The 144179-nt window shown below is 33.2% G+C and overlaps 6 protein-coding genes, 5 long non-coding RNA genes and 2 other non-coding genes across 24 annotated transcripts; 6 read left to right on the plus strand and 7 right to left on the minus strand.

Annotated features, from left to right (window-relative positions):
• Window positions 1-11489: 11489 nt before the first annotated feature.
• On the plus strand, window positions 11490-15111 carry LOC107951595 (polygalacturonase At1g48100). 3 transcript variants are annotated; one of them, XM_016886693.2, is made up of 7 exons: window positions 11490-11633; window positions 12743-13185; window positions 13273-13440; window positions 13527-13571; window positions 13666-13873; window positions 13984-14065; window positions 14253-15111. In XM_016886693.2, exons 2-7 carry the CDS (start codon window positions 12835-12837, stop codon window positions 14773-14775), a joined length of 1377 nt encoding a protein of 458 aa, XP_016742182.1. In that variant the 5' UTR covers window positions 11490-11633; window positions 12743-12834; the 3' UTR covers window positions 14776-15111. The 3 variants fall into 3 exon arrangements, with proteins under 3 accessions (XP_016742182.1, XP_016742180.1, XP_016742179.1); XM_016886690.2 differs by lacking the exon at window positions 11490-11633 and adding an exon at window positions 12065-12622; XM_016886691.2 differs by lacking the exon at window positions 11490-11633 and having other exon boundaries at window positions 12063-13185.
• Window positions 15112-18864: 3753 nt separating this feature from the next.
• On the plus strand, window positions 18865-19623 carry LOC107952586 (17.5 kDa class I heat shock protein). The gene has a single exon (XM_016887796.2). The coding sequence runs from the start codon at window positions 19008-19010 to the stop codon at window positions 19467-19469; it is 462 nt and encodes a 153-aa protein (XP_016743285.1). The 5' UTR covers window positions 18865-19007; the 3' UTR covers window positions 19470-19623.
• A 2887-nt stretch (window positions 19624-22510) lies between these two features.
• Window positions 22511-24999, plus strand: LOC107951597 (uncharacterized). Its single transcript, XR_001698503.2, has 2 exons — window positions 22511-22916; window positions 23313-24999. It is a non-coding gene; the product is annotated as an uncharacterized lncRNA (long non-coding RNA).
• Window positions 25000-27200: 2201 nt separating this feature from the next.
• Window positions 27201-29070, plus strand: LOC107951599 (uncharacterized). The gene is made up of 3 exons (XR_001698506.2): window positions 27201-27541; window positions 27776-27866; window positions 28871-29070. It is a non-coding gene; the product is annotated as an uncharacterized lncRNA (long non-coding RNA).
• A 632-nt stretch (window positions 29071-29702) lies between these two features.
• LOC107951598 (uncharacterized) lies at window positions 29703-32657 on the minus strand. Of its 2 annotated transcripts, XR_001698505.2 has the most exons (3): window positions 32114-32655; window positions 31973-32037; window positions 29703-31855 (listed from the first exon to the last, which is right to left on the minus strand). It is a non-coding gene; the product is annotated as an uncharacterized lncRNA (long non-coding RNA). The 2 variants fall into 2 exon arrangements; XR_005911422.1 differs by having other exon boundaries at window positions 29703-32037; window positions 32114-32657.
• A 66-nt stretch (window positions 32658-32723) lies between these two features.
• Window positions 32724-35488, plus strand: LOC107951600 (uncharacterized). Of its 2 annotated transcripts, none has more exons than XM_016886695.2 (5): window positions 32724-33156; window positions 33268-33335; window positions 33438-33482; window positions 34616-34713; window positions 34983-35488. In XM_016886695.2, the coding sequence occupies exons 2-5, from the start codon at window positions 33282-33284 to the stop codon at window positions 35059-35061; spliced, it is 276 nt and encodes a 91-aa protein (XP_016742184.1). In that variant the 5' UTR covers window positions 32724-33156; window positions 33268-33281; the 3' UTR covers window positions 35062-35488. The 2 variants fall into 2 exon arrangements, with proteins under 2 accessions (XP_016742184.1, XP_016742185.1); XM_016886696.2 differs by having other exon boundaries at window positions 33070-33167.
• A 6108-nt stretch (window positions 35489-41596) lies between these two features.
• On the minus strand, window positions 41597-46498 carry LOC107951601 (boron transporter 1). 2 transcript variants are annotated; one of them, XM_016886697.2, is made up of 13 exons: window positions 46284-46498; window positions 45618-45825; window positions 45423-45505; window positions 45043-45235; window positions 44807-44945; window positions 44461-44626; window positions 44075-44241; window positions 43764-43937; window positions 43578-43673; window positions 43322-43459; window positions 42880-43199; window positions 42507-42774; window positions 41597-42179 (listed from the first exon to the last, which is right to left on the minus strand). In XM_016886697.2, the coding sequence occupies exons 2-13, from the start codon at window positions 45719-45721 to the stop codon at window positions 41877-41879; spliced, it is 2151 nt and encodes a 716-aa protein (XP_016742186.1). In that variant the 5' UTR covers window positions 45722-45825; window positions 46284-46498; the 3' UTR covers window positions 41597-41876. The 2 variants fall into 2 exon arrangements, with proteins under 2 accessions (XP_016742186.1, XP_016742187.1); XM_016886698.2 differs by lacking the exon at window positions 46284-46498 and adding an exon at window positions 45942-46263.
• A 4082-nt stretch (window positions 46499-50580) lies between these two features.
• LOC107951603 (uncharacterized) lies at window positions 50581-54879 on the minus strand. 3 transcript variants are annotated; one of them, XR_005911425.1, is made up of 7 exons: window positions 54368-54879; window positions 53765-53844; window positions 53205-53261; window positions 52068-52129; window positions 51637-51901; window positions 51364-51499; window positions 50581-50833 (listed from the first exon to the last, which is right to left on the minus strand). It is a non-coding gene; the product is annotated as an uncharacterized lncRNA (long non-coding RNA). The 3 variants fall into 3 exon arrangements; XR_005911427.1 differs by having other exon boundaries at window positions 51771-51901; window positions 54368-54878; XR_001698510.2 differs by having other exon boundaries at window positions 51364-51901.
• Window positions 54880-70122: 15243 nt separating this feature from the next.
• LOC107951604 (uncharacterized) lies at window positions 70123-72589 on the plus strand. Its single transcript, XR_001698515.2, has 4 exons — window positions 70123-70477; window positions 70742-71109; window positions 71882-72060; window positions 72252-72589. It is a non-coding gene; the product is annotated as an uncharacterized lncRNA (long non-coding RNA).
• A 12847-nt stretch (window positions 72590-85436) lies between these two features.
• Window positions 85437-85543, minus strand: LOC121217162 (small nucleolar RNA R71). The gene has a single exon (XR_005913331.1). It is a non-coding gene; the product is annotated as a small nucleolar RNA R71 (small nucleolar RNA).
• Window positions 85544-105751: 20208 nt separating this feature from the next.
• Window positions 105752-110966, minus strand: LOC107951605 (probable inactive DNA (cytosine-5)-methyltransferase DRM3). Of its 2 annotated transcripts, none has more exons than XM_016886700.2 (10): window positions 110667-110966; window positions 110351-110517; window positions 109983-110079; window positions 109757-109803; window positions 109309-109413; window positions 108505-108610; window positions 108172-108281; window positions 107821-107923; window positions 107465-107544; window positions 105752-107233 (listed from the first exon to the last, which is right to left on the minus strand). In XM_016886700.2, exons 2-10 carry the CDS (start codon window positions 110468-110470, stop codon window positions 105899-105901), a joined length of 2103 nt encoding a protein of 700 aa, XP_016742189.1. In that variant the 5' UTR covers window positions 110471-110517; window positions 110667-110966; the 3' UTR covers window positions 105752-105898. The 2 variants fall into 2 exon arrangements, with proteins under 2 accessions (XP_016742189.1, XP_016742191.1); XM_016886702.2 differs by having other exon boundaries at window positions 110351-110520; window positions 110667-110858.
• A 3305-nt stretch (window positions 110967-114271) lies between these two features.
• Window positions 114272-118298, minus strand: LOC107951606 (YTH domain-containing protein ECT2). Of its 4 annotated transcripts, none has more exons than XM_016886706.2 (8): window positions 118067-118298; window positions 117182-117324; window positions 117021-117094; window positions 116448-116891; window positions 115783-116328; window positions 115438-115650; window positions 114883-115237; window positions 114272-114708 (listed from the first exon to the last, which is right to left on the minus strand). In XM_016886706.2, exons 2-8 carry the CDS (start codon window positions 117264-117266, stop codon window positions 114635-114637), a joined length of 1791 nt encoding a protein of 596 aa, XP_016742195.1. In that variant the 5' UTR covers window positions 117267-117324; window positions 118067-118298; the 3' UTR covers window positions 114272-114634. The 4 variants fall into 4 exon arrangements, with proteins under 4 accessions (XP_016742195.1, XP_016742194.1, XP_016742192.1 ...); XM_016886705.2 differs by having other exon boundaries at window positions 114272-114804; XM_016886703.2 differs by having other exon boundaries at window positions 114272-115237.
• Window positions 118299-138699: 20401 nt separating this feature from the next.
• On the minus strand, window positions 138700-138806 carry LOC121216881 (small nucleolar RNA R71). The gene has a single exon (XR_005913091.1). It is a non-coding gene; the product is annotated as a small nucleolar RNA R71 (small nucleolar RNA).
• Window positions 138807-144179: the final 5373 nt, after the last annotated feature.

The raw sequence follows: 144179 nt of genomic DNA on the forward strand, positions 1-144179 counted from the left end.
TTCAACAAGGGTAAAGCTTGGATCTAAAATTACCAAAATTTACAAAATGTGAGACTTGAACCCAAGACCTCTCAGACCCACCCAAAACACTTAGCCACTGAAGCAGATACTCATTTATGACAAATATTTACAAAAATAGAAATAAATTATTCAAGGCGTTACATAATTTCTCTGAAGCCGAGCATTAGCAAAGGTTTAAAGCATTTTCGTTGTCTTGCTAGTTGGATGTCTCATGTGGATTTTGGTAACATTGTTAATAGTAGTTGGAATAATAAGTTAGTAATTGGAGATAATCTAGAACGCTTCAAGAATCTATTAAGGAATGGAACAAACAGGTTTATAGGAATATCTTTGTATGCAAAAAAAAGTTGATTTCTGAGCTAGAAAGGGTTCAAAAAGTCCTTGAGGTTCGCTCCTCTCAATCACTTCATAGATGGGAGTGCGAACTAAGATAAGAAATTGATGAAGTTTTAGCTCATGAAGAGTTGTTGTGGTTTCAAAAATCTGGAGCAGAATAGTTAAAAGATGGGGATAGGAATACATCCTATTTTCATAGTCGTACATTAGCAAATGGAAGCAGAATAAAGTTGAAGGTCTTCTGGTGGATAATGAATGGTGTTTTGAGGAGGATATGTTGAAACAACATGTGGTGTAATTCTTTAAGGAACTTTAAACCACAAACTATTTGACTAGTGGTGTTTTCCCTTGTCAAGGTAAATTTTCTGTGATGAGATGAGGGCTCTTATTTTAATAGTTTCGGATGATGAGGTACGTAGAGTAGTGTTTAATATGGTTTTTTTAAAGGCCCCCGGTGTGGATAGGTTTCAGGCTAGTTTCTTTCAGACTCAATGGGAAATTGTGGGACTGTCAGTGTGTTTTTTTGTTAGAAATAGTTTGGGTAGGCTGCGGTTGGATCTGAAATTGAATAGAACATTACTAGTTCTTATCCTGAAGACATCAAATCCGGAGAGAATTAATCAATTTCGACCTATAAGCTTATGTTCAATGTTGTATAAGATTCTTACGAAGACGATTGTTAATAGACTGCGACCTTTGATGGTAAAATTGATAAGTCAAAACCAATCAAGCTTTATTGCAGGCAGAGATATTGTTGATAGTATTATAGTGGCACAAGAAGTGGTGCACTCTTTGAGGAACTTTCAAGGAAAAAATATGGTATGATCATGAAGATAGACTTCAAAAAGGCTTATGATAAAATCAGCTGAGCATTCTTACGAGATACTTTGTTAATGGCAAAAATTCCTGAGTAGTTAATTAGTGTCATGTTGCATTGTGTTTTTCTACTTCACTCCAAGTTTTATGGAATGAGATTCTTATTAACGCTTTCCAACCGCACGTGGTATAAGGTAGGGTGACCCTTTATCGCCTTATCTTTTTTCATTTATATGAAGAGGCTTGGGCACCTTATTGAGGAGGCAGCCGTGAATGGGAGTTGGAAGCCTTTGTTCCTCTTAAGAAGAAGGCCTGCCTTATCTCATATTTTATTTACTGAAGACCTTATGTTTTTCTGTGTAGCTAGTAGAGATCAAACTGTTGTAGTGAGTAGTGTATTGGAAACTTTCTATTACTTTTTTGTGCAGAAGGTTAACAAGTCCAAGTCGCAGGTGTTTTTCTCCCTTAATACTCTTAGTTCGGTTATTGAGGTGATTTGCAAGAGTGTGGGATTCAATCGAGTGGATGATATCGGATGTTACCTTGGCATGCCATTGTTTCATAACAGAGTTAATGTGCATACTTTCGACTTTATTGTAAGCAAGGTTAGGCAAAAACTGTCTAGATGGGATGCGAGGAAACTTTTACTAGCGGGACGAATAACTTTGGTTCAGTCAATTCTTTTTGCTATTCCTAACTACTTTATGTTTACTATTTAGGTGCCTCTTTCTGTATGCAATGAAATTGAGAAACTTGCTCATAATTTCATCTGGGGAGTAACTAATAATATAAGAAAAATTGTCCTTCTTTCTTGAGAATATTATTGTCGGCTTTTGGATAGCGGTGGACTAGGTTTGCGGAAATTATATAATCAGCACAAGATTTTCTTAATGAAGTTTAGCTACCTTCTACTTATGAATACCGAGTCCCTATGGGTTCAAGTGTTAAGGAAGAACTATAATGTCCAAGGGGCGCTTTTAAACTCTATCTCTCGATGCAACTGTTCATTCATATGGAAGTCATTATCACGGGTTTGGCCAGAAGTTGTGGGTAATGTTTTTTAGTCAATTGGCGATGGTCTTATGACGAATTTTTGGAATGATGTATGGGTTAGGCAGATGGGTCCCTTGCGAGATATTCTTGGAAGATCGGATCAACTTGATAACACATTGTATGTTTGTAACTTAGTGACTGAGAATGGTCTTTAGGATTGGGATCGTTTTACTAATCTCGTTCCACGTCCCATTATTCAACAGATCGTAGCAATCATACCCCCATCTGATGTTGTAGGACAAGATTGCTTGGCTTGGAAATGGATGGAAAAGGATGGAAAAGGATGGTTTCTCATCATCTATAACTTATAAGAATCTCTTTAGTCAAGTTTCTAGTGATGTTGTTATTTGGAAGATGAATTGAAAAGTTCTGGCACCTCAAAGGGTGCATGTTTTCTTATGGCTTTTATGACATGATAGATTATTGACAAATCATGAGAGAAGACGTAGGCATATGACAGAGGACAGTCTTTGTCCTTTATGTACTGATAGTTTGAAGACATGGATTCATGCTTTTAGGGATTGCGCTTTTGCTAAGACTATATGGCAAATAGTGGTTCCTCGGCAAGCCCATAATATTTTCTTTTCTTTGTCAATGAAGGAATGGTTAGTTTGGAACTTGCATGATAAAGATAATCTTCACTGTGAAGAAATTGAGTGGCAAATACTATTTATAATTTTGTGTTGTCTACTTTGGAAGAGTAAAAATGAATGTGTGTTCTCTAATAGTCACAGGAATATCGGGGCTATTGTCGATACTGGCTACATGTGGGCTAGGAGTTATCGGTATTTGGATGTGCAAATGAAATCCTTGGGAACCATAAGGAGTTTTTCGAGTTGGACTCCTCCTGTAACAGGTTAGATAAAACTCAATTCAGATGGAGCTGTGTCGAATTTGGAATGAAGGGCTTCTATTGGGGGTGTTCTTAGAGATTCGGTAATGAGCTAGTTTTTAAAGTTGAAACAAGAGCAATGTTGGAAAGATTATTCTTAGCTTGGTATAAAAGGTTTCGAAAAGTTAAAGTTGAGTGTGATAATGCTTTGTTGGGTGAATTACTTTTGTCTGGTGGAGGAGCTAGTAGTAGTTTAATGGAACTAAGACTGTTACATCAAGTTTTGCGTCAAAAATGGAAGATTCGTATCCGACACATCCCGAGAACTCTTAATGATGTTGTTGATCACATGACTAAATGTGTTGATACAAGTAGCTCTTTGATACGCTTATTTAAATCCCCACCAGCTTCGATCACAAACATGTCGATCGCAACATGTCTATTTACTCTTGATTATAGTTTTATCTAATGTAATCGGTTAATGCTGAAAAAATTGCATGAAGCACAATTTTCAATTATTTTGATTTGAAATTATTATTTTAACAATTAAATTTTAATTTTAATTTATAAATAGGATAAACTACCAAAATAGTCATTTTTGTTTGCATTAGGTTACATTTTAGTCACTTATATTTGAAATGTTATATTTTATTCACCTACGTTATCGTGTTGTAACATTTTAGTCATTGAGCCATTAATTGTCATTAACAGTGTAACGATAGGTTAACGTGACATGTTAAATCATCATTTCAAACGAAAATTTTAGACTAAATTCTACAATTGGTCCTTATATTTTTGTCATTTTGAGCAATTTAACTTTTTCTTTTATGTTCTTTTAATTTTCTTTTTTTTCTTTATTTTTCGTTCTCTTCTGATTCTCCCTCTATTTTCCTCTGTTCTTCATTTCTTTTAACGTAGTTTTTATATGTTTACCATTTGTTAAAACTAGTCCACAAGTTTGCCTCACTCAAAAAATTAAATTGTTCAAAAAAATAAAAGTATAGGATAATGAAAAAGAACATAAAAAATTTTCAATTACTTAAAATGAAAAAATATAGGACCGATTGTATAAATTAACCTAAAATTTTTATTTGAAATGATGATTTAACGTGTCATGTTAGCTTACCGTTACACCGTTAACGGTAATTAATGATTCAGTAACTAAAATGTTACAACACGATAATGTAAGTGACTAAAATGTAACATTTTAAATATAAGGGACTAAAATGTAATTGAGGTAAACAAAAGTGACTATTTTAATGGCTTACCCTTATAAATATCTTTTATTTTTTTAATTGATTATTAATCGAGAAAAATATTATAAGAAAATATAAAAACTTCAACTCAAGTGATTATTTCAACATAAAAAAAAATCTAAATAATCCATTTTCAAGCCTACATTTATTTTAAGGTTGTGATATTAGTTTCATAATAAAGCAAAGTGTTTCAAAAGTTAATTCTTGCAAATTTACTGTAGGGATGCGTTCCTGGAATTTATGCGTTTAATATAGACATTCTACTAAATCATAAAAATACTATATGTTAGAATTTATTATAGATTACCTTTTGTAATTCGAGTAAAGGTGTGTTTAATATTATTTCTAAGAAGTATTTTTAAAATAAAAATATTTTTAAGATAAAAATATTTTTAAATAAGTTATTTTTTTAGAGAGAAAGTATTTTTACCAAGTCAAAAATTGATCTAATAACACCTTTTCGAAAAATTAAAAATTTTAACTTCCACCAAAAAAAATTGCTAAACTAAGTCTAATTGAAAATTTATTATTTTTATGAATGAAATTGTAATCATTAAGCTTTACTTCAACACATACATTAAGAGATGAAATTCGGGATGTACAAAATCTTTGACTTGTTCGTAGTGAAAATACTCGGAAAATTAGAACAACTCAACCCACATTTCATGATTTTGTACAAGTGTTATACATAAAAATATATCACGGAGACAAAACCAAAAGTGTGAGAAATAGTATATCATATTAGATGAAAAAACATGAAAGTTAAAGAAAAAAATGATAATGCTATCTTTAAATAATGGAAAAGAAAAATGCATTCAATTCATTAAAAATGGAATTAAAATTCTGAAAGAAGAAAATACTAATAAAAAATAAGATGAGACATTATGTAATCAGGGTACAATGTATTTATAAAGTTAACAAATATTTTAAGTTGAAAAAAAGTTACAGTACAATATATATATAAAGTTATTTTATGTATAATTAAGATTTGTAGTTAATATAATATAATTTTGTATATTTAATTTAAGATTTTTTTAAAAATTCATTAGGAGATAAACATCTATAACCCCATACTTGGCGCGAACAAAATGTGTTGGCCAGAAAGAGTTTATAAGCAAAGCTTAGATCAATTTGCTCATAGAACTTATGAGGACCAGGTTATGGTACAAAATGAATGGAACTATCGTACAGCTTATAGGTGTTCATGGACAATGTTATGGTATGGAGCTAAATTCATGCAAAATATCTTTATATTTTTTTATTTAATTTCAATTCAATTCAAAATATGATTTTTTTTATCGAATTTAAGTTTAGCTTATACTTTATAAAGATTTCAGGTTCAGTTTTTGTTGCCCATATTTTTTTCAAAACTAAAGTGATTGTCTAAAAAATACAATTAAATACTTTGAGACCCCACTTCCACTATATGACAATTTAAATTTGTTATTTTCTTTTATGATAATGTTTATCTTTGAAACTAATCAATCTTCTTTGCTTCAGATATGCATTACTTTCATTCATTGTAAAAGATTGTTCTACCAGGACTTTAATTCAAATCAAAATATTAGTTGGTATATAACATTTAGTTATTCTCATCAGGTCAATAAATACATTTTAGAGTTAACTTGCAATAAAGCGAATTATCTTTTAACGATGATCTAGATAATGATAATTCATTCTAAATAATTATTTTATCCAACTATTATTTCTCTCATTTAATAATACAAAGAGACTCATAACTAATGTATATTCTCAACTTTGTTTGAATACTCATTTAGTGCATTGTGGTAGAGCAAATTGAACATACATTGCACGCTCAAAAATTCTAAAATTGTTGTATTTGGCTCCGGACCAAAAGTCAATAATAATAGAGAGTATTTATCAAAACCTATTTACATGTATACAAGTGTTAATTCATATAAAATATCATATCCTTGTACATATATAAAAAAACATTTATTCTAAAAAAAATATGATTTAGTTACTAACTAAAGGTATTTAAATATTAATTATGCTAAATCAATTTATACGTATAAACAATAGGCTTTTGCTATAGTTACTTGCTTTGGCAATGTAGCATACAATACTCATTGATAGTGTAACACCCCTCACCCGTATCCAACTCCAGGACTGGGTTCGAGGCTTTACCGGACTTAAACATTCACAAACATACAAAACCGAGTCACCAAATTCGCCCAAAATTAAAACTTTTTAAACACATGCATATCATCCCTTATACAGGCCTTCGAGGCCTAAAACATACATCGGGGCAGTTCAGGACAAAACCGAAAACATTCGATAATCTTTGGGCAACTTAATAAATTTTCTTGCTTTAGAGAGTCACACGCCCGTATGGGTGGAGTCGTGTGGTCACACACGCCCGTGTGGCTTGGGCACGCCTGTGTCCTCAGCCCGTGTAACTCTCTGTTTATGACGCCAATAAAATAATTTATACCACACGGCCAGACCACACACCCGTGTACTAGGCCATGTCCTCCACATGGTTGAGACACATGGCTGTGTCTCTGCCCGTGTGGCTAACACTTAGTATATTTTCCAAGCCTTATGTTGATCTTATTTTTCCCCATACTTTTACACATCATAGGCACAAATTATAACATCAATTTAATGTTAAATCAACCTTTGGTGAAATTCAATTAAATAATTTGCATGTTGTCATACATGTGTTTATTACTCAACACTTAATCTCTACACATTCAACGATTGTCCATGTTCAATCATTATCATCTTACTACCATGCCACACATTCACTCCATGGCCACGACCATCTTGAATGGTCCTGGGGCATTCATCATGTACATGTGTCATATACTTCTCATACATAGTGAACAAGTATAATCACATAACCATATCACAAGACATTATCACATACCATGGACAAATAGGCTTACAAGCCAAAATCATTATAAGCCACATCTTATGGCTATATACAATGAATTAATATAAGCCAACATCTTGGCCAAAACATAAAAACACATATCAACAATTAAGTCCCCATACATGCCACTCACTTGAAAAAATTAATTTCAACAATACTCTAAAGATGGTAACTTGATAGTGTGAGGTTGCCTCCGACGATCTCCAACCCCGAGCCGACCTGAGGACACTAGAAGAAATGGAAGGGGAGTAAGTTTTACGCTTAGTAAGTCCATATGAAAATAATAAGTATTATAACAACATGTTTCCTTAAGTAAAACAACTACAATTACACTTTTATTCATATTCTGGTCAAGCTGTCTACTCAAGTTATAGTTGATAAATTATTTATATCTCAAGCTACAGGATGCTAAATTAAGATCCGTTAATTTTCTCTTAAACTAGACTCATATATTTTCTTACCATAAAATTTCCAGAATTTTTGGTCTAGCTAATAAGTACAGTTTATTCTTTAAACTCTCCCCTGTTTCACTGCCCGACAGCTTCGACCTCTATCTACTAAAAATCAAATATCTTGTAGTATGAGACTCAGATAATGTTCTCATCTATTTTTTTTCAAAATATATTCATTAATGATTTCATTCATATGAATTTTGACTCATAATTATTTTTTTACAATTTCTAGTGATTTTCCAAAGTTAAGATAGGGGAGTTTGGAATCACTCTGACTCTGTCTCACAAAAATTCAAATATCTCATAATAATTTTTTTTTGCTTACACCATTTTCTTTATGTGAAACTAGACTCATTAAGCTTTAATTTTATATATTATTCAGCCTCTAATTCTAGTTCCACCATTTATGGGGATTTTTCAAAGTTGGGCTTCTGCTGCTGTTCAACACTGTTTCGGTGCAAAATCACAATAGCTATCATAATTTCATTGTCACATTGATCATGGACTCATTATTTCATAAATCCCATAGTCAATTACACAATGTAAGTTAACATGATATTGCAACACAATTCATAAGCATAAGCATAAAGATGGTTCGTCTTTCAAATCTTTTCACTTGTTCATCATGTATACACATACATATACATGAATTCGCTTACTCATCATTTATCACATTTCAATAAGGCATCACTTATGAGTATAATGTACGTACATGGACATATCCATAGCATATCGATTAACTTTACCTTTATCACCATGCCCTTCTCGGGATTTCCATCGCGTTATTCATTACAATACCCGTTGAATTTCTCAGAAATCTCGATAGATAATCCATTTACCATCAAGTCATACAGGTGATCATCTCAAGTACGCACTCCCGCGAACCTCACATCTTACGGCGAGATTACCAGTCCAGGCTAAATCCCCCGTAATATACACTCATAAAGTATTATCGGATTACCAGTCCAGGCTAAATCCCCGACGACGACATATACTCAAATGAGATCGGATCTAAATTTCTAGGCTAAATTCAGATCCTAATCGGATTACCCGTCCGGGCTAAATCCTTAATGCACACATATTCTTCGGGAGGCTCGATCACTCAAGGAACACCAGTCCAGGCTAGATCCTTTTCTATATTTGAGATCAACGGATTACCCGTCCAGGCTAAATCCTTTTCTGCAACACATGCAGGATCTCAAGTCATGTATGCCATGGTTTATCCATCGGATTTCCCTTTTTATTCAACCGGGATTTTTCTCTTTTCATCAAGTATCTCGTTATGCATAGCTGATCATGCAATGTACATCCAATTCAACACATTTCCATATTTATTTAGACATTAGTCCATGAAATAAACATAGTATTGCATACAATTTTATTTAGCCATTTGTTAGAATATATAAATTTATATCAACTAAATAAATATTCATCACACAATACTAACACATCAATTTAAGTTCGTATGAATAATAATATCATTGCATTATCATTGACATATGAACTTACCTCGGTTTCGAGTACGACTATTTATTTCGAGTTTGTACTTAACCTTGTTCAACCTCGTTCTAAGCCCGAATCTTGTTTTCCTTGATCTATAATATCACATTTAGCCTACTAATTGGTCACATTATTCATATGGGTTCAAAAATCATATTTTTACAAATTTGTATTTTGACCCCTGAACTTTCACATGTTTTCACTGTTGACTCAATGCTCGTAAAATGATTTTTATTCAATTTCATTGCATTTCAAGTCTAGCCAAATCATTTTCATAAATATGGAACCCCTAATTTCCACTAAATCACCCTTTTATGACTAATTTTACAATTTTTACAAAACGGTCCTTTCGGACGTTTTCATCAAAAATCGCTTAGTAAAAGTTGTTTATTACACACCGAGCCTTCATATTCTACCATTAAACATCAAAATACATGCATATCATTCATGGGTAAATTTTTAAACACAAACTCTGGCTCAAATAAATGGTAGAAATAGCTAGAACATGTTACCGGGACTTCAAAATGCATAGAATGTTAAAAACGGTGCTCGGAATCACTTACTATTGAGCTTGAAAGCTTGGAAAAACCCTAACCATGGCTGATCTTGGTACATTCATCTAAATCAAGAAGAAAGGGACACATTTGGGTTTTAAAATCTGTCTTTTAATTCATTTTACCCTTATATGACCAAAATGTCCTTTTTACTATTCTTTCAAATTTTATCCAACCAAGGCCATTTTTGTCCAACAAGTTATACAATGGTCTAATTACCATTTAAGGACCTCTCATTTAAAATTTCATAAAAATTAGACACCTCTAACATGTAGAACTCAACTTTTGCACTTTTTACAATTTAGTCCTTTTGACCAAATTGAGTGTCCAAACGTCGAAATTTTCAAACGAAATTTTCACAAAATCATTCCATGAAATCGTAGACCATAAAAATATAATAAAAATATAATAGAAATAAATTTTCTTACGTTAGATTTGTAGTCCCGAAATCACTGTTCCGATTAGGCCCTAATTCGGGATGTTACAGGCAGCTTGAGTAGTAAATTGACCAACATAACAAGCATTGTCTCGATTTGAGATTTAATTTTATATATTTTAATTATTAATATGATCTGGTTTTTATATTTTTAATTTCAAAAGAAGAATTTTAATAGTGATAATAATTGGACCTAAATTTTTAAATTAAAAAATAGAGGGTCTAAATTTCTAAAAATTAAAGTAGGATTAGATTATAATTTAGCCTTCAAATTTGTATTATATAATTTAACATGAAACATAAAAACTAACAACCACTCGCTATGATGACATTTAGCTATAACAATCAAATTTTTAGTAGAATTAATTTTTTATATTTTATTTAAACAATTTATAACAGTTTTTTACTTATAACAACATTTAAAGTTACAAAGTACATTCTCTAAAATTTGAAATAAAATTATGACTATTTTGTATAAACAAATTTATTCATTATAATTTATTAAATAAATAATGTATAATTACCAAATTTTAATACTTTTGAAAATATCATATTATTTGCTTAAGATAATCTTTATTCTCCTAATATAAGAATATAATTCGAAATCTAAAATTACTACAAAAATATAACATTCATGACCAAACTCCTCAAAATAATTCATAACATAGATCACATTTCATTTAAAAATAACATAATTTAGGACAAATCAAAAGAGAAGCAAATTTAGAGAGTCCAGCTAGGCTGCTTTCTTTGTCTGCCAGTTTGTCTTGTTTTAAGACCAAAGCCCTTGGAAAAGCAGAGACATTTAAGAATCTAAATTACTCATCAATTCTTCACCCGTGACACACAGGAATTACAACCCGTGAATCCTCAGGTGATACGTGCCACCTTTTTATTTCACCCTCTCACCACATTCATTTCAACCAGATATATCTGCATGTGAATTTTGTTCATGTTGAATTTTGGAACACTGATGATGCTACAGATTACCATTCTGCACCAGCCTAAAACCACCACCTTCGGTTTTTTTTCCGCCCATCATGGAGGCCCCACGAGCACCTAGCCATAAACTAAACTGGCCCGGCTGGCAATGGCTGGTCCCATCACAATGCACCAACCAGAGCAAGCAATGGTGCATACTATGGCAATCCTATGTGGCATAGCTCCTAGCCACAAACTCAACAAATTCAATGCTTTTTTTGTGCCAGTAGAGTGCACTATTTCGAATCCTCTCTCACCAACCCCCCCCCAACTTTTTGAGCCTTTAAACACCCACCCGTGAACCCATGCATGCATAAATTCCATGTCATGTATCAACTACTAACCTCTATAAAAAGCCTCTTCAACTTCACTCTTTAACTTAAACGCAACCTACATTGTCACTGATTCTTCTACGACATTTCTTCAACAAAATACCAATGCATGCATGTAGCTGCTCGTCAACACCATCTTTGGATTGATTCTTTTAATCGTGTCAGGTAATTTTATTTTATTTTTACACTTGAGGCATTGGGATATATGTTTCATTAGTATTGGTTTATTGGACGAGAGTTTCTTAAAGGGTAATTTTCGGCTTATGGACCATATATAGAATTGGATTCACCCGTGACTGGTTTAAATTTATTTCCGCTGTCGTCCACTTTGTAGTACATGTTTCCTACATCACTATGTATGGCCACGAGAGCTAAACAACAACAGAGAGTCACGAGACTTGTTGCTTTTACATAACCCCCCCAAAAAAAAAGAAACCCCATTTTTCATCAAGACATTTTTCTTTCTTTTTCTTTTCATCTCCACATCGACTAAACCAGCTAGCTTATCTAGAAAAGTTTCATGAAAGAGCAGTTTAGGCCATAAATGGTTTCACATGATCAAGATCATTGAAAATTCCTTATCAGCCTTTATGTATAAACAGAATTCTATAAGGAATACAGGGATTTAAATTGCGGGAACGGATTACAGAAAACATGAAGCTTAAATGGCAAATGGTTAGTAATACTGCAGTGTAATGTAATGGATGAAACTTTTTGCCCCTTTTGAAAGCTTGAAATATGAAGAAAAATGTCTTAAAAAGATCCATCTAGAAAATGTAGGCCGCGAAGACAGTTCACAAGCTTACAGTAACCTTGATCAAGGGTCCAGGATACAGTCCTTGGCAACATAAGCCGAAAAAAAACAGTGGGGAATTAAAATCCAACTATGAAGAATTGAAGAAACATAAGGATCTCTGTCAGGTCCACAGACCACGTGACATAGAAAAGCAAAACAAGGGGGAAAAAAATCAATATAAAGCCAACAACCTTCTGCCAAATTAGCCACAAAAAGGCTAACCTCCCAAATGCATTTCAAATATTTTATTCGCATTGATTATGATATAGCTATCAACCAGTATTTGACATGTGTCTTCATCTATCACTGAAGAACAGCTTTGATCTCTGGAATTGTTGTTAAAGAGTATAAATTAGAGGTTATGGTCAAGCCTTTCATCTGACCCTTTAACTCATTGTATTATGTATATTTGTTTTCTTGAAAATTGAAACTTCGGAATCAGATTTCTGGTTTTTACTTCCTATATACATTTTCTCAGATTGGTTTGGCTTCAGCTTATTGTCTGCTGCTAATGGAACTTGGTCGTGGATTATTATTCATTTGGATTTTGGCAATTCTTTCCTTTCATCAATGTTCAAGCAATCAAATGCAAGATATCATTACCACAAGAAGCATAAACCCAAAGGCTCCCATGGGAAGTCACCTGTTCATGTCCCTGCTCCTCCCAAAAACCCTGACCCTCCATCTATTCCTTCAGACCCTTATCCCAATGATCCTGGGGATACAACATGCAGCATCTTCGACGTCACTTCTTACGGTGCGGTAGGGGACGGTTGTTCAGATGACACTGCAGCATTCATGGAAGCATGGAAAGCTGCTTGTGCAGTAGAATCAGCCACTGTTTTGGTTCCTTCAGATAAAGTTTTCATGATCACTTCCACTATCTTCCCAGGGCCATGCAAACATGGACTTGTCCTTCAAGTGAGAATCTGATATCTAGTTCATCATCTTCCTTTGTTTTCCTTAATTCTCAGTGACGGACAGTTTTTGTGTCATTGAATGTGATAGGTTGATGGGGTCCTAATGCCACCAGATGGACCTAATTGCTGGCCAAAAGCAGATAGCCGTCAGCAATGGCTTGTGTTTTATAGACTTAATGATATGAAACTCACTGGGAATGGAATCATTGAAGGAAATGCACAGAAGTGGTGGGATCTCCCTTGTAAACCTCACAGGGTATCCATTTCCTAATCAACTCATCAATAATTACTTGTTTCAAGTTAAATCATGCACATCTAAATTCTAGTGATGTGACTATATAGGGTCCAAATGGTTCAACTCTGCCAGGACCATGTGACAGCCCTACTGTAAGTACATAACAGAAGTTTAAGTTCTTTAATTCATGATGTTCAAATCAGCTCACTTGTTCTATTTCTTGCTCTTGCACTTTTGTTGATTCAGATGATCAGGTTCTTTATGAGCTCCAATTTAGTAGTCAGTGGCATAAAGATACAAAACAGTCCTCAGTTTCATATGAAATTCGATGGGTGCGAAGGGGTTTTGATAGAAAAACTATTGATATCGACCCCTAAACTTAGCCCGAACACCGATGGAATCCACATTGGAAACACAAAATCTGTTGGCATATACAATTCAATGATAAGCAACGGTAAGGAAAATGGAACTTGTGTCTATCATACTCTATAGAACAGTTTATCCTACATTGTACTGTTTATGTATTATTCCTTGCAATGATCCAAGTCTCATGATTTTAAATAGGAGATGATTGCATTTCGATCGGTCCAGGATGCTCGGATGTGCACATTGAAGGTGTTACTTGTGGTCCAAGTCACGGGATCAGGTATACTAGCCCTTTTGTAAATCGATTTCGGCTTATACAATCTATTCTCTTATCTTTGGATTGGTACGCAGACAGTTAAAAAGCGGTCTCTCTATCATTTTTGGAACTAAATGAAGATATAAATGAAACTGGCTCTGTTCTTTTAAACTAATTAGAGTGACTTAACTGAGAGAGTTTATTTCTGCAGCATTGGGAGCCTTGGGGTGCATAATTCGCAGGCATGTGTTTCAAACATAACCGTTCGAAATGCGGTGATAAGAGAATCAGACAATGGGGTAAGGATCAAGACATGGCAAGGGGGCACAGGTTCTGTATCAGGCATATCATTTGAGAACATCCAGATGGAGAATGTTAGAAACTGCATAAACATAGACCAATACTACTGTTTGCAAAAGGCATGCCTAAACCAAACATCGGCTGTTTATGTAAGAGATGTGCAATATAGGAACATTAAAGGCAGCTATGACGTGAGAAATACTCCGATCCATTTCGCGTGCAGCGACACGGTGGCTTGCACGAACATAACAATGGCAGATGTCGAGCTTATGCCACACGAAGGTGAATTGATGGAGGAACCATTTTGTTGGAATGCTTATGGAATTGAAGAGACATTAAGTATACCCCCCATTGGTTGCTTACTGAAAGGGATGCCCCATGCCATAACAGAGAGTTCTCAGTATAGTTGCTCAAATGAGAATGGTAGATTTTAGTGTTTTATATATATATATTAATATTAATGATTGCATAGTATAATTTATATAGATAGAGGCCGAGGGGGAGAGATGACATAGCACAATCATCTGAATATATATTATATAATTGGTTTGTTTTTTGTGGTGTTGGTTTAGGCTTCTTTCATCCCTTTAAGGGGGTTATTTATCCCTTAGCGTGTGATGAGATGAGATGTGCTGGTTTGCATACCAAGTTGGGCCTAGAGTGTTTTATCCTTTAAATCCTTACATAGAAGTATTTATTCTTATTGAAATTAATTTCTGGCTTGCAAAAGGTATAAAAATTCTTAGCAAAAAAAAAATTTAAGGCACCTACTTGAGCAGTTATGGGTAGAACAAGAAAACTATTAGGTTTTTTTTTTTAACAAAAATCTTTAGTTAAGTGGTTTAATCTTTAATGAGACTGTTGTGGTTGATGGAGCACATATATTTAGAAAATAAAAAATCTAAAAAAAATTTTAAAATTACTAAAATATTAGGTCCAAATATAAATATAAATTTCAAATATTGTAACAAAAATATGCAAAAATATTAAAATGGAAAAATACAAATAATCATAAATAATTCTCAATAATTATAAAAATTATAAAAATATTAAAAAGTTATAAAGACACACTAAAAATGAATTTAAACAAATGGTTATTCATAAAAATGAATTTAAACAAATGGTTATTCATATTCATTCTAATGTAACTTTTAAATATTATAAAAAATATGTAAAAAATATTAAAATTTATTTAAAAAATCTAAAAAATATGTCGAATAAAACTTAGAATTTAATCCTAATCTTTTCTATTTTAGTATTTTCCTTAAAAGGTATCATCAACATGTACATGCAATCACACCAATTTTAAAAATAAATTATTATAAACTTAATAAGCATACATTATACTTTTTAATTATAAATAATAAATCTCAATTTTTATCTTCAATTATTTTATATTAGATAAATAGTTATCCAAGTTCTAGATTCATTATAGATATAAATATTTTAGTATTTTTTTATATTTTTGAAAAAATTTATTTTTAAAAATATAGGGATGTGGCGTACCACGTTAATAATTTATCCACAAATCAACTCTTTTAATCGCGTTGTCAACGGTCAAATTGATAAGTTTCCAAGGCCCCATTACTAATTTTTTTATTTTTTAGTAAAACCCTTTTATGTTCTATAGGCGAAAATGGAACTTTTGAGTATCCAACAATTTAATTCAACCTGGCCATATTCACAAGGACGCTGATGAATATTTTCCTAGAACGATTTCTTATTAATTATAAAGCCCATAATAATACAAAATATTCACGAATGTCCTCGAATGAAATTTGTTGTCGTTACAGGCTTCTAGATAAATGTTGTTGGAAACGTGATGGGCCGAAAATTTACTTTTTATTACACACTCAATATATTACAATACGAAGATTACAAATATTTTCTCAATGACTAGATAGTCTAACTGCTGCTAGATTTTAACTCACTCAAGGTTTGCTAACCTTCTCACTCTCACTCACGTTGCTTCTCTTATTTCTTTTTTCTTCTCTTTTTTTCTTCATTACAACACAAGTTCAAGCCTCTATTTATAGGCTGATAAAGTGACAACAAATGTGGCTATTAATCCACTTAATTTCTAGCCACAAAACATCTCAATAATGGAGCACTTTGTATGGCTAAAATTTCAGCACTTTGCATGGCACAAAATTGCTCCACGTCTCATGCTTCTAGATTATGCTTGGAGTGGGTTTGATTTCTAACACTCCCCCTCAAACCCAACTTTCATACCGAGTTTCTCCTTGAATTTGTTGAATGTCTCCACTTTCAACGGCTTTGTGAAAATATCTGCCAGTTGATCTTCTGTCCTGCAATGGACCAACTCCACGTTTTTGTTTTTCACTTGCTCTCGGATAAAATGATACTTCGTATCGATGTGCTTGCTTCGGCTGTGCGACACCGGAAAAACTTGTTTGTTGCTTCTTTGACGACCATGAAAAAACTGCGGAACTGATGTGGAATGCATATCCGGAAGTGCTTTTCCGATCATCCAAGTCTCCCCCATAATCGCTATCTGAGTAGCCAACTAATTTTGAATCTTGTGAGTGGGTATAGAATAAACCATGGTTCATCGTACCTTTGATATATCTCAAAATTCTTTTTGCGGCAATTAAGTGGTCTTGCTTCGGCTTCTCCATGAATCTGCTCACCAATCCTACTGCATATGTAATATCTGGTCGTGTGATTGTCAAATACCTTAAACTTCCAACGAGACTTTTAAACAACGTCGGATTTATCGACTCCCTTGTCGAATCAACACTTAGCTTCATCCCTGGATCAGCTGGCGTGACTACTGGCTTGCAATCCTTCATTTTGAACTTGTTCAAAATCTGCTCCGCATACTTCTTTTGAGAGACAAAAATTCCATCTTGCATTTGTTTCACCTCGACTCCAAGAAAGTATGACATCTCACCGATATCTGTCATTTCAAATTCTTTAGTCATAGCTTTCTTGAAATCATCAGACATACCTGGATTGTTTCCGGTGAAAATCATGTCATCCACATATAGGCATACGATCATGATATCTCCACATCCATTCTTCTTTGTGTACAGGGTGTGCTCGTGCGGGCTTTTGATGAATCCATTTCTTCGGAAGTACTCGTCGATCCTTGTGTTCCATGCTCTTAGGGCTTGCTTCAATCCATACAAAGCTTTCTTCAATCGGTAGACTTTGTCCTCCTTTCCTTGTATGCTATATCCAGGTGGTTGTTCTATGTAGACTTCCTCCTCCAAGTAGCCATTCAGGAATGCAGACTTGACGTCCATCTGATAGATTTTCCATTTGTATTGTGCTGCGACCGCTATGAGAAGCCTAATTGTGTCTATTCTTGCGACTGGAGCAAATATTTCATCATAGTCCACTCCTTGTCTTTGCTTGTAGCCTTTGGCGACTAGTCTTGCCTTGTATTTATTCTTCGAGCGACATCTTTGACAAATCTTTTGATTCTTCGATGGCAACGACTACGTACTCGAATTTGCGTGTGAGTGACCGTAGAATTTTCTCCATCACTCTTACCTCGTCAAGAGTTTCTCCATTTCGTTTCATTTCATTTACCACCGATTTTACACGATTGGCATAGTCATCGATATTCTCGGAGCTCTTCATTTTTAACATTTCAAATTCAGCTCTAAGTGACTGAAGGCGTACCTTTTTAGCTTTTTCTACACCTTGAAATGATTTTTGCAAAATCTCCCATGCATTCTTCGCGTTCTTCACATCTGATATTTTCTTGAAGGTTGATTCATCCATACCTTGAAAGATACTATTCAAGGCCTTTTGATCCTTCTTTCGTGCTTCTCGTAACGCCTTCTTAGAGTCATTTGATAAAGCTGCTTCTGTAGCGGCATCTCCGGGCTCGATGTATCCTTTTTCAACGATCTCCCAACAATCTTGCGAACCGAGCAAAGCCTTCATTCGAATGCTCCAATTTCCATAATTTGTCTTCGTCAATTGTGGAACTTGTAGCTGAATTACGTCGCCCATATCGACTTGTTAGATGAACACCAAAGGTACTCCGAACTGGACACGAACCGAACTCCGAACCAAGCTCCGAACCGTAGCTCTGATGCCACTTGTTGGAAACGTGATGGGCCGAAAATTTACTTTTTATTACACACTCAATATATTACAATACGAAGATTACAAATATTTTCTCAATGACTAGATAGTCTAGCTGCTGCTAGATTTTAACTCACTCAAGGTTTGCTAACCTTCTCACTCTCACTCACGTTGCTTCTCTTATTTCTTTTTTCTTCTCTTTTTTTTCTTCATTACAACACAAGTTCAAGCCTCTATTTATAGGCTGATAAAGTGACAACAAATGTGGCTATTAATCCACTTAATTTCTAGCCACAAAACATCTCAATAATGGAGCACTTTGTATGGCTAAAATTTCAGCACTTTGCATGGCACAAAATTGCTCCACGTCTCATGCTTCTAGATTATGCTTGGAGTGGGTTTGATTTCTAACAAATGTTCCAGAAAAATGATTTAAACCCAGGAATAGAAAAATCTTGTCCATGCTAGAATCCTCCACAACTCCAACTATTAATATCCATTTCAGGTCCCCTACATTCTCAGACAAGCAAAGCTTAGATCGACAGCTTTTAAGATAACTCCTTTCAAGGTTTCTTCATATATTGCTTTTATCTTGCTTCTGAAAATGTCTCTGATTCCAAGCTTCTTCGGCAACCGACGCAGCAACGTGTTCGACCCATTCTCACTTGATGTTTGGGACCCATTCAGGGACTTGGCTGTCTCTACGACACGGATGCCGGAAACCTCTGCCTTTTTCGACACCCGGATCGACTGGAAGGAAACCCCGGAAGCCCACGTGTTCAGGGCCGATGTGCCGGGGCTTAAGAAAGAAGAAGTGAAAGTGGAAGTGGAAGATGATCGGGTGTTGCAGATAAGTGGGGAGAGGAACGTGGAGAAGGAAGACAAGAATGATACGTGGCACCGGGTTGAACGGAGCAGCGGCAAGTTCATGAGGAGGTTCAGGTTGCCTGAGAATGCCAAGATGGATCAGGTTAAGGCTTCCATGGAGAATGGGGTGCTTACTGTCACTGTACCCAAGCTGGAAGTTAAAAAGCCTAATGTTAAGGCTGTTGAGATTTCTGGCTAAAAATTTGCAACTTTTGAACCAGTTTACTTGAAATTGTATGTTTGAAGCTTGAAATAAGTGACTTTTATGTATGAATGTGGGATTAAGTTGTGCAACTTGACCTGAAGTGAATAAAACCATCTTGTTAATTCATAAGTTATCCCTTTTCACTCTATTAATTATTAATTTTCTTATTTAACAAAATGTTTTTCATTCTTTAATAACCCAAAATTCTATTTTTTTAGAATCTAAAATTCTAATCTTAAATTGATGGTAAGGTTAAATTTTTTACTTAATTATTAACTTTTTAAATTAAATATTCTAATAATTCTCTCGGGAAACTGATATAATTTTTTATTAATGTAAAAATAAATTTAATTTAATTTGTAAATTTTATTAATTTATATCTTTTTAAAAAAATTAAAAAATCGAGTTAATTTCTCAATAAAAGTTTTGAAACTTTATAAAATTCAGAAAATATAAAAATAAAAAATAAGTCTAGAAATTACCGAGTTAGAAAGATGACAGTCAACTGCTAAATTTATAAATCTACGTGGATATTTGAAATTCAATATTTATATTTAAAAATTAATAATAATTTTTATTAAGTTTGTAATAATTTACTTTCTTAATTGTATAGTAATTTATTTGGCCTTTTAATTTTATAAAAAAATTATTTTATTTTTTGGTTTTTTTAGTTTTTAAATTTTTTATTCTAAAATGAATGAAAATAGTTAATTTTTTTTAACTTTTGCTGATGTTACATATGCATAAACTCTCATGTCAGTGACATTTTAACATTTAATTAATTTTTTAAATTTAAAAATTCAAAAAAGTTATAAAACTATTTTTAAAAATTAAACATCATTAAAATCTATAAAAAATATTTTTAAAATTTAAAAAATTAATTAAATGTTAACGTGTCATTTATATGGCAATCTATGTGTATGTTACGTAAGTAAAGTTAACAAACGTTAATTTTTCTATCTATTTTAAGATGATTTGATAAAAAAATACAAATTCAATAACTAAAAGAGGCGAGAAAATAAATAGAAGGTTAAAATATTTTTTATAAAGTTGGAGGGAAAAATCATTATACCAAAAAAACAACCAAAAAAAACAACCATAATTGGATTAGAATTTTTAAATAAGAAAATAGAAAATATCATAATTCAAGTTAAAAAATTTTTACATATTTTTAATATTTCGTAATAATTAATAATTTGTATAGTATTACCATTTTTAATAATTTTTAGATTTTTTAACAACTATTTATAATTATTTAACATTTTTAAGAAGGGATTATTTGATACACTGGTAGTATATTTTTTATTCCACAAACAGTTTTAAAAAATTTGACACGTGTCTTTTTTTTAAAATATTTTACTATACCCTTATAATACACTTGTCAACCCTAACCTTACTTGTAGAGTTTAAAAACTCTACTGATAAGATACCAAATAATTCTCCTTTTAATAAATATTTGAAATTTACATTTAGAATTTATCTAAATTCATTATAGATGTAAATGTTTTTGTTAATACCTTTTAGTCTTTTCCTTTTTGAATATATGTTGAAGTAATTATTCACAAATCATACCATGTGACAATTTGGTCAATCACATTAATATTATTAATAATAAAATTGGTTAATTAACGATTTTAAATAAAATTGGTTAATTAACGATATTTTTAACGGAATAACTTAATTAATTCTTTTTTTTGTTATAACAACTCAATTGAGTACATTATTTTAAGAACTCAATTGATTTTAAAAAAAAAATTAACTAAAAACTTCTGACTTTTTATTTAATTATGGTTTTGATTTTAATGCATTCAAGGAGGAAAATGATCACATGGGAAATTATTAATTATTATTAATTATTTATTTTTTGAAAAGTATTTTTAAAAAGTGCATGAATAAGTGCTCTAAGATTTAAGATTTAAGATTTAAGTGTTTAATATTATAGTTAAAAAGTACCTTCAAAAAATAAAATGTTCATTTTAAATATGATATAATAAACTAAAAAAAATTAAGCATTTAAATACTATTTAAATTCGTTATATTACAATATCTTAATAAAATATAAAAAATAATTTACTATAACTCATTGTTAATATTTCAATATATGAAATACAAATTTGAATACTTTGAAGTAAATAATATTAATTATTTATAAAGTTTAATTTGAATATATAAATTATATTTTAAATATTAAAATATAACCATTAAGAATTTAAATATATAATTTATATATTTGAAATAAATTTCAATAAAAATAATTTTACATCTAATATAAATATTACACAAGATACATTGAATTATAAATAAATGTTAAAAATGTCATTTGAATCTAAAAATTTTTTTTTTTTTCAAACGCAAAAGCTAAAAAAGAACTTTTTTTACCTTTTGATTCATAAGCACTTTTCAAATGTATTTTAACTCTAAAAGCTATTTGTTTAGCATTGTTTATGACTTTAAAAATACATTTAACGCTAAAAGTACTTTTAAAAAGTAATGTTAAATACACTTAACTAAACATGGTTAAATTTGATATGATAGGAGAATCATTTACACTACAAACCTTACATGGTTAATTGTAAATACAGGAGGCATGGCGTAACTATGAATGATTTGGAGATATGAGTTGAATCTTGGTTTGCAAAACTATTCTATATACTTTCAAAATAAGATAAAATTAAGGGGGAATTTTAGTTTTCATTACCATAGATTTAATTTGTACATATCTATTTTGTATAAATTTTTTAGTCAAATCGAATTAGATAAAATCTTTAAATAAGTTGTGAAACTATCTCAAAATAAATTATTTTTCATTCACTAGACTTAAATTCAAGGGTCATTGAATTATTTACCACTTGACCCAATAAAAACTGCTTTAATATTTATACTTTAATTTTGTATACTTTTTATCTCTATTTTTTTTTAAAATGAATATTTTTAAATTTTTATAAAATTATTAATTAATCAAAATAATTAATATCACTTGACCCAATAAAAATTGCTTTAATCTCTATGTTTTAATTTTGTATACTTTAAATTTAAATGTCTGTTATTTCCTAGCACGTCTCTGTCTGCGTTCCTTAGTAGGTCTCTGTTTGAATTTGTTTTTGTGTTTTTCCTCTCTTTGGGGCTGGTGTCGACAAAATCTTCTACTTTCAACGATTTACTGGCTTTTTCTTCTATTCAAAATTGGTTTCCTTTGGCTTTTGGTAAAAGTACTGGATCTCGGTAACATTGAGAAGGGTCTGGCAGATCTCTTATTAGATGATAAGGAGGACGAAGTTCTACAAGCACAAAGAGATCCGGAGTCAGTAGACCAGGATGTTGATTTTTGCTTGGTTAGTTACTTTTTGACAGCTAGTGTTATAAACTTCCCGGCCATGAGAGGCACGATAGCAAACCTTTGGCATCCAAAGAGGTCCAGATCTCAGATCTAGGGGAGAAGAGGTTTCTATTTAAAATTTTTTCATAAGATAGATTTAGAGAGAAGGGTTCTCCATGGACTTTTAATAATTATCTATTGTTACTTCATTGGCTAGTGGAAGGGGAAGATTCGCTAAGGGTGTCATTAATTTATGCAAACTTTTGGGTTCAAATTTATAGAGCGCCAACGAGATTTTATATAGAGAATCTAGCACATCAAATTGGGGAATTTTTTAGGGGTTTTTTGGAGTTCGACGGAACTAACTTGGGAAAGGGTTTATGCACTTAATTACGAGTAAGGGTTCAATTGGACGTTAGGAAACCCTTAAAAAAAAGGAAAAAGATCATGTTTTCAGCTGGGGTGACTTCTTATATTAAGTTTCAATACAAACACCTGACTCTTTTTTGTTTCTTTTACAGAGATAGATCACGATTTGGAAGACACTACAATTATAGGTGGAGATGGTAAAAAGCGGCCTAGAAGGGAGGGCGTCAATCTTGTTGAGGGAGGGGAGTTGGGCTCATTGATGGTCAAAAGTAGGAAAGAGACCGGAGATAATTTTTTTATATCGACGGCTGCCAAAGGGCAAGCCAACTGGTCACAATGAAAACTTTTTGCTAGAACGTCCGTGGTTTGGGGAGGCCAATGAGCGTTAAAAGACTTTGGCATATGCTGAAGATGTATAATCTGTAGATTGTTTTCCATATGGAGACAAAGCTAAATTCTACAATGATGAAGAATGTTCGTAGAAAATGTGGTTTTCTTAATGGGATTGATGTTGGAATTGATGGTTCAATAGGGGGTTTGAGTCTTGGGAATTTCACGATTACTTTGAGGAGTTTCTCAAAAAATCATATTGATACGGAAGTTGTGGAAGGGGAAGAGGGTAGTAAATGGAGGTTTACGGGTTTCTATTGCGGCCCTAACGTACGTAATAGAGAGGACACTTGAACTTTATTAAAGACTTTAGGCCAGTCCCAAAATCTCCTTTGGTTTGTGGGAGGTGATTTTAATAAAATTCTATATTCTTTTGAAAAAAAAGGGGGGCTACATAGGGAGGAAAGATAAATGGAAGCTTTTAGGGAGGCCCTGAATGAATGCAGATTGATTAATGTTAGGGAGAGAAGTAACCTTCCAGAAACTAATATTAGGGAGAGGTTTGACAAGGGGTAGGGAATGATAAATGGATGTGTATGTTTCCCAATGCAATGTTGCGTCATCTCTCACATTCTTTTTTTGATCACTGCCCGCTTCTTTTATAGACAGAGACTGATATGGACAATTGCCAGTTTAAGAGCTTTCAGTTTGAATCATGGTGGATACTAGAAGAGTCTTTTGAACAGAAGATTAAGGGCCTTTGAGGGGAAGGTGATGAACATGTCCTAACTAAGCTTGACAAGGTTCAAAGAGGTTTAAGACAGTGGGTGCAAATGATTAGAAACACGAAAGGGAGGGTTAAGAACGAATTATTTAGAAAACTGGAAATACAATTATAAGGCAATAGAGATTATGACAACCTTGCAGAGCTGATTGATACAAAAGTTCAATTGAATTTGGAGATTGACAAAGACAAGTTATTTTGGGAACAAAAGGCAAGGGCAAATTGGCTACGATTTGGTGACAAGAATACAACTTTCTTTTGTAACTTTACTTCCCAAACAATGAGAACGAATAGAATAAGTGGGTTATAAAAGAAGGATGGAGGGATTGAAAGGGGGGAGGAGGAATTGGAGACTATCGCTAGGCACTATTTTTAATCTTTTTTTGAGTCTAAAGGGATAGGGGATATGGATCATATTTTGTCGGGAGTCATTCCTTATATCTTTGATGACTCAAATGCTTTGTTAACAACGTCTTATAATGAACAAGAGGTTTTAGAGGCTTTGAATGGTATGAGACGTACGAAGGCTTCTAGGAATGATGGTTTCCTAGTAATTTTCTTTCAAAGATGTTGGCATATTATTGGTAAGGATATCACTTCTTATTGTTTGGAAATTTTAAATAAAGGTAAAACCTTAGCTCCTCTAAATCTTACAAACATTGTGCTTATTCCAAAAATTTCATGCACGATGAATTTAGCGAATTTTAAGCCTATAAGTTTATGCACGGTTCTTTATCAGATTGTAGCTAAAATGATAGGTAATCATTTCCAAAGGGTTTTGAAGGATTGCATTGATGAGGCCTAAAATGCTTTTGTGCCAGGACGATTAATTTCTAATAATATTTTATTGGCCTATGAAATTTTACATTCTTTTCGACAAAAAAGGGTAGGGAGGAAACGTTTTATGGCTCTTAAGCTTGACATGAGCAAGGCGTATGATAGAGTGGAATGGGAATTTTTGAGACAAATAATGGAGCGAATGGGTTTTGCAAGCAGTTGGATGGGAACAATTATAAGGTGTATCACTTTGGTCTCTTATTCTCAGGTATTGAATGGGAGGGTGGGGAAGAGGTTTGTGTTGAGTAGAGGACTTCTCCAAGGAGACCCATTAAGTTCTTTTTTTTCCTTATTTGTAGTGAAAGTTTATCTACTCTTATGAGGTTGGCTTTGGGAAACGGGTTGATCAAAGGAGCCAAAGCAAGTAGGATGGGTCCATAAATTACACATTTTATTTGTAGACGACTGTGTGCTTTTTGGAGAAGCTAATAATAGAGGGGCCAATAATTTAAAACGAATTCTAAAGGAGTATGAACTTTTTTCAGGTCAATGTATTAATTACGATAAATCAATCGTTTGTTTTAGTCCAAACGTGAATAAAGAAGATCAAAATTGAATATAAAAAATTTAGGGGGTTCAATAATCAAATGAGATTGAAAGATATCTAGGTATTCCAAATATGGTTGGAAGGCGAAAGAAAATTGCTTTCCAGATATTGAAAGATCGAGTTAAAAAGAGGATAGATAATTGGAGCACAAGGTTGTTGTCACAAAGACGGAGGGAAGCTTTTATTAAAGAGGTTTTGCAAGCTATTCCAACATATGCAATGTCTTGTTTTCTATTACTGAAGTGGCTTTGTAAGAAGTTGGAAGGCATTATTGCGCGATTTTTGTGGCACAAGGGTCATAGAAGGAAATGCATTCATTAGTGTCAGTGGACGAAACTATGTGATCTTAAAAAAAATGGTGGATTGGACTTTCGTTGTTTATCTTCTTTTAATATTGCATTATTAACTAAGCAAAGGTGGCTCCTTATTAATAATTCTGAATCGTTGTTAAGCTGCGTACTTAAAGCTAAATATTACACGAATTGCGATTTTTTGAAGGCTCGGTTAGGGGGTTTACCTTCTTATACCTGGCTAAGTATTTGGTCGACGAAGAACTTGCTGTAATAAGGCATTGGTTAGAGGGTTGGAAAAGGGATCGAATCTCAATCGAAGAGGATTCTTGGCTTGCTGGGGCTGCAAATTACAAAGTAGATGGAATAGTTAATGATATTAACTTAATTACAGTTTATGACTTGATTGACCAATCACGCAGGGTTTGAAATGTGAATCTTATTAAATGTACCTTCGAAGAGAATGATGCTAACCTAATATTGTGAATCTTGTTGGCTAGAATAGAGCACGAGGACTTAGTTATGTGGCGAGGTGAACCATCAGGCACCTTCTCAGTGAGGAGCGCATACAAAATTCTCCTCAACAGTTACAGAAGTTCTTATTTTACAATGATCTCAGTAGCCACTAAATTATGGAACTTAAACTTGACACAAAGTAGAAAATTACAATCTGTAAAATTTCATGAAATTATTCGCCTACTCTCATTAATTTATATAGCAAAAGAATTAGAACTCTTTTAGCCTATCCTAGATACAGATATGGCCCAAGATCAATCAATCATATTTTTCGGGAATGTAAAGTATCAAAAGAGACATGGAATGAACTCAACTTGTCATAAATAATATCTCAGATCTAGTTAAATATTCAAGAGTGGCTAACCTGGGTTTTTCAGACTGGCATTGTAACATCCCTAACCCGTATCGTTCGTTGAAATAGAATTTCAAAGCATTACCAAATAAATGTAATCTATAATTCATTGGTTTCGAAACATTTCAATAATTATAATATAATTCATCCTTAAACATGCATAAAGTCCCTTATTCAAGCCTTTGAGGGCCTAAAATCACTTTAAAAACGATTTGGGACTAAATTGGGAACATTTGAAGATTTTAAGAAAAAGAAAAATTTAATTACAGGGGTCACACGGCCAAGTCACACACCTGTGTAATGGCCCCAAATTCTCAAGTCAACGTTCGAGTGTTGACTTGATATTTATTTTGGAATTAGGTTTTATTAGAATTAATTTGGGTGAATTTTGAACATTTTTATAAGAAATTAAAGATATTGGGAAGCTTATGTGAAATGGGGGAAGATAGATGGCTAATATGGTGATTTTACTATTTTTGAATAAAAATCTTCTCCCAATTAATGAGAAAAGATGGGTTGGTAGATTGAGGTATGGAATAAAGTAGATTTGTCTCTATTTTTCTCTATATTATAATTACTCTATTGTTTTTTTTTCTTTTTACATTTCTTCATTTTTTTTTCTTCTTTTCTTTCTATATATTTTTTTTCCTTAGCAATGTCATGTAGAGGGAGAGAGATTTGAGTGAATTCTCACCATTTTTTTCATCTTTCAATTCTAAAAAAAGGTACGAGTCTTGATCTATTTTAAAAAAAAAGTTTCATGGAAGAAAAAAAAATATCTATGTTCATTAAGGATGAAAGTGGAGGTTTTTGGGTGTTTGGAAGGTTTTGAGTTTGAAGAAGTCTCTACCCATCTTCTCATATTTTATTTATTTATTTAAAGTATGTATTTTTACATCTTACTAACTCTTATTTTTTTATTTTTTTGTGGGAAATCTTATGTGTTACATGGTTATTAGTTAAAGAGGGTGGTGAATCTTCTAAAGCTAAGGGTAAAGGCAAAGTGATGGAGAGCTAGGCAAGAAACTTTGTAGGTGTTCTTCCATCAAGGTGATACCCTCTAACTCTCCTATACTTCTTGATAAGTCATAAATACGATGCTTGTGTGATAATACATGCATCTTATATGTCTTTGGGTAGAAATCTTGTTTGAATGATTTAAAAATAAAGCTAAAAATTTAGTTGTGAAATTTGTTAAAAATAAATTATTACATGAACAGTAAGTTAAAAAATTCACCATAAATTCTGTAAAAATAATTAAGAAGTGATCTATACATAGTTGTAACCGTGAGTTAGTCTAGTTTCCTTTAGAACAAACAGAGATCGATTTTGATTTATATTTTAAAAGATATAAATTTTTTAGTGTTGAAAGGTCATAAAAATCTGGCAGTAAAATTCTTATAAAACAGATTTAGCAGTGACTTTGAAAAATCACCAAAAATTTTACAAGATAAAATAGGAAGTGAGCCTTATATCTCTATAACCTTACAAAAGTCTAGTTTCGTTTAAAACAAACGGTGCTCAATTTAGATTATATATTAAGAGTTATTACTTTTTTAATGAAAAAATATCAGAATGTCAAGGTGGTAGACTGTCACATCTCATTAGTTAATATTTTAACTGGAATGATAAGCAAGTTGAAACGAGCATGAGACTCGAATGTCATGGTTGTATTTTTTTGTGATTATATGTTTGATGCTTTGTTTGCGCTCAACCTTCGAACTTTAAATTAACTAGCAGCCATGAGTAGCGTTCGGGATAACCCTACAGATACCCAGGATTATTTGACTAGCAGCCATAAGTAGCGCGGGACTATCCGGATACCTAATTATTTGAGCAATATGTACAATTTAACAAGTTTGACAGTTTGATAGGCAAGCAAATTGGTTATGTAGATTTAATGACTCATGATTTAATTATTCGATACTCATGTCATGTTTCTATGTATACATTTGATTTGCATGCTTATATTTATGAATTACTTGAAGTATGGTATATTTGTTGTGTACCACTGAGCTTGTAAAGTTCAGCCTTTAAATTGTCTTAATGTTCAGATTTATAGACTTTTGTTCGTGTTCGAGGAACGAGGAACATCATCGACGAGAGACTCCTAACATCACGTATTCAGAGTACAATACCTTATCTATTAATGGGTATTGTATTCCTAAGGCCTTGTATTTTTTTGTAGATCTGTAACTCATTTATCATTTTTGTTATTTTCACTATTTTGATATATAATGATATTGAAGCTCCACATATTTTGTATAACTACTTTTATTACTATTTTTAGTATAACTATGTATGTTATTTTCTCTAATATAAAATATATTTTAATATTTGAAAATTATTTGAAAATTTTGCTAAATTACTCCGGTGAGCTTATGTAGCGTCTTAGTATTAGTGTACTCCGTATTCGAGATTAAGGTGTTACAACTCGTGTCTAGCCATATGAGCACTCAAAGTAGAGACACATAGCTATGTTTCAACCTATGTAACCCACTAACTTGAGTCATACAGTCAAGTCACACGCTCGTGTGCTAGGCCATATAACTCTCAAAATGACTTCGCATGCCCGTGTACTAGACGTTTGTCTCACACGGTCAAGTTACACACCTGTGTGTCTGGCCACATGGACCTAAAATGTGCTTTAAACCACAAGTTTATCATTTCCTACTTTTTTGGGCATTAAACAACTCAAAAATCATTCGTTTAATCTATTTAAAACACGATCAAACATACTCAAAACATGCCAAAATAATCATCCTAAGTGCCTAACAAATGTATCCCCATTGGTACCACAATTATATCATCAAAATATATCATCAATGCATCAATCAAATCAAAATTTTAAACATGCCAAATTTCATCAATTTGGTCTAACTCATATCTACCTAAAACATCAACTTATATTCACATACATATAACAAACATTTGTTCAAAACAACATGCCAAATTATGGCTTCAAATACAAACATATATTTATATACTCAAACCAATATTACACTTATAATTTCATTTACAATCCATCCACAAAATAACTTTCAACTTAACATCTTAGGTACATGTCAACACAAAAGGTAAACATCACCATATTTGAGATTGGAATCGTTGCTGGATGCTGAATCGACTATCAGAAGAAAAATATCTAATTTGTGCACGGAAAACAAAACCGTACGCTAAGTAAAACTCAATAATATTTCTATAATTTGAACATTTAAAGATAAGAGAATACAAAATGCACAATTGAATTATAAACAAGTATTAATGTCTAATATCACAACTAACATATGCCACCCTTTTGAATTCATACATAATAGCATATCATTTCTTACTATATTCAATTTATACATGTTATCATATTCAATTTATTTAACAAATATCCCAATTCACACACTTACTATATAAATAGCTTTTCACACATCAAGCCACAATTTTTTATACCATGGCATTATCCATTCAACATTCAATTCATGAGTATATAACTTTCTTATTTAATCACAACATACTTTTTTTTTCATACTTCAAATCACTATCTCATTTTTAATTCATATACAATATAATTCAATATCTATTACAAAACTTTATTATTTAATTACCCTTATTAACACGGCTCGAACTCAGACGGATACACGAATCTAACCAACATACCAGTATAGCACCCAGTGCCTCATCGGATAAATCCAAAATAATAACTATGCCCAATGCTATATAATTTGACATCCAATGTCTCATCGATTTAATCGAAGCCAATTGGCACCCAGTGCCTAATCGACTCAAAGTCGAAGAAATCCCTAAACTTTTCCTATTCGATGACATACCATCTATATCTGACTCAGCCAGATACAATTAATAGGATTTAATTTTACATTTCAAATACAACCAATATCCAATTCTCACATTTACACATATATTCATTTCAATTCAAATAATCAATATATTCATAATGCATATACCAATTCAATCCATTTCAATCAATTATCAAAATGCGCATTGAATCGAATTAAAACAATTAACAACTAAGTTCGGATTTATAGAAATACAAATCGTAGATTCTGAGCTCTTCGACGTCGATTTTATCCTTTCCCTTTTTAATCGAAGATTTCAGTACAATATTAGTTACAGAATTAAAATAATTAAAATACATTAATTCAACACAATTCAATTTCACATTAACTATTTAAAATTTTACTCAATATTTACTTAAATTTTAATTTAATTCCTAAATCGAGACTAATTTTTATTCTTCATATTTAATCCTATATTTTTATAATAATTTCACTTTAAGCTAAATTTAACTTCCTATTTTCAATTAAATCTCTAAATTTTATTTTTTTCACAATTTAATCCCTATTATACAAAATTTACAATTTATTCTATAACTTAATCCTTTCTTATTTCTAGCTTATAAATTTATAAATTTAATCCTTAATACTAAAATTATCCAACATTAACATTTAAAATCTTAATAATTACTAAAATTTCAACATGAGTAAGATAATATTAAGCACCTAAATTCCAAAAATATAAAAATTACAAAAAAAATTAAATTTACTAACCAATTTAAATTTAAACCATAAAAACCCTTGATACCATGCGTCATTCCTTCTTTTCTTCTTTCTTTTATTTTGCATGTCTTTCTCTTCCTTTTTCCGCTTACTTTCTTTTAATCTCTTTTATTATTACATATATTATGTTTTTTTCATATATTATATATTATATAATATATGTTTCCATACTTTTAAATTTACTAACTATTATAATATAAATATCATATTATTAATTGTTTTAACTTATTTACCGTCCACTTAAAAGAAACAAAGATAAAATTACTTTTTAAGTCCCTTTAATTATTTTTAAATTATAATTTAACTTCTACCCGGAACGTAATTAGTAATTATTTATTAAAAATATTTATTAAAAATATTTATGAATCCGAATTACGGAGTTCTAAAAATGTACTTTTCGACACTCCTTACTATAGGGTCAGTTACAGGCGCGACCTGTGACTATAGGCTGGTCTGTTGTGCTCTATGGATAACCTGGAATTAACGAAACAAAGCTCTTCATGAAGGAATCAAAAACACGGGAAAATGGGCAGTAACATTGACTAAGAATTATCTTCTAGAGTTAGATGGATTAGCAGGAAAGGAAATTACCAGAAGAAATATCTTGTCAACATGGACTCCCCCTAAAGATCCTTTCATCCGTATTAACTTTGACGCTGCTTTTGACCAAAAGGAGTTTAGATCAAGTTCAGGTGTTATTGTTAGAAATGGAAGGGAGGAAGCTCTGCTTACCAAGTCATCATTGCATGAAGGCGTTGAGTCCCCTTTTGCGGCGGAGGCTTTAGCATGTGCGGAAGCAATAGCAGTGGGTCGACGTTTGGAAATCGACACGGTCGAGATCGAAGGAGATTCATTAGTGGTCATTAAAAAATGTCAATCTAAAGAAAATGACAGATCTGAAATTGGCAGTATTATTAGAAATATCCATCAACATGAACGCTACTTCAAAGAAATTTATTTCAGGCACATTTCCAGAACAGATAATCAGCCGGCTCATGTGATAGCATCGGAATCGTTAAAACGGAGGTTGGAGATTTTACTGGTAAGAGCAATACCGGAGTTTGCTAGAAGATATTTCGGACTAGGTACGCATCGAGCAAGAGAACTAGATTGAGTGATGGTCATCGATGATTGAATCGGTTAGGAGTGCAGAAATGTTGAACTCTCATCAGGAGATCTGCGCTTGGAAAATGAATCGATAGAGGAACTGAAAAGATAATTCTAGAACACAGAGAAGTAGTGGAGTCATTTCTTGTCCAGGCTGGTTTCGTTTTATTTTGCTTTTAGTTTCCTTTTTCTGTTTCTTTTGTTTTTTCGGATTGGGCTTCATTGTTTGCTGGGTTGCCTTGATGGGTCAGACTTATTTTTTTGATTTGTTTCTTTTATTAATCCAGCCCAGTTATTTATAAAAAAAATTGTATACTCCTATCTCTATTTTTTAAAAAATTAATATCTTGAATTTTTATAAAATAATTAATTAATAAAAATAATTAATAGTTGTATTAAAATGTGGATGTGAATTATTTTTAAAATTCATAATTAAGCATAACAGGGACTAAAAACCATAAATTCACCTAACATTAATTGATAAATAATAAATAATAAATAAGATACTATTAATTGCATTGGGCCAGGCTGTCACCAAGTTTTCAAATATAATAGAGAAAACAAAAACCGATGTATAAGGCCCAATATTATGAGACCCAACTCCGCCTATCAATCGTTTAGTTTTCGCCGGCTTTTCCAGTTTCCTTGGTGCTAAGCTGCCGCACGAGGTTCCTTCTTCGTATTCATCATCTTCCCTCGATTCATTTTTTTTTCTTTAGAATTTTGATTTTCTCAGTGCACTTTTAATTTATTGCCATGTCTGTGAATTATTTGATCAGATAAGAAGAAGAAAATGCCGTCTTTACAAACAGCGCTGCCCCCTGAGCTTGCTAACAACGTTATCAGAGTTAGTATCCTTTCATTACCTCGTTTTCTTTTATTAATCAATACACTGTAATCGAAATGATGGTTTTTGATATTTGTTTGCGGATTTACTTGTTGGTTTCAGCTTTACCGGGAGTGTCTTCGAAGAGCTAAATATATAGGCCATAAGGTAACCTCAATACTGTACCTCTAGCCTCTAGTCCTTCATAATTTTTCCGTTTTCTGTGCTGGAATGAGTTGGTCACTTTATAAAACTGTATTAATTTTTAACAATTTTGAGATCATATTTGGTTTTTAATTATTTACTAAGTAGTTTGCTGGGATCTCTTTGGTTGGTTGTTTGATATCATGTACTGTTAGGGCAATAATGGGTGAGATTTATCATAGAAGAGAATTGCAGGCTAATTTTCATGTTAAAGCTCAAACCTAATGGAAATGGAGGCCTTTTAAGTTCCATTCCTATCTTTCTAATATGCTGGCTGCAATAGAAGTCCCCGGCAGATTCTAGATTGCCATAAATGTTTTGGAATGGGTAAATGGTAATTTTTAAGATTTTTTTTGCTTAGCTAAGGGGATTTTATCTCTGACTTAATACTTCCGAGAACAGAAAAGCTAGGATGAGGATGAATATGTTTGCATCACCATTAATGAAACTGGGAAGTGCTTTCAAATGACAATGAAAATTTAGTCAGAAGAATCATAATGCATGTTAATCGTTTGTGTTTCCTTTTATAGTTGTACACATTGAAAAGGAAGATATGTCATTCTACAGTTGGCATTTACAGATATTTTCAGGGTGGAAATATGTACTGGGAACAAATAAATTGGTAGTGATATTCATGGGACCCAGGTTTTTGTTGATCCACCATGACATGAATAGCTTTTCAAGGTCTTCTATTCGTCTTAGCTTCATAGCTGCCAGCACAGGGGCTTAATCCCTGGTAGTTAGCTTCATAATTCACTTTGAGTGAACATTACAAGGTTTGTACGTCTGTGCTGCAAATCTGCTAGTAAAGGATGGTGTTTTATTTTTATCAAGCAAATGTATAGTCTTTGGAGATCTATGGACCTGGTTGAACAATTTTGATAAATGGGGCTTAAATTTTGGTTCAAGAACTTGCAGCTTCTATTTTGACAAGATTTCTGTGTAGCTGAGGCGGTAGACTGTAGAGTTGTTTGTATGCATACTTACACAGGCTACTAAACATAATGAAACTGTAGCATATACTTACTTTGATTTTGCCTCTAATATATAGTGAATATGGAAATTAACTTCCAGTCAATATTTAAATTACCGTGCAGCAACATAATACAGCATTGGTTGTTGATATGGTGAGACAGCAGTTCAAAAAGCATATGCATGAGACGGATCCAGAGAAGATTCAGAAGCTGAAGGATGAGTAAGTCTTAAGTTGACTTGTTTCTTACATTTTCAAGCGATCTGTTTTTGTGATCTGCTTGAATAGAAGAATGTAATTATATATCTGTGGTGTCTTACAAGAGAGAAATCATTTTACCACTTTGGCTAGAATTTCAAAGATATGCGACTTGATATCTTCATATTGTATTGAAGGGGATACATGTGCATAGATATATATGCAGCATATTGAATTTTAACTCTTTCAGAAACCTTTAGCAATGTTTTAACGTTTGTTGTTTTCTTTTGCAGTGCTGCAAGGGGACTAATTAACCACATACTCTATGAGTCTGAGAAGCTATCTGGACGAAAATTCAGCAATAGCTCTTGATAGAGTTGGGGTTTTTATTTGAGATATTGGTATTAGACAAATTTCATGACTGCTCAACTAAGTAATAAACAAAGGCTTGAATTTTGGTGTTCATAATGAGTTCGACTGTGTGCTGCATTGAACTTGCTTCAGTTTTACTTAATATATGCTGTATGATGCATGATACTGATGTAGTTTCAAGTATGTGAGTTGAAGATGATGCATCATTGTGTAAGCATGCCAGGTTATATTTTGTTTTAGAATGTGATATATTCTCATGCCGTGCTCAAATGGGTTGCTGCCTGCTAATGGAGCTACAAATACATCCTTAGGAAAGTGAGATGTGGAAGATATTTCCTGCAAGGTCCCAATGGTCAAATGCTGTAATCTTGAAAGTCACCACACCCATGTTCCTATATAATAAAATATAGATGTCTCGTATTGTGAATGCTTCTCATTTTCAGCTATAATGTTCCTATAGGGTGTCTTATCGAATCATTGTTTGGGAAAAGTGCAAGCCTCATACAGGTCGTTTACGCTTTTTCTACCCTCTATCATGGAGATGAATGGAACAGTAAACATTTTGGTCCATAATAACTAGTTATTTCTGTTCATAACTTTCACGTTTCACTTCTAACATTGAAAGAGAATTTACTATTGTTCATATCGTCTCCAAGGAGTTTGGTTGCATGAAATAACCCGAGTTGATTTTTTATTTGAGCTGGTTAGACAATGAAGTGACTGTTGGAACATTTTTAAATATTTATAGTATTCCAATAACTATAAGTGAATGAGTGTAATTAATCAAAAGATAAATGTTTTGGTCATGGGTCAAAAGTTATATCATTTGATTTTTGAAAAAGAATTATAACTATTCAAACAATATTATTTGAATAGTTATAAAATTAAATGAATAATTATTATTATTTATTTATTCATAAAGACACCTATTGAAAGATGTTTCTACGAAGAGACATGAAAATTCCTATAAATAAGAATGAGATTTCATTTGGAAATCACACCAACAAATTCTAAAAGTTCTTTCTATCCTTCCTCATTTTTTAATATTATTAGATTGTTTTATAAAGAGTTACTGCAAAAGTTTTTTGTAGAAATTGAATTTCTTGTTATATATTGCTTAGTACTTAGTGGACTATTCTCGTTAATGCAAAATGCAACTAGTCATTGGTTTCATTGTATCATTGAAGTTAATATACTTGGAACCCATTTGCACACCAAGATAGATGGGGGCGAATATAACCTTAAAGATAGTGAGTTGATACACGCATTGGAACCTTGTCCTATTTCTTCTTTTTTTGTTCGAGTTCCATTCGTATATTCGAGATTTTCCTCATTGGAGATTTGTACTAACAATTTTTAAGGTTATATTTCATGATGACTACCACAACACATGAAAGTGGAACACTAAGGGAGTTGGCTTCCAACTTTGTCAAACTTGATCGGTTTGATGGTGGCAATTTCTGACAATGGCAGAAAAAAGATACACTTCTTATTATCAACTTTGAAGATTGCTTATGTTTTGGATACTCTAAGACCTAAAGAGAATGAAAACGAATTTGTTGCTGCAACCCGAGAAAGGCAAGAATGAGACAAAGTTGATTACATGTGCATGAGCCACATATTAAATGGTTTATTTGATGGTTTGTTCGACACCTACCAAAACGAGGTCACTGCTAAAGAATTATTGGACAAATTGGACACAAAATACATGATCGAAGATATTACAAGTAAGAAATTTCTTGTCAGTTGTTTCAATAATTATCAAATGGTTGATGGTTGTTTTGTTATGGAACAATTCCATGATATTGATAAGATGCTAAATCAATTTAAGCAATATGATATGAAAATGGATGAAATGATTGTTGGATCCTCCATAATAGACAAACTTCCTCTATCTTGGAAAGACTTTAAAAGAAGTCAAAAAATAAGAAAGAGGAAATATCTCTTGAGACTTTGACAAATCATTTTCGTATTGAAGAAGAATATCAAAAATAAGATCAAAACATAAATTATGAAAATGCCAAAGTGCATGTTACGGAGGAAGTACAAATTACTAAACTATTCAAGAGAAAATTCAAACAGACTGATAGAGCACTTAAGTTCAGAAAGAACAAAAGGGCTCATGCTATCATTGCGGTAAGCCGGGACATTTCAAGAATGAATGTTGATTTTTAAAGAAGAAATCATCTTCTAAAGCTGATAATAACAAAAAGTTCGTTTCAATGATATCTGAAATTAATATGACACAATATGATAATACATGGTGAATTGATACCGGAGCAACCAAACATGTGTGCAAAGACAAAAGCATGTTCACAAAGTTCACACAAAGTGAAAATGACAATGTCTTGTACATAGGAAATTCTTCCACCACAGCAATCAAAGGCAAAAGGTCTGTTAAACTACAATTCAATTACGGAAATGTTTTGACCTTAAATGATGTATATTATGTACCAAAAGTTAAGAAGAATTTAATGTCTAGAAGTCTGTTGAATAAGTTTGATTTCAAACTTGTTTTTGAGGCAGATAAGTTTATTTTGTCTAATGGATGAATTTTTGTAGGGAAAGGGTATATGTATGAGAGTATGTTCAAACTTAATATTATTAATAAGAACAAAAATATTATTTCTGCTTATATGGTTGAATCTTTTTGTTTATAGCATTATAGATTAGGTCATTTGAATTATAAAAAATTGAATGATATGTATAAGTTAGATTTAATTCTTGTTTTTAATAATAATATTGAAAAATACAATACATGTATGTTGACTAAAATTATAAGAAATCCTTTCCCTAAGGTTAAAAGGAAAACAAAATTGATTGATTTGATATATAGTGATTTATGTGACATGCATAATACTCCTACATTAGGTGGAAAGAAATATTTTGTTACCTTTATTGATGACTGTTCTAGATATTGTTATGTATATTTATTGCATTCAAAAGATGAAACGCTTGATAAATTTAAAGTTTATAAATTTGAAATTGAACTTCAGTGTGAATCATTTATCAAGTGCTTAAGATCGGATAGAGATGGAGAATAATATAATCCAAGTTATTTTGAATTCACTGGAATTGTCCATCAAGTTTCAACCCCTTACACACTGCAGGAAAATGGTGTAGCTGAAAGAAAAAATAGAGTCTTGACTGAAATGGTAAATTCAATGTTATCATATTCAGGTCTTGGATAAGGTTTTTGGGGAGAACCTATTCTAACAGCTTGTCATATATTGAATATAGTTACTAATAAGGAAGCTAAAATAACCCTATATGAACAATGGAAGAAAAGGAAACCAAACCTTAATTATTAAAGGTTTGGGGTGGTAGAGCTATTGTCAAAGTTCCAACACCTGAATGTAAAAAGTTAGGTGAAAGAGGAATTGAATGCATATTTATAGGATATGCACATAATAGCAAGGCATATAGGTTCATGGTAATTGAACCAAATGATTCAATTTCAATTAATATTGTTGTTAAATCAAGAGATGCTATTTTTTTTATGAAAATAGATTTAATTTTATTTCAAGATAATTACAGCCACAACAATTGATTCATTCTTCAAATGAGAATGAGATTTCATTGGAACAAATTGATAATAATGATGAATCTTGTCAAGAATTAAGAAGTAAGAAGATTATTTTGGACCAGTTTCATTATGTTTCTTGTAGAAGGAAAATGTGACAGTATATGCAATAAGATACCTTATTGTTATAATATATAATCAGATCCTATTACATTTGAAGAGGCAATGAAATTTCACGACTGTTTTTTTTGGAAAGAAGCAATAAATGATGAGATGAATTCAATAATGGAAAATCAAATTTGGATATTAATTGATCTTCCACCGGGTTCCAAATCAATAGATTGTAAATGGATCTTCAAAAAGAAAATGAAGGTCGATAGAACCATTGATAAATTTAAGACAAGGTTTTGATTACTTTGATACCTATGATCCAGTAGCAAGTAGCAAGAATTGCTACAATTAGACTCTTAATATCACTTACCTCTATATATAATTTGGTTGTTCACCAAATAGATGTTAAAACTGCATTTTTAAATGGTGAATTGGAAGAGGAAGTGACATGGAACAACCGGAAGGATTTGTTGTTCCAGGACAGGAGCATAAGGTATGTAAGCTTTTTAAATCTTTATATCGACTTAAACAAGCACCAAAGTAATGGAACCAAAAGTTTGGTAAGGTTGTTTTAACTAATGGCTATAAAATAAATAAATCTAATAAGTGCATATATAGAAAATTTGAAAATGGAAAAGGTGTCATAATTTGCTTTTATGTAGATGACATGCTCATTTTTTGCACGAATTTGGAACAAATAGAAAACACAAAGAAATTATTGTCAAAAAAATTTGCTATGAAGGATATGGGTGTAGCAGATGTTATTCTTAGGATTAAAATAACCTGAGATGAAAGCACTATAGCTTTATCACAATCATATTACATTGAAAAGGTGCTTAAAAAGTTTGATCTTTTCAACTGTATACCAGTATCTACATCCATGAATCCTCAAATAAAATTAGTATCTAATGCTGGTAAAAAAATTAATCAATTAAAATATGCAAGTCTAATTGGTTGATTTATGTATATAATGACTTGTATAAGACCAGATATTGCATATGCTGTTGGGAAATTGAGTAGGTACACAAGTAATCTAAGTAGTGTGCATTGGCAAGCTTTGAATAGAGTACTTAGCTACTTAAGGAAAACTATTAACTATGGATTATGTTATAATGGATATCCTCCAGTTTTAGAAGGGTATTCGGATGCTAGTTGGATTACAAGTTTGGAAGATCATGCATCTACTAGTGGGTGGATCTTCATTCTTGGTGGATGAGCCATTTCTTGGTATTCCAAGAAACAAACATGTATTGCTGATTCCACCATGGCAACCTAAATTCATCTATTTCTATCCATTGTGATAGTGAGGTTACTCTAACAAAGGCATATAGCCAAGTATATAATGGAAAGTCTAGACGCATTTGATTAAGACATAGTTATGTCCGACAATTAATCTCTGATGGAGTGATCACTATTAATTATGTGAGGTCAAGTGGAAATTTGGCAAATCCTTTGACAAAAAAGTCTTGCTAGAGATGCAGTGAAAAGGAACTCAAAAAGGATGAGACTCAAGCCCATTAATTAGAATCACCCATGATGAAAACTGGACTCAATGCTTGGTATATTGTCAAGTCTTGAGTTCAATAAGACAAAGTAAATCATCAGTTTGTGACTGTTAGCACTATAAATAAATCCATTCTAAGATTAAAGTGCTAGGTACTCGTAATGATAAGGGAATGATGAGTAATGTACTATTAATGGACCCATAACATAAATATGTTAGAATATTATAAGTACGGGAACACTCTTGATGGGATCTACCTATGTGAGTGGAAGTGTGGTTGTTTCTAGGAGCTCAAGGGCTTGGCTTTGGCAACATTCATGAAAAGAGGACACAAACACATGGCCATAATAGTGTCCCTAGATACTATGCATTGACCGATGTTGAAATCATTGTGTGAGATGTGTTCAATTAATCAAATAGAATAGTTGGTTCAAAGCTTAATCTACCATGCAATTTCGATTAACTTTAACATGTTTTCACTAAGCGAAGGTTTAATCATAAGACACATTTATTTTTGCAAATTAATTTTTAAGAATATCAAAATCTAAATATTTTGAAAATGGGGGAGATTGTTCGAACATTTTCAAATATTTATAGTATTCTAATAACTATAAGTGAATGGGTAATTAATCAAAAGATAAATTTTTTGGTCATTAGTCAAAAGTTATATCATTTGATTTTTAAAAAAGAATTATAACTATTCAAACAATATTATTTGAATAGTTATGAAATTAAATGAATTATTATTATTATTTATTTATTCATAAATACACTTATTGAATGATGTCTCTACGAAGAGATATGAAAATTCCTATAAATAGGGTTGAGATTTCATTTGGAAATCACACTAACAAGTTCTAAAAGTTTTTTTTATACTTCCTAATTTTCTAATATTATTAGATTGTTCTATAAAGAGTTACTACAGAAATTCTTTGAAATTCTTTGTAGAAATAGAATTTTTTGCTATACATTGCTTAGTGCTTAGTGGGTTATTCTCGTCAGTGCAAAACACAAATAATCATTGGCTTCATTGTATCCTCGAGGTTAATTTGCTTGGAACCATTTGTACACTGAAAATAGATGGGGGCGAATATAACCTTAAAGATAGTGGCTTGATACACGTATTGGAGCCATGTTCTATTTTTTCTTTTTTTGCTCAAGTTCCATTCGTGTGTTCAAGATTTTCTACACTAGAAATTTATACTAATAGAGATTTTATTCGAAAGGTTGAGATTTGAATTTTCAACGTGATCAAGTTGAATTGCATCAGGGTTAATTTAGTTTTTCAGGATTTTGGTGCATATGTGGTGAAGGTGTAAAGGACTTGTGTTCATGGTTGAAATTAGCCTTGAGTTTGATTCCTGGTGTTTACCTGATATAAATAAAATAAAATAAAATAAAATAAAACGCAGATGAATGATTGTATCGATAATGCCATTTTTACAATGTACTTTTCATAGCATCATAGTTTTTCTTAACTAATCAATAGCATATTTAGCTCTGTCATCCAGTTTTGGTCGGTCAGATCAAATGAAAACAATGTATGAATATAAAACATGTACTTAAAAAGAATGGTAGAAGTGAGGCAAATGCGTCGTAGATTTCCTGCATGTTTATCAATCTATTTTCTGCCTACACTGTTTCTTTTGGCAGTTTTGGTCCATCACTTGTCCATTCCTAACCACTTTTTCCTAGATTCGACGGTCTGACTTCACTTGTTCTTGGACTGAATGGGCCTCTTCCAACATTCCGAGGACTTCTTCGGCCTGCCCTCAGCTCGTTTACTCTAGGGCTGTACCCTTGTTCCGAGAAACGTGGACTCTCGATCTCAGTGCCCTTAAATTCTTTGGATGGTGTAGCAGTGGCGCTTGTCACCTTTAGGCTGCTTATGCGTCTGATCTCGCCCTTGCTTCGTGTAAACATTCCATCTAAAATCTCTCCATCATCAGCAAATGAAGCAGTTCTAATCAGCTCCCCTTCCTGCAGTCATTAACAAAAAATTGACTCAATGTCATTTGTGATAGGATCTAGGTCAGCCAAATATCCCACACCCAGTAGAAACAGGTCAATGATGTATATACACTATATGGCATCCAAATTTCAAAGGCATTCTATTGCTATGGCGCTCCAAATTTCCAAGACAGATACAGACATAGCTATGAAGACATGACCCTCTACATATCCATACTGGGCATGCATATACCCTTATCTGATACTCATATTCAGGTCTAAGTAACATAGCACTAAAGATCTCTAAAATCATTCTTTGTGCAACTAATCAGGAGTTAAAAAATTCTAAGAACTTACATTTACAAGGCTGAATGGAACAGCTGGTGACTCTTCATACTCCGCAGCATCTAAATCTTGAAGGTGGACCCCTTTGAAAAACTTGGGCAAAATATATTGTCTCACAGGAACCAAAAGCATGATCATTAATGGGAAAAGGACCCCGGCAAGTGGGATCCACGTCATACCAAAACAAACTAACAAGTAAGCAGTTTGGAAAATTGTAAATACAGCAATTGTCTTGAAAGGTACAGTTTCCACAAAGGTGGCATGGTACTCCTCCAGCACTCTGAAACAGATTATTAGAGTAAATAAGCAGGCTAAACGATTGTGATTCGGTTAATATTTACAAGTGCTCTAGAAGATGGTAAAGTAAATGGATTTAAGAGGTTACTTGTATCGTCTACTTGGTGCCGTGAAGAGCAACAATATTCGCTCCCAGAACTGGTTCCCTGGCAAGCTTTCAATGGCCATGAATGCAAAGTAGCCCCAAAGCACAGAAGTTGGGATCTTTTTAATGAAAGGCATTGCTGCAAGACATCCTCCAACCATTGTAGCTTGAAGCAAGTTACTTAGCCGCTGTTCTTTTACCTCGATAGGCAGCAGATCATCAATTTCCTTCTCAACATCAAATACTGTCTCATCAACTGGGGCATCAATACTTCCCATGGTTGAAGCCATTTGAATTGTTGATTCTTTCAGTTCCTTTAATCCCTATTCAAAGAAAGAAGTTTAGGCTGGGTTACTAGACAACCAGCGTCAAGGTTTGTGGATTTCTGGGGATAAAAAATGGGTTAAATAATGTCAATGTGAAGGAATCATTATAAAATCAGTACCCGAGCAGAAGGTTCTTGGTAAACCAGTGGACTCTGCATTTGTTGATAGGCTTCTTGCATGCTATCATACACTTGTCCTAAGCTTGCATTATTATGCATACATTTGCGGGCTGTTTCTACTATTCGGTTTCGAAGCAACTGTGCAGACCAAAAAAAAAAAGTTTTAATCTATCGAAATCCACGGTCATGACATGATGAATAATGATGCTGAGCCACTTGACAATGCAAAAACATAACTGCAATTGGATAAAATTACCTGGTGTTTCAATGTAGCTAAGCTTTTAGTATGCATTGGGGATTGTGGAATGACACCATTTGCCGGAGGGACGCCAATAAGACCACATAATATCGTCTGCCAGCAAGTACCAAATTTACATGCTTTGGTTTAGCGGAACTCGATACCAAACACAATAAAATGGAGAAAGGATGGAACAGGATCTACCAAGAATCCCAGAAGAAGTAAATCAAAATGGAAAGAAGGTGGCTTCCTCAAATTGAATTCTTTCTGCTGAGCTAGTTGCGAAGCTACACTGTGATCAAAATAATACAGGACGGCGAGCATTGTTGCTGGAATGAAAGCTCCGATTATATAGAGCACTGGAACCTTTAACATGTCCTGTTGGTTTTTGCCATTTATTATAATTCATCAATATGTCACTCTATTTGTTTGCAGGGGGAAAGAAGCTTTTAATGAAACACGTAAGACTATATAAAAGAGAAACTCGTTGTCAAGTAAAAAAGGAACTTATTTACCTTCATGACGGTCCAATTTTCGTATGCACCTGGGGACCATGGATTAGGACTGAAAAGCCGCCTTGGAATCCCTTTTGGAGTACTTCCTGCTGGTATATAAGAAACAGCCGTCCATACCAGAATCATTAATGGCACACCATAGTCTGCTACGAAGCCTCGCAAAGATCCTTGGGAAGAAAAAAATATTAGACTAAATTTCAGTCAGCTGACACTTAATCGACATGCAAGCTATTGGATAATGGCAGGGTCCCAAGGATAGAAATGAAAAACACAATTTGGAGATTAAGTGAAAAAAAAGGTTTTAAGGACTTGTGTAATATTTATGTTGGATAAATGATCTTGGAGTAGTGGACTAAAAGCATGTAAAGAGACTAACAGAAACTCACCAGATCCATATCTCCAAGATCGTGCTTTTCGGCTTCTTAATGCAGTAAAGAGAAGGCCAAAGGACAAAACCAAAGCAAACATTCCATTTGCAAATCTCCATGAAGGTTGAAACTCTAGCAACTTTGGATTTTCTCTTTCAGGTATGCGAAACTCATCAACAAGTCCCTAGTAAGCCCGATTCAGCAGTTATTGTTTGAAATTAGTTTGATTGAACTTTATAGTGTTATAAGATACGGAAATTAGTAGTTACTGACAAAAGGACTCAAGTTCTGCAAATTAATAAAGTCATGACTGCTTAAGACACATAAGCTTCAAGCAAATTTAGAACTTTTATTTGTCTCTCACCTTAATAGCTTCCTGCATGAAGAGCATTGCAATAAGAAGGCCAAACAACTCCCCGGCAAGACGAGTAAATCTGTTGATAATGGAACAAGCTCCTAAGATAGCAAGTAGGAACAGCAAGACTGCAGTCCACACACAAACCCTGCATAATATATCATAAATTTCCATAAAAATCAATCATATGGCTATATTGTTAGGAGCATAAATTACAATCTGTTATCAAGAAACAAAGAAGATACCATGCAGTCCATGCAAGAAAGAGCTCTGATCCCAAATCTGGCCTATTCTTGGCAAAATTGAACATAAATGTGTACATAATTACAGTTGGCTCTGCAACTCCAAGGATCAGCAATGGCTGACCTCCTATAATAGAGTGTATTATTCCACATAGTGCAGTGGAGGCCAATGTTTGAACAGCTGTGAGAATCCCATCTGTTAACACAAAAGAAAAATAAAAAACATGAAGCAGTTGAGACCTACAGAAATATACACAGGAAATTATATATACCAGTAAGCTCTCATTTCGTCAATTGGTCATTGTCATTCCATTTTAGACTAAATTTTCATCTCCACTCAATAAAATAAGTGGCAAAACATGAACAAAAATGCACTTTCTTACCGGTTTCTCTTTCCAACTGTTCTCCAAATGAAATAACTGGAATTGCAGATGCAAAAAATATATACGTGGTGGGAGCCAAAATCCTACAAAGATTGTAAGGCCAACATCAAAAATTATTTAAAAGTTATCCCTGCAGAATATGAAGTTCTCCAATGTCTGTCATGACTCATGAATTGTGACAAGAGAATGAGGTACCTGAAACCTGCCCTGAGACCACTGGTCCAGTCTTGCTTGTAGCACTTGAGTCTCCCTTCAAGGTCATTCTTGATTCCACGAAATGGTACAAAACTCTCTTCCATTGTCTATTTTGTCCAAACTAGGGCAATTAAGTTTCAATGGACTGAACTCTTTGAACTACTATGGCATGCATAAGCTGGCCATTGGAAAGCAGACAATCTTAAATCTGTCGAGAAAAAGGAAATCCATATGATACAATCAACTCAATAATATCCTTGGATTTACATTGTACACATAAAGCATTAACAGAATCTAAAGAAAAAGAAGAAGAAGAATCATTACAATATTACATCAAAATCAATCTTTAAGTAAAGGTTCTGGGCAACTTTCAAAACCCAGAATAAGAATGCTGAGCAAATTCAAAATTGATTCAAGCATTGGATGTTTATGTAGCAGAAAAAGTAACCCTTTAGTTCATATTGTCAATGCACAACAGCTCCAAAACAAATATACTACCACATTAAAGCTTGTAGTAAAGGAAGCACAAAGGGGAAAAAAAGTGAGTAGCTTTCAAGGAATATGCATAAAATGCAAGAGATCGTTTGGAGAAAAACAGGAGATTCAAAGTTAGTAGCTTTAAGGGGAACCTATACACAAATGGAAATGAACAATTAGAGTACTTACCATCAATTGAAAAACAAAGGGAAAATGTTGGGTTTTTTTTTTTAATAAATATTGCTAAAGAGTTTTTAGGGATGACAAACTTCTATAAGAGCGTGTTATACTTTCATTGTCCAATGTACATGAGAAGAGAGAGAATGCCAGTTTATGACAAGCTGTCTTGCAAAGAAGCATCCAAGAAAGTAGCTTTCCTTTCTTATCTCACGGTACATTTTCTTATAGTGAATTTTGCTTGGCATTTCAATAGCTTATTATATTATATCCTATTTTTTGATAACTTAAAAATTTTATCTTGAAAATAGAAACAAAAATTGTACAAATATATGGAAGTCTCACCATAAGCAGGCCGATAAAGTACTATCATTTTCTTGGATCGCATCCGATCATTATCATGAGCATAACATATATCAAAGTTGGAGAAAGAACATTGTAGATCTTGGATTTGAAGAGATCAGGGCATACCCGAAAGGATAGTACTTATATTGTGTTCATGACATTAACGTAATCAAAAGAAGTGATAGTAATTTATCCACCATTAGATGATGACCAAATAACATGAAAGTGAATGGTGGAGCTTTTAAACTCTTCGAAAAACCAACAACTTCAAGCCTCAAGGTGTAGTTGTTGTTGAAGATGGATTAATCAACTGATATTTTAGTACCAATCTAAACTACTTGTCTGGTTTTGTATTTTAGTATATACTAATCGTTGAATGCAGATTTTTGTTTTTTATACTGTTTTTAGTAGCATAAATTATAAGATGATTTCTTTTTTATTGCCAACCACCTATGCATTTCCTCACAGACAAAGCCAAGAACAAAGTTATTAATACTGTATTATTATCATGTACAAATTTCTAGTTTAGATTTTTTTTTCACCAATTCTAAATTTATTCCAATATAAGAAAAAAAGGATAATGTGTTACTTACCTAAATTATTAGTTCTAAAATAAAGGAAAGTGTCCAAGTTCAAGTATTGAGTGGTCAATAGAAAAACCTATCCTGTCCACGCAAGCCAGCGGTGCGACGGTGGATCTCGAATGTCTACCTACAGTATTTTTTAACTTGTTCATACAATATTATACACTATTAAAAATTCATTTACTGTTTATTTATTTATTTTTTCCTTGTCTTTGTACCATTAGATAGGGTTTCTTTTTTTTTTTTAAGGTTTTATTTTGCTTGTGATTCCTGTTTTGGTTCCCAAGAAAATCATTTAAAATAATCCAACATAATTTATTTCTATTACATAATTTATTTTTTCACATAAGGTCCCAAGTTTACATCCTGTTGTGTGCAAAACTGGTAATTATTTTTGCTCTTCCCCTGCTGTGTCGTCCTTGTCAAAGGGTGGGTCAAATAAAAACTCTAAACCACCATATTGTGATAATAGATAAATCTAATAGCTTAGGATATTGTTTAATATTTATTTAAATTTTTTTAGAATTATTTTCCAAAACTCTCTCCCTCCCACTTCCCCCTCATTCTCCACTTTGTTTGTTTTCCAAGTTGTTTTCTTTTGTTGTTGTAACTCTCTTCTATCGAATTTTCTTTATTTTCTGCTCCTTCCCATCTCTTCTTTCTTTCCCTTTTTTCTTTTGCTTCCATAAGCCCGCAATGAACACTTTGTTATTCTTTTCTTTTGCCGCCCTATCTTCTGCATCGGCAATCATCGACGTCTATCACATGCAATCGACAATTACCAGTAGTCATCGTATCCTGTCGCACGCAACCGGTAGCCATCGCAATCTGTCGCTCCCAGTGTGCCACCAGCCAATAGCAACAGCTCTTCGCAATAGCCCTTTGGCGACCCGCGGCTAATTCTCTCAATGTTCGGCAGCCCTTGTTTGCCACCCCTAGCCATCCTCTACATAGATCAAGTGTGGGTTCTAATATTTTGTAATCCGTGTGTGTCTTATTCATAACTAGATTGTATGATTTGGTGATAACCGAGTGCATGTGTAAATAAATCTTGTTGAGTTGTATATGTGTATGTGATCTGTGAGTGTATGATAAAAATAAAATGATGTTGTGTTTTAATTAATATCGTTTGGTTGTGACCTATGTTTTCTTTTGGCGGAAGCCGAATGTAAGTATTTTCCCTTACTGTAAAATTTAGTGTAAGCCAATTGACTGTGGGTGTGCTTCAATTATGGTCGAAAACGAGTAAGTGAGTTGGGTGACATGATTGAAGGCGAGTATGCCCAAACTTGAGTTAGTCGCATATGTATGTGTCCCTATTGTGTTGCTGAAATGATATTTGCCTATTTTTGTAATAGTCAAATGTGCCAATAACATGTTTTTGATCCATTAAACTATATGTGCAATTAGTATGTTCTAATCAGTTTTTTTTTAAATATGCTAATAGCATTTTCTTTATCTGTTAAACTATAAGTGCAACTAGTATATTCTGAATATGCCAATAGCTTGCTATGCTATTTGCATGTGCATTGGGGTTGGGGTTGGGTTATGTATGATTTGGAGGAAATTTTAGTAGACTATGATTTGTGATTCTGGCGGTTTACCTACAAATTCTAATTTGACAATTAAACTGCATTATCTATTTCTAGCGGTATTTCCGCAATAAATCTGGCAACTTGTTTATATATTTTTTTATGGTTAAAGATAACGATTTTGGTGTGTTGGGTTGGAAGGGTTCCTAATTACCCTAGTTAGTGTGTTTGATGGACGAAGATGTTATGTAGCAGATAGGGGTAGGATCTATTCTGTTGACACTTTGCATTGCATCATTTGATCATAGCCATGCTCATGCATTGGTTGAAAATTGCCATGCTTATTATGAACTTTGTTTTGATGGTCCTAGTTGATGTTTTTCTATGTATCATTGTTGGCTTTGTATGGATGGCTTGTCGTTTTTCTGAGAATGATTTTATGACTGAATTGTTACTTTTTGATCACACTGAGCTTCTTAAAGCTCACCCCCTAATTTTCTCCTTTTAGATAATCTTAAAGTTAGGATTGGACATAGTATTTAGAGGACTCGTCTTGGTTTTTGCTAATTAAAGTATTTCAATTTTATAATTTCATAATTATTTGGGACTGTAAAAAATTTTATATGAACTGTGGCATAGGATTAGAATTTTATTTTGATTTAGAATGCATGAAATATGGTTAAATAATTGGAAAACTAAAAATTTGATCATATAAGTTTGAAATATGATTTCAAACAACAAAATATAGTCATTGTATTTTTCCACTGCGAAATTCGTACTTGAATTTCTAAAAAGTAAATTATAAGTTAAATATGATTCCAAAATTAATAAGAACTTTTGTTTAATTAAATTTTTTTAAACTCAACAACATTAATGTTTTTATAAGTAAAGAAATGTCCACTACGATTTTTCGAAAAATAAACAAACACCTAAAAAATTAATTTCTGAAGGCCTGATGATTTTTACTTAGTCATTTTAGTGGCCAATGTGACCTACAGAATCTAGTTGTAACATCTAGGTTGAGTTTGAGGTATCACAAATTCAAATCAAAATGTAAAACATTTACACTATTAAGCTTATCTAGCTAAATGATGTGCAAACACTACACCAAAACAAATTTTTAGCGGCGTTTTTTTATGCCTTTAGCGGCGTCTTTTAGCGCCGCTAAAAGTATTTGCGGCATTTTTGAAAGCGTCGCAAAAAACGCTGCCATTGTCAACGCCGCTATAGATCAGGACCTTTAGCGGCGCTTTTTACACAAACACCGCTATAGATCATGATCTTTAGCGGCGCTTTTTTTACAAACGCCGCTATAGATCATGACCTTTAGCGGCGCTTATTACACAAACACCGCTATAGATCAAGATCTTTAGCGGCGCTTTTTTCACAAACGCCGCTATAGATCAAGACCTTTAGCGGCGCTTTTCCCACAAAAGCCACTATAGATCATGATCTTTAGCGACGCTTTTTCCATAAACGCTACTATAACTCAAGACCTTTAGCGACGCTTCAATTACAAACGCCGCTAAAAATACCATTCTTTGGCGACATTTATGGAAAAACGCCACTAACTTTTAAAACACATTTAAAAATATTAAATATTAAAATCAAACATTATTAATATAAAAAATTAATTAGTATTAAATATATACTTTTAGTCAAAAAAGACGATATTTAATCATATAAATAAATTAAATTTTTTAGTCAAAATATTGAAAAATATGTTAATAATTAAATAGAAAAATTACAAGTTCAAATAATGCAACTAATTAATTGCAAAAAAATAAAATAAAAATGCAGAAGTTCAAAATGTACAATAATAAACTTGAAAATTTATAGACTAAAATGGAAATTCAAAAACCCTTTGAAATTAGACTGAAACGGGTTTACTACATCCACTGTTTACTACATGAGTTTATTGCTTCTATAAACTCAAATTAGACATTGTTGAGGAAATCTAACACATTCTGATAAAATAACAGGCTAATGGATATTTTACTTCTGAGTAGTGACTTAATTGATTTAATTCACTTACTGCCACTGAAGGTGGTCTCTCCTCTTCAACAGGTCTTTCATGCAAGAACCTACCTTTGAGTCGTGACTGCAAAATTAAGATAAGAGTGCTACTAGTTTAGCATGACAACATGTGAAAACAAAAGGATTTTCATAGAGCAAAACCATATATATATATTAACATCAATCATCAAAACATGTGATCACACAACAGTCCAGAAGTGATTTATAAAAGCTAATTCCATCACCGGCATACTTTTAATATTTTACTTTCAGGTACAAATTCAGTGCATGACTATCCACCAAAACACTATTAGAATAAGGGAAATTTAAAAAACACTATTAGAATACCTATTTTCTTATTCTGTCGGCTAATTTCACTTTGATTCAAAGACACTTAGTAGCAAATTTCACAAAATTTCTTAATTTCTCTCTAAAGCTTTCTATTCGTTTGATTCAAAGTAGCTTACCAGTTTTGGAGACTAAAACCCAACCTTCCTACTAATTACGACATAAAAGTGCAAAAAAGAAAAGCCCTTTAGTGCCAAAACACCATTACAATCAAGTTTCTCTATTAAGTTTTGCATTGTAAAAGCGAAGGATGGGTAAAGAACATACAGTTTTGGAGATTTTGGAGTAGTCGTCGGTGAGGATATTGTGACCGGTAGACATTCAAGTATCAGCTGTTATAACACAGTAATCAGTCCCAGCGATAGCAGCTCAATATCTGTAATTTAGGAAAGCAATAGCATATCTGCAATTTGATATTAAGTTGTTAACAAATTGGGGTATCGTGTCTTATAGAATATAAATTCAAGTGGCAATTAAGTACAAAAAAATGGAACAAAGTACCTTACAACTAGGCTTGTAATGGTATGCAAATAAGCTTACCTATATGACTATCAAACTACCAGGTTCTCTGTAGAACTAGTTGAACCAGCTGGTCTGGTTTGGTTTTATCATCCATTATAAAATGTTTTTCACCCAAGCATAAAAGATTTGAAAGTGGGAAGTCAACTACACACCGTGGAGAAAGAGACGGCTTAGCTTTATTTTGTCCAGAATGGTAATGTAAGGTAGCCTCCTCCATTGATTCTGCCATTACCGCTCTTTTCTCCATTTCAGTAAGCGCAGCAATGGCCTTTTCATACTTTTCCTGCATTAACATAAATGTTGAAGCTAATAGCAGTGATGGGACCGGGAAAATTACATATAACATTTGCTTACTTTTCACAAGAAAAAAAATTTTAAGTGCCTCAATAAGGTATGTTTGAGGGGAAAATTTATAAACAAAAAACAAGAAATTTGAACACGATGAGTACCTGAAGCACTTCAACAGAATATCTTTTGTTACCTTTTGATCTTGCTCAAATTGCATTAGGATCTATGAAATATTTAACAGACATCATTATCATAAAGACATACATATCGATAGAAGAAAATAATCTTCAACTGCTAAGAAAACTAGCAACTTTCAATTCATGATTCATGAAAACCAGAAACACGGGTTTTTTAGCAAGTTCTGGTAATGCATATTAACATTAAATTTCGTGAAGAAGCCTAAGGTGCCAGGTAAAAGCAAGCAAAATGAGTCGCATGATAGGAATTACATAGTTTTATAATTATCTTTAAAAACAAGTCGGCAATTGACTGTAAATTTTGGCAAATTGAATAACATATTCCAGTTTAAATAACAGATAAGTTCCTCCTTGAAATGCAAAGATTAAATAGTCACTTATATCCAATTTATAAAACATTATGACATAGCAGAGGTAAAGAGCAACCTGTAACCAAGAAAATAAATTACATTTCCTCTACAGTCTATAGAGAACTGACAATCGAAGAACCAAAAGTAATAGACATAATATAAATTATTAACCTGAGAACAGCTGATCTTTTCTCTTTTATTATAACATTGCTTTTTAATGAAGCACGAATGAAAGATCTTACAGTTGTTGACTGTGAAAAAAAAACTACGAAAGCTGTTCACATGCAGTCAACTAAGCCGTTGGTATGACAACATGCACAAAGTAGATCATAAACTCTAGGCCAAACGTAATCAATCTCTCCACAAAACTAATCCATTAGAGTGTAAAATTTCAAGATAAAATCATGTTTGAACTTTGACACCTAGTCCCATGTTCACTTATGGATAAAATATTGAAACTTTTTCCCAGGTAAAACTTGTCGACACATATGCTTGAAACATTTACAAAATCATTTTATTTTCCAGTTATTTCAGAAGACTACAGATCAATCTCATGATTTCAGCAATAATAAATGTAATCCACATCATACTATAACTTAAAACCCCAAAATCATAATTTCTTAATCCTAAATTCATCATAAACATCATCTTGGAAGATTACCCAAAAGTTTGTCTTACACTACTTAGGGGGAAAACAAACTAAGAAATCAATATTAAGTGTTGTGTGAAGTTACATAATTCATCAGCATACCTTCCTACTGTTCACCTTTTTTCCCGCATTAAGTTCTTCAGGTTTCCTTCGGTTTCTCTGCCAATTTGCAAATATAACTTTATCTCTTAAAGCAGATGGATCTACAGATGATTTTAAATGTACAAATATGATGTCTAAGAATTAAAAAGAACAAAAGCACATTAACAGATCAGTTGAGTCACACTTGCTGCAGTCAATGCCAAAACTAATAATTGAACACTTACACCAGTATATCAAAACTAATAATTTGCAGACCAATTTTTCATACACAGTAAATCATGTGATGCTAACCTACTCAATTTTACAAGCCTTTTATCCAACCATAAGGGGATTTACCCTATTAAGCCCCATCCAAGACTAAGTACAGTTAAATCCTTTGTTGCTCAGGCTATTTTCTTTTACTTCATTTGTGAAGTCCCTCTGTTTGACATGTACAATGGGCATGGCATTCCAACCAGACATACACCCGAGAAACATAGAACAATAACAGTTCTAGAAATTTTTAACTCTTAAAAATAATAAAATAAAATTGGTGATGGCAAGCAGTCATAGTGTCATACCGTGCACTTATTGATTTGTACATCTGCTGAGCTCCATAAAAATTACCCTCATTTATAGCTTTTTCTAATTTATCAATATTCTGCATTTCATATCAAAAGCAAAAACCAAAGCAATTAGAAATCATTCTTCACCAAAAAAATAAACTCATACTTCGATATAAAACTACAGTATTTATTGTTCTAATTAGAAACCATTCCTCAACATAAAAATAGAGTAAAATCATACTTAAATCTAAAGCTACACTCTTAATTGGTTTTCTCTTGAATTAAAGAAAAAAAAGAGCTTGTTTTTTCAAAGAACAGAACTTTCCACATGCAAATACTACAAACCCAAGATTAAAATAACAAAAAGGTTTAAAAGCTCCTCCTTTTGAATGAAACTTTCCATCCTTCCAACCTCCTACACTTCTATTTTCTTACCAACCAAACAAAAGCTTAGGGAACAAGTACATAAATGTAAAACATACAAAATTATCAGTTTGTTTCTATTTTTTTTTCCAGTTTTCCACGAAAAAAATATGATGGGTTATTTCCAAAAATTTTTCTTTCACTGAAAATAATCTCAAAAAAAATACTGAAAGCAATAGAAATAAAAAAGAACACCTCTTGAACAGGAGGAAGTGCCGCTCTTCTTAGTTTTTCTGTTGACATTTTCCCTTGATATCCTCTTTCACTTCTTGTTCTTCAATGGAAAGAAAGTACTGATTTTTCTTCTTCTTATTCAGAAAGATCTGATTTCTTTTTCCTTCTATTGATTTCTTATTCAATGGGAAGTTTCAGTCTCTCTTTCACCTCCTCTTCCTCCGGTTTCTTCTCATCAAGGGTTTCCGTCTCCATAGAAATCACCAGTAAAATTAAAAGGAAATCGTATGTTTCCCTTGAAAGCCTAAAATTAAAAGAAACCCTAACAAATCGAGAGAAAATGAGTAGCTCTGATTTTCTTATTCAGTGCAGTGAAATGAAAAGGAAAAAAAAGTGTGATTGGTGTTGCTGAAAATGGGAAATTTGGGGGCAAATTTTGAGATTAAAAGGGAAAAAGAATTAAGTAGAAACTTTTATTTGGGAGATAAGAAGAAGAGGGAGTAACGAGCGGGTAACCAAAAAACTGAGCGGGATTTTGATTACCTCTTATAAAAAGGCCGCTATTGCTCTTTACCCACAAAAAATGATTTCATTTTAAACAAAACGAGGCCGTTTTTGTGAAGTAAAATTATTCTTTGAGGCGTTTATTATAAAAACGCCGCTTATTTCATTTTAAACAAAATGACATTGTTTTGCTCTGCTAAAATTTTTTTATTTTGTCTACTAAAAACTATTAGTTAAGTAATTTTATAAAACATTTTTATTACTATTTTTTATAAATTGATTTTTTATAAAATAAAAAAACTAAGTACTCTCAAAATAAATATTTTATATTTTAATAAGAAAACAAATGATAAAATTACTGTAATTAATTATTAAGTTAGAATTATCCAATGTAAGCAATTAATCTCTCACATATCAAATTTCTATTAAAGATTGAGACGTTAATCATGATTTTAAATTATTCTTTTCCAATCTAATCTCCATTTTATTAGAGATATTTTTTTCTAACTAAAATATAATTACTATTATTTTGCTAGATGTTCGATGTGGAATGATTTTAGTACTTGTATTTCATTTTTATTTGTTATAATTTGGTCCTATCCAAAATAGATAGTTACCTATCCACATCAATATGTTACTTTTTTTTATTTATTTATCATTTTTTTTAAAATCTAATATTTAAATATATCAACGGTTTAGATTAAATATTTTTTAAATATAAATGCATTAATTATTGATTGTATAAAATTTCATCATTTAACAAATCTCAAGTAAACATTAAATCCTAAACCATTTAATATATATAAAGTTTATCGATTATCTCTTAAATAATTTAAACTATCATCGTAATTTTAATATATTAAAATTAATATTATCTCTTTCACACTTATATAAAAAATTATTTAATATATGAATTAAAAAAATACTAGTTAATCTAAACCCTAAACCCTATCCCCTAAACCATAAATCATAAAACATAACCTCAAAACCCTAAACCCCTAACCCCTAAAATTTAAATCTCAACCCTTAAACAATAAACCATAAACCATAATACTATCTCTTTTACGATTATATAAATTAAAAAACAATTAGTCATGTACCAAGAACACTATAATCATTATTTTAATATATTAAATTATTTAATATATAAATTATTTATAAATAATTTAAACTATAATCATAACTTTAATATATCAATTTAATATTATCTCTTTTACAGTTATACAATAAATTATTTAATATATAAATTAAAAAACTAATTAATCTAAACCCTAAATCCTAAACCCCTAACTCTTAACCCTCAACCCCTAACCACTAAACCTTAAACCCCAACCCTTAATCTATAACATTAAACCATAAACTATAACCCCTAAACCCTAAACTGTAAACCATAACCCCTAAACTCATAATCCATAAACCTTAAACTCTATACCATATACCCTAAACCAAAAACCTTAAACTATAGAGATAATTAATTCAATATTTTAAAATTAATATTCTCTTATACTATTATATAAGAAATCATTTAATATGTAAATTAAAAAACACTCAGTAATATTGTACAAACTTTAAAATTATTTTAAATAATAATATTTTAATATTTCCATTTTTAACAAATATTTTTCTATGTTTTTTATTTCAAATTATTTCTACGTGTCATTGTTTCAAATTTATCTATTTTTAACAAATATTCAATTAAAAATAAATTGAATTTTAATTAATAAAATAAATAAATTAAATAGTAATTAGACAATAAAATGTTTTTGCGGCGCTTTTACAAAAACGTCGCTAAAGCCTGAGCATTAGCGGCGCTTTTTCAAAAACGCCGCTAAAGCCTTGAGCATTAGCGGCGCTTCTACAAAAACACCGCTAAAGCCCTGAAAGGTAAGAAAACGATACCGTTGGGTTCAGGCTTTTTGCGGCGTTTTTTGTAAAAATGCCGCTAATACTCATTATTAGCGGCGTTTTCCTTAAAGCGCCACTAATACTCGATCTTTAGTGGCGTTTTATATAAAGCGCCGCTAATGCTCGATTTTTAGCGGCTTTTTTATGCAAACGCCACTAAAAATGCCGCTAAAAGCCTGTTTTGGTGTAGTGAAATGAATTATCCGTACGATTAGCATACAAAAAGAAAATAGAAATAAAACGCTAATAATGTTCTATGTCTTTAGTGGGTGCACGCCAAGGATAAATATGTGCCTTTTGAACAAAGCTTGTTGAACATAACTATGGAGTCACCCTCAAATCACAACCTTAAGATAGCCCCTACCCCTAGCAAATTTGAGACAATGATGAAAACTTTTGCCTCTGCTAGGTTTGCAGAATATGTATCTAAGTGGCCCCACAAGGCCTATAAAAACAAAGCCCTTATAATCTCTCGCCACCACACCCACTCCATCACTATGATCTCTTACGAAATAAGCACCGTCCACATTAATCTTAATAGCAGGACCAAGTGGAAGAGCCCATCTAACCTGCCTTGGCCTTTTAGGGAGAATTGGATCACAAGTGAAATTATGCAAGTAAAATTTTGCATGCAAAGATCGAGTCCACTCAAACACCATAAATGTGTCAGTGTGGAACTTTTGTGATGCATGCACCAAGGCCCTTTCACCAACCCAATAAAGTGATGGGCTTAGTTTACCACAAGGTCCAACACTCGAGCAAGTTCTAGTTAGATTCGAATGAAGATGAACTTGATTGTACAAGCAGACATAACAAGCTTCAATGAGACAATATTGAGCTTAAAGAAAATCACGATTTTGATTCTTGGAAATCTTGGTTTAAAACAGAGAATCTTGGATACGGACAAGGTAAGAAGACTTTTTCAAGTGTCAACGATAGATTCAACGTGTGTGAATGTGGAGGAATTAATTTAATTCAATTAATTAAAGTTGTCAAATTTTTTACACTGAAAAATCAGTCAACTTGCAACCCGTTTTTTTCTATAATTTCGAAAACAGTGGTTTCAGAATCACAAATCTGACGAATAAGTTCATATTATTATTTAATATTTTGAGTCAATTATAATTGTTTGGAACTTTTTTTGAAATCAACTTATATTTTGAAAATGAAAATGGGAGTTGCCACCAATCATTTTTGTGAGGTGTGATCGGGTTACTTCAAGGTTTGATCATTTTAATAAGAGGTTTAATTTACTAAAACAATGTTTTTTGGTCTACAAAATCCAAAAAATAGGTTCGGGAGTCGATTACGCACGAGGAAAGATTAGTACCATCGTGATTCCTAGAATTGGTACCTAGTTGATTACTTGATGTCTTAGAATCGAGAATTGAAAATTTGATGAGAATTTAAAAACATGATCCCACTTTGCAATAATGTTATTTTAAATTAAAATGACTCGAATAAATCAAAACGTGTGTAAAAGGCCTTCTTATCTCGAAGTAACAAAAGACCATATCCCGTAAGTTAGGGTATAACATCTTGAATCCTCGAAAATAAGCTTGCTCTTTATTTAATTACTATTTAAATATCATTTGTTTTAATTTTAAAAGGGATGTCCGGTTATCTAGGTTCAAGGAGAAAGTCGAACCCCATAAGTTAGGGCACGACTTCTCGAATCTCCAAATACGAGACATTGCCTTAATTTTAAAATTTTCTTCATTAAACAATAACGAATGTAACATTTAAACAATGTGTATTTATCTTATTTTGGGGTATAGTATAAAAGCGGCCAATTACATTTAAACATAATGCATGATGTAATGGTTATAAAATGGCTATATGAGTAGAATATTAGAATGATATATAATAAATGAATAAGGAAATGCTATGTTAATATTAATGTAGTTATAGTAACAATAATAATAATATTAATAATCGAATCATAGTAATAATGAAATAAATAAGGTAACTTAAGGTAAGATCAAAAACGGAAAATGCATGGTTAAAATATAAGCAAACATGACATGAAAATGCTAAAAAAAATAATAAGAGAAATAATAAAATAACAAGAACACATTAAAAAAAATGACAATAATAAACGAAAAATGTATAAATGAAAGCATGTATACAATCCAATTCTTGAGTATATATAAAAAGAAGTAATAAATAAATAGATAATAATAAAAATAAAAATAATAGATAATAAAATAAATAAATGCTCGATGAAAAGAAAATAAAAAATAATTTCAAATATAACAAAAAATAGAGGAATGATAAATAAGCAAATAAGTAAATAAATAAATAAATAAAAGAATTAAAATAAGTAAATGACTTAATCGTAACTTAAATTAAATTAAAAGGATAAATTGTGATAAAATAAAAAAAATAAAAGACTAAAATTAAAAGCGCGAAAACGAAGGAGGACCAAATGAGCAATTGTCCCAATCCTCAGGACACGCATCCCTTCTCCAAGAGATCAGCGAATTGAGGACTTAATTGAAAGCGGGGTAAAATTGAATGGTAAAATCTCTAAAAGAAAAAAATAGTGAAATTAGGACTAAATTAAAACAACCCAAAAGGCGGAAGGACTAGAAGTGCAAATATCTCATTTGTCGCGAAAACGCGCAGACCCTAGGTTGGGTTGGGTCATCTCCTGGTTGGCTTCAAAATGACGCCGTTTTGAGGCTATTAAAGCCAGCCCTAAACGACGTCGTTTAGCGGCGTCTATATAAATCAATTTTTTAAAAAAAAAAACCATTCTGCCAAAGTTTTTAAAAGAATTTTCCAATGACTTTTTTTTTCTCTCTAGTCTCCTCACGTCTGGCATCGAGCTCTGAAGCTGCCGGTGACGGACTTCGCCATTCCTGGTGGCCGAAAAATTCCAAAAAGTTTCTCTTTTTACCCTTTTTTTTTGTGTAAAACTCCGATTTGGAGTCAAAAAAGCTAAACTAAAGCCTAAACCCCAAGAAAAAAGGAAAACCTTTCGGTTTCCAATGCTCTCTCCGTCGTGGCCTTGACCGAATCCTTAGGGACCCAACAACCTTTTGGATCAGAAAGGGTAACGACGGTGGTACAAAAACCAGTCGGCAAGTAAGTATTCTCGTTTTGTTTGTTATTTCGAATGTAAAAAATAAAATGAAATAAATCACCTTGTTTTCTTTTGATTTCTTCTTGTTCTTCAAAAAAATGTGTTCTCTATTACTTTTTTTTGGTAAAAAACTTAATTGGTGGCCATGCTTTTTATAACCGAATATGATACATTTATTTTTTTCGTATTTGGCTTTCGTTTCTATTACTGTTCTTGTTGCTATTCTTGTCCTTGCTTTCTCTTTTCTTGCAGGTAGTGAAGTCAACAGAGAAGAGAGAGGTCTGCGCTTGCCATTTTGGTGTAACAGTGGCAAGGTCGCGTTTGGCCTCTAGCGGCGAGCATGTTGACGAAGCGCAAGGAGCTGCGCCAAAAGAAATTTAGGGTTTCAGGGTTTCTAAATTAGTTTAGGTTATGAGCTTTAGACTTTGGGTTAGAGCTTTCTTTTTTGGGCTGTTTGGGTAGTGTATTGGGCCTGGCATGTAATTGGACTTTGGGACTGTTAATTTTTATTTTTGGTTTCTGTTTAGGGCCCGAACATAATTGGGCCTTTACAACTGCCCCTCTTTGTTCGTTGTCGTGCAACGGGAATGGAGCAAAGACTTTAAGAATGACCAATTTTGTCTGGTCTTGCCGAATCTTGACTTCTTTAGTGCTTTTCTTTTTAAGTAGCCTCGTTCTAACCCACTACAACTTCAGGGGTGTAGGAAGTGTTGTTTCAATCTACTCTATTATACTCTAGGGCGATAAGATTTATAGTTTTAATATGCTCCATTGCAACTTTAGGGAGATAAGGTTTGTAATTTGTAGCTTTAATCTGTTCCACTGTAACTTCAGGGAAATAAGATTCGTTATCTTCAATCTGCTTCGCTGCAACTTCAGGGAGATAAGATTTGTAATTTGTAGCTTTAATCTGTTCCACTGTAACTTTAAGGAAATAAGATTCGTTATTTTCAATCAGCTCCACTGTAATTTCAGGGAGATAAGATTTGTAACTTGTAACTTTAATCTGGTCCACTGTAACTTTAAGGAAATAAGATTCGTTATCTTCAATTAGCTCCACTGCAATTTCAGAGAGATAAGATTTGTAACTTGTGGCTTTAATCTGTTCCACTGTAACTTTAGGGAAATAAGATTCACTATTTTCAATCTGCTCCACTGCAACTTTAGAGAGATAAGATTTGTAACTTGTAGCTTTAATCTGTTCCACTGCAACTTTAGGGAAATAAGATTCACTATTTTCAATCTGCTCCACTGCAACTTTAGAGAGATAAGATTTGTAACTTGTAGCTTTAATCTATTCCACTGCAACTTCAAGGAAATAAGATTCGCTATCTTTAATCTGCTCCATTGTAACTTCTGGGAGATAACTTGTAGATTTAATCTGTCCTACTGCAACTTTAGGGAAATAAGATTCGCTATCTTCAATCTACTCCACTGTAACTTCAGGGAGATAAAATTTGTGGCTTTAATCTGCTCCACTGCAACTTTAAGGAGATAAGATTCACCACGGTGACCTCAATCTGTCCCACTGCAACTTCAGGGGTATAGGATTTATGGTTTCATTAATCTGTTACACTGTTCATTGGGGAATATGACCTGTAGAATCATTTCATGGGTATATTTTTACCAAGCGATTAAGATGTCATGATCAAAATTAATTACATGCTCCTAACTAGATGTGTATGAATGACATTTGCATGAATACAGAATGTCATTTTTCGAGAATGATCCTCTTTTAATGCTTAGGTTAACACTGCTCGTTGTTCATCAATGTTCTATCACTGACGTATTACCCTGCCTTCTTGTTCAGCTAATATTTTTGACAGAAAACCTAAAGAAATAATCACAATTTAGATTATTCTTTCCCAAATGTTTCCAACTCTTAAATTTGGTTAGTTTTGACTAGTGGTCCTGTTTCAGGGCCTTGTACTATTTAGAAAACCTTTCAGAGCAATATGCAGAACTTCTTTTACTTGAATATTATTAGTCCATTAATCGTTATTTCGATGAAAAATGCTTGAAAATGATGGGAACAATGGATAAGATTGAAATTTATTGGGAGCAGAGCTCGAAATGAATAGATTAATCAAAACACAAAATGAATAAGATGAAACTAGGTGCCCCAAATATCGTAGCATGAGCTTCTTCGTACTAACTTCTCGAAGACCCTTTTGAGCCTGATATGTGTTTAGGAGGTCCAGAGTGCTTTGTTGATGCCCTAAGATGTAACATTCTTCCTTTTGAGAAAAACTGACCATTACATGTTTAATCTTCAATCAAAATTTGAGTTGCCCTTTCCTGGGTTTTCAACTTAAAACCCATTTGTTCTTAAGGCACCCTTTGCGAGTTTTCACTTGAGCCTCTCCATTTTATTTTTTTTAGGTGAAATATTTCTTGAATGAGTTTGAATTCACAGGATTAGGCAGGTTCTTGCTATCCATCTCGGTCAAAATCAGCGCTCCTCCAAAAAAGGTTTTATTTACCATATAAAGTTTTTCCCAATTTGACATCCACTTTCCTCTAAAGTCATTTTGTATAGGAGTGATCTTTTTTAATACCAGATCCTCCTCATGGAATTCTCTAGGGTGAACCTTTTTGTCATAAGCTTGCATCATTCGTTTTTGGTACATCTGACTATGATGTATAGCTTTCAGTCTCTTCTCTTCAATCAAGTTCAACTGATCATATCAAGATTAGATCCATTTTGCTTCTTCTAGCTTTAGCTCTGAAAATACTCGGAGAGAAGGAATCTCGAATTCAATGGGAAAAATCGCCTCCATTGAGAAAGGTCTTGCCTCAGTGGGGTTCTGACAGACGTTAGATAAATAGAGATGGTAAATGGTAGCTTCTCATGCCAATCTTTATAAGTCTCAGTCATTTTCCCCACGATCTTCTTAATATTTTTATTGGCTGCCTCAACTACATCGTTCATTTTTAGGTGATATAGTGACGAGTTGTGGTGTTTGATTTTGAACTGACTGTAAACTTTTGATATTGTATTATTGTTCAAATTTAATGCATTGTCAGATATGATCCTTTCTGGCATTTCGTACTGACATATGATTTCTTTATTCAGGAATTTACTAACTTTTATTTTTGAGACATTGGCATAAGAAGTGGCTTCTACCTACTTAGTGAAGTAGTCGATGACCACAAAGATGAATCGATGCCCATTGGAAGCTTTTGGCGAGATCAGCCCAATGACATCCATGCCTCACATAGAGAAAGGTCATGGAGAAGTCATAACATGAAGAGGTAAATGAGGCACATGAATTTTGTCTCCATAAATTTGACACTTATGACATCTTTTGGCATAACTGATGCAATTTCATTCCATGGTGAACCAATAATATCCAAATCTCATAATTTTCCTAGCCATTGTAAAACCATTAGCATGTGTTCCGCAGACACCCTCATGGACTTCTTCCTAGATTTTTTTAGCCTCAACAGCGTCTACACATCTTAGTAGCACCTGATCTTTTCTTCTTTTATATAAGATCTCTCTATCTAAGATATAACCACTGACCAGTCTTCTCAACGTCCTTTTATCATTCTCAGTTGCTTGGTCAATGTATTCATGATTCTTCACATATCGCAGTATTTCGTGCCACCAAGGGTGATTGTCCTTTTCTTCCTCCTCGTTGTTGTGACAATGAGTTGAAGCCTCATAAATACTCATTTGGATAGGCTTTACATCCTCTTGTTTGTTCACTTTGGTAATGGAAGCTAAGGTAACTAGGGCATCAGCCATTTGATTTTTATCTCGTCGGAGGTAGCAGAAAGTGATGTCATCAAACTTTTTAATTAACTCTAGGACTGCCCCGATTTCGTTACCCATAGTATTGGAAGCCCCATCAAAGTTTAGTTTCCAAGGTCGTTCTTCTTAAGCACCTTCTTCGATAGTCGCAACATATATCAGATATTCATTTTGGAAATTGAAATTCAAAGGCTCGTAATCTTTTAGAGCTCTACTGGCAAGAAAATCTGCTATTGCACTCAATGGGATGGGTGTGAATTGAAGTTTTTCTGTGTTTTCTCTTGAGTTGGATTCTTGCCTCGAAGGGCCTTAGTGACTAGTTGTTATAGTCATTGGTTGGCCCACAGTGACCTATTTTGAATACCCTTTATTATACACACTTGCGGTGTTCACTTTATTTTCTTTCTTTTTCAGGGCTGATCTTTTGGCATTTTCACCCGCGTCAATTTTCCCACTCCTTATTGTGTTTTTAATTATCTTGCTAGACATTACTATATCTGAGAAGCTCTTAGTAGCACTTCCCAACATATGGTTAATGAACGGGGCTTTCAGAGTATTTATGAAAAGCATCATCGTTTCTTTCTCCAGAAGAGGTGGTTGAACTTGTGTTGCCACCTCTCTCCATCTCTGAGCGCGCTACTTGATGCTTTCACTTTGTTTCTTTTCCATGTTTTACAGTGTAATCCTGTCGAGTGTCATGTCAGTCACATGGCTATTGTTTCATGAAAGCCTGTGCTATGTCTTTTCATGAGCTGATTTTAGTACGACTTAGCTGGTTGTACCACTTAGTGGCTGACCCAACCAAACTATTCTGGAAGCAGTGAATTAAAAATTGGTCGTTATTGACGTATCCTATCATTCTTCTGTAGAAAATTGTGATATGAGCTTCAGGACAACTAGTCCCATTATATTTTTTGAATTATGGAGTTTTAAATTTTGGTGTGAGTACTAGATCTGGGACTAAGCTCAAATCATTAGCATCAACCTCGCAAAGATAGTTAGCATTCTCCATAGCTCTAAATTTCTCCTCCAACCACTTGCACTGGTCTTCTAGCTGTTTTAGAAACTCAACTCTTGCTTTATCCATTTCAGTCATGTCGTCCAAATCGGGCACAACTGGATTAGTTGGATTATTAGAACTTGAACCTGTCGGGTAATTAACTGGTGCTGAGGTACCGGCTTGATATGGTTGAGGTCTTGTGGTGATGGGTACCCTTCGTGGATATGTATCTGGTTGAGCTTGGACATTTACCAGGGTAAAGCCTGAGGGGTAGGTAGGGTCTTTGTTATCATCCCTGAGTTAACCACAATGCTTTTTCCTTTTTCGATCCCTTCGACCAGTAACTGTGTCAACTGGCTTATCATACTTCGTTGGAATTCTTGTATTTGATCCATCATGTCTTGTTGTACTTTAGCTAATTGTTCCTACAGCCGCGCTTACAATTAATCATGTATGTCCTTTTGAATATGTTCTAATCTCTCTAATCTTTGATCCATTACTTTGGTTTTATTGCGGGTACCGTAACGATATTCCGTTGGTAAATTCTTGTTGGTTTCTAGGGTAACTATCATAATTTTGATTAATTAGGGTCTTTTTATAGAATTTAATGCATATGATGAAATGTAATGCTGATGTATGAAATGAATGCAAAAAGAGGCATTGATTCTAATTCAATTCTATTAGAAAAAATTTACTAGAAAACAAATCTCTTTACATAAAACAGATATTTTACATATACGACCTTGCCCTAATACTCAAAGCCTTGATTTTCCTAATGAGCCAAGCTAATTCCTGGCCCTGATCTGATTCTGATTCATATTTTAAGATCAGCATATTAGCTTGAACCACTAGGGTTTGCAAATGGTCGGCTACTTCCCATACTTGAGCCAAAGTTTCGCCCATAATGAGATCTCTATCCCTACTCTGGCCTTGAGAGCATTGGAGTTGCTCTTTCTAATGTTCATTGTTCGTTTTGAAAAGTTCAACTTGAAGTTCACAATTTTGCAGTACGACCTCGAGCTCTTCTATCTTTCCGTTCAACTCTTCAATCTTGTTTAGGCTTGCTTTCAACTCAATTGCGGAGTTGTGACTACGAAACTGATGAAGTAACCTTTCTAATTCTGCTACCTAGGCTTTCATCCTAGTCTTCTCATTCTGGCTTTCTATCAAATTCCTTTTTAAAGTGTCTTTTCAAACCCGAGCATCTTGAAATTTCTTTTCCCACTAATAAACTCTAATATTTACTTCTTTGATCTCTTTCCGCCATTGTTCCGATGTTTTACCCAACTTGGCAGTCCTTATCGACAATCGTAGCTTCTTATAATCTGTTTTTAGACTGTCCAAGTCTTCCTCTGCCTTATTCTTTCCTTTTCGTATCTTTCCAGTCTCTAACTTCTAGAATCAACGTCTAATCCTAGCTGTATTTTTTCTGCTTCCAACTATTCTATCTTTTTCCTCAACTATTCTATCTTTTTCCTCAGTTCTGAATTTTTTTTTCAGAGTCTTGTTTTATGATTTCTAGCTCAGACGGGATCACTTGTAGGTGTTCTTCCATTGACCGAGTGTTTTCTTGACTTGACCTAGGGACATTGTCATTAACTCTTTTACCCCACCACTAACCATATTCGGGGGTTGTCATGGGATTTGCGGTAAATTTTTTCATTCTATGGGTTTGATTCCAGACATTCGATATTTCACGAACTTTCTTCTTGTAATTGTCACCCTTGTACCCAAACTCGCACTGAGCCAACCTTTGCGTTGTTGGTATGAACTGTCTCGATCTATACTTCCTCAATGCAAGTAGATGAGCATATTTGATAGCTCCTCATATCTCGAGTAGAGGGACCCATTCAAAGTTTAAACATCGGTATAGAATCTCATTAGGAATCATCCAAGGAGCTCTCCATTCAATATCTTCATCTTGGAGACTTTGGAGAATTGCCATCCATTTCTCCTTCGAAATGTCGTTTCACCTTGGCGTAGCTACGAATTCTTTTAGAGAATAGTAGTTCTCGGAGAATGCTCGATAAGAGACCTTTTCTACTTTCCAAAAATGGTTGTGAAACCAAGCTAGCAAGAGTTGTGCACATCCAAAAAATCTTCCTTCATTCGCTCTCTAACATGCGCTCAAAGATCTTAAAGTTTAAGCCAAAATCACCGAGACGGGCGTGACCCTTTTGTCAAGCTGGTCAAATAGATTTGAAACTACCTCATCTATGTGCCCTAGTACTTTGGGGAAGATTACTAACTCGTAGATACTCAAGGCGAAGACATCGACCTTTTTCTTTGTGTTTGGATGTGCCAAGATCAAATCTCGTAAACTTTTCTAAGGGATACATTTAGTTTTTTCTTTTTCCTTAATTCGAGCCGCAACCTATTGCTCACTCATCCCTGTGATGCTTATTAGCTTCTGCAAGAAATTCGGGATGTTGGTGGCTCTAGAATAAGCTTTTTAGGCTTGAATCCTCGGGTAACGAAGCAAAGTTCTAGACTCCTCAATAGTAGGTACCAAATCTACTTTCCCAAAAGTAAATCAACTGTAGGCAGGATTCCAATATTTAGCCAGAGCTTGAAACAAGTGGTTATCCACCTTGACATCGAGTAAATAAGGTAGATCACCATAGTTATAATAAAATAGTTGCTTGGTTTCGTCGTCCCATTGATCCCATACCTTTCTCAACTCTTAGAAATTATTTTGAGTCACACTGGTGCGAGTGAAATCACAAAATTCTGACATGTATCCCTCCGTCAGGCTGTCACCCTTTTTTTTGTTGTGTCTTTTCGGACCATATTCGGACGAACGCATTGTCTTCTACTTTATCAAGGAATTCTTTTTCCATAGCAAGCTCTCTATTTAGCACTAAATGTGAATCAACACCCTTTTCGATAATGAAAATGCAATGCAATCACAACCAAAACAAAACGAAACAAGTCAATATATTTCATACAAATCTAGAATTCAAAGCAAGAAATAAGAAATAAATAGAGCAACTATTCGGGTGACCACTAGGGGTTTAGTATGGCTCTACCTAGGATAGGTTCTTAGGGCTCATTATATGTGGTTCGGTTCTAAAGTAAGGGTACCTGAACCGGCAGATTTCTCGATCTTCACCGATTATAGGCTCATACGGTACCGAGTTTAGCTCAGAGGAATACATTTCCCTATGGCTATACGAAGATGAAAATCTCACGAAAACATAGGTATAAATGTACCTTGAATTCATTTTCCATGGCAAACTTTCTATTTAGCACTGAACGTGAATCAACACCCTTTCCTATAATGAAAATACAATGCAATCACAACCAAAACAAAATGAAACAAGTCAGTATATTTCATAAAAATCTAGAATTCAAAGCAAGAAATAAGAAATAAATAGAGCACCTATTCTGGTGACCACTAGGGGTTTGGTATGGCTCTACTTAGGATAGGTTATTAGGGCTCATTATATGTGGTTCGGTTCTAAAGTAAAGGTACCTGAACCAGCAGATTCCTCGATCCTCACCAATTATAGGCTCATACGGTACCGAGTTTAGCTCAGGGGAATACATTTCCTTATGGCTATACAGAGATGAAAATCTCACGAAGACATAGGTACAGATGTACCCTGAAAGAGATCCACTATCCTATACGGAGGTGAAGATTTCACGAAGGAATAGTTTCTCACTCCCATTTAAGAAGGGCAAAATCAAACAGTTATGCAAATGCAATATGTGAGAAACACACAAAAAGAAACTTTTGAACCATAAAATAGATATACTAGATCATTATACAACCCAAGATATCAAAACATGAAGGATGAAATGCAACGAAGGGATCGTAAATTTAAACCAAATTATCAATTTTCGAAAAAAAGATCAAAAGTAATCAACTCACGACTTGACTCTCTTATTATATCCCCAGTGGAGTCGCCAAGCTGTCGAAACTTTTTTTAAAATCGACTTATATTTTGAAAATGAAAATGGGAGTCGCCACCAATCATTTTTGTGAGGTGTGATCGGGTTACCTTGAGGTTTGATCATTTTAATAAGAGGTTTAATTTACAAAAAAATAATGTTTTTCGATCTACAAAATCCAAAAAATGGGTTCGGGAGTCGGTTACGCACAAGGAAGGATTAGCACCCTCGTGACGCCCAGAATTGGTACCTAGTTGATTAGTTGATGTCTTAGTATCGAGAATTGAAAGTTTGATGAGAATTTAAAAACATGATCCCATTTTGCAATAATGTTATTTTTAATTAAAATGACTCGAATAAAGCAAAACGTGTGTAAAAGGCCTTCTTATCTCGAAGTAACAAAATGCTATATCTCGTAAGTTATGATACGATATCTCGAATCCTCGAAAATAAGCTTGCTCTTTATTTAATTACTATTTAAATTCACGTGTTCTAATTTTAAAAGGGATGTCCAGTTATCAAGGTTCAAGGAGAAAGCTTACGCGTACGACTTCTCGAATCTCCAAATACGGGATATTGCCTTAATTTTAAAATTTCCTTCATTAAACAATAACGAATGTAACACTTAAACAATGTGTATTTATCTTATTTTGGGGTATAGCATAATGCATGATGTAGTGGTTATAAAATGGCTATACGGGTAGAATATTAAAATGATATATAATAAATGAATAAAAAAAATACTATGATAATATTAATGTAGTTATAGTAACAATATTAATAATATTAATAATCGAATCATAGTAACAATGAAATAAATAAGGTAACTTAAAGTAAGAATAAAAACGGAAGATGCATGGTTAAAATATAAGCAAACATAACATGAAAACGCTAAAAAAATAATAATAAGAGAAATAATAAAATAGCAATAACACACTAAAATTTTTAAAAAAATTAAATGACAATAATAAATGAAAAATGTATCAATAAAAGCATGTATACAATCCAATTCTTGAGTATATATAAAAAGGAGTAATAAATAAATAACTAAATAAATAAATAGATAATAATGAAAATAAAAAAATAGATAATAAAATAAATAAATGCCTGATGAAAAGAAAATAAAAAAATTTCAAATATAACAAAAAATAAAGGAATGATAAATAAGAAAATAAGTAAATAAATAAATAAAATAATTAAAATAAGTAAAAGACTTAATCGTAACTTAAATTAAATTAAAAGGATAAATTGGGATAATATAAAATAAAAAGACTAAAATGAAAAGTGCGAGAATGAGCGAGGACCAAATGAGCAATTGTCCCAATTCTCAGGACCCTTGTCCCTTCTCCAGGAGATTAGCGAACCGAGGACTTAATTGAAAGTGGGGTATAATTGAATGGTAAAATCTCTAAAAAGAAAAAAAAGTGAAATTAGGACTAAATTAAAACAACACAAAAGCAAGAAGGACTAGGAGCGCAAATATCCCATTTTTCGTGAAAACGCTCGGACCCTAGGTCGAGTTGGGTTGATCTTCGGGTTGGTTTCAAAACGACGCCGTTTTGGGGCTATTGAAGTCAGCCCTAAACGACGCCGGTGTCTACATAAATCAATTTTTAAAAAAAAAAAACCATTTTGCCAAAGTTTTAAAAAAAAATTTCCAAAGCCCTTTTTTTTTCTCTCCAGTCTCCTCATGTTCGGCACCGAGGTCCAGTGAGTCCTTGCAGCGACCGACGGTCGCCGACGACAGACTCCGTCGTTCCTGGTGGACGAAAAATTCCAAAAGTTTCATCGTTTTGTCCTTTTTCTGTTTAAAACTCTGATTTGGAGTCAAAAACACTAAACTAAAGCCTAAACCCCAAGAAAAAAGGAAAACCTTTCTGTTTCCAGCGCTCTCTTCGCAGCGGCCTTAGCCAAATCCTTAGGGACCCAAAGGCCTTTTGGACTGGAAGGGGTAACGACGGTGGTACAAAAACCAATCGGCAGGTAAGTATTCTTGTTTTGCTTGTTATTTTGAATCTAAAAAATAAAATAAAATAAATCACCTTGTTTTCTTTTGATTTCTTCTTATTCTTTGAAAAAAAATTGTGTTTTCTATTGTTTTTTTTTTCTGTAAAAAACTTACATGGTGACCATGGCTTTTTATAGCAGAATATGATACATTTTTTTTATTTTTTCGTATTTGGTTGTCATTTCTATTACTGTTCTTGTTGCTGTTCTTGTCATTGCTTTCTCTTTTCTTGCAAGTAGCAAAGTCAATGGAGAAGAGAGAGGTCTGCGCTTGCCATTTTGGTGCAACAGCAGCAAGGGCACGTCAGGCCTCAGGCTGCGAGCTCACTGACGAGGCAGGAAGAGCGACACCAAGGGAAATTTAGGGTTTTAGTGTTTTTGAATTAGTTTAGGTTATGGGCTTTAGAATTTGGGTTAGGGTGTTCTGTTTTGGGCTATTTGTTCCCTTTCCCCCTTCCTTGCTACCCTGATCTAGTGCTTTTCGCCAGCTAGTAACACTTCTCAGCACTAGTCTTTGGCATTCATAATTGATCTTCCCCTTTTCGTCTTTCGTTGTCGAAATCTGCACTGCACCAATTGGCAACGATGTTCATCTTCCTCTCTCGAAGGTAAGAACAAAAAAAAAAAAGAAAGAAAGAAATATCTAGCTAATGTCATTTTTGTTGAATGATTTTTTTAAAGGTTTTCTTTCTACTATCTTTCTCCTTGGTCTTTTACTAGTTAGTTTTGCTTCACCTTTGATCTACAATATTTTTTATATTTATATGAATCTTTTGTTCTCATAATTTGATTTTCTAAAAAGTGTTTCATTTGTAGTTTGAAGTATCTGATTTTCATTGGGCTTTTCTTTGACTTGATTTTTTTGCATGTTCGATTGAATAGACAGTGAAAAGCTTTTCAAGGGGTTCTCCTTTTGTTGTTTGATTGTTTTCGAAATGGCCTATAATTTTGATTAATTGAGTTCTCTTTATTTTTATTTCTTGAATTTTTTAATGATAAAATTGTGGGTTTTAATATTAAGATGTTAACATGGAGTTGATGTTTTGGTTTCTGTATTGAATTAAAAGTTGAGGTTTTTCTTTGGTGAAGATTGATTAGTTGGGTGACAGTCTATTGATATGTTTCTATGTCTAGTAATTTTTGTGGTTTCCTTCTCTGGTACAATGAGCATCTTAAGCTGATATAAGAGATGTTAATGTTATTAGTGCTAATATGCAGTATATATCATGCATACCAAATTCCCTGTGGTACATATAACAATAACTCGATGTCTTTTTATCTTTTCTGCGAGTTGTTAGTATAATCCTGCTGCTAATATAATTCTTAACAATGGACAAACACCTCACAATTCTACTGTTGTATCCGATGCATGTATTCCAGTTATTCCTTATAACCAGAATCATTTGAGGAGGATAACATGCAGTAAAACTAAATTGCAAGTGGATATAGAAACCAAGGATCAATCAGGAACTGCGATTCAGATTCATCTGAAAGAAACATTGCTATTCTGGAGAGCGATGTGTTTGCAACAAAAACTACAAAAGATGCCTCTACACCATGTAATGCAAAGCTTCACACCCTCAGTACATTACCAATGAAAAAAAAAATCTGGATTGCAAACTTGTTTCTGTTAATTTTTATACTAGTCTATATAGTGAATGCTTGTAACTGCTATGTTTATTCTTTACTCTCTTTCTGGTTCATAAATACTTTCTTAACGTAGTCTCTTACAATAGTTTCAATATTGCAGGCAAGAATGCACAGAGTGGTAGGAGAGATCAGGGCAAGAAGAGAAAGGCAGTTTATCCGGATAAGCAAGGCCGACAATTTTCACCTTGAAATCATCTACCCCGGACTCGCTCCCAAAATAAGTCCCACCATGGGAAGTATGGGAAGTTAGAGGAACTATTAGCAATTAGAACTTATATTGCTAGCTCTAGTGTACCAAACATTAGCTATCTAACAAAAACTAATTGCTCTACGTATTGTAAAGGTCGAGCATGACAAAAAGATGTTGCAGGCTAGCGTTTTTGTTGATAGATTATGAGTACTTGCTCTATGAACATCAATATGCAGTAATCTTTTGAACCGAGCCATCTATTTTTTTTGCCGTGTGATGATGAATGTTAATGTGACAGGAAGGTCTATGCTAGTAAGATTTTGAATCAAATTTTCATCAATATACAATCTAGATCTCGTGGTTACTGATAAAGGGATTGGATGTACGATTGAGAAACTATATTCTTTGGTATTTTGGTAGATGCATTGGAAACAAAAAAAGTCCCAATTAAAGATTAGTAGGTGATAAATGTGGTATGTATGATAATGAAAATGGTACAATCATTTTGCTGATTTGAACAAGATGCCGAAAATTAAATTTTTTACTTCTTTTTAAACCCTGAATTTCTCATTGTTCCCCATCTCTAGCTAAACTACAAGGTCCAGTGGCACTTGTAGAAACGCTAAAACTTAATAGAAGAATTTCACTGCTGAGGCTATGGAGCTTATTATCTTGTTCCTGCCCTTTCATTATAGTTATTAAAGTAAGTTCAAGTACAAAATGAGGTCTTTTACAGAAATAGCTATCAAGTCCTTAGTAGAGCTCGAAAAATGAGTTGCAAATGAGAACCATATCCCATGAACTCGTGTTGGGAATAATACCAACTGCAAATGTCCCAACATGATTGAGGCCTCAACAAAACAACATTGAGAAGATTAGGAAGCCATGTTCTTTAGCATAGAACAAGAGTTGCCACTAAGATATAAGCCATTGTAATCAAAGAAGAAACAATTGAAAATATAATAAATCAGGAAATCTACAAAACAATAATTTTTTTTTACGTAGATTCATCCAAATAGCAGAAAATATTAGCTTTTCAAAAATAGTAAGTCATTTTTCAGAAATCATTTTCTGGAAACCATTTCCAGTCAAACAAATGAGCCCTAAATCATATTGGGTTCGATTTTAAGGCTCTTTTATTATTATTATATATAAGCCCAACAATATATTTGTTATGTTTTATATTCTTGGTATTTTATTTATTCCAAATTTTATGATATTTTTAAGCATTTTAGGTTGTTTAAAAGTTTGATGTTTCTTAGTCAATGAGAAAATTTAGTTCAACTGGAATTGGAATTTAATTATACTTAGAAGTTTTATTTTGATATAATTAGTTGACCTATATAAAGACATTTTCATTATTCATTAGGTATGTCGTTTGAGTATTTGATTAATAAAAGCACTTTTTGGAGTATTTTGTTTTGCAAGATTCAATTCTTGTTTTTATTCAGAAGATGTTCTTTTATTTAAAGCTTTTTTTAATTAATATTCTATAGTGATAGAATTTTTACAATTTAGTCTTTGTACCTTAGTTAACTAATTAATTAAAGAAAATACTCGGTCATTCTTTACTATATTTTCATATTAACTCCGTAAATATTTTTATTTAATATTTAAAGACTCAATTTATGAAAATAGGGTTTCAAAACTGCATTTTTTGGCACCACTTAATTTCGGGTCATTACAATGTGTCAGCGTCCTCTTTTCATGAGTGCTATTAAAACCAAGCCGTTGAGCTCCTAGAAGTGGCCACACTCTACTCTTACATAGGTAGATCTCATTGAGAGTATTCCTATAATTATAACACTTTGACATATTTATGTTATGGTTCCACTAAGAGTACATTACTTATTCATCCCTATTATTATGAATGCCTAGCACTTTAATCTTATGATGAATTTATTTTATAGTGCTAGTAGTCACATCTTAGGATGAAGCTATGGGTGTAGATACTGGTATACAATTAAAAAGATCAAAATTTTTAAGCTTCTTTTCAATTTGATATGATTGTAATAAAGTTATAGTGTTTCCTTCTCAAGTTCTTTTAATACCAAGAATAATGTAACACCCCTAACTCGTTTTCGTTGTCGGATTAGGGTTACAGAGTATTACTGATCAATTGGAAAACATTTATCATCATAACATTTAATAATTTACTCTTAATCAGAATCATATCAAACATATGCATTTGGTCCCTAAATCGAGCCTTTGAGGCCTTAAAAATAGCTTAGAATCAATTCGAGACTAATTTGAAACAAAACAAAATTTTTAAGAAAAAGTTACAAAAATGTGAAAGCAGGGGTCACACGGTCGTGTGGCCAGGCTGTGTGACATATCCCAGGCCATGTATCAATAGAACAAAGGGACATATGGCCGTGTCCTAGCCAGTGTCTTCACCCGTGTAACTCACTGAGTAGGGCTATAGAGTCATGTCGCAGGCCTTGTAACTCTCTGATTGGCCATATACAGCCGTGTCACAGGCCGTGTGCTAGACTGTGTAACTCACTGACTTAAAACAATAGGATTCTATAAATGACACACGGTCGTGTCACCAAGCCGTGTGTGTCATACGGCCATGTGATAGCCTGTGTGATCCATATTTTGACCTTAAAAACATGTCTCTTCAAGGCCAAACCATACCTAATCAACCATACCAATCGTGTACACATTCAAGAGACTTAAAAAAAATCATTCAAACACATCTAAACATACCATATCAGACATCCTATTTCATCTAACTAATATTCCATTCAAAAGCACCACATATATATATATCAAAACATAATTAACCAAAAAAGCAATTTGATCATATTTCAAGCACACAATTTAGTTCATTTAACCACTACATGATACCACAAATGACCATTTCCAAGCCATCACATACATACCAAAAGATTCTTATATACAAGTACTTAAGAATAACCAAAATGACCTAACTTGAACAAGCATTAAAAGTTCATCAAACCAAACCTAACTTCAAAAGCATAAACATACCAAAACATCCATTACATATTCAAGAAATATCATTACAAAGATCCTATACATGCCATTATTAACCTTGGCCAAAAATACTCAAAAACTATCGAAATGATTTTTGGATAGTGTGATAGGTCTCCGACGAGCTTCCAACAATCTAAAAAACAAAGGAAAGTAACTACATAAGCAATGAGTGCTTAGTAAGCTTATATAAACTCAAACATAACTTATCATTTCATTAGCACAATTCATAGATTAAGCATAATATCATTACCAATACTATAAGCCTAGTAAAAGCCTACACAAACATTATCAAACTCATAAGTTAGTAAGCTTATCCATGATACATATGAGCTCAACCATAACATAAGTAGATTTCCATATGCACATCATTTATTACATTTGTCTTTTCATATATTACGATTCAATATTACATTGTGTACTTACTATGCCATTCCTTTTCTTACCCGTTGAACCATCTAGAATTACATCGAATACTCGGGAATGCTTACACATAGTGTACTTTTTCATATAATCGTAACCTTTCCTTTTCAATAATGCTCAAGCGAGCTGTGAAATGGGCCTGCTCACATGAACTTTAGGTCGAAATGTTAGCTACACGATGCTGCTCACACGAGCCATGGAGAATCCGCAACAAATACATGACCTCAACCATCGGTAGGATATTCAAGACCAGCACCCGAAACATGATATCCCTAATGACATGTCATTCATATCCTAAGAATTCTTAAGGTTCAAACGGGATTCATTATCCGTCAATTATTCATACGTCGATACATTTACTGTGACAGCCCTAATTTGACCCTAGTCGGAAAGTGGTTTCAGGACCACAAAACTGAGTCATAAAAATAATTAACCGTTATATTTTATGCTTATTGTATGTGAACATGCATGTGTGAAAGATACATACCTTAATTTTGTTATTTAAATGTGAAATTTATTAAATAGGACTTATGTGAGACAATTGTGAAATGTGATTGCTAAATTGTAAAGTGGTCTATTAATGCATGTTGTCAAAAAGGTGGACTTGCATGTCAAATTAGCCATTTTTTTAGTGGCCGGCCATGATATTGATTAATATATATTATATGTGTTTTATATTAGCATTTTAATATACAAAATAAATAAGAAAATAAGATAAAGAGTTAGTGGGAGGAAAAACCAAAGTGAATCCATTTTTACTCCTCCATTGTCGTAGCTTGAAGTGAGGAAGAAGGAAATTTTTGCTTAAATTTTCAGCTTAGGTGATGGCTATAATGAGGTAAGTACTAAGAAATTCTTGAAAAAATTATGCATAGTTTGGATGATTGGCTTGAATGCTACCTATTCCATGTTTTAAATTTGGGTTATTTGGGGGTTTGAAATTCGGTCAAGAAGCTAGAACTTTTAGTATATATATATTTTTCTTTATTAAATTGGATAGTAATGTGGAGAATGATGAATTGTTAAATTGCTTTTAACTTGAAGGTAGAGGTTAGAATGTGTTTTAGGGAGATGCCGAATGTGGTTATTGTAGGTATCTTAAGAAATAATATTGCGGCTTGAGTTGCTAACAATCGGTTAAGGACTATGAGGATTAACAATTTCGGTATGATGTATAGGTGTTAATTACCATGCAATTAGATGATTTGAAGATTAAGTAGTGGCTTAAATTCTTAGTGGCAAATGGCTATTATGGTGAAATGCAAATGTTAATATTTAGTTGCTAGTGTTTATATGTGTGTTAGCCGAATTTGAACTTGAATAATGATTTGAGCACAATGTGTTGTATTGATATTACGCTTAAGTGAAATTATAGATATATATATATATATATAATGAAATTGATTGGTGAAACACATGTTTAAATAATATGTATGCAAATGATGTGTGAAAGAGTGAATTAGTAATAATCTGTTTGGGACAGCAGCAGTAATGTGATTTTGGAAAATCACCATAAATTGTGGGAGTTGAGTTAGAAGCTGAATAAATTATGTAATTAAAGCTTGATGAGTCTGGTTTCTTATAAAATAAACTATAAAAGCAAAAGAATTGTTGATAATGAGATATTTGAAGTAATGTGGGACAGAGTCAAAATGACTTCTAGATCCCCTGTTCTGTATTTATAAAATCACTATAAAACGTATAAAAATAGTCAAATGATGAAATTTATATGCTTAGACTCCTTAATGAGTCTAGTTTCAAATGAAATAAACAAGAACATGTTTTGAATTCTGTACAATGAGAAGTTTATTTCGTAGTGAAGAGTGGTCAGATTAGTCAAACAGTGAAACAAGGGAAACTTTAGGAAAAATCTGGTATTGATTGGCTAAACCAAAAATTATGAAAATTTTATTCAAGGAAAATTTACGGAAATTGATTTGGAGTTTCGTAGCTCTAGTTATAAATAATTTAGTGACTGTTGCTCAGGAAGTCAGCTTATAGTGAAATTGTGATTATATTGTAAACATTGATAAAAATTTGCTAATGAATTGCTTATTGATTTCTTATAAGCTTACTATAATCTGTATGTGTGAAAGTCGAATATATATGTATTATATTCTGAAAATAATATTTGAATAGTCGATTAATGATTAGTTTAAAATTTGTTGAATTAAAGCTCAAGAGCATAGGGGGCAATTTCGAATAAGGGAAAAGAGAAAGTAACCGAGTAGCCATTTCACAACCGTTCAAATATATCCGAGGTAAGTTTTAAGTAGTTTCCTTTAGTATATAATTGACGATGCCACTATAAGAGTATAGTAGGTAAATTGTGATCTTTGGCTTGCACTTGAATTAAGATGTATAATAGATAATGCATGTATATGACTTATATTTTGATGGCCACTTTGAATTTAAGATTAAATGATGAAGAGAATGAGTGATATGAGATATAACCATTGAGCTGAAATGTGAATGATGATGTGCGTATTGAATTTATATTCAAATGTAATATACGACTATTAAGTGATAAGGAGACTGACATGTGTTATGATCAAATGTGTATGAGATTGAAAATATCCGGACATGAGGTCCGCAGGCTATATGCTGGAAAAATATCCGGACATGAGATCCGCAGGCTATATGCTAGAAATATATCCGGACTTGAGGTCCGTAGGCTACGTGTTGGAAAAATATCCGGGTTAAAGACCCGCAGGCTTACGCTAGTAATGTATTCCGAGCTCTAAGATTTGACAGAACCGATCCCAGTAAGTTAAATAAGATTTCGACTTCGAATATTAGTGGTAAACATCGTTGCGTAAGTATTATATGTTTTGCATGTTAAGGTTCATGTTATGTGCTTATATTTGAATTGATTTTTAAGTGATTTACTAGCATCAAGGCACGATATATATATGTGTGTGTGTGAATGAATTCGGTATTTGAGGATAAGACAATAATATAATTGGTTAATGTAAGTCACCATATGAAAGAATGTGATTATAGGTATTAGTATAATCTATGTAAATAGTGAAATATGTACAAGAAGTCTTGTGTATAAATACATACATATTCGGCCAAGGGGTTTTGTAACTAATGTACTAGTGTATATTTGGTCAAGTGAATTACAATTAGAATACAAGTTTTGTGATACTCAATGTTCAATTTTAATGACAAGCCTAAATAGTATGAATTGCTTAAAACTTACTAAGCCTCGAAAGCTTACTCTGTTTCTTGTCTCTCTATTTTCTAGATCGTTGATTTTTGGCCACCGACTCAGGGATCGTCAGCAGTTCATCGTACTATCGAATTTGTTGGTACAGTTATTTTGGTCTCGATATGGCATGTATAGGTTGGACTGTTGACAAAAATTATATTTTGTAATTTGTAAATATCTTAGCCGTATGAAAATGGCACTTATGACTTATAAATCTGTATGTATTCAGTTCGATTTATGCTTGGGTTGGTAGATTATGTGATTGAAATTAAATGTTTAGCTTGGTAATACCTCATTGCCTATACCGACGATCGGACACGGGCTAGGGGTGTTACATTTACAATTTCAAGTTCATTTATATTAACACAACATAGCAAATAATTAATGTAACTAACATTAATACGATTATAGTTCATACGAACTTACCTCGACAACTAGGGTCTTAAAAGTAGAGTTGAACACTAATCTGAAGCTTTAGTCTTTCCTCAATTTAAGTTTGGTTGTTGTTTATCTTGATCTGAATAGATAATTTTATTCAATTAAGTACTTCTAGTATTCAATTTAATCCATAATTCATATTTATGTAAAATTACAAAATTACCCCTAACATCTTAAGTTTTCACAATTTAGTCTTTAAGCTCATAGTTTGAAATTTAACCATTTTAATCCTCCATACAAGCTAGCCAAATTTCTTAGGGACTCATGCTATGTAACAGCCTGATTTTAGCTAAATATTAAAATTATTTTTAATATTATTTTTGGTGTTTATAGCATGTGATTATATATAAGTGAAAATTTCGTGAAATAATTTTATCGTTTAAGCGGTTAATTTGAGAAAAGAACTAAATCGCATAAAATACAAAAGTTGCATTTCACTTGTTAAAAGTGCTTAATTGTCATGGCTTATTAAATAAAAGGTCCTTATGTTGTAATTAGACCATGGGTAGTGAGAATGGACATAAATGGGCATTAAATGGATGATATTAAATGTTTTATATTAAGGTTAAAATTGTAAATTGGTTAATTAAGTTATATTAAATAAAAAAAGTTAAAAAGAAGCATTATTGTCATCATTCATAGCCAAAAATTAGCAAAAATAAATAGGATTTAAGCTTTCATCCATTCGGCCATTGTTAAGCCTGATTGAGGTATGTTTTGAGCTTGGTTTTTGATGATTTCTATGTTTTTGTGAGCGTTGCTTTGAGTACTAGCTAGCCCGTGCCTCAATTTTTGATAGTGTTGATGATTTTGAAAGTTTCCATTGATGAATTCATGTGTTTTTGGATGTTTGATGATGAAATATGAAAGCTTGGTGTTTAAAATACATATTTTGTAAAGTGATTTTTAGTAAAAATGCATATTAGGGATTAAATTGAGAAAAGTGTAAATTGAGGGGTTAAATTGTGAAATAGATAATAAATATGGGCTGAAATATGCACTAGGAAAATTCGTCTAGCATGTATTTGAAAGAAATTGTGAAATTTTGTGTATTTATGAAATAGGGACTAAATTGAATAAATATGGAACTTTATGGGCTAAAGTGCAAAATGCCCAAATATGTGTTGTAGACTAAATTGAAGAATTATGTGATTAAAAGAGTTGAATTTGTTATAGTATAGATCAAGGAAAGAGGAACCCAGACTTAGATCGAGGCAAGAACAAAATACTCGACTAATCGACTAGTTTCGTCGTTTTTATGTCCGAGGTAAGTTCGTACGTGATAAACATTGTTACAATTATGTTTCGAATGATTTAATATCCCATAAATTGTATATATGAGACTACGGTTGAGTATGATGACAAGTTGACTACGTTTGGCACTTAGTGTGCGTTTCGAGATAGTTTCGGCTATATATATAGCACTTAGTGTGTGAATTGGAATAGCTTCGGATATATGTGGCACTAAGTGTGCGCTACTGAGATAACTTCGGTTTAATGTGATGCCACTAAGTGTCTGATATAATTATAGCTTCGGCTAATCATCTTTTCACTAAGTGTGCGAGTTCCTTGAGTATTGAAAGATTTCCGGATGGATTAATGTATTGAACAAAGAGGTGAAAATGTAATAAATAAATACGGGAGAGTACAGGTACGTACGATACCTATGTGGTAGTTGATACTATGTGTATGAAGCTTGAAGGATTTGTATATATATGATAAATAATCATGGGTTAGAATTGAGTGATGATATGAGACTGATTAAGTGTTCATTAATTGATGATTTGAATATTATGAACTGCCGAGTTTATTTAGTATGAACTACTAAGCTACGAAGCTTATTGTGTGTTATTTTTCTGTGTTTTATAGAGTATCAAAGCTATCTCAGACTTAGCGATCATCAGGAAACGTCATCACACTATCGATCAACTCGTTGTTACTTTTGAAGCTTTGTATATATAGTATATGGCATGTATAGGCTAGTGACATCTTGGTATGTTTTGAGTCTTAATATTAGCCATGAGATTTGGCTTGTAAATGTTAATATGTATGACCATTTAAGTTGTCTTGAATTATGTGTTTGATAAGTGATATATGTGATGTATATAATGTCTTAAGTGTTGGCTTGTTTGGAATGGTTGTATGGATGCTCTTTTGGATAGTTATATGTTATTGTATTACTGCTTGGAAGTTGGTATATTGTGATATGATTTGAGGATGATGACTTGTTATGTTTGAGAAGCATGATTTGATTGAGAAAAAGGTGAGAAAATTTATTTAGTAGTTATGTGAGATTGATGATTGTGGCATATTGATTTGTTATGTTTTGAATATGGAATTTAGTAATTGAATTGATTAATGATAGATGGCATGGTATGTGTGTGAGATGGCATGTTTTGGCTACCTATATATATGTTGAAATGATACCATTTTAATGGCTAGGTGTGTATGAGATGAGGGTGGCAAATTAGCTTTTCAAATGGCCTATTTTTGTCTACACAGGTAGAGACACGGGGGTGTGTCTCAGCCGTGTGCGACATACTGTCATGCTACACGGCCGTGTGTCCCTTGGGGTACCCTTTCAAATTAAGGTAGTATACCCTACAATTTTGACACAGCCTAGACACACGGACGTGTCTACTAGCCGTGTGTGGCACATGGGCGTGTGGTCGGCCGTGTGACCTAAGTCAGTAACCCCTCCAATTTTCTCACGGCCATGGCACACGGGCGTGTCTTTGGCCGTGTTGTACAAGTTAGTATGTATGCCCTGTTTTCATACGGCCTGTGACACGGGTGTGTCTGGTGGCCGTGTGAAGCTTCACACTTCACACGGGCGTGTGACCCTTAAATCAAAGAAAATTTTCTAAGTTTCCCAAAGTTTGTAAATGTTATCAGTTTAGTCCCGAACCACTTCTAAGCATGCTTTAAGGACTCGTAGAGCCTTATAAGGGACATTATGAATGAGATGAATGGATTTTAATTATGATTACCTCGTAACCCTATTCTGGAAACGAATACGGGTTAGAGGTGTTACATGCTAACCCACTTAATCATTATTTCATAAATTTACCATGAAATTTTACTACTTTCAAAAATAAATCCCTAAATGCAATTTCATCAAAAATCACTTAACAAAACATGTTTATTTTACAACCAAGATTAATAATCTATCAAATAACTTGAAAACCTATTAAAAAAACCATGGAAAGTCCCTTAACCTTTAAAAATTTTGGACATTAAACCTCGAGCAGGCTAGACTAAGTTAAAACGAACTCAAAAACATAAAAATCAATAAAAATAGGGCTTGAAAACCTACCTTGCAAGAACAAGATGTTGGCTAAACCTAGCTCCTTTCTCTAATGGCTAATTTAGATTTTTGAAACAAAAATGAAGAAGACAACATCTTTCTTTTGTATTTTATTAACTTGATTTTTCTTTCATTTACCAAATTACCATATTAACCTTATTACTAATTAAAATTTTCAATAAAACCTTGTCCATGCACATCCACTAGCATACAATATAGTATATTTACCATATAATCCCATCAGCTTTCCTTTCCATAGCCATTTAACCCTTTTAACTAATAGAATTCAACTTTTACACCTTTTACGATTTAGTCCTTTTTTACCTAATTAACCATTTAAACTTCAAAATTTCTTAACAAAACTTTGATATAACCTTAATATAATCTCATAGACATTAAATAAATACTAAAATAATAATTCAATCGTCAGAATTATGGTCTCAAAACTATTGTTTTCGACACCACTGAAATGGGCTATTACAACTAACATCTGCTACACCCAAATCTTTCATAGAAACATTGCTTGGTAATAATTTCGTTGTGTTTTCTAATTATTATAAGTTCATTCCAAATATGAGCATGTTATCTACATATAAACAAATTATGACACCTTTTCCATTTTTAGATTTGCTATATATGCACTTATTATATTCATTTATTTTATAGCCATTAGCTAGAACAACCTTGTCAAAATTATAGTTTCATTGTTGATAAATCATAAAAGTAACACATTTTTATCCCATACTTAGCATATTTTTGGATGGTTTATCATATAATTTAGTGAATTGGATGCTCCTAATCCCTTAATTTCATGTTTTATACTTAGGAGAGCATAGGGGAACAAAAGGAGTATAAAACGGGCCAAAAATGGACAAAACGGGCTGATTGAAATATCCACACGACCAAGACGAATTTCACATGGGGTGAGCACACGCCCGTGTGAGCCACACGAGCTGGCCACATGCCCATGTGGCAGCCCATGTCAATATCGCTACCTGTTTCCCAAATACACAGAAAAAGCCAAATTTTAGGGTTCCTGAGCATTCTAAAATCTATATAAACACACTAGAAGCAGACCTAAGAGGGAATGTAGAGCAGAAAACAGAAATTAGTCGAAGGAAGCCGTTGGATTCATCTCAGAAGCAGATCTACGTCAAGATTGAAGATCTCTATTCAAATTTCTCTCGAAGTTTATTTGGGTTTTTCATGTCTTGTTGTTTTTCTAAATTTGAGGTGTCTTCCTTTTATATTATGAACTAAATTCCCTAGATGCCTAGGGAAGATGAAACCTAAGATAGGTCTTATTATTTAATATTATGAATTTAATGATAAATACTTTTTCTTGTTCTTAATTATGTGTTATTAATTCTTGCTTTAATATTTTTAGGATATTATTCCAAGTTTGATGTGCTTATTCAGTGGAGCAAAAGTCCTTGTTTAAGAGTAGATCTCACATAATTAAACGGAGTTGCATGCAACCCTAGAAATAGGGTAACATAAATCTGCCGAATTAGAGTCAAATCTAATAAGGGAATCCATAGATCGAGTTAATGCGATGATAGGGGTTTTAATTAGAAAGAGATTTCGATTAATCAACCTAGAATCAGTTGTTCTTAGTCTCGAAAGAGATATTAACATAAATTAGGGATTTCTACAGATCAAGACAAGTGAATAAATCATTTGATTCAGAGTTAGAATAATAAGTGAAGTCTAGGTAGATTCTTCCTTGGGTATTGCCTTTATTATTGGTTTATTCGATTATTTTCTTCACTCTCTGTCGCGTGTAGTAGTTAATTGGTTAGTTAATTTTAAATTAGAACAAACCCTTTATATTTAGGCTAAATAATAGAAAGAAAGTTAATACTAGTACTTTTAGTCATTGTGGTTACGATATTCTAGACTTACCATAACTATATTACCATTCGATAGGTGCGCTTGCCTTAGTCGTGATCGTTGTCTAGTTTAGTGGTTCATAAAATGATCATCAAGTTTTTGGCGCCATTGTCGCGGACTAAGATATTAGGAACGCTTGATTTTCATTAATTTAGCCATTTTTTATTGCATTTAATTTTTGTTTTAGTTTTATTTTTAATTACTAATTTTCCTTTGGTTTGCTTCTGGTAGATTCTTATAGTTTATGACTAGAAGGAATCCGTCAGGACCATTATTATTCGATAGTGAAATTGAAAGTATAGCTCGTAGAAATCGTAGAGAAATAAGGCGGAGCTTACAATATATAGAGGAAGAGCACGAGGATGATACCAATACCACCGAGGAGATGGCTGAAAATCAAAATAATCCGCTACCTCCTGTGGTTGCCGTAACTCCTGTAAATCAGAATCCTGCTCCTCGTACTATGTACGATTATGCTAAGCGCAATCTCACTGGGGATGAATCGAGTATTGTTCGACCTACCGTAGGTGCAAACAATTTTGAACTAAAGCTAAATACAATTCAGATGATCCAACAGTTTATTCAATTCGATGGTTTGTAAGACGATGATCCAAATACTCATTTGGCCAACTTTCTGGAATATTGCAACACTTTCAAGATCAATGGCGCTTCTGAAGAAGTCATTCGCCTAAGGCTATTTCCCTTCTTGTTAAGAAATAAGGATAAGAAGTGGTTGAACTCCCTACCGTAAGGTTCAATCACTACTTGGGAACAGATGACCGAGAAGTTTCTACTAAAGTACTTTCCACCGGCTAAGATAGCCAAATTGAGGAACGATATCTCTTCCTTTGTGTAGATGGATTTAGAGACTTTATACGATGCATGGGAGAGGTATAAGGACTTACTAAGAAGGTGCCCTCACCATGGGTTAGCTTTATGGCTACAGGTTCAAACTTTTCACAACGGTTTGAACCCCTCAACTAGGCAAATGGTTGATGCAGCTGCCGGTGGAACCATAAATATCAAAACACCTGAGGAGGCTTATGAGTTCATTGAAGAGATGTCACTGAATAATTATCAGTGGCAAGTCATAAGGACAAAACTGACAAAAGCCGATGGTGTTTTCAACCTCGACACGGTCACCATATTATCAAACCAGGTAGAGCTTTTAAATAAAAATATTGATGTTTATGTGTCTCTACGCAGGTACATCCGGTGATGCAGTGTGACACAAATGGAGGAGGAATGAATAATCCAGAATACCTAGCCTACGACCCTAGGAATATGAACAAAAAAGTCAACTATATGGGTAACATTCTAGACATCAGAATAACCCTTATAGTAATACTTACAATGTAGGTTGGAGGAACCATCCCAATTTCTCTTGGAGTGGTCAAGGCAATCAAAGACCACAACCCCCTCCAGGCTTTCAATCACCCTACCAGCAGGAAAAGAAGCCGAACCTTGAGGAGATGCTAACAAAATTCATCTCAGTGTCAGAAACACGTTTCCAAAACACCGAAACAGCGCTTAAAAATTAGCAAGCGTCGATTCAAGGACTCGAGAATCAAATAGGTCAGTTTGCTAAGCTGATCTCATAAAGACCACAAGGTAGCTTGCCTAGCAACACCGAGTCTAACCCAAGAGAATAACTCCATGTGATTACTGTTCGAGATGAAGAAGGGTCAGTTGATTCTAAACCAAAACCAAGGTAAGAAGGCGTGGTAAATAAAGATAAGGTGGATAAAACCCAGAATAAACAAAAACCAGTGAGCAGAGAATATACACCTCACGTGCCATACCTTAATACGACAAAGAAAGACCGCACAGATGAACAATTCGGTAAATTTCTTAAACTTTTGAAAAAGTTTCATATTAACTTATCGTTCATTAAAGCTCTTTCACAGGTGCCCAACTCAGTAAAATTTTTAAAAAAGCTTCTGGCAAAAAAAAGGAAGTTAGATGATTCGTCGCATGTGGAATTAAATGCTGTTTGTTCAGTGATTCTACAAAACAAACTACCTAACAAGTTGAAAGATCCAGGGAGTTTTACTATTCCCTATTTAATTGGTAGTTTAAATATTGAATCACATGGCCTGGACACACGAGCATGTCTAAGGCCGTGTGACGAGTGCGCTATTACTTTCCTCGATGAACACGGGCTGAAACTCAATCCACACAGGCGTCTGACACAACACGGACTGTTACACGACCGTGTCACCCATAAAATCCCCAACCTTAAAATTTTATTTTTGTCTTCTTCTTCTCAAACCCTCCCAAGCCCTAACCGCTGCAGCCTTTAAAATCCCTTATTCCGGCCACCGTAACTCGGCCCCCATCTCACCAAAAATCCTTCTCTTCCCCTTTCCCCTCCTTTCTTATTTCTTTTCCTCCTCTTTCCCTTCTCCCCCACGATGCAGCCCCTCTCTCAACCAAACCCCTTCCTCCTCTCCCTCACTCAGCCTCAAAACCCACGAACTACCACACCCACAACCATCCCACCACCATCACTGACCCATGCACCGTCTGTACCTCCGATCATTGGCCGTCGATTTTCCTTTCTTTTCTCTTTACTTCATTTATTAATTTATTTCCTTATTTCTATTATTACTCTTAGTATATTATTTTATTCTCTTATTATTATTGCTTTCTTATTATTTCTTTAGTCATTATTATGAGTTTCTTTATTTACTGATTGTGATTGTTTAATTTCTTGAATTTTCATTCTTCACATCTAGCCATGTGTTAACTTTCTTTCATATTTTTCCATTTCATCAATTTTGTTCTTATTTGATGATATTTTCTTCTATCTTTTAGTTAGTTAGATAGCTATTGTTCTTATGATTATTTTTGTTATTTTGAATTATATTATTTCTATTGGAGTCTTTCTGCTAGGTTTTAGTTGACTTTTCTTGTTAATATGTTTCTTTCTAGTCTTCTTACTCATTATTAGTACTCCCTAGGTTTCAGCATATTGTTTCTTAGTTTGCTTATTATCCTCATTCAATTATTATCATTATTATTATTTTCTATTTATCCTGTTGGTTTATTCATTTATTTTTGTTCGCTTTTTTGCAGGTACATTATGACGACCACTCAAGGTAAATCCAAAGTCGTCATCCCCACTTCGAAAAAATGGAAGGGTCCTGGCGCGACTTCCTCGACCGCCTCGGTCGAGGTTCGTCATCCTTACCTCTAATTCTCTGTGAACCCACTGAGGACTTATTCCAGCTCCTGCGCGTGTGACTAATCGGTTTAGGCCGATGCATTGACCGGGCCGTGTTGGAGCAGGTCGACTAACTAATAAGGTCCGCGCTTTCATTACTACGGCACTCTAGGACTGTTTCTTTAATATCATCGAGCCCACATATATGGAGCTTACTTTGGGGTTTTGCGCGACATTTTACCTTCAACACGTGATGTCATCGCATGATGAGCATGGTACCATAACATTCCGACTTGGTGGCTTGGTGCAACATATGAGTGTCCCTGAGTTTGGCTCAGCCATGAGCATCTACAACGATGAGTTTATGGGTGCCGAAAACTTTCTTCACCTTTACCGTCACATCCATTACTCACCTTCGTGCTGTTGGACTGATCGCACAGCCAGTCAGATCCCTTATGACGTGAGTCACTCGAAGGCGACATCTCTTTCTCCAGCTCTACGATACATCCACGCCTTATTAGCTCACACTTTAACTGGAAGGAGAGAGAGCATAGGAGTTTTAAGCACTTATGATGCGTACTATCTTTAGAGCATGGCAACCGACCACACATTGGACTTAGGCTGCCTTTGGTACCGCTTTTTTCACCAGTGAGTTTCATTTGGGTTACCCAACCTCACTGAACTGCTTCTTGGTTCACCAGTCCAGTGCAGTGAAATTTCATTTCAATCTCACTGCTGGTGCTGAAACGGGACTGAAGCTTTCAGCAGCAATTAAAGGTAACTGGGAAAATAGGCATACTTTTATTTATTTTTTTACCATTTTATCCTTGAAATTTTGGCCTAATTCCTTCCCGAACCTTATTTGTTTTCAGATTTGTGAAGAAAAAAACCAAATTCTCTGTGAAGCTCTTTAACTCCGATGACGACCGACAAGCCTGTGAAGCACAAAGTCTCTCTGTTTCTTCTTTTAAGTAATTTCTTTTCATTCCCATATTCTCTGTTTCTTCTTGCTACCATATTCTTTCTTTCTTCTTGCTACCATATTCACAGTTTGTAAATAGATCCTCTGTATGTAAATGGGAGGCACCCAAATGTTTGCGGTTCAACCTTTGGTAGGCACCCAAATGTATGTAAACGAAGTTCACTAGACCGATTTCTGTGACTTTGGCCTTTTCTGTGAACAAAAACTTCCTTGTTTGCGGTTCAACCTTTGGAGCTACGAATTGGGTTTTTGTAAATTAGATGGACACTCTCTTAAATGGTTGTTTCTGCAGCTGTTGATTTGCCCCCTTTAGAAGTAAAACAGGTAGAGGAGGTCATAAAACTTCATTCTTTATCTTCCGTCTCTCTGTGTAACATGTTTTTATCATTTTTAGGAAATGCAGCATTAAATTTAGGGAAATATGGGTTAACATTTGTGTTGTAGCCATGAACTTGGAACTGAATAGAGCAGAATTGATGATTGGGCTTATGTTATCCAAAATAAGATGTTATGATGCTGGGGTTCCTCAAATTCTATTTTTAGATCTTATGAATCGTGCTTGAAGGATGAGATATGTCCATGCATTTTATCAAACAAATGACTCAAGGTGGTAAAATGTTTACTAAACAATATGTGCCTTCGTTACAGTCTTTTAAGGAAGTCAAGTTAGGGGTGAGAAAACTGGTAAAGGTGCTTTCGGTACTGCTAAACCTTAATGGTGCATTAGTCTTATAATTGGCTCCGTAAGAGTAGGGAATTTCAAAATTTTAGTTTTTGAGAGATTTTTATATTAGTGCTTCCATATGTCACAAATTTCCAAGTAAGAGCTTTGTGGTCTCTTTTTCTGAAATTATTAACATGGTTAAAGTATCCAGAGATTGCATAGTTAAATGGTTTCCTTATGTCACTTTTAGTACTTCCGATGTCCCAAATTCCCAATGCATAGTAAGAGCGTTCTAGACTCTTTGCTCAGATTGATAACATTGTTATAGTATCTAGAGATTGCATAGTCAGATGCCTTTCAAAGTCCCAATGTCTAGTAAGAGCCTTTATAGTATGTTTTGTCAGTTTAATACGATCTCCCTCCCATATTAGACCTTGAATTAGAAGTTAGACGTTCCTTTATTCTACATTTAGTTTGTAGCTCATTTTAGCTCATAAGAATATAGGCCAGATTTTTAATACTATTACCAGTCATTTTAAGTTTAATATTTTAGTTTTCTTGAGCTTTGTTATGCTCAAAATTTACCCATATGAGATGCAAATAAGACGCATGATATCTTATTGTTTCTGTCTAAAAAGTAGATTCTTATTATTGAAACCATATTTGCTATTTTGATCATTAAGATGTCTGATGTAGATTTTATGACAACTCTTGCACTACAGATGTAGCCCTGAATAATATGTATAAGATCCTGATGCTTAACCCGGATACAAAGGGTACCACGAGGCATGTACTCATAAACCAAAAGCCTCTCATTACCATTGATACAATAACCTAAAAGAGCAACCAAATGCCTAGCCTTTGAAAGCACTGCAATTTCAACTTGGAACTCAGCCATTCCTTTAGTACCTTCACCAACACATTCCATCCTTTTGACTACAATTTGTGTCCCATCATGCAATACACCTTTATAAACAATCCCAAATCCACCTTTCCCTAATATATTAGCTTCACTGAAATTATCAATCACTTCTTTGTTTTGAAGTGGGCTAAGCAAATTTAAATTATTTATTTTATGAAAGAAATTTCAACTGTTGAATATATATTTTAGATTGATATAATAAAAATATTGTATCGATTAAAAATTTTATATGCATGATATATATATAATTATATCAATAGATTTAACGGTCGAATCATTTACACTAGTCTCCTTGGCTGTATATAAAGGGAGAGAGATGATATATATGACTAACGTTATGAGTAAAATGCATGGATTTGTAGGTACATCATTTTGGGCTTACTTTTTTTCTATATTGTTTATGCTTACTTTTCTGTTGTAGGTACATCATTTTGGGCTGCCCTGAGCTTTCTCTTACTTTTGCTTATCCCACTCCTGAGTTTCCAACTCCAAATTTTGAGTATCATACTGCCTTCGACGGTGTTGTGTTTGGAATTGTAAGTAATTGATCACCTACATGGCATTGATATAATTCTTAGCTACTCTGTTATCGCCAGAATTGTTGTAAGAATGCATCTTTGGTGAATTACTGCCTTTAAAGTTAATTAGCAATATTGAATGCATACTTTCAATTTACTAAAATAATAGATGAGTTCGAGAGATACTTTCAATTTTTTACCAATCTTTCTAATAGATGAGTCCGAGAGATACTTTCAATTTTTTACTAAATTCTTACATTATTTTTAACCTCTTAAATATTTAACTAATATACTTTCAATTTTAAATCAATTATTTAATAATAAGTTGATTTTTCAGAATGCTAAATAATTTAAATTTTAAGTTTTGCGCATATTAATTTAAATAAATGAAATTAAAACTAATATCTTTTTTACTAAAAAACTAATAATTTACTAAAATAATTTATATGCAACTAAGGCAATTTTTTAATGATTCAATTACATTTTATAGCATTTCAACAATACTAATATTTAGAAAATAATAACAAACTAATATAAATATTTAATTTTTAAAATTATGATTTTGTATTACGATAAATATATAAATTTAAAAATTATTCTTTAAAATAAAGGTAAATTAGTATAAATCTATATCAATTTATCAATTTGTTTAATTCAATGATATTAATCGTGTATTGAATATTTAATGTTTAAGAGTCTATTAAAAAAAAGTCTATCCGGAAGTCTATTTAAAAAAAGTCACCTCCCTTTTTTCCCCCTCCAACCCTTTCTTTTTTCTTTTTCTCATTGTCTTTTCTTTTTTCAGTTTGCAGATCTATTTAAAATTAATATAATTTTAAAACTTTAAATAAATTAAATAATAAATATTTTTAATTATTGAAAATTTAAATTTATTTTGATCATTAAATTAAATTTCTTTTTAATTATTTTAAATTGTTTCAAAATCGTACCTATTTCTTATATTTTTAATAAATAATAGCTTATTATTAAAATTTTAAAAGCAAATAATCATAAATAATTAGTTATACTATGAGATTGATGCCATAACCTTGAGTGATTAAATGCATGCTTTTTTTTTAGATTAATGTAAAAATTTGATGACTAGTGTTGCTAAGAAAAACCAAACTGCTCAAGTTTGCTTACACTTTTGAAAAGATAGTCATAATCAATTATCCTTTCTATACCCTCGTTATTGTTTACCACGGATCTTTGAGAATTTTTTCTTTACTGTTCATCTTATGGCTTTCATCTTTTTCTAATGTGTTATTCTTAATTTTTTATGAAACTATATTATTATATCTAATATATATTTATGGTTTTATGTCGATTGACATTTAAAATCAAAATAATGATAATAGATGGTAAAGACACGAAAATTTGTGGAGGGAGATAGTACCTTAGCAACAAAAGCTGTTTGAGATTATGAGCTGACATTGATATTTTGTGAACTTTGTGTGAATGAAGTCAATGTTGGTAATTGATCGACAACTCATCTAAACTCAAAAGGATGGGAAAATGTCGTTGATCTTTTTCAAGCAAAAACTCAAAAAAATTATGGAAAACCTCAATTGAAAAACAAGTGGGATACATTAAAAAAGGAATGGAGGTTATGGAGGAAGTTGCTTAAGGAATCTACAGGTATTGGATGGTGTCCATCTAAAAATACGGTCAATGCTACTGAAGAATGGTGGGCTAAAAAAATACAGGTTAGTGTTAACTTTATCATTATTTTAATGCATAAAGTTTAGTGAAATTAATAATTTACAAATATAAATATCTGAGTATAACATTTAACATGTTATGTAGGAAAATCCTGATTTTAAAGGATTTAAGAAGAAAGGAATTGAACCACGATTGAATGATTTAATATGGCAAATGTTTGGTGGCATTGTAGCCACTGGAGAGAATGCATGGACACCTTCGTCTGGTGTTCTTCCAAGTGGAGTTCCTATGGGAGATGATACACCTAATGAGGGATTTGGTGATTCAGATGAAAATAGTAATGAGAATGAAAGTATCCCTCCTAATGAGGTGCCATCAAACCCTCCTCGTGAAACTTCTAATCGAAGAAAGGAAACACTTTGGGTTGTACACGGTAAAGGAAAAAAATCAAGTTCAAGTAGAAAATCATCAAGAGATTCATTGGCTACTCATATTGAGAAACTGTGTGAGAGTATGGCTAGTCCAAGAAAGTCAGTGAATGAAATTGTTTTTCCTCACTCTAAATATACTATTTCAAATGCAATGGATGCTTTGCGTGATTTGGGAGATGAAATTCCAAAAAAAGATTAATTGTACTATTTTGCCATCAAAATGTTTCAAATACAGGTGAAACGAGAAATGTTTTTGAACTTAGATCCAGATGTTAGGGTTTGGTGGCTTCGACGTGAGTATGCTGAACAAAATCCAATTGTATCATTTTCATCCTTGGTAGCAACATCCTCATTTCCCTTCCAACCATACCATCTATCTCCTCCACCATAAGCTCCTTAGAATTATTATTGTAATATAACTATGCTAGTTTTTTATATGTAAAACTAATGTATGATCTACTTTTTTATATGCAAAACTAATGTATGATCTACTTTTTATATGTGAACCTAATGTATGATCTACTTTTTATATGCAAAACTAATGTATGATCTACTTTTTATATGTAAACTTAATGTATGATATTTTTTATGTTTGGTATTTTTAGCTATGCTTTTATTCAATTTTTTATGTTGTATAGAATGTCACAAGTTATTAATTTATTTTCATTTGATTACTTTTTCAGGTTATGGATGAATTTAACAATATGTATAATAGTTTTTATATGAATTATGATACCCCTGAATTAAGTGAAGAAGCTCAACGAAGAATAGCCACAATTGTTACACAAGTTGAGCACAACAATTATCATGAAGAGGAAGAACAAGTGTTAAGCAGTGTATTGCTACACCATGAAACTTATTTCACTAAGCAATCGTGTATGGATTCAAATTATACAGGTCAAATATGGGTGGACGAAGTATTAAATGGGCATGATGGTCGTTGCATGAATAGTTTTAGGATGCCAAAAAATATATTTCACAGCTTGTTGCATGATTTGCAAACCAATTATGGCTTAAAGCATGGGAATGTATCTGCGATGGAGAAGTTAGCATTATCATTGTATATTCTTGGAAATAGAGAATCAAATTCAAATGCAGCAGAGCGATTTCAACGATCTGGGGAAACTGTTAGTCGAATTTTTACTGATATGTTACAAATATTTCCTCGAATGGGAATAGACACGATTAAACCCACTGAAGGTCAATTCGAGGAAGTACGGAACCATATTCGACATGATACAAGATATTGGCCTCACTTTAAGGTAAAATTTACACAATCTTTATATTTTTAAAATATAAATTATTTCTAACTTTTATCTCATTACTTGTATTTATTTTAAAGTATTGTATTGGGGCCATAGATGGACTACACATAAAAGCATGCATTTCACATTCTTTTCAAATACCTTATATCGGACGGAAAGGTGAACCAACTCAAAATATTATGGCAGTTTGTGACTTCAACATGTGCTTTATTTTTGCATTTCCTGGTTGGGAAGGAACAGCACATGACAGTAGAATTTTTTTGCAAGCACTTAGAAAAGAAGAGTTAAAGTTTCCACACCTTCCATCAGGTTGAACTTTAATTCTTTTTAATTAATCTTTACATAAAAAACAATATTAAAATTTTTAATTTTTTTTAAACTTGATATTATGTTTTACATTTTTGTAGGAAAATATTATCTTGTGGATTCAGGATATCCACAAATGGCAGATTTTCTAGGTCCATATAGGGGGGGAACGATATCATTTACCTGACTTTCATCGAGGTAATCATCGAGCATCTGGAAAAAAAGAAATTTTTAATCATGCCCATTCTTCGTTACGCTCTGTGATTGAACGAACATTTGGAGTGTGGAAAAAAAATGGCCAATATTAAGAGATATTCCAAGCTATTCATTCGACAAGCAAGTTTTAATAGTTATTGCAACAATGGTTTTGCATAATTACATTCGAAGACATGCTTGGTCAAATGATGAGGATTTTCGACAATTTGAGAATATCCCCGACATGCCAATCTCTTCAGGCCATTTTGATAGAGATGAATCGAGTTCTTCTAACAGTGAAAGTGACCTTGAAATTGCAATGTTAAGGGAAACCATTGCAAATAGTTTAATGAATCAATATTTGTAAAAACAATTTTGTATCATAACCTAATTTCTAGTAATAATGAAACTTGTTATGTCTTATGTTACTATATATATATATTTATTAAAAATCATTCGTTTAGATACTTCAAAATTTGATCCAAGCATAATGTTACTATTTGCGAAAAAAATATTTATCATTGTTATAAAAGAATATTTAACTATAAAAAATTAAACATTATTATCATTTTATCTAATAAATAATTTAAATTAATTATATAATTCATTAAAATATTTATAATAAAATATTGAAAGATACATTTTAATATTTTATTAAATGAATTTATAAATTCGCATGTTTTAATAATTTTATATAAGTAAAATAATTTAAAAACTTCTATTATATATCAATTCTAATCTAATGTCCTTAATAGTCATTTTTTATTTTCACCTCACCGCTACAACTGCGTTTGAATCCAAACACACACTCCACTGCTGTTTCTAATCTCATAGCTACAGTATCCAATCTCACCGCTACAGTAACTAATCTCACCGCCACCGCTGTTTTTAACCTCACCGGAGGTAAACACACCGCCCATCCAAACTAAGCCTTAGCTTATTTCATTGCTCTCGCCTTTCACCATCAGACAAATTGCTACAGGAATGGTCCCATCTGTCTAGGCCTTTACGTGACTCGCCTCGCTCGACACTTCGATTTACTCGACACATCGGAGCAGTCCTTGACACTTACCCTAGTCGGTTAGATGTCCCCTCAAGACATCTCGAGCATGATCCACATGAGGATGATTGAGCGGCGACGTGGAGTGGACCCTCTCAGTACAAACTAGTCCAGTCTGACATGCAGCATGACCTAGAGGACTTCACTGATGATGTTCCTCCCTATCACGAGGACCTACCATAGCCTCCACCATCGAGTCACCGCCATGCTCCCTCTGCTGCTAGCTCCCTAAATGTATCCTCCGAGGAGTTCGCTAGTTTCGTCAGTACTGTACTCAGAAGTTCGACAGTATTGATGCGACTTTACAGCAGATCTGTCAGTATCTTCATATCACTCCTCTAGCGCCACCGGCTCGTGATGCTGATCAGTTTGATGATGAGGACCATTGAGTCCGATTATTTTTATGTTTATGATTTTTTTATTTTTATCTTGTATTTTATTTTCATTTTTATTTTTAGTTTTATTTTTCTTTTTATGTCTATTTTGTTATCCTATTTTGAACTTTATATTAATTATTATGGTTTCTTCTAATCGAGTAACCCTCTTAATCTTCTTTAGTATTGTGTTTATTTCCTTGTCAGTTGCTCAGAATTTTGCACTCCCTCCAAATTTATCTACAATTCCGCTTTCACTATTTTGGGAAATTCATCCACCATTCGGGCAGTTTCAGTTATCTCCCTATCTTATGATATTTTGTTTCTCTTATGATTTATATCTATTTGTACATTGAAGACAATGTACATCTTAAGTGTGGGGAGGTTATTTATATAGTTATTTGAAAATCCCTGAATATGCCTTGTGCTTTAGTAATTTTCTCATATTACTGTTAGAATGAATTTTTCTTCAATTTATGATTCTTATTGACATGTTCTAGATTAAATTCATAGATACTTGTGCATTGATGGTTTAAACTTTAAGACACTAGAGAATCAAGCATGATAAATCTATTTTCAGAATTAAAATTTTTAGGATGTTTCCCTAAATTGAGGTATTACCTTGAAGTTTGAAAATTTGCAAGATTGACATCAAAAGCCATAATTTTTGTGAGATTTTGAGCATATAGAGCATACATTTTTTCGTGCTCACTTTATTATTGGTTATGAGTGTGTCAATATTGAATTTTTATTCTAGAACTTACTTTGATTATACATGTCAAGACCACACCTTTGATTTGATTTACTGAGATGATAAAGGTACCTAGGTTTCAACTCACTTACCCCACAAAAAGCCTACCTTCACAAATTAACCCTTAGTGAACCCCTTTGAGCCTAACATACTGTTTCTTAAGTTATCCTTAATATTAAACCATACATCAGACTTTTTGATTCGTTGAGAATTTTTCCTATTTTATTGACTCCCTTTTTTTCGAGATTTGATTTGGTTAAATGCCTAACTATGTTCTTTTATTTTAGTTGTATAATTTTATCTTATTATTCATTCATTCAAAAAAAAATGAAAGTAAAGAAAAAAAATACATATATGTTGATTATTATTAGTTATTTGTCTTGAGCTTAAATAGTTAATTTTATATTCTGAAAAGAAGCTCATGTTTATCTTTTCAATTGATGTAACTATTTAAGTATTAGTTTATTTTTCTAGTTAGGTAATTTATCAGTTTGATCTCAATTCTAACCTTCTTTTTAAGCCTTTATCCACACCTTTAACCCAAGCCCCGTTACAGCCCTTTAAAGACCTCTTGATTTGTGTATCACATCATTTTATAGTGGTGGAGATTTGATTTTCATGCAAGCTTATGGTAATAACTTTTCATGTTTGGCTTTTGAGTGCTTAATTTTTTAACCTTAAACACTTTGAGTGATTTGAGTGAATCTTTAGTAAGGATGTCAATTCTTGTTAATTTCTGAATTAGAAGTAATTATTTAGATAATGGGAAATACCTATGTTTTCATGCTTTTAATGTTAGACTTGGAGTGCTTGTGCGTTTAGTGCTCTTTTAGTTGAATTATCAATGTATGATTATTTGTGAAATTATGATAAAAAATTATTGATGAGAATTATGAATTGAGAAATTTTAATTTTAATTGTGAGTTGAGGATTTTGCTTGAGGACAAGTAAATGCTTAAGTGTGGGGATATTTGATAAACCATAAAAGTAACACATTTTTATCCCATACTTAGCATATTTTTGGATGGTTTATCATATAATTTAGTGAATTAGATGCTCCTAATCCCTTAATTTCATGTTTTATACTTAGGAGAGCATAGGGGAACAAAAGGAGTATAAAACGGGCCAAAAATGGGCTGATTGAAAGATCCACACGGCCAAGATGAATTCCACACGGGCTGAGCACACGCCCGTGTGAGCCACATGGGCTGGCCACACACCCATGTGGCAGCCCGTGTCGATATCGCTACCTGTTTCCCAAATACGCGAAAAAAGCCAAATTTTAGAGTTCCTGAGCATTCTAAAGTCTATATAAACACACTAGAAGCAGACCTAAGGGAGCACGCAGAGCAGAAAGCAGAAATTACTCGAAGGAAGCCGTTAGAATCATCTCAGAAGTAGATCCATGTCAAGATTGAAGATCTCCATTCAAATTTCTCTCGAAGTTTATTTGGGTTTTTCATGTCTTTTTGTTTTTCTAAATTTGAGATGTCTTCCTTTTATATTATGAACTAAATTCCCTAGATACCTAGGGAAGATGAAACCTAAGATGGATCTTATTATTTTATATTCTGAATTTAATGATAAATACTTGTTCTTGTTCTTAATTATGTGTTATTAATTCTTGCTTTAATATTTTTAGGATATTATTCCAAGTTTGATGTGCTTATTCAATAGAGCAAAAGTCCCTGTTTAGGAGTAGATCTCACATAATTAAATGGAGTTGCATGCAACCCTAGAAATAAGGTGACATAAATCTGCCGGATTAGAGTCAAATCTAATAAGGGAATCCATAGATCAAGTTAATACGACGATAGGGGTTTTAATTAGAAAGAGATTTTGATTAATCAACTTAGAGTCAGTTGTTCTTAGTCTTGAAAGAGATATTAACATAAATTAGGGATTTCTACAGATCAAGACAAGTGAATAAATCGTTTGATTCAGAGTCAGAATAATAAGTGAAGTCTAGGTGGATTCTTTCTTGGGTATTGCCTTTATTATTGGCTTATTCAATTATTTTCTTCACTCTCTGCCGCGTGCAGTAGTTAATTGGTTAGTTAATTTTAAATTAGAACAAATCCCTTATATTTTAGGCTAAATAATAGAAAGAAAGTTAATACTAGTACTTTTAGTCCTTGTGGATACGATATTCTAGACTCACCATAACTATATTACCATTCGATAGGTGCGCTTGCCTTAGTCGTGATCGTGGTCTAGTTTAGTGGCTCATAAAACGATCATGAATTGTTTTGGTGCTTGTTTAAGCCCATATAGATCTTTAACAAGCTTATATACTTTGTGCTCTTGTCCTAGAACAATAAATCATTTCAATTGTTCCATGTACACTCTCTCTTCTAATTCATCATTTAAAAATGTAGTTGTAACATCCATTTGGTGAAAAACTAAATTGTACATTGATGTAAGTGATATTAAGAGTCTGATCATAGCAAATCCTACTATTGGAAAATAGGTATCAAAGTAGTCAATTACTTGTTTTTGTGTAAAACCTTCGACTACCAACCTTGCTTTAGATTTATCAATGCTTCCATTGACCTTTATTTTCTTTTTGAAGATCCATTTTCAACCTGTTGGTTTGGCACCAGGTGAAAGATCAACTAATTTCCAAGTTAGATTTCTCATTATTGAATCCATCTCATTATTTATACTTTTTTTCCAAAAAGTAAAGTCTTGAGATTTCATTACCCCTTCAAATGTAATCGGATCAGGTTTTGTATTATAATAATAAGGATTTTATTGTCTATGTTTTCAAATTTTCTGTAATGCCCCAAAAATGTTAGTTATTGAATTATTAGACTTTTTCAAAAGTGATTAATCTCGTTCAGTGGTTAATTGTTGTGAGTAGTGTGTGAGAGGTTCTAGGTTCAAATCTTATTCCTTGGATTTTTGTTATTTTCTCTCAACTAATGATAGATTGAGCCTGTTGATTCAATGGTAAGGCTTTAGCTTACCCTTTAGTCTTGTGTTTGAATCCCTATGCATGCAAACAAGAATATTTTTGCTACATTCCTGCTTGTGCCGCCCATGTGGTAGAGTTTAGGTGGATTTTTAATTCTATGGAAATATGAAAAGGATAGAGTACTAGATTTATGGGGAAGTGGGTTGTTTTTTTTTTTTTTGAAAATTACAAAAATTTTTCCCAAAATCTCTCTCACTCCGTTTCATGTTTCTCCCCTCATTCCCAAAAACTATTGTCACTTTTCTACTTCTTCATTTTTTTTTTCATTTCAAGCTTCTCCCATTTTTCTTATTCGTCTTTCTTTCGCCAATTTCCCTTTCTTTTCTTCCTTTCCATTTGCCATTTCTATTGCATGATTTAATTCATTGGTGCATTTTGGAGTTTCAAAATTTCAGTAAGTGTTATGTAAGTTTGGTGTTTCGTTTCATTTAATTTTGCTCATTTGAGGGCTATTCTTGAGTAAGTTGTTTAAGAAATCTTTGGTTGGTTTTGATTGCATTTGTAACACTCTCTTTTGTATGGGAATCAGTTAGGTGAGGTTGGTGAATTACACGACTTACTTCCGAAAAATTAGGACTTTTGGAGGATTGCTATTTCTGTTTGGGTAAGTGATCGAATGCCGAGAGGTTAATTTTTGTTTTGTTAAGGCTTAGTGTTAGCAGTTGTGGCCGAATTAGTTACTTGGAATTAGTATTTTGTTACTAAAATTGGTCGTTTAAATGCTAATTTTAGGTTCCGAAATTCTCGTTGTGGGATTCGCATAAGAAAACATCCAGGCGTGTAACGAAAAACCTGAAAAATAACGAATGGTGTGATATCGAAAAGTGGATTGTCGACACCACACGATCGTATCGGCATCATGGTCTGGGTCAATTTGGTTGTGTGTTAGACCGTGTGGATCACACGGGCTAGGCCAGTTAGATCGTGTGGGCCACACAGGTGTGTGGGCTTATTTTTTGAAAATTTTGCTTAGGCCTGTATTGTTGTGTGATTCGTATTTAGCCACTCCGTAAGGTCCATACTATATAAATAGGACTTGAAATCATGATATCTGATAGTATATTACTATATGTAATATGGATATGGTATGTAAAATATATATATGATATGTATTCTGATAATTTTGATACATGTCTTATGTGAAAAGCATGCATGACATATGTACATATGATATCTGTTAGTGCCTGCATGAGCATTGGGGTGGGAATAATAATTAAAGAAGAGAAGTGTTGACAGTTTAATAATATGTCTTATTTGGTGGTTTAAAATCACATATATCTGTTATGATGGCTTGTCTATGTATCTGTTCAGGCAGTTTGTTTGCATTATTCTGAAAAGTGGCATACGCTCACTTATAGGTGTGTAGGGTTAAATGGGTATTTATTACCCTAATTGTTATGTAAGGATGGACAGAGATGGTGTGTAGTGGATGGATATAAGATCTATATCTATCTCTGAATTTGCATATATGTATCTGAATTTGTATTTGTTTTTGAAATTACACCTGTAACTGAATTTGATTCTATATTTGTAATTGATATGTTTGTTAGGTTGAGTTATACATTAAGCTCATAGCTCCCCCTTTAATTTGTTTTCTTCCCAAGTAATCAATAAACCTAGGATTGGACGACGTGTGGGATCTCAAAATTGGTTTCTAGTTTCAAACAGTTAAATTAAGGACTTTTTGATTAATTTAGACTGTTTGAAAATTTTGGACTCTATTGTCATTTTGTGGACTGTTTTTATGGTTTTGGCATTTTAATATACCTATATGCAAAACTAAATGTTTACAAGTCAAACCATGGTTTTCAAAACTTTATAACTTAAAAAATTTCGTTGCAAATCAAAACGTTCACTGAAATGTTTTTTTTTAAATAATGAAATAAACGGTTTTGCGAGGATTTTCTTTAAAGCTGGGAAACGAATTATCAAAGATCACACTATTATACCTTACGTTTTCAAATTAGATTTTTGGGCTTTTCTGGATTTTCAAATGAGTGGGCATAACTTTTCCAGATTCAGCCATAACGTTTAAGCCGGGTTTGGGGTATTACATTTTCCTTCTACAAGGAACATAAAGTAATCTAGTCCAAGAGTTCGTGCCTTTTTAATCTTTGTACTTCTTCTTAATTCTTGACAAGATTCATTATTATTATCAACTTGTTTCAAATGAATCCCATTCTCATTTGAAAAATGAGTTAATTGTTATTATTGTAGTTATCTTGAAATAGAACTAAATCTATTTTCATCAAAATTAGCATCTCTTAATTTAATAACAATATTAATTGAAATTGAATCATTTGGTTCAATTAGCATGAATCTATATATCTTGTAATTATGTGCATATCCTATAAATATGTATCCAATTCTTTTTTCACCTAACTTTTTATGTTTAGGTGTTGAAACTTTAGTAATATCTCTACAACACCAAACCTTCAAATAATTAAGGTTTGATTTCATTTTCTTCCACTATTCATAGGGAGTTACTTTAGTTTACTTATTAGAAACTTTATTCAATATGTGACAAGTTGTTAGAACCAGGAATGAAACCAAAGAAATTTTGATTGTGGGATCAACTTTTTTAAAATTAAAATATTTATAAAAGTCATATAAACTAATAAATAATATTAACCCTTGATAAGACAATGTATATGGCTAAACTCAACTTGGTTATTTTAATTTTTTTTTTGAATTGGTTTGTATCTCACTTTGTCTATTCACTATTTCTTTTTCTTGCTGATCTTCCTCTACTTTACTAGTAGACTTTTTATTTTAAAAAAATATGTTTCATTCCTATTAAACATTTTAAACAAATAAATCTAAACCTCAAACATAAAAGTTTTCATAAAGTTAACGTACAACTAATAATCTTCTTTCACAAAAATAAAAATCAATGAAGTGGTGTTTTGGTGTCATGAGAATGTAATATGTCAATTTTGAAACACAAAATTCAAAACAATCACACTAACAACAACAATTTATGAATAAGAATACCAAATTTCTAATCAATATTCAAGAAAATCAAGATTACATAAATACAATCAATTCATAATTTTTTGAAATACTTGTATTAACCAATCTCTAAAAATTATTACTCAATCAAGATTTTATATAAAATATATATCTCAAAATTATTCAATAAATAAAAAATAATCTTGCATAAATATCTTAATTTATCACAAGAAAAACAATAATCTTAATTTTTTTTGGAGATTAATAGTTTAAAAAGAAAATAAAAAAATAGTTACCAAATTAGAAAGACTACGTTTAGAAGTGTTAGAGATATTGATTATCTATCCAATAAAGATTCTAGAGAGAGTGAGGGAATAATAAAAATTTAAGAAAAAATTGAAAACTATTGAAAGAAAATAAAAGGGTTAAATTTTTTTTTTTGGAGTTTTAATGAGCGGAGAGTGATACATTTATTTTTGTATAAAATAATTCATTTTATAAACTAAATATTTTCAAAAATTTCGTGGGTAATTTTAAAATTTTTGTAGGATGAATTGTATAGATTATATATATATAGATTATTTTCACAATTCCTTGAGTGGCTCTGCTACTGCTAAAGCTTCTCTCTAAAAAATTTTGTCCAACACTTAAATTAGAAAATGCCCAGAGGTGGAGTAAGGTTTTTAATCGAGGCTCGATTTTAAAATATTTTTCAAGCTTAAAGATCATTTTTTCATAATTAAGCTGTCAAAAAAAAAAAAAGCTCATTTTACTATTTAAAATTAATAAAATATTAAAAATATATTTTTTTTGTTATTTTATACATTTTTATAATTAAGTTTAATTAAAATTATTTTATTTATTATTTAAATTAAATTCGGGCCGGTTTGACATACAAAAATCATTGCTCAAGCTCAACCCAATTCGAGCTAAGCGGGCTTCCTAACCCTTAGGCAGGTCTAACCTAAATATGGTAGTACTAATTTTATAATTTCAGTTAAGACTACTTTTCCTTTTAGCTACACATTTTTGTTGTGGTGTGTAAGGGGCTGAAACTTGATGGATGATTTAATGGAATAAAAATAAATTGGATTATAATATTCTCCACCTCTATCTAATTTTAAGCACTTAATGGATGATTTACACTGAAACTCAACTTCAAATTTATAAACTTTAAATTTATTTAGAATAATCATTAATAAAAGTAAAAAATATTTCTTCTCAGTAGGAGTACTATGCATGTCACGTAAATCACTATGTATCAAATCAATAATTCTTGTTTTCTTTTTAACCTTGGGGAAAGGGTTTCTAATAATTATAGTCAACATAATATTGATTTTGAACATACCATTAATATAAGTTTGAAACCAAACTTATTAAATAGACTTCTAGACACAAAATTCTTCCTAATTTTTTGTACATAATATATATCATTAAAAGTTAAAATCTTTCCAGAAGAGAATTTTAGTACGACAAATTCTCTTATTTTTTATTGCTGCGGTGGAAGAATTTTTCATATACAAGTCATTGACATATTTACATTGAGTGACTTTGTGAACATGCCTTTTCAATACATATGTTTAGTTGCTCCAGTATCAATCCACATGCATTATCAACTTGTGTTGTATTAATTCAGAAATCATGACAAAAAACTTTTCATTATTTTTAGCTTTAGAAGAATTATTCTTCTTTAAAAATAAACATTTATTCTTGAAATATCCTGGCTTACCTCAATGGTAGCATGAGGCTTTTTGTTTCTTCTTAAACTAAGGTGCTCTAATACTCTACTTGAACTTTCTCTTGGATGGTTTAGTAGTTTATCTTTTCTCTGTAACATGCACTTTAACATTTTCAAAATCTAAGTTTTGATATTGCTTTCTACATTCTTCTTCAATGTGAACATGACTTGCCAAAGCTTCAAGAAATACTTTCTCCTTCTTATGTTTTAGACTTCTTTTAGAGTCTTTCTAAGATGGAGGAAGTTTGTCTATAATGGAGGATACAACAAGCATTTCATCTATATTCATATTATATTTGCTTAAATTGATTCAACAATTTTTCAGTATCACGAAGTATTCCATAATAGAACAACCATCAATGATGTGATAATTATTGATATGACTAAAAAAAAATTTCTTACTTGTAGCATCTATGGTCATGTACTTTATCTCCCATTTGTCCCATAGTTTCTTACCGGTGATTTCGTTCTGGTAGGTGCCGAACAAACCATCGAATAAAACATTTAATATGTGACTTATGCACATGTAATCAACATTATCTCATTTTTGCCTTTCTCAAGTTGTGGAAGCATTCATTTTCATTCTCTTTTGATCCAAGAGTTTCCAAAACATAAACAACCTTCAAATTGATAGTAAAAAGTGAATCTTTTTCGGTTATCGTTGAAAGTTGTTACCATCAAACCGATTAAACTTGACAAAATTGAAAGAAAACTTAAAATTGATCAATTCTAGTTCTATTCAAAACGATTTTAATAGCTTCTAGTATCCAAAACATCTTCTACCGGTCTGTTTGTATCGTGTGAGTTGGTCAATTCTATAAAGACCAATAAAAATGAAAATCCAAAAAAAAATATTTAGAAGCTATTAAAATCATTTTAAAAAAAAATTTAATCAATAAAGTAAATGTTTAGTCCGTTTATACGTCATTTTGTAATTTTTCTTTTACTAATTTTTCTGAAATTTTAAAAACAATCTTAATGATTAATAATTTATAGAAACAAGAAATGCAACCAATTCCACCTTCGGTCCAATTCAATTTTTCTACCATTAACGATGTCAACTCTCTTAGCCAGGCCAGCCTGCTGCATGCTCCCGCTTCTTCGCATGTTTGGTTACGGTTTATTTGAACAGTCGACCTAGTCGGTTCTTTGAATGTATTTTACTGCAACTGTACTGCGCTTTTGCAATTTGCATGCATTCGTAATAATTCTAAACTTTGACAGATATTATGTTCCCTTACGGTTACTAACATATTAAGATGATAACAAGTATACGGAACCATTGAACAAAAAAGCAAGTACAGGGGATCTGACATGAAGAGTTAGCTGCTCCTCCTCCTCTGCATCATACTTCTTACACGTTGCAGCACACGAACAAATTCATTAAACAAAGAGAAGTCAAAATCTGGCAGTGTATCCTCTTCTGTACTCTTCATGTTTGAGTTTTGACAAATTACGAAGTCAATACTACCTAACTTATCTATCAAGCTCTCCAGTCTTCTACTTGTTAGCTTCTGGATGTCTTCTATGATCACCAACTCACCAGTTTGTCCCGTGTTTTGCCACCAATTCCGAAGGATCTTTTGCTTAGCTTCCGAAGTCTCTACAGCCACAACACCTTTTAAGTGAATGCCAAGCCGATGTAGAGCAATTGCAGCCCCACCAATGCCACTGAAAACAGATAACATTGTTAACCCTCCAGGATAAATTGGCTTCAATACTGAGAGATGATAACCCAAAGTGTCGGTTTGGAAAGATTGCTGGAGTAAGTGTAGCCTGTGAGTCAAGTCATTCTCCAAAGGTTGAGTGTGGTCCGATGGGTAGCCTAGTATGCGCTCCCAATGTTCAGGCTGCGCAAGGCAAAGCTTGTATAGACCAACCCATATGAGATTTGATATTTGGCATTGACGAAGAATATATTTTTGTTGATCTGATGAGAGTAATCCTCGAGAATCAGCTAACATGTTCCCAAGCCTAGCACACAGCTTTGATGCTCCTAGAACTTCAGACCCCATGCAATTCAATTGTTTCCTTGGATCCCAAGATGGCCACCACTTCTTTGTATTTGGTATTGCATCCTGTATGGTCAATGGTGACTTCGGAAGGATGTGAAACCTATTTTCAGCGGGAAGATTGTGCACATAGCCTTCATTTCTATTAAAAGCCGAGAAAGACTGAGTGTTCACAAATTCAGGCTCGATCCCGTATAAGAACTGTGAAATCTTGACCCAACCGTCGTAAGGCAAGTTGACAACATTTCCATACAAAAAATATGGTGGTTTTGCTACCACCTTGTTCACACTCTTGCATGAATTGGATTTGACAGGTCTGGGTACTTCAAAACTAGGAATAACATTAGGGTCTATTTTCTCTTCAAGCCATGGTGGATCAATGAAAGAACTTGCATTACCTACATGGTCTTGCTTTGGCCTTTTCCCTTCGCGTTTTTTCTCATTAAGAGATTGCTTCATCTGAGGATTAGAAATAGGGATGCCATCAAGACTCTCTTCTTTTGGTCGTTTCCCTTTGGAAGAAGATTCCCCGAGGTTGATATTTCCTGACTGAGGAACAGGAGTTGTACTGCAATCCTCTGTTTCAATATCTTCTCTCTCATTCACATTATGTATCAACCCACTGCCTGAAGCTGCTGATTTTAACTGCAATGACAATGTAAAAGTAACTTGACTATGAAAACTGCCCATAACATGGCAGAAGAAAAATAAGTAATAAGTTATTACGAATAAATAAAGAGCAAAATGTAAACAACTTCTGCATAGTACTTTCCTTTCTTTTGAGAATTTCAATGAATGCAGAACAATTCGTATTATGCACCGAAAATGGAGCATATCAACTAATAAATTCAACATCAAACACTACAGTGCACAAACCTTTTTACTTTCAATATAGCTACGAGAAAGATGACCAGTGAACATTGCATCTGCAAGCTCTGTGATTGGAACATCGGAACCTGCAATTTCAAACAATTTAAATAAACACAGATTGTCCTAGACTCCATTACTGTTAAAACTCTGAAGAGCATCTCAGAAAAGCTTGTCTTGCAATTACTGTTAAAACTCTAAATGCATTTTTTATCTCAAACTAGATACAGGAAATGATACTCTACAGATCTAAACAACATAACCAGCTGAGGATTAAGAATATAGAGTGTGCTTTATACATTTATGAAATCTAGATGCCAAATGGCACTCATTATCACTCAAAAGTTGTCAGAATAACAACTAACCGAACTTCTCAATTGCTATTGAAACCTCGTTCTCTGAGAAACCCATCTCAAGCAAGGAAAGTGTCTTCTCCATAGTCCCAAACAGTGTTTCATTAGTAGCATTCTGGTGATCATATGGTCAAGTTATTTGCTATTCGTGAAATGCAGTGAAACAATAAAACCGCAATTTAGTTTACTCAAAACAATATAATAAATATATTCATGCTACCAGGAATGGTATATACAAAATATATAAGACCATCACCAATCTCATTCACGGTTTGAACCGGTGAAATGAAAAACTAGATAACAAAAATTGTAACAAGAAAACACCCCAGACAAATTAGTATAACTAAAATGATAATTAAAAACCTGATCGTTTTCTTCCTCACAGCTAAGTGAATCTACTGATTCCTCAAGTTTTTCTGCTATTTGAGCAGCGGTAATGAAGTCCACTAATTCATTTATTGGAGCATCTTCACCTGAAAATGGAAATGGTGAAAAAAGGACAACCTATATAACTAAACCTCAAATAAAGTGACTTATTCACTCTTCTCCTTTATTGAAGTTCCAAAAAGAGATACGAGGAAAAGAAAATAATGTGTTGAATGACAGCAGTGATTGAACCCAAAGTGCAAAAACGTAAGTAGAAAAAAGAGCATTTGAGAGTAAAAAGTAATATGCTTATAGAAAATTGCTACAAACCAAGCTTTTCCAATGCAAATTCAACTTCATCTACAGAAAAATTCATCATTAGTAAAGATGCTCTTTTGTCAATAAGATCTTCATCAAATACATCTACATCTGGCTCCTGAAATAAAATTTAAAAAGGAAGGCAAAAAAGAAGAGAAAAGATGGCAGATAAGATATATTGTTTAAATTTAACTGAAAAGCATAAAGTACAAATTCTGTTAAAGATTGACACAAATAGCACCGAGAAAACTTGTGCATTGAGCAATTATTAAAATATCCAAACCCACTAATATATGTAAGAGGGAAGAGGGAAAGAATCTGGCTCCACAAGGGCACAAAAGACAGAAAGGGAAAGAATTAGTCCCAACCAAAGGGATCATAGCAAATTCATAATCTGGTCTTGCTCTCAAAGCCAATTGTAGCCTCACCTATGAATTTCACAAATATCCCAAAATAATAATTTTTTGGAACATTTTATACTGAATAGTCTCAATTGGATTGATTTACTATTGTCTAAAAAGCCAGAAACTTCAAAGTTCCATAGATATCTACTCAAATAATCTCATGAAATAGAGTAATTAGTATCATTCATATCACAATGCTCAGGTCAACCTCTTTCTTTCTTTTCATCTTTAACACTATATAAGAAAAGGGGAGCGGATGTAACATGATCAATTCCAATCTATGGAATAAGACTAACTAGATAAGTATTGAACAAGGAACTATAAGCAACAACGAGTAACATGCCCAAGACAAGGAATATGGACCTATTTAGTCCAACAGAAAAAACAAGAAGATCTATTAGCGGCAAGTTACCTCTTTTGGTTGTATATAATTGGCAATTTGTGGATAATCGCTTGCATCCTTGTCAACAAACAAGCTATTGAGATAACCTGATGACTGAGATGCCTTTTGAGTATCCTATTTCATTCCATGGAAGGCCACATATAGCTGTTACGAGTTTGCATCTTAAAGAACAAAAGAAGTTCATTTCACTTGAAACTGCAAATTAGCCACTAGCAACATGGTTGAGCTCATGATGCCGTATGCATCTCAGTTCTCAGCATTCACAAACAACAAAGGAACTGTGAGAGAGAGACGATGATGATGAAGAAAGATATTCACAAAGACCCCTAAAAGGTTTAGTTATACCAAAAAGAAATTCACACATAGAACTGAAACAAAGTAGAGTGTTTCTTCGATAAGTTCTTCTCCAATGCCAAATGAAAATCTGACAGTTTACACTATAGTGTCTTTTACTTACAGAATATTCAGTAAGAGTCTCCAGTAACAGGTCAGCATCGTCTTCACCTGGTTAAAGAGAAGATGCTAATAAGAAATAAACACTATCATTTCTAATAAACTAGAAAGAAATTAGTGGCTTTTCCTTTGTCTCTAATGATACTTTATGATATAAATATCACACATTCAATGTCTCCCAACCATTCTCACCAAGGCTCAAATAGGATAATTGTTTATGCATTACATACCCTTTTCTTGAATGACTTTATCAACGAGAGCTGGTAAAAATCCCATCCCAATGAAAAATGATCTGACATTGCTTCCTGATGAACTTGCAACATTGTCCTGAAATCAAATAACAGAAGAGAGGCGAAATAGAAGTTTCAGACATAAAGGGAATCTAAGTGAATGTAAAGAACTCTGCTAAATTTAAAGCCCATTTACCTACCTACCAACATAAACATACATTACAGTAAACTCAGAATTTAAGATATTGAAAGTAAACTGTAGGAAGAGGTACCATAAAATGAAGAGGGGAGAAATCTTTATGCTACCCTAAGTAACAGAGATTACAAGGAAATTACTATTAAAAAGGAGAGTAAAAGTGGTATCATACCCCAACATGCTGGGAGTAGAGTGCATCCTCAGGGAAATCAAAATCCAACATTTCAGGCTTCGGCACTATCGGGGTTTTCCCTTCCTGAGAGGAACTTTTCCCATTCATATATCTCGACATGGCGATGACTCCTTTAACAGGATAGAACTATGGGTATCGATCAAATGCTGCTAAGAAGTACATGCAGTTGTAGATCAGCCTTCAAAATAATTAGGGGAAAAAGAGGAGCAAATCAATCATGTTTATGCAATACAAGAACTACTAGTGTGTCGAATTTTCCTCTTTTTAAAAAATTGAAAAAAAGAAGAAGCAAAACCTCGTAGCAAATGGTTTCAAAGAGACGAACTTAGCTGAAAAAAAGAGGAAAGAGGGTAAAAGAAAAATATGAGTGATGAGATGAAGTTCAGTTCCACTATAGCTGAACCGATGGCCGGGAAAAGAAAAGCGGCCTGCGGAGGAGGAGGAGAAGGAACATAAAAATACAATTTTAAAAGAAAAGAGGGTAAATACGAGAGAATTAATATTAATTAGGAAATTAGGGGTTTTTTAAAGTCATTTTTTAAAAGAGAAACTGAAAACGAGTATTGGAAAAAACGTTTTTTATTTCGGGTTTGATTCGTCTTCTAATTATATTTTTCTTTTTTATTTATGTTATTTCATTTATTTATTATTTTTAATTAATAAATATATTAATTTTTTATTTTTAATTCATTTTTAATTAATAAATCATTTTATTTATATAAATAAAATAATAAATATGTAATTATATATAAAATTATATATTATTGTGTTAAAAATACTTTTTAATTAATATTTTTTTATTTGTATAAATAAATTAATAATTATATAATTATATAATAAAATATATAATTTTTATGTTTATCATTGTGTTAAATATATTTATTTTATAAAAAAAATTATTTATATAATAAAAATAAGGGCCTAATTTGCCAATTAACTTGAAAAAAGGACAATTTTTTGCTAATGCTCCCGAATTGTAAGGGTTAAATAGTAATTTAATTTTTTTATTTCAACTTCAAATCTTAAATGGTTAAAATTTGTCAGAAATCCCTGTACTTTTCAAAAACTAGAAAATTAGTCTTTGTATTTTTCAAATTTTAAAATTAAACTCTAATTGTTAACACTACTGAGTTCTTTGTGTTAAATTTATTGTTGTGGTATTTTTTAAATAAAAAAACACTCACTTGATAACCATATAATTAAAAATAATAACTTTATAATTAACTTAAATTTAACAAAAATAATTTAAAATGTTAAAAATTAAATTAAATTTTTGAAATTTGAAAAAGCAAAGAGACTAAATCCCATTAAATAAAAGTAAAACAACAAAATTTTTAATTTTTAAAAAGTATAATAACTTCTATCACATTTTAACCACCTTAAATTTATTTAGGTTTGTTTGTTGGGTCTAAAGTAAATATATCACATATTCTAATAATTACACTTTCTTATAATCATATAACATATAAATATTACAAAGTTTAGTTGAAAAGCCTATGCCACGTGAATTATTTATATTTTAAATTATTTAATATTTTTTAAAATTTTATGATTAGTTAAAAAAATTATCGATACAAAAATATAGTTTTCATCATTTATCTTATCTAATCTTTTATTATTCTAAAAAATTTTGATAAAAAATTTTATTGTGTCATTTATCTTCAATATAATTTTTAAAATTTTTTAATAAATTAATAAAATAAGAAATACATATAATTATGAAATTTAAAAAGTTAATCTTAACTCCACATTAAATAAAAAACACTCTCATTGTTCACTTTTATAAATAAGTTTCAATTAGAGTTGTTCATGGTTCAGCTCACCTAGTCTGACTCGAAAAATAAGAGGATTTAGGGAAAATATAATTCTAAAAAATAGGCTTGGGTAAAAAAAGGCTTGTTTAGAAAATGAGTTAAGCCACAAGTAAGAATTTTTGGCCCAAATGTAGCTCGTCCCGAATTTGCAATAGAAAAACCCTGCTATTTTGTTTGGTTTTTTTTTTTCATGTTTTGCTTATGTTTTTCCACTTTTTGTCATTATTTTACTATCATTTCACTATTATGTTGCTACTATTTTATTGTTAATTTTTGGATATTATATATCACTCGTTTTATTATTAGTTTTGCTATTATTTTAAAGATATTTGTTTGTGAAGTTGCACTTATCTTAGTATTATTTAAGTATAAAGACTTTTTTTAATTTATTTTAAATTTGTTGGAAAACGATTATTTTAATTTTTTTTAGTTTATTTCATGTATTATATATTTTTAAATTTTTATATAGAAAAATAAAAAAATTTAATACGGATGGTCCGGATTAGCCCGAGCTCGAGTTTTAACTTTTTTATCCGAGCTGGGCTTGGACAAAAATTTAAACCAATTTTTTGAGTCAGGTCGAGCCCAATCCTATCAATTGGGCCTAAAACTTTGTTAGGGCCTAACCCGATCTGACACGTGGACAACTCTAGTGTCTATTTATTCACGATATTTTCCTAAACTTTTTAGGTAGTGCTTAGAAAGTCACCTAATAAATGGATTTGAGTATAATCTCAATTATACTTTCCAATTCTTGAGAGGTGAGAATTGGAGTAATTACACCCGAATCTAATTTTAAAAAATTATTTTTATACAAGTTATAAAAAAATATTATAAACATGAACATGTATGAGTGTTTGAGATGGTTATGACAAAAAATTTTCTTAAATTATTTTATTAAGTTATCAAAAAAAATTATATTATTTAAAACTTAAATTTTTTGTAAAGTTATGGTAAAAAAATTTATAATGTTATAAAAGTGTTATAAAATATTTATTTATAAAAAATTATAGAAAGAAGTCTGAACATAACTTATTTATTTATCTATGTTATATATTATAAAAATAATATACTTATTTAAAAAAATTATTATAAATTTTTTTATCACAACTTATACTTATTTGAAATAACTTTTTAAAGTTATGAAAAAAATTATATTATTTATAAGAAGTGTTATGAAAAGTTATAATTTATATTTTTTAAAATATCAATTACAATTAAAAAGGCATAATGATTTATTTGGCCTTTTAACTTCACAAAAAAATTATTTTAATATTTTTTTGCCTTTTTTAGCTCTTAAACTTGTGTTTTTTGTCAAATCACCTCAAAATGGATGAAAAAATTTTCACTTTGCTAGCTTGACAAACACATGGATCACGTGGATTTTATGTAAGCAATTAATTAAAAACTAAAAATACAGAAAATATATAAAAATATTTTAAAATTTTAAAATTATTGAATTTATTAAAAAGTATAATTTTTTTAATATTTTTATTTTAAAAAATTAATTAATTTCTAACATGACATATATGTGATCTGCTATGTGAATGCCACGTCAGCAAAGTTCTTAGTCGTTACTACAATAATTAATCTAAATGCGATCGCAGCCAATCACCCTACCTTCAGGCAGAAGAAAAGTTGACATAAATGTCTGGAAAGAGGTGTGTGATATGAGCTCCCCAACAAAGATAAAATAAGTGCATATGTGGAGAATAATAACAAATGCACTTCCAACAAAGACTCAACCTTAGTATTGAAGGAATTTTGATCTCTTAAGAGAAAAGTTTACTGTCATTTTGCAAGGATCAACAGATTCCCTCAATAGATCTGATATTGGACTCAAGATGTCTATGCTTGATCTTGTGACTGAAATTTATCTCACTTCCGTCCAGAGTCTCATCAAATTCATGGTGAATGCCTTCACCAATCGCACAAATTCATATCTTGCGTTTGGTGAAAAATGAACTCATACCCTTCGGCATGGAACCACTTGATCTAGATAAAAAATGATAAAAAGTAAAGTAAATAGTACACGTACTAAAGAAGAAAGAGTACACTAGGGAAACACAGGTACAACTATCTTATCTTTTGTAAAAGGAAAGGGAATTCTTTGTATCAATAATCGAAATGCAAAATGTAAAAGATTACACTGTATTCCCACTTATTCCGAGACAGAAGGCAAGAGCACTTCCACCCAAACAAAAATCTAAAACACGATCTCACTATATTTTTTAGTGTAGATGGATTCGAAACCCAGCTTAAGTAATTAAAGGGTTGAGAAACAGCAAAAGCTGACCTGAACAAGTATTTATAGATTAACCAGCCTGCAACAATGAAAACGATGATACACTCAGGTTTACAACAATCAAGATTGCCACCATAACTACACCTGGTTGAAGTATGTTCCAGCCGAAAAATAAGCCCCAGTTAATTATAAGCCTCGGCACGATCAAGTACCCCTTTTAGAAGACACACCCCCTTCATCAAGCTGTGGGGTCTTGGGATTAAGAGGAATAGTGCCTACTGTTAAAAAACCAGATGAGTCAGTAAATTTATTGACTTTTACCGTCACTGATCCTATGTTTACCACCTCAACAGCATCACTTTTTGTAGCAGCATCTGTAGAGATTTTAGACTCATCCTGCTTCAGATTTATGCTGAGTGAACTAATCTTTAAAGTAGATGCATCATCTTTACCTTCAACTGCAATTTGCTCTGAACTTTCATTCATCCTTCTAGCATTAGTCCTATCACAATCTGTAGAAACAGGCTGAGTAGATGAAGGAACAATTGTTCTCAATCGTTCAGGATCACTTTGCTTGGTACTTCTCTCATGTTCATTCAGGAGTAGCTCAACATGGTTTAGCTTATTGACAGGATCAAATGCAGGTGCTAGGACTGGGTTCTCAATGCTTTTAATTAGCTGCATGGCTTTCTCTTCCTGCATGATTCTCTGACGATTTTCATAGTACATAAAGTCATCAAGTAGAGAAGTCTTCATCGCATGATTTTTGAATACTTTCAGCATCTCCATACCTTGCTTGTACATTATCTGCAATTGACAAAACATTTATAAGAAACAAAATAACAGAAAGATCTCATCAAGATCATAAACCTGGAGAAAACAATTCAAAATTCACAAGCTCAGGTAGCAATGTCAGGACAGAGGAAGCAACGTTTCAAGAGAATAGCAAACCAATTTTAATATTATTGTTTGCCTTCAATTAGAGAAAGCTAAAGCTCTGAACATACCTCTTGCGTATCCCTGCTATTAGTCACTGGCTTGTTTTCATTGTTGCCTAATATGATGTGTCTAAAATGGCTGTTGGGAACATCTTTAATGATGTGCCACTTGACAGGGAAGCTTCCGCTCCACTTATCTTGCTGCCAAAAATCCATATCCTTCTGAAAGTCAACTGGACCAATCATCTCTGCTACGCCACAAAATTGTCCACTGACATTAACCTGTGTGACAAAGTACCATATTAGAGTAGTTAATGAATACCAGAAATAACAGAGACCTTCTAGTTGACAAAAAATCAGGAATAGCATAAAATCAACTAGTCCCCTAATATCCCAAACAGGTATAGAACTCACAGAAAAGAAGAGGAAGATGGGGCAGCCACTAGGTTTTCCTGCAGCTATTTTCTGTGCATCTTCAAAAGCACTGTCCAGTTTCCTATTCCCATGGGGTGTTGAAGACCAGACATTATATTTAATGCTCTTGTGTACATCATCCTCACTATACGATTTTATTACAAAAAACTTTGCATCAACATAGTCAATTGGAAAATCATCCTTGTTATATTGGTCAGTATAGATAATAATGTTTCCTTCAGCATCGCTATTTCCTGCTTTACTTGTGTAGGCTTTAACCATGAGTTGATTTTTTGATCGGTTGGTTCTAGGGCCTCGATTCTGTTCAGCCCATGAATCCGGGGATCCATGTGCATCATTGAAAACTCTGCTAACATGGATCTTGGGTCGCAGTCTATCAAGCACACCACGTCCAGGTGAACTTGCACCATAGTCAGAAATGGTATTACCAACAGGAAGATCTGTTTTTAGTTGATTACGGTAAGGTGGGAGTTTCCCACCAGGAATGTTGCCAATGGACTGAACGGATCCAGAAGCAACTCTAACCTGCAAACATAATTAGCAATGAGAACCGTAGAACATGCCATTCAGAGCAATGACATAGCATTTCCATGAAATTTCAAGAAACTCCAATTCAATGTGAATTAGAAGCAATGCAAATGTACCTGATGAGCACGTGCTGAAGCTGAACCAGAACTAGCAGAAATGCTTTCCTGGATAGCATAATGCTTACTTTGTCCATCTGTCACCCTACTCATGGAATCTGCCCGATTTGGAGCAGATTTTCTGGAAGTGGCTGCAGATGCCGAAGCAAGGTTATATCTCACGCCCCTTCCATCAGGTCTAGTACCAATTGAAGCATGAGTATCTAAAAAAGAGTCTGTTGAACTACTTGGAATGCCATCTGGTTGAATGAGAACGGGAACATAAGCAGTTGGTGATACAGGGTTCTGATAAGGAGGAAAGGGGTAATATTGTTGTGCTCCTACAAATGGGCCATCACCCATCACGGCACCAGGTATATAAGGATTGTATGGGTTGTATGGAGACTGTGCATATCCATAGCTAGGTGTGTAATATACATAAGGCAAAGGTTCAGTTTGGGCACCCTGAAGAAGAGAAAGCATGCCTTCAGCAAATTTAGACACGATAAATAAGATAGAAGCAACTTATCTTGGATGCAACATCCGACTATGAAAGTGTATCAATTATAGAATTAGAAAGATTAGTTTGCCCACCGCAAATTGGACATCTGGACCATCTGCACTAAAAATATTCTGGTGGTCCTCCCATTCAACGGGTGATTCAAAACCTATCCAATGACAATCAACGGTTTTCATTTGAGATTTTGTAAGTAATAGTAACACCATGTAAAATACAATTGAAGCATTTAAATTACCTGTACAATAATATCCATAGTTGGTAGCTGTAGGGTAGTACATTCCCTGATCAATAACGATCTCAGGGGCTCCTTCCTGGTACATAGCTTCTACTTGTTCAAGAAGTGGACTTGTGTTGTGGGTTTAGCAGAGAATTTTGAATCTGAAATCCAATGAACCATTAGTCATTGGTAATACAGTTATACATACAAGAAAAAGTGAAAATGGACAAGCCTATTATTGAGAAACAAATCTCAAGTAAAACCTTTTTTCCCTTCCCAAGCTTACATGGGAAGGGAGAAAACAACTCATAGTATAGTCAGTAGCACATATCAGAGCAACAATACCTTAATTAAAAGAGTCAATCAAAAGAGATGATAAGATAATCAAAAAGGGGAATCCTATAAGCAAACCACATGGTCAAGAAAGAGGCTTCTATCTTGGTCGGTCAAACCCAAAATCCCCCATGAAACGAACAAAAAAGAATGAGAAAACAATAGAGAAAAACAAATGAAAAGGTGACCAATGGCATACACCAAACTGAAGCAGATTCCATTTAGCTATTAAGATTTGGAACTAAAGAGGGAATAAGAAAAGGAGGGGAAACGCGTCATAAGTCAGCAACTACTTAAAACACCCCAAAACAACAATTGAAATTCTCAAACTAGTTGAAGAAATCCCAACACTCGAAGAATCAAATACCCTTCCAAACACACGCATTCATATAATAAGCCCAACCATAACAGCAGAAAACCAAGTTGCAAATCAATCTTTAAGGAATAATTTCAAGTTTTCAGGTCTCCAGTTATAGTAAAAGGGGGGGGGGTGGGATTCAATCAAAGCAAATCAAGTTCGAAGATAAAAAAAAAAAGTAAAAAGGGGGCTTTACGAAGAGAGAATTCTACCGGAAAAATAAAAGAATCAAGCCTTGGTAGACCTGGAAAGTCGCTCCAAAGAAAATTCGTGCAATTTATAGAGACAGAAATGGGTTTTCTGCGACATTTCCTTCGATTAGAAACCCTAACCCCATAAAATAATAATATAATAAAAAAGGGAAGGTAATAGGACACTTGAAAACGGCGGTTTTGATGGTGTGGGATAAAAGAGAAAACCAGAGAGAAATAGATTGACGATAAGGGTCACAAGTGGTTTCGTTAATATCGAGATTGTCACTCTCTTGAAACGTCGTCAGTTGGTTTCAACTTCTAAACTTACGACCCGTGACGGTTTTGAGATGACAGTCCAATTATGTTTTTTTGAAAAAGGGCAAGAAAATGCTTGCCGACACTGTTTTATGAGAATGGGATTGGTTGGTCACTGATGGATGTATTAAAATATTGAGAATGAGGAAACAGTAAATTCCAATTGGCAGCCTATAGGCAAATAGCCCCAATAGGTATCATCAAATATTAATTGATATTCATTTCTGTATTAGTTGGTGTAATTTTGTCAATGTACCAAATTCAAATCTACTATAATTATATATAAAGTTTGAAACCGAAGTTTAAATCAAAATTAATTGGCACAAAATTTTTTTAAAAAGGACAGCAGAATTTTCTTTTCCGCGTGCCCATTTAATAAAAAAATTTTACTTAATTGAGAAGATAGTAGTGAATACAAAAAATATAGCGTTAAAAATCTGAATCTGATTATTATTTCGAGAATACCTTCTCATGTTCTGGGTGATTTGATTCAACTTAAAAAAGGGATATTCATGAAGGGGAGGGGGTTTGAGTAGAAATATAAATTTGAAAAATATATTTAGATAAAAAATAAAGTACATTTAAAAAATAGATTGGACCTCGGGTAATATTTTTTTTACCTAAGCCTGACTTGAATATGTAAAATAAAAAATAGTTTTTTGACTTTTTTGTTATTTTTTTTCACTATTTTGTTACCATTTCATTATTATAATGTTACTATTTTGTTGTTATTGTATAACTTATTTTATTGTTAATTTTGTTACTATTTTATAGGCATTTACTTGTTAAGTTGCACATATCTTACTGTTATTTAAATATACATATATATTTTTAATTTATTTTCAATTTGTTGAGAAATATTTATTTTAATATTTTTAGTATTTTTGATATATTATATATTTTTAAAAATTATATAAAAAATTAATACGGTCGGGCTGGGGTGGGTTTGGGTTTTTACATTTTTATCCATGCCGAACTTGAGCAAAACTTTATGCCCATTTTTCGGGTCGAGCCCAGACCTAACAAACATGCCTAAAATTTTGATTAGGCCAATCTAGCCCATGAGCACCTCTAATTCTGAGTGTTCAATTTTTTTTATTCAAGTTAGTTCCTTTGATTATTGTTCTCAGTTTTTGAACTTTTTTTATTCAAATTAGTCTCTTAACTTGTAATTATACTCACATTGGAGTTTGAATTTTTTTTGTCTAAGTTAGTTTTTGATATTTTCTTGAAAACCCTAAAGCCTTAATATGAGAATAATTGCAAAGTTTAGGCCTCAATGTAAGAAAATTTGTCAAGTTCATGGACTAACTTGGACAAAAAAAAATCCAAACCCCATGTGAGAACAACTGTCTAGTTCAGGTCCCAACATGAGAATAATTACCAAGTTCAAAGGCTAACTTGAACAAAAAAAATGTTTAGGCTCCAATGTGAGAGTTATTGATAAATTCCAGCCCCTTTGAGCCAAAAATATATTATCCATAAAATATTAAAAATATCAAAATTGAAACACTGACAGACACATGTTTAAAAAAGGAGGCCGACTGAGCATGGGTCCCAGCTAGGATGGTAATTCAGATTATAGATTCGGATATATGACCTGAAGAGGTATTTATAAAAGGAGGTTTAGTAGGCATGGGTCTTCACTAGGGGATGACAATTCGGATTGTGGATCCGAGTATTGCGGATTCAAATGTTAAAATTACTATTTGCTACAAATTCAGAGTGGATGCGAATAAACCCTCTCAAATATCCATTATCTGAATCCACATTCTTACAGTTGCAAATTCGAAATTAGACATCTGATCCAAATTTATTAGTTACAAAACAAATGATCCTAACAAGGTTTGAATCCAAAATCTCTTACATATAAGAGCATGTTTTAACCACTAATATTTGCCTTAAACATTTATTACAATTTTCAAAAATAATAAATGATGAATAATGATCTAATAAAATATTTTTTTAAATTAAATATAATAATTAATAATAAAATGAAACATAATTTTTTATTTAAAAAATATATTTTCTTTAATATATATATATTTTAAAAAATCTCATTTAACTTCTCTAAATCATATTCTTTTGTTTCTGGAAACCTAACCAAATGATAAGATGGGATCGTCAGATTCCCTAAATTTGTGTTTATCCTCTTTATTATTTGATCAACTCAATTAGATAAATTACTTTAATAAAAAATTAATTAATATTTATATAATTAAAATAAATACTATAATATGATTTTATTTTATAACGTGAGATATAATTATATCAATACATATTATATTAAAAAAGAGTATACATACATGTTTAACTACATATTATATATCAATTGTTATATATAAGTAAATTACGAATGTATAATTATACAAATATAATAGTGTAATGTACATTCTTTTATTAATGATATGCAACCTAAACCTTAAACGTGAAACTAATTTTATGGTAGAATATAATATATACAATTAACATTATGAAATTAAGATAGATTATTAAAACATGTATCCATGTATATCACTTTGTTGTACATTTTTATATTAATGATATGTAAGCTTAAACACTAAACGTGTAACTAACTCTATGATAGATTATAATATATATAATTAGTATTATATAATGAAGTTAGATTATTAATTATATGTAACTTGAAATACAATTATGATATTATAATATACATTTTTACATTAATGATACATAACCTTAAACCCTGGAGGTGTAACTAACTTTATAATAGATTATGATACATATATATACAATTAATATTGGTTAAGTAATTAAATTATTTTGGATTGTTATGTGTTAGACCCGAAACCAGTGGCGTAGCCAGGGGGCTGGCATGGGCCCCGGCCCCCCTAAAATGGAAAATTTCACTTTAGGCCCTTGTAATTTTTTAAAAATTTTAAATTAGTAAAGGTAAAATTGCACTTTGGCCCCCCTAAAATTATAAAAATTCAATTTAATCCTTTACAAATTATAAAAATATAAACTATAAAAAATTAAAATTTCATCCGGCCCCCCTAAAAAAATTTTCTGGCTTCGCCCCTACCCGAAACTACCAAGAAAGGGTGAATTGGTATTTAAAAATTTCTACAAACTTTTCAACATGTTAAAGAATGGAAGAAAAGCTGGGAAAATTTGATTTATAGTGGTTTGACCCCAAATGTCTACCTCCACTACCTTAGCTTGCCAAAACTAAGGACTTTAGCTTGCCAAAACTAAGGATTTCTCAAATTAACTATATTTGAACCTTTCAAGGACAATGTTTAACCTTTACAAAACACTATCGTTTCACTAGGCAAGATAGAGCCACTTCCCTTAAGGTTTTTTTACCTCAAAACCTTAAACAACCCCTTACAAAGATAAGAAATAAGAACAAGAATAAAAGACACCTCCCAAAGGAAGATATTATAATGATAAAGCTCACTCAATAACAATACAACACTTAAAAAGAATAAGAAAGATGGTTATTCAAGTATGTGTATGAAGAACAAAGAGAATATAAGAAACGATAGGATTTTTGTGCAATTGGCTTTACAAACTTGTTTCTTGTCTTAAATGTGGAGTGTTGACTTGTATTTATGCCTTCTAACAACTGTTGGGATGTTGGAGACTGTTAGAGTTATGTAACCCAAATTCTTGTTAAAGAAATAAAATACAGTGGCAAAATTGGAGGATCTGTGGGGGCGAATGCTACAATTATTGTAGATCCTCATTAGGCATAAAACTAAATTGAGGTCGTAACTGAAGGGTCAAAGGGCCCCGCGGTACACTACAAGCTGTACAAGTAGAATCCATATAGAAGTACACTTTTTCTATTTGACATTAATTAGAATAAGGTTTTTCAACCACGTAAAATCTGTGTATTCTTATTTTTCTTTCTTATTGCTTTTGTGATCGTTCTATATAGCCATTATCAACGTTCTATTTTTACAAACTGGTATTAGAGCTTTTCAAGTTGTTTGTCTCAATCACGGTAATGGTGACAATGAAGTATGATATTCTGCTGTTGAATCACAACACCAGATTCACGTTGTGGCAGGTAAAGATGTAGAAAATTATTGCGCAGATGGTTTTAGAGGATGCCTGGAAAGACGAAAATATACATACTTTTTCATACCATTTTTAACTCAAATTCATGTAATTTTGGTAAAATTCTTCTCAAAAAATATATAATAATTATAAAATAATTAAATTACACTCAAATTATGAACATGTTGAATTTTAATTAATTTTATATCAATTTTTGATTAATTTTGATTATTTTCGATAGATTTGAATAAAATGCGAAAAATAGCTCGGTAAACACTGCTAGAAGCGCAAAACTGAGAAGCAATTTTGAAGCATCAAGGCGAATTAATTTTTCAGCCTAAGACGGTCCCAATTATGTGTATTAATTCATAATATAATTAATTTTAAGTCTAATCCAATTTAATTTGGGTTAAATAAATTATTATTAATTAATTATGAAAAGGGGCCCAGTTGAGCTGAACCGAGAAAACCAATCCAACTGAGCACTGGGTAGCCCAAAATCGTCCCACATGCTGACCCAATCAGCTTGTTTGGTTGATTATTTTGCTTGCAAAATGGCCCTTGAAGACTCCTTCAATTTGCATTCAAACCCTTCCACTATTCATGCTTTTCAAGATTTGCCCCTACTTAAAAATAACATGTTTGAAATCTTCAAATATGCCACATGTGTGGCCGACCATGGGGGGAGTCCTTGGTTGCTGATTTTGGCTATTTTTAGCCGCCTTCTCAACCTATAAATACCCCATTGGCTGCTCACTTCAAACACATCTCAAAACCATTCATTCTTCACTTCTCTCTCACTTTTCTCTCTCCATTGTTCTTCATTTTCTTCCCCATTCCCTTGCCGGTTTCACCTCTTGAAAAAGAGTCATTCAACCACCATTTGGAGCAGCATTCAAGTGTTCATAGAAGCCTTAGTTCAACAAGAACAAGCAGAGAAGGAGGAGCAGAGCAAACTAGTCAAGCCTTGGAGAAACACTGGTTTTGATTCTTGTTCCTCATCCTTTTAATTTTATTGTTGTTGCTATGATGTTGATATGTTTAATTTATTTAATATGGCTTAAATTTAATTCATGTTAGGTTGATTGCATTTCGTCTACTTGAGTTATTAAAATTGTGTTTGGGTTGTTATATGCCTCGGTAAGATGTTTGATTAAATAAAACCATGGCTAATTATTCTTGCATTACAATTGTAAGGCAACTAATGAATTAATTATTTAAACGGATTGAAATTGTAATTAATTGACACGATACTTAATCAGTGAATGTTTATTCATCTAAGGTAGCTGAGGGTTAAATTAGCAACGGTATCTAACGATACATTAGCCTTGCATAATTTGCAAGGTTATTGTGATTAAACTATTTCAATGTAGAAATACATTGTTATCTCATGTAATCTTTTATGTGCTTATGAGATTGAATTAATTGTTTGAATTGACATAGAGATGTGTACAAGAGATTATTTTAATTTCATAAGTATGTATGTACATTAACAAATTTTCTTAATAAAATTTGTTTAATCGGTTGAATTGAAATAGAGATATAGTCAAGAGATAAATGGATTTTGGTAGGCAAGTATGTTCATAAGTTAGCAAATTACTGAGTTGCTGTGAATTTATTCGTAACAACATAAACATGAGTTTAATAATTCTAAGTTAAGAAATGTAAGTAATTTAGCACAATTATGTCATCTCGATTAAAATCATCTTTTGAAATCGTGCATTGTAACTTTTATTTTATTTTTATTTATTTTACTTAGTTAAAATCCTAGTTTTTAACCACCTCCTTAAATCAAAATATTTTTCTTCACCAAAGTGTTTTTAATTGCATTCATAAATATTTCTTTTCACAGTCCCTGTGGGTACGATAACTCGACATTTACTTGTCACTTTATTACTTGTTGTGATTGTGTACACTTGCACATTTTCGTCGTTCCAATGCCCTACTAGGGTTAGATAAGATGCCTTCGACTTTGACAAATGAAGAAAATAAGCGTAAAGATCAAAAGGCTTTAACGCAATTATAACTACATCTGTCGAATGAAATTCTACAGGACGTGTTGAAGGAGAAGACTGTCACTGCATTATGGAAGAAGCTGGAGCAACTATACATGTCGAAAACCCTAACTAGCAGGTTGCATATAAAGAAATGTCTTTATACTTATCGTTTGGAGGAAGGTGCGTCTGTGCATGAACACTTAACTGTGCTTAAAGAAATTCTCTCGGACCTAGAGGCTATAGAGGTTCAATATGATAAAGAAGATTTGGGATTGATTCTACTTTGTTCGTTGCCCCCGTCTTATTCAACCTTTAGAGATATGATTTTGTATAGCCATAAATCTCTCACAGTTAATCAAGTTTATGGTTCTCTAACCTCATATAACAAGATGAAACATCTTTTGGTTGGATCCAAATCTCAGGGAGAGGGTCTCATTGATCATGGAAGACAAGAATGAAATATTGATGATAATCATGGGAGGACACATGAATGAAATCCTTGTAGTAAATCTAAGGGTAGATCAAGATCTTCAAACATAGGTAAAACCCTTTAACTTCTACAAGAAGAAAGGGCACATTAAGTTTAAGTGTCATAAGTTGCAGAACAAGACCAAAAGAGAGGCTATGAATAAAAAGGGAAAACAACCCTAACAATCCAGTGAAGCTAATGTAGCAGAAGACACAGCGATAGTGAACTACTAGTTGCTTCTATCGACAACTCTAAAGTGAGCGAGGAATGGATCATCGATTTTGGTTGCACATTCAATATGAGTCCTAATCAGAATTGATTTACAATATATGAAACAATGTTTGAATGCGTTATTTTGATGGGAAATAATACTTCATTTAAAATTACAGATGTTGGCATGATCAAAATTAAAATATTCCATGGAGTCGTCAGAACACTTAGTGGCTTACGACATGTACCAAGATTGAAGAGGAATTTGATTTTGTTGAGTACTCTTGATTCAAAAGGGTACAAGTACACAGCTGAAAGTGATGTTCTGAAGATTAGCAAGGATTCCCTTATTGTAATGAAAGGGCAGAGAAAGACTGCCAAGTTATATGTATTGCAAGGTTCTACTATTACTGGTGATGCAATTGTCACTTCCTCTTCCTTGTTAGATGATGATGTTACTAGAATTTGGCATATGCATTTAGGGCATATGAGTGAGAATAACATGATAGAATTGAGTAAAAGAGGACTTCTTAATAGACAAGGCATTAGCAAACTAAAGTTCTATAAGGATTGCATTTTTGGGAAACAAAAAAGAGTTTGATTCACCAGAGGAATCCATAACACGAAGGAAACATTGGATTATATTCATTCTGATCTTTAGGGACTATCTAGAGTGCCTTCAAGGGGTGACACTAATTATATGCTGACGGTCATTGACGATTTTTTTAAAAAAGTTTGGCCATTTGATCTGCCATAATTCGGTATAGCAGATTAAACTAAATTTAGCACTTTAGGAGCTTAAAAGCAAGCGTTTTCATTAAGTTTTAATTATGTTTTCATAAGTTTTCTTAAAGTTAATAAAATGTGCAAAGTGAGTCTTTTATTTACCTTAGAGGCCAAATGAGGTCTAAGGGTGAGCTAATGAACTTTGTAAGTGTGTAGGAGACATTAGAAGGCGTGCTACATCAATACTGATCATTATGTCGCAACATAGAGTATGTGATGTCGCAATATAGAGAGCAAAATGAAGAAAATTGAGATTGCCTTCAATGTCGTGACATAATTTGAGGATGTCGCGACATACCCCTGAGGACACCCCGAAGAAGAACATACAAACTACTATGTTACGACACAGGTCCTAGTGTGTCGCGACATCGATTCTAAACGAGAAATAATTACGAGACAGGGGCATTTTGGTTAACACAATCCAACTTAAAGCTCAATAACATCAGCTGACTTAGGGTTAAGGATGACGACCACCTAAAATCTATAAATAGGTTCATTTGACGCCTGTTTTAAACACCAATTCCTTAGCTTAGAATTTCTCTCTTAAGTTTAGTTTAAGCTTTCTCTTTTTCTTAGGTTTTAGTTTATTTTCGTTTTTTCTTTATTTTATTTCAAGAGTCCAATTTGTGAATGAAATCAGATGCTGTGGATTCGTTCTTGCTCTTAATACAAATCATACTTTTTCTTAAATCTTATATTTTTTATTCGCTCATTATGTCTATCTTTTATATTGATTTTACAATATTTACGAAATTCATGAGGAACTAATCCCTCTATAGGGGATTAGCGAATGGAGGTATAATGAATTGACTATTTTGTAGGGTTACTTAACAGGTCAACTATTCAGGAAAGGAAGAACGTGAAACAAACCCTACGCTTGACGACCCTAGAAAGTTATCGATGTAAGAATTAACCCAAAACTGGTATGGCCCATCCGTGAACGCCTTAACCCCGAGCCGGTCTAGACTGTAAGGTTGAAAGATGAGTAGTCCTTGCTGACTCGTTATTTTAGTGGAAGATCGAAAGATCCTGTTGGGATATTGACTAGTTGGTTAATGAAAAACCCGAATCAACAATTAATAAAGATTACTGAAGCAAGCTAATCTCATACAACTAGATTTGATTAATTCTACTTTCCAATTTCTTGATATTTATTGCTTTATTTTACATATTTTATTATTTTAAAAATTTTTAAAACTCCTTTTATTTTTATTTTTACTTTTGTACTATAACTTATTTTGAGTACTAATTAGATCTTTTGTGTTTAGGTTAAAATTGATCTAGCACTAGCCTCCATTGGATACAATCCTCGAAGTAGTCACCTTCTTTGTTGTAACTATATTACAACTGGACCGTATACTTGCGGATACTGCTTCATTTATATATATTTTACTGCAATATTTACACTTTGGGCGTTAATACATTCGGAGGTGGTCAACATTCTTCTTAAAGTAGAAAAGTGATTTGTTGTCTACGTTTAAGAATTGAAAGACTATGATCGAGAAGCAAACAGGAAAATAAATAAAACACTTCTGCACAAATAATGGCTTGGAATTCTGTTATGGAAAGGTTAAAGAACTGTGCAAATTAGAAGGGATTGTAAGACACTTAACAGTTCTCCATACTCCACAACAAAACGACATTGTAGAATGAATGAATAGAACAATCATAAAAAATGTTCGATGCATGTTGTGAAATGCTCATTTATCGAAGTCGTTCTGGGCTGAAACAACCTCTATAATATGTTTTTTGATTAACCGATCTTTATTCGTTATCATTGAGAAAAAGACTCCATAAGAGGTATGGTTTGGTAATCCTGCTAACTATTCTGATTTGAAGATTTTTGGGTGTCATACGTATGCTCATGTTGATAATGGGAAATTGGAACCTAGATCCATTAAATGTGTTTTTCTTGGTTATAAGGCTGGTGTTAAACGGTATTAGTTATGGTGTTTTAAAAATAGAATAGTTGTGATTAGCAGAGATGCTTTTTTTTATGAAACTGCTATACTACCTAACTTATCTCTTAAAGACTTTTCCAACGAAGACTAGCAAAAGTAGGTGGAGCTTCAGATTGATCTAGGATCTACAACAGAGTCTACTCTTCAAGTTAGTATAGAAACTCAGAGTAGAGTTGCTTCTTCACCACAATATTCTATTGCCAAGAATAGACCTAGAAGAGAAATTAAACCTCTAAAGAGGTACGTTAAGGCTGATTTAGTTGCTTATGCTTTAAATATGGCTGAAGATATATATTCAAATTAAGAGCCATCTACTTATTCTAAGACAGTTAGCTCGCTTCGGTAATCCTTATCAATTGTCATTTTTAAGTTCTTTGTCAATCAAATAGTCATTATCCAGTAGGATATTCCAGTCTTCCATTAAAAATAACGAGTTGACAAGGAGTACTAATCTTTCGACCTCATAATCCAGACTGGCTTGGGATGAAGGTGTTCACAGATAGGCCATACCAATTTTAAGTTCATTCTCGCCATACCAATTTTAAGTTCATTCTCACCTTGATGGCTTCCTAGGGTTGTTAGGCCTAGGGTTTTATGTTCTACGTCTCCCAAATAGTTGGTCCGTTAAGTAACCCTATAAAACAGTTAATAGATCATACCTTCACTCGCTAATCCCTCATAAGAGGACTAGTTCCTTATGGAATCAATAAACATCATAAACTTGGTATTGGATATATGCATAAAGAATAAAATAAGAGTAGAGTTTAGAGAATCCTATTTGTATTTGATATATGAAGTGCTGAAATCCTCAACTGTTTGATTGCATCTACAAATCAAGTTCTTCGAAGAACACTAATGAAAAGAACTGAAAAGAAGTCTAAACCCTAAGAGAAAGAAAAATAAACTGAAAACTAAATTTTACAAAGAAAACTAATAATATCAAAAGCTATCCATAACAAGTATTGAATGAGCCTATTTATAGATTTAGGGATGTCATCGTCCTTAACCCTAAGTCAGTTGACTTTCTCGTGTTAAACATTTAATTGTGCAGACCAAAACATCCATGGCTAGTAAGTGCTTCTCGTACAGTACCGACGTCGTGACACCCTAGTGCCTGTGTCGTGACATTGAGGGCAATATGCCCATATTTAGGGTGTCTTCAATAGTGTGTTGCGACATCTTCAGGCCGTGTCACGGCATTAAAGGCAGTCTCGGAGTTCTCCTATTTTTCTCCCTCTGTTGTGGCATCAAACTCTCTGTGTTGCAACACAGCGACCAATATCGAGCTAGTGTGCCTTCTAATAGTCTCTTGCACTCTCACAAAGTATATTATCTTACCCTTAGGCCTTATTCGACTCCTAAGGTCAATAAAAGATTTAAATTACAATGTTTTATTAAATGTAAATGAAATTATGAAAACTCGACTAAAACATAAAAAAAGTGCTTGTATTCAGGCTCTTCAAATGCGAAAACTAGTTTAATTTGCTACACCTAATTACGGCAAATCACTTGGGTATGATCCTTGGAGCACTCACCTACTCCATTGTAACTATATTACAACCTCATCCGTATACTTGCAGATACCACCTCATTTATATATATCTTTTGCTGCAATATTCACACTCTGGACGTTAGTACGTACTACTGTGAACCTTAGATAAAATGTCTCATTTTAACTCTAGATTATTCAAAACACACAATCTTTCATGAAAATACAACATGCCGTCAGTATCAACCTTAAATTTTGTAGTTTAATCACTTTGAATTTGTTCTCGTGTAGCTATCAGCTTCGAGTCATCATTTTGCAACTCCCGAATTTGCTGAAGAAACAACGTCTAGCTTTTTATCTGCTAAAATAAAACCATCAGCATTCAAAGTCAAATGAGCATCTAACACTCTCAAGGCCAACAATGATTTTCGACTTAGTACGTCTACAACCATATTAGCTTTCCCTGGATGTGGTATCTTTCACCATGCAAGTAATGTTGTCATATCTTCAAAGAGAAAACAATCACAGCCAATTCTAGATCGTGAGTCGGATAATTTCTCTCGTGTGGCTTTAACTATTGAGAAGCATATGCTATTACCTTTTTGGTTTGCATCAATACACAACCTAATCCATTGAGTAATGCATCACTAGAAACAATTTATTTTTTCCCAAATTCAGGTTGAGTTAGTATAAGAGCTTCCGTCAACATATTTTTCAGCTGATCAAAACTCTGCTGGCATTTATCTAACCAAATAAACTCAATATTTTTCGGTAACAACTTGGTAAACGGTAAAGCAATTATCGAGAAATTCTTAATGAATCGACGATAATAACTAGCTAAACCTAGGAAACTATGTACCTCAGAAACATTCTTTGGAGCTTTCCAACATGAATTCTATTCGCAGAAATTACATGACCAAGAAATCCAAACTCTTTAAGCTAAAACTCACATTTATTGATTTTTCTGTACAACTGTTTCTTGCGCAAAATATGGAGAACAATTCTTAAATGCTGAATAGGCTCGATTTTTGTTTTTGAATAGATCATTATATCATCAATAAACACAACCAAAAATCTATCCAAATGAGGCTGAAAAACCCGATTCATCAAATCCATAAAAGAAATAGGGGCATTGGTTAATCCAAATGGCATCACTAGAAATTCATAATGATTATTACAAGTTTGAAAAGTAGTTTTCAGCATGTTGACATCTTGAACTCACAATTGATAATATCGCAATCTAAGATCTATTTTTGAGAACACTGTTGTACCTTTCGGTTGATCAAACAATTGTTAATACGAGGAAAAGGGTATTTATTCTTTATTGTGACATTATTTAGCTGCCTGTAATCAATACACAATCTCAGCAATCCATCTTTCTTTTTCACAAATAACACAGGTACACCTAAGGAGATACACTCGACCGAATAAAACTTCTATTTAACAATTCTTACAACTGTGATTTAAGTTCTTTTAACTCAATTGGTGCCATTCAATACGGTGCGATTGATATAGGAACAGCCCTAAGCATCTGATCAATTACAAATTCAACTTCTCGTTTCAGCGGTAATCCCGTTAACTCTTTAGGGAACACATCTGTAAACTTATTCACAATCGGTACTTGATCAAGCTTTGATTCAAAAATGCCTCACAACCCTTATGAATCAATTTCTATGCCGAAATAAATCTGAAAATGCTATTTGATCTATCTGACTCAATTGTAATTATTTCACTAGTCTAACATCTCAAATCAATCCGTTTCAGTCTACAGTTTACTACAACATCATGTAACGTTGATTGTAGTAGAAAGAACATATGTTTTCTCTTTACTTATTGTCTAAATTGTTCCCATTTAGTTACCCTTAGCATACATTTTAGCATGTTCAGTTTAGTAAATTTCATTTTATAACCCAGTGAATCCTAGCCTATTTTATCTTTAATTTTGCTATCTTTCTGCACTAATGTCGCTGCATGAGTTAATTCCAGATGGTATTCAGAATTGTCGCTACAATTGACAGCTATCTGATAAGAGCCAACCATGACTGAGCTATCCAGTTCGGTGTAACTACCCTGTACGAACAAGGATAGAAGAATCCTGAGAGAAGGACACCTGTACTGTTGAGGAAAACATAAAAGGATAACGTGAGAAGAATGAAAAGGAGGAATTTTTGGTGGACCACTATTCTATTACCCTATTTTGAAGTTTTCAGCTCTCCATTCGATTCTTTCTCATTTCTTGAAAACGCAGGTGATTACTCTATGTTTTCTACTGTATGGAAGTACAATGAATGCTTTTTTAAATGTTATCTTATTAAATCTTATTTTTGTTGTTTAATCTTGAGGGTTTGAACGTTCTAAACACAGAAGTGCTATTATAGTCACTAACACTGGAAGGTGTAGTGACAGTCTGAGCTAATAAGCTTGTTAGCAGAAGTTGAGTAATGACTAAAGAAATTTTGTCTACTTGTTCTTAATAGTGCCCTATTACAATCATCGGAAGGTGAGGTTAATGTGTACGGTTAAGTCTCAGATTAAACCAAAGAGTGGCATCTGGTAAGATATACATTAATTTTATTGCATTGACAATCATCTATCTTTTATACAGTGTGAGTACTTAGTATACTGCTGAAGATTCATGTTGGGGATCCCAGTTTATCCATAGCATGCTTTATCTTATTATTTTCTAGTTATTGCTTCGACAACTATACTTACAATTTACCTCATTTCTATCTAGTGTTTACACCAACATTAATAGAAAAAAGACAACCATCCCTGTGGGATTGATATCCGACAGACTCACATCTATCTTTTATACTTGTATCGGCAGTTTATGCTTGCACATTATTGCTGTGACATTTACAACCGATCAAGTTTTTGGAGCCATTGCCGGGACTGGCATTTGTTTGATGTTTATTTTTGTTCTTGTGTGTCTTTGTACTTTGTTTTCTTTATATAATTTTTAGTATTCACTAACTTGTTTTCTCTTTGTTGTTGTTTTTTTTTTAATTTCATCTTAGATGTTTTATGACTAAAAGCAATTCGGATTTTGTTGCCAACTTTGATTTAGAAATTGAAAGAACTATTCAGAGAAGACTTCGAGAACAATGAAATATGGATTTACTAGAAGACAATACAACTATACCCCCGGTACAACAGCCAATACAACAGCAAAACATTCATAACTCATTGTTGCCACAAAATGCTTACATCCACAATAAAACCACAAGATTGTGTATTACCTATTCTTGATGATCTACAATTAAAAGTTGTTAGACCAACAATTCAAGCTGGGAACTTTAAACTCAAACCAGTGATGTTTCAAATGCAGAACTCCAATGGCCAATATGCTAGATTGCCACATGAAGATGCGAGAGAACATCTTAAATCCGTTTTATTGATCTGTGTTTCCTTTAGTCAACAAAGTGTTCCATATGATGCCTTAAGAATGCAATTATTTCCCTATTCCTTACAAGGAAGAGCTCGCACTTGGTTTCTTGGGCTACCTGTTGGATCAATCACTTCTTGGAATGCTCTCGCCATGCAGTTTGGGTTGCGATTTAACCCACTGACAATGAATGCTCGTCTTCAAAATGATATTATTGTTTACCATTTGCTGAATGATGAAAATCTTCACACCACATGAGAACGTTATAAGTCTTTGCTTCGACGTTGTCCCATGCATGGCATTCAACCAGAAACATAAATTGAGGGTTTTATAATGGGTTGAATTCATATACAAGGAATCTTGTCGATGTATCAGCCAATGGACCGCGGCTAGACTGTACTTACAATAATGCTGTGAGAATTCTTGAGGTAATTGCTCAAAATGATTACCAATATCTTATCTCTAGAGCTGGACAAGCAAAGACTACTCCAAGAGTTATTGAATTAGATTCAATATCCGTGCTAAGTGCCCAAGTCTCTTTGCTCACAAACGTGATTAAAAATATGCGAGGGATGAGTGACGTTGCACCTATACAGGTTGCTCAACAATAGGATTTTCCTACCTTTTGCTGTGAAATTTGTGGTGAAAACTATAGTTATAAAGATTTTTCGTAACATGCAGAAAATACCTGTTATGTCAGTAATATTTGCACCAATTCTTATAGCAACTCTTCCAACAACTCTAGACGGAACCAATAGTTTTAGGGAACTCAAAATGTTGGAAAAAAATGCTACGACATTCAGATATGAGAATTCATCTACTCAGGGTAATTATAATCCACGACAAGGGAATTATACTCAACAACAACAGAACTACAGTCTGCATCTTTAGAGGTATCAACAACAAGGACTGACACAATCACATCAAAGTTAGATGCAACCACAACATTCTTCGATGACGAATCAGAATATCTAAGGACAGCGACAACAATAGTATACACACACTTCTACTTTTGACCCATTAACGGCTCTTGAGGCTTTAATGAGGGAGCATATTACTCACACAGAAGCTATTGTTCAAGGAAATTCATCTTCCATTCGAGCATTGGAGGCACAATTGGGATAACTTGCTTCAAATCTAAATGCTCGACCACAAGGCTCCTTACCGAGTGACACTGAAAACCCCAGCTCGAGGGGGAAATAGCACTGTAAAGTTATCACTCTTAGAGTGGTAAACAAACTGGTGAGCCGATTATCTATTCTACTGTAGCCTTCCCAGATATTAGTGACATAAACCCTGATGGAAAGGTTAATTCTGAAGAACTTGTTGATGTACCAGATAAAGAAGTACCACAAATTGTCACTTACATGCTTTATATTCGACCCTCGAAATTGTGGACGCAACCAAAGGTATTGCCGCAACCGGATGTCATTCCACTTGTACCTTTTTCCATTCCACTTGTACCTTTTCCATAAAGATTCAAGAGGAATGAAAATGATAAACAATATTAGTAGTTTCTGGATACACTGAAGTAACTGCAGATCAATATTCCTTTAGTGGACGCTCTGGTACAAATTCTTGAATTATGGGAAATTTATGAAAGACCTCTTGTCCAAGAAGAAAAAACTCACTGATGTTGAAAGTATTGCATTCACAGAAGGCTATAGTGCTGTCTTGACAAAAAAATACTCCCTAAATTAAAAGATCCTGGCAGTTTTACCATTCCATGTTCGATTGACAATCAATATTTGGGCAAAGCTTTATGCGATTTAGGAGTAGCATCAACCTCATGCCACTTTTTACTTTTAGAAAGTTAGGAATTGGTCATATGAAACCCATTGCAGTGACATTGTAACTGGCAGATCGATCTTTAGCTCAACCTGAAGGGCAAATCCAAGATGTTTTAGTTTGTGTAGATAAATTTATTTTTCCAGTTGATTTTATCATACTTGACTGCGAAGTTCACAAGGAGGTTCCTATAATCTTGGGACAACCATTTTAAGCCACCGATCAAACTCTCATTGATGTTTATAAAGGAGAACTCACCTTGCGACTGAATGATGAGTAAGTTACCTTCAATGTTTTTGAGTTTGTTCATTACAAGGATAAAGCAGAGTGCCATACTATCGATGTGCTCGATGATTTGATTGAGGAAAAATTCAAAAATCAAAGTACAGTCCTTGCTGAAGAAATTGCAGTGACATCTGAGGCTGTATCCATAGACAATTATGATAGCACGGTTGACGCTAGTACTGTTGAAGTCAAGAATCGATGGCAAATTAAATCCTTAGACCTAACCAACTGAACCACTACAATTTCTAAACCATCAATTGTAGAAACTCCCACTCTAGAATTGAAACCACTACCTCATCATCTTAAATATATCTTATTGGGTGATCACAATACTCTTCTAGTTATTGTCTTTGCAGCACTAGATGCAACATATGGAAATAAATTGACTCACATTCTCAAGCAGCACAAACGAGCTATTGGCTGGAGTATTACGGATATTCAAGGTATTATTCCTTCTTTTTTCATGTACAAAATCACGTTAAAAGATGAAATCCACCAGTCAATTGAACCACAAAGAAGGTTAAGTGAGAATATGAAGGAAGTGGTCAAGAAAGAAATCATAAAATTGCTTGATGCAGGAATTATTTACTTGATTTCTGATAGCAAGTGGGTGAGTCTAGTGCAATACATCCCGAAAAAGAGTGGCATCACAGTGGTTCGTAATGATAAGGACGAACTACTACCAATATACATCCCCAAGGGATGGCCAGTTGTATAGACTATCGTAAATTAAATGCAGCCACAAGGAAAAACCATTTTCAACTTCCCTTCATTGATCAAATGTTAGATCGGTTTGCTGGAAAAGCTTATTATTGCTTCCTAGATGGCTATTCTAGGTACAATCAAATTGCTATTGCACCAGAGGATCAGGAGAAAACAACTTTCACCTACTACTTTGGTACTTTTGCTTTTCGTCGTATACCTTTTGGTCCTTATAATGCACTAGCCACATTTCAAAGGTGTATGATGGCAATATTCTCAGATACAATCGAAGACTCTTTAAAGGTTTTTATGGATAACTTTTTAGTTTATGGGAATAATTTTGATCATTGCGCTGACAATTTGGATAAAGTAATACAGCGATGTCAGGACACACATCTTGTCTTGATTTGGGAAAAATGTCATTTTATGGCAACTGAAGGCATTGTGTTGGGCCATCGCATCTCTAATCAGGGTATTCAAGTAGATAAAGCTAAGGTGGAATTCATCGAGAAATTGTCCGCACTGACAAATGTGAAAGGTATTCGTAGCTTTCTTGGACATGAAAGATTTTACTGACGGTTTATTAGGGATTTTTCAACGATTGCAAAACCATTGTGCTTATTGCTGGAACAGAATTGAAAATTCCTCTTTGATGAGGCATGTCTGGATGCCTTTAATCAGTTAAAGAATCAATTGCTCAATACCCTCATTGTCATTGCACCTAATTGGTCTCAGCCTTTCGAAGTTATGTGCGATGCAAATGAATTCGACGTGGGTGCAGTGCTAGGACAACACAAAGGAAGATTTACCACCACAAAGAAATAATTGGTAACCGTGTCTTTGCTTTTAAAAAGTTTCATTTTTATCTTATCGATGCAAAAGTTACGGTATTCACTGATCATTCGGTGTTACGATATCTCTTTGTGAAAAAATATGCCAACCAAGACTGATATGATGGATTTTATTATTACAAGAATTTAACATTAAGATAAAAGACCGTAAGGGGTTGGAGAATCAAGTTGTTGATCATTTGTCTAGATCGGAAGTTTGTAGCAAAGATGGGAAAATACCTCAAATTATCAACATATTCCCAGATGAGATGTTATTCGTTGTTAATGTAACTGATAAACCGTAAACTATACATATTTTTACCCCATATTTAATGCATTTTATAGATGATTTCTCATTAGAATTGGTGAATTCAATGCTCCTAATGCTTTAATTTCATGTTTTGTACTCAGGAGAGCACCAAGAGTCAAAAGGAGCCAAAAACGAGCCAAAAAGGGACAAAACGGACCAAATCAAGAAGATGACACGGCCTAAGCCTTGCCACACGGGAAGCTCACGCGCACGTGTCTTTCGAGGGTGTTGACCAAGGCTTTCACGATTCACATTGCCTGGCCATTGACCCCCATGGCCGTGTGCAATTTAACGGATCGAACACGACCTGGCAATCACGTCACATGGCCGTGTCACACAGGCGTGTCCCTGCTAAGCCCAAGTTAAGTCCAATTCGAAAAATGCCACTTTGGAGGTTTTCTAGGCATTCCAAAGCCTATAAATACGCACTAGAGGAGGAGAAAATGGGAGACGGAGAAGAGGGGTAAGGAATTACCCCAAAGAAGCCGATTGATCCATCTCAGAAGCCGGATTCATCATCAAGACTAAAGATCTCTCCTCAATTCCCCTTTAGGAGTTTTGGGTTTTCTTTATGTTTTGTATTCTTTATTCTTCTGAGATGTTTTATTATTTAGTTATAAACTAAACCCCTAAATACCTAAGGGGAATGAAACCTAAGACGAATCTTGTTATTATTTTCTGAATCGTATGATAAATATTTAACTTGTTCTTAATTATGTGTTCTTAATTCTTGTTTTGATATCCCAGGATACTGATTCAGGACATGCTCTCATTCAGAGAAGGAATAGACCCTGTCTAAGAGTACATTTGCCATAATTAAGAGGAGTTGATTGTGCGCCTAGAAATAGGGTGACAAGATTTTGCCGGATTAGGGTGAAACCTAATAAAAGGATCCATAGATCGAGTTAATGCAACCCTAGAGTGTTAATTAGAGAAAAGTCTCGGTTATTCAATCTAGGGATTAGATGTTATTAGTCTTGAATAGGGATAATAACATAACTTAGGGATCTCTAAGGAACAAGTTGAATGAATAAATCGTTCGATTCGGAGCCAGAATAACAAGTAAAGTCTAGGTGGATTTTTTCTTAGGTATTGTCTCAAGTCAATCGATTTTCCCAAAAGCAATTCCCCAATTCTTTTCTCTGTGCGTTCTTAGTTTAAATAATTAGTTAATTAAAACAAACCATTTTATTCTTAGGCTAGATAATAAAAAAATAGTTATTACTAGTACTTTTGGTTCCCTTGGTTACGATATCCCGGTCTTTCCATTACTATACTATTGTTTGATAGGTGCGCTTGCCTTTTCGTCATGATAATAGTTAGTCTAGGTTTGATCTTCATTATAAATATTTATTACTTGTTACGAATCACGCGATCAAGTTTTTGGCGCCGTTGCTAGGGAACTGGAATATTAGGAACACTAAATTTTTATTATTTTAGCCATTTATTTTTCTTGCAATTTTATTTTATTTTATTATTTATTAATTTACTTTTTCTCTCTCTTGGCAGGTTTTTATAGTTTATGACTAGAAGAAACCTGTCAGGACCATTACTTTTTGACGAAGAAATCGATTGTACAATTCGCAAAAATCAAAGAGAAATAAGGCATAGTTTACGATACACGGAGAACGAGCGAGAAGACGATACTCAAACCCCAACCGACGAGATGGCTGAAAACCAAAACAATCAGCTGCCTCTTGCAATTGCAGCTAATCAAAATCCTACTCCACGTACTATGTATGACTATACTAAACCTTATTTAACAGGAACTGAGTCTAGTATAGTTAGACCTACTATTGCTGCGAATAATTTCAAACTAAAACCTAACACCATTCAGATGATACATCAATTTCTTCAGTTTGATGGTTTGCAGGATGAGGATCCCAACACGCACTTAGCGAACTTTCTTGAATTTTGCGATACATTCAAAATCAATATAATTTCTGATGATGCCATTCGTCTTCGGTTATTTCCCTTTTCACTGAGAAACAAAGCTAAACAATGGTTGAACTCGTTACCACGAGGGTCTATCACTACTTGGGAACAAATGAGCAAGAAATTTTTACTAAAATATTTTCCGCCGGCTAAAACGGCTAAATTACGTAATGATATCTCTTCTTTTGTACAGATGGATTTAGAAACACTTTACGATGCATGGGAGAGATACAAGGACTTACTGAAAAGGTGCCCTCACCATGGGTTACCGCTTTGGCTTCAAGTTCAAACGTTCTACAATGGTGTGAATCCCTCGACAAGACAAATGATTGACGCAGCTGCTGGCGGAACCATCAACAATAAAACACCGGAAGATGCCTATGAATTTATAAAGGAGATGTCACTGAATAACTATCAGTGGCAAGTTATAAAGACAAAGCCAACGAAAATAGCTGGCGTCTATAACATCGATTCAGTCACCATGCTCTCAAATCAGGTAGAACTTGTCAATAAAAAGATTGATAGTTTTCTTGGTTCTATGCAGGTACATCCAGTAATGAGGTGTGACTCAAGTGTAGGAGGTGTGCATACAGAATACCAATCCTTCAATCCTACAACTGAAGAAGAACAAGTCAACTATATGGGTAACAATAACTTTAGATCTCAAAATAACCCATACAGTAATACTTATAATGCAGGTTGGAGGAACCACCCAAATTTCTCCTAGGGTGGTCAAGGAAATCAAAAACCACAAAATCATCAGGGTTTTCAACAGCCACCTTATCAACAAGAGAAGAAACCGAACCTTAAGGAGATGCTCTCAAAATTTATATCAATGTCAAAAACCCATTTCCAAAATACCGAGACAGCACTTAAGAATCAACAAGCACCGATCCAAGGACTAGAAACTCAGATGAGCCAGCTTTCTAAACTAATCTCGGAAAGACCACCAGGAAATCTATTTAGTAATACCAAATCTAGAGAGCATGTCAAAGCAGTTACACTAAGGAATGGGAAAGTGTTAGCGGAATCTGAAAAAAAGTTAGCACAAGAAGCTGTGGAAAGCGAAAGGAGGGAAGAAAAACTCGAAAATAGTGACAATCCAGTACCGGAGGAATATTTACCACCGGTTCCATATCCAGCAAAATTAAAAAAAGATCGCATTGATGCACAATTCGGTAAGTTTCTTGAACTTTTTAAACAATTACATATCAACTTACCTTTTGTTGAAGCTATCTCGCAGATGCCTACATACGCAAAATTTTTGAAGGAGCTTTTAACAAATAAAAGGAAGTTTGAGGACTTTTCTATAGTAGAACTCAACGAGGAGTGCTCCGCCATACTCCAAAATAAGCTCCCAACCAAACTAAAAGATCCAGGAAGTTTTACTTTCCTTTGGTTAATTGGTAATCTGAATATTGAAAAAGCACTAGCTAATTTAGGCGCTAGTATTAATTTGATGCACTATAAAATGTTCAAATAGCTTGGTCTTGGGGAACTTAAACCCACTAGGATGAGTATTCAATTAGCCGATAGATCTGTTAAATATCCTAGGGGTATTATAGAAAACGTACTCGTAAAAGTAGATAAATTTATCTTCCCTGTTGATTTTGTTGTGCTTGACATGGATGAAGATGTGGAAGTACCCTTAATTTTAGGGCGCCCATTCCTAGCCACTGCTAGAGCCGTGATTGAAGTGGGTGACGGTAAATTGGTACATAGAGTAGGTGACAAGGAAATGATCTTTAAAATATATGATGCTATGAGATTCTCTAGGGAACAAGATGATTCATGTTATTTCATTGACTCTATTGATCATATTACTCAAGACTCTTTTCAGGAAATTGTACAAGAGGAGACGACAGAACCGTGTCCAGCTTAAGACGAGAAGATAGGTAAAAAACCTAATAACCATCCGTCAAGACAAGTAGAATACGAAGGTATTAAGATCAACGATGAACTTAAGCAAAAACCCTCGATTGAGGAGCCTCCCAAACTGGACCTTAAACAATTACCAAACCATTTTGAATATGCATTCTGTAACACCCCAAACCCGGCCCAAACGTTATGGCCAGATCTGACGTGCCACATGGACTTATGACTTAGTATGCATTCGCTGGTTTAAGTGATTGGGGTGGTCTTTGTAAAAACAGTGGTTGAATGAAAAGCCGGTTTATCAATCTTTAGGCTATCCATTTGTTATGCTTGTTGAGTCTTGGAAACGTTTATTAATTTTGAAAACCCGCGCAACCTAACACTAGCAGTTTCGACATAGTATAACTATAATCAGAAAATAAAACCATAGCAGAAAAAGAAATTTAAATAGCGGCCTTATTACAACTTAAAACCCAAAATTAAATCAGAATATAAAAATAATAAAAACAAACTAACTTAGAAAAACCAACTTTGCAGATGATGTGGCCACTCTGAATCCCTCACGGCTCCAAGCCCACTATGCTTGGGAATTTCCTGCAGAGATGAAAATAAAGGGTGAGTTCGGTAAACTCAGTGTGTAACATAACCCAACCATAGCCCAAAACAGATCAAACCTCAGAGTCAGACTTATCTGGGCCTTAGCTCAGTACAGAAATCAGAATGAAACCCATAGGCCCATAGCAGATATAGAACAAATATATCATGAATGCAGAAATCCCAACCCAGAGCCATCCATAACACCCCCGTACCAGCCTTACACCATGTGGGTAGAGTACTCGACCCACCCAACCGCTACACACCACAGAAATTACAGCGAGGCTGCCAGATATTGTGACGAAGTCACCAGATACAGATATTGTTTCTAGGCCACCAGAACAGATATATATATATGTGGCGAAGCCACCAGATTGCAGCGAGGCTGCCAGATATTGTGACGAAGTCACCAGAACAGATATATATGGCGAGGCCACCAGATTGCAGCGAGGCTGCTAGAACGCTTCCTCCATCAATATAAACCCATGTCCCATGCAACAGAAATAATATGTCATGGCATACGTATACAGAAACAAAACATCATGCTTTTTAGAAAAAAAATAACCCTAGGGGTAAAATCGTAATTTTACATGCACAAGGGTATTTCAGTAATTATTTCCTATTGCTAAGGTTTCATGCTCATTCTAACGTTTACCAAGTAATCAGAAGTACTTGCCTCGTCTTTTTACCAAAGTGGGCCCGTTAGCCCATTGGCCCGTTTTCAGCCCATTAAGCCCAAAAATACCGTTGTGCACGGAAATGCACACTCTACACTCTAATCATCCAAATGCACCATATTCATTAAGAACTGTCTCACGAGCGCTCGCATGCTCGTGAGTTCATAAAATACCAACGTTTTGGTATTTCGGCTTTTACCGATTCAGTGTAAGGGAGGGTGTCGTTTACACACCTGGTTGATAACGATTGATGACGATATCTCCCACATGATAATCCTACAATCGATCACTAATACATTAGACTTACGAATTAATGATAACTAACATAAATCCACGTCAACTAACCCAATCATCACACAAGTTAGTCATTTACGCACGAGGGGCAAAATAGTCATTTAACACCCTAAGGGCAAAATGGTAATTTTACCCCACAAGGGTATCTCGGTAATTCTACCCTACAGAGGTATTTCGATATTTCTACCCTACATGGGTATTTCGGTAATTCTACCCTACAGGGGTATTTCGGTAATTTTACAAACCAGGGGTATTTTAGTAATTTTACAAACTAGGGGTATTTTGGTAATTTTATTGATCGAGGGTATTTCAGTAATTTTGTAAATCGAGGGTAAAACGATAATTCTGTAAATCGAGGGTAAAATGATAATTCTGTAAATCGAGGGTAAAACAGTAATTCTATAAATCGAGGGTAAAATGGCAATTCTGTAAATCGAGGGTAAAACGGTAATTCTGTAAATCAAGGGTAAAATGGTAATTTTACAAGTTGAGGGCATTTCAGTAATTGGTAAACTAAAGTATTCTAAATAGGGATAACAATTCCGGCCCAAATGGGCCCACACGCTTGTGTGGCCCTTTTAGCCCAAATCTAGCCACAGATATGAGATTCACCTAGCCTAGTCTGATATTTACTACACAATCAAACAACTTATCCAATTGGGCCCACATAGCCTCTTTCGGCCCATCGCGGCCCGAAGTAGCCATCCTACAGCTAGAGTAATGAGAAATACACACCTGATAGGAGACTGGAGTTAATCCGCGCTCCGAGCACTCCTAGCTGACGCCCAACCCAAACGAGCACGTCACAAAGCGAAAGGGATCAGCCAAGAAGGGTATGCCTACTCTCCTCATGGTTTGCTCTATTTAAAGCCAGCTCTCCATCTACTCTTATGTTAGCTTCCTGATGTGGGATCCCTCCATCACCAGAGTTTAAAACCAACACCAACTCTTGCCGTCCCAATATAACAAAATAATCAACCTTTGCGTGCCAAGGGATTCGAACCAAAGTCCTTTCACATGCCAACTCACTCCACCACCACTAGGCCATCAACTCATTTGTGTCATAAATCCAACACATTAAACTTTAAAGCGCACCTACTTGCTTCCAGATTTATTGAAAAGAAAAACCAAAATATATTGCAAGAGCCAAGACTTGAACCTTGGACCCCTTTCTTCCTCTATGGTGTCACTTCCTTGTCCCCTAAGTGGCGCCACCTTGCCACTACACCACAGTCCTTTTTGTGTCATCTTCTACCCCTTTACTCTTAAAAGCCCAAACGCCAATTGCATCACCTGTTCATAAAATTAAAATTCCAAAGACTACCACGGATTTAACTTAAGTTTGGGTCTTCCAAAGGCCCACTAACCTACTAAAATATATATTTTAACCAACCAGAACACACACAAATTTTAAAAATCACAGAAACACAGAAAACCCAAAAATTGGGGCGCTACACATTCCTTGGAAATAATTCTACTTTACCAGTTATTATTGCTTCTAATTTGCAACCCAAGGAGAAAGAGGAATTAATCCAAGTATTAAAAGAACATAAGAAGGCCATAGCATGGAAAATTTCTAACACTAAAGGAATCAGTCCTCTTTTTGCACCCGCAAAATTTTAATGGAAGATGAATACAAACCATGTGTGCAAGCTCAAAGACGTCTGAACCCCAACATGAAGGAAGTTGTAAAAGCCGAGGTAATTAAACTTCTAGATGTTGGAATTATTTATCCTATTTCTGATAGTTCTTGGGTAAGTCCAGTGCAGGTTGTCCCCAAGAAAGGAGGCATGACGGTTGTGACCAACGAGAAGAATGAGCTAATCCCAACAAGAACAATTACAGGATGGAGAGTTTGCATAGACTACAGGAAACTAAATAACACCACAAGAAAAGATCACTTCCCCTTGCCATTTATTGACCAAATGTTAGAAAGATTATTCGGACACATGTATTACTACTTCCTAGACTGACTCTCTGGTTACTTTCAAATCCCAATAGCTCCTGAAGATCAAGAAAAGACGACATTCACATACCCATATGGTACGTTCGCGTATCGTAGAATGCCTTTTGGATTATGTAATGGCCTTGCTACTTTTCAACGCTGTATGATAGCTATATGACGAACTCGTGGAAGATATCATGGAAGTCTTCATGGATGATTTTTCGGTATTTGGTAACTCTTTCCATCTTTGCCTTA

Source organism: Gossypium hirsutum, chromosome A02 (assembly GCF_007990345.1).
Source record: "Gossypium hirsutum isolate 1008001.06 chromosome A02, Gossypium_hirsutum_v2.1, whole genome shotgun sequence".
NCBI lineage: Eukaryota > Viridiplantae > Streptophyta > Magnoliopsida > Malvales > Malvaceae > Gossypium > Gossypium hirsutum.

What these genes read in the sequence shown, in the direction of transcription:
- LOC107951595 (XM_016886693.2), top strand. Translation starts at nt 12,835, where the DNA reads ATGTTCAAGCAATCAAATGCAAGATATCATTACCACAAGAAGCATAAA. An exon ending in GACCATGTGACAGCCCTACT is followed by an intron (nt 13,572 to 13,665) that starts GTAAGTACATAA and finishes TTGTTGATTCAG; the next exon opens with ATGATCAGGTTCTTTATGAG. An exon ending in GGTCCAAGTCACGGGATCAG is followed by an intron (nt 14,066 to 14,252) that starts GTATACTAGCCC and finishes TTATTTCTGCAG; the next exon opens with CATTGGGAGCCTTGGGGTGC.
- LOC107952586 (XM_016887796.2), top strand. Translation starts at nt 19,008, where the DNA reads ATGTCTCTGATTCCAAGCTTCTTCGGCAACCGACGCAGCAACGTGTTC.
- LOC107951600 (XM_016886695.2), top strand. Translation starts at nt 33,282, where the DNA reads ATGCCGTCTTTACAAACAGCGCTGCCCCCTGAGCTTGCTAACAACGTT. An exon ending in TTGCTAACAACGTTATCAGA is followed by an intron (nt 33,336 to 33,437) that starts GTTAGTATCCTT and finishes TGTTGGTTTCAG; the next exon opens with CTTTACCGGGAGTGTCTTCG. An exon ending in ATTCAGAAGCTGAAGGATGA is followed by an intron (nt 34,714 to 34,982) that starts GTAAGTCTTAAG and finishes TTTCTTTTGCAG; the next exon opens with TGCTGCAAGGGGACTAATTA.
- LOC107951601 (XM_016886697.2), bottom strand. Translation starts at nt 45,721, where the DNA reads ATGGAAGAGAGTTTTGTACCATTTCGTGGAATCAAGAATGACCTTGAA. An exon ending in ATCTTGGAGATATGGATCTG is followed by an intron (nt 44,242 to 44,460) that starts GTGAGTTTCTGT and finishes TTTCTTCCCAAG; the next exon opens with GATCTTTGCGAGGCTTCGTA. An exon ending in TAGCTACATTGAAACACCAG is followed by an intron (nt 43,460 to 43,577) that starts GTAATTTTATCC and finishes TGGTCTGCACAG; the next exon opens with TTGCTTCGAAACCGAATAGT.
- LOC107951605 (XM_016886700.2), bottom strand. Translation starts at nt 110,470, where the DNA reads ATGTCGAGATATATGAATGGGAAAAGTTCCTCTCAGGAAGGGAAAACC. An exon ending in TAAAGTCATTCAAGAAAAGG is followed by an intron (nt 109,804 to 109,982) that starts GTATGTAATGCA and finishes CTCTTTAACCAG; the next exon opens with GTGAAGACGATGCTGACCTG. An exon ending in GTGAGGAAGAAAACGATCAG is followed by an intron (nt 107,924 to 108,171) that starts GTTTTTAATTAT and finishes TATGATCACCAG; the next exon opens with AATGCTACTAATGAAACACT.
- LOC107951606 (XM_016886703.2), bottom strand. Translation starts at nt 117,266, where the DNA reads ATGTACCAGGAAGGAGCCCCTGAGATCGTTATTGATCAGGGAATGTAC. An exon ending in CTATGGATATTATTGTACAG is followed by an intron (nt 117,095 to 117,181) that starts GTAATTTAAATG and finishes GTCATTGGATAG; the next exon opens with GTTTTGAATCACCCGTTGAA. An exon ending in CCATCTTCCTCTTCTTTTCT is followed by an intron (nt 115,651 to 115,782) that starts GTGAGTTCTATA and finishes TTTGTCACACAG; the next exon opens with GTTAATGTCAGTGGACAATT.